At 41.7% G+C, this 125942-nt stretch overlaps 7 protein-coding genes across 7 annotated transcripts; 2 read left to right on the top strand and 5 right to left on the bottom strand.

Annotated features, from left to right (window-relative positions):
* Positions 1-20763: 20763 nt before the first annotated feature.
* On the bottom strand, positions 20764-24081 carry LOC135698806 (uncharacterized). The gene has a single exon (XM_065218939.1). The coding sequence runs from the start codon at positions 24079-24081 to the stop codon at positions 20764-20766; it is 3318 nt and encodes a 1105-aa protein (XP_065075011.1).
* A 25335-nt stretch (positions 24082-49416) lies between these two features.
* On the top strand, positions 49417-65524 carry LOC135698750 (activating signal cointegrator 1 complex subunit 2). The gene is made up of 5 exons (XM_065218877.1): positions 49417-49564; positions 49626-49703; positions 49761-49918; positions 63527-63911; positions 63977-65524. The coding sequence occupies exons 1-5, from the start codon at positions 49544-49546 to the stop codon at positions 65504-65506; spliced, it is 2172 nt and encodes a 723-aa protein (XP_065074949.1). The 5' UTR covers positions 49417-49543; the 3' UTR covers positions 65507-65524.
* Positions 61732-63349, bottom strand: LOC135698772 (probable cytochrome P450 6d5). The gene is made up of 2 exons (XM_065218906.1): positions 62720-63349; positions 61732-62650 (listed from the first exon to the last, which is right to left on the bottom strand). The coding sequence occupies exons 1-2, from the start codon at positions 63341-63343 to the stop codon at positions 61757-61759; spliced, it is 1518 nt and encodes a 505-aa protein (XP_065074978.1). The 5' UTR covers positions 63344-63349; the 3' UTR covers positions 61732-61756.
* Positions 65525-65983: 459 nt separating the features above from the next.
* On the bottom strand, positions 65984-66802 carry LOC135698805 (cytochrome P450 6d3-like). Its single transcript, XM_065218938.1, has 3 exons — positions 66376-66802; positions 66201-66306; positions 65984-66009 (listed from the first exon to the last, which is right to left on the bottom strand). The coding sequence occupies exons 1-3, from the start codon at positions 66763-66765 to the stop codon at positions 65984-65986; spliced, it is 522 nt and encodes a 173-aa protein (XP_065075010.1). The 5' UTR covers positions 66766-66802.
* A 12893-nt stretch (positions 66803-79695) lies between these two features.
* On the bottom strand, positions 79696-82749 carry Cdc5 (cell division cycle protein 21). Its single transcript, XM_065218783.1, has 4 exons — positions 82577-82749; positions 80008-82485; positions 79921-79956; positions 79696-79857 (listed from the first exon to the last, which is right to left on the bottom strand). The coding sequence occupies exons 1-4, from the start codon at positions 82619-82621 to the stop codon at positions 79696-79698; spliced, it is 2721 nt and encodes a 906-aa protein (XP_065074855.1). The 5' UTR covers positions 82622-82749.
* A 6581-nt stretch (positions 82750-89330) lies between these two features.
* On the bottom strand, positions 89331-91145 carry LOC135698804 (uncharacterized). Its single transcript, XM_065218937.1, has 4 exons — positions 91137-91145; positions 90620-91071; positions 90317-90494; positions 89331-89837 (listed from the first exon to the last, which is right to left on the bottom strand). Exons 1-4 carry the CDS (start codon positions 91143-91145, stop codon positions 89331-89333), a joined length of 1146 nt encoding a protein of 381 aa, XP_065075009.1.
* Positions 91146-93343: 2198 nt separating this feature from the next.
* Positions 93344-122206, top strand: crm (cramped chromatin regulator). The gene is made up of 6 exons (XM_065218805.1): positions 93344-93573; positions 117957-119512; positions 119579-120412; positions 120484-120591; positions 120997-121677; positions 121746-122206. Exons 2-6 carry the CDS (start codon positions 117959-117961, stop codon positions 121848-121850), a joined length of 3282 nt encoding a protein of 1093 aa, XP_065074877.1. The 5' UTR covers positions 93344-93573; positions 117957-117958; the 3' UTR covers positions 121851-122206.
* The last annotated feature ends 3736 nt before the right edge of the window (positions 122207-125942 follow it).

Raw genomic sequence — 125942 nt, 5'->3', positions numbered from 1 at the left:
TTGCCCTCATTCGGCAACTGCTGCACACACCATCATACACACTTAGAAATGATCGGCGAATTCGGTAATTTTTACCGAAATCTGGACAGCTGAACTAATCGGTAAAATTTAAGCAATTCAATTCAATCGCTTTTCAGCTACTTTGAAACTAAATCTCCACTAAAATGACAAGTTTTGATCATTTAAACAAGGTTGAACATGTTTTGAAATTATTTTCAAGTTCAATAGCCTGTAAAATGAAGTTCAAAGTTTTCCGAACGTTCAGCTGTTCTGATTTCGGTAAAATTTACGCAACACGAAAACAAAATCTTAGTGTGTACACAGGTTCCACTTTTGCTCAGAAGAGGCATTTCCGTTACTGTCTCCTGATTTTTGACAGAGTTGCCAGTCTTCTTGATTTGTAGTCTTTGATATTAGTGTCAATAATTACCCTTCGCGTCAATATATTGATGTGTGTAGGGTTCCCTTTTACTTGTCACACTTGGATGGGGTTGAACATGTTTAAACTAGAAATACTCAGAGGGAGAGATGGGTGGAGAGAATATGTTGAGCCAATCTGCCAAATCTGAGCCAAAAGAACCTTTGACAATCGTTCCGAGGATTTATTATTCTTACTAGATTAAATGTAAGAGTATTGCAATCGAACAGAAATTCAATCACCTATATGTTTCGTGTTCTTCTCAAAGTCAACTAGTTTTTGGAATCAAAAACAATATTCTAACTCTATTGATTAATTGATCTTATTTGGCACCAAGAAATATGCAAAAAATTGGCGTTGTTAATTGCTAATATTTGCGAAAGGAAAGTTGGAAAATAGGGTCCACGGCGTGCTTTAAGAGATGGATATTCTTGTTTGTTTATGATTATTTTATTGTGTTAAACAAAAATGATGTACAAGGTGCTAAACTGCGGTAGAAACTCCGAATCAAATTAAAATTAAAATAGAAAAATCATTTTGCATTCCTGGCATCATTGGTCAACTCTGTCAAACACCATGCACTAATTTTCAACGGGAATTCATCAAAAACATTAAGAAGAGTGAGAAGCTGGATTGTCCAGTCTCGTCCCGGGTTTAAACGCACCACGGAACTGACATCAAATGTTTCCACTATGAAATTTCACAAATTTGACAGTACCCTCTTAACTGGTCTATAAATTCATGGCCCATAATAAACTTGAACAACACATACGAACTTTGCGAAATATGCAATTACCGCTGTCGCTTATAGTACGTTCAGACTACAGAGTTATAACATGTTATAGCGCTATCTTGATGGAGGTTTCTGTGTTGCAATTATTTGACAACCGTTATAACATGTTATAACTCTCCAGTCTGTACAGCGTTTTAGGCTGTGTTCCATTTGCTGAAGTTTCACTTAAATTTGACAGATGGGAAATTTTCAAATAAACCTGCTATTGTATCAGACTTATTTTTGACAGATCAGCAATCAATTTTGACAAACACCTTCTCGAAAAGCGGATGATCAACAACAGAGGGATTTTCAAACATTCTAATTTATTTTCGAAGTGTCAAATTTAAGTGAAAATTCTCTAAATGGAACACAGCCTTAGGAGCTCCTACACCCAACCGGTGGATGTAAGATTCGCATACAATTATGTAGGATTCATCATCAGAGGATGTAAGTGGAGACCGCATGAACCGAGGATGCAATATACCTAGCTGCGGTCCAATGCAAGAGAATTGGAGACCGAAAAATGTGGAGTGTATTGGTGAGTGAAATGAATTATGTTGGAAAAATTGGAAAAAGGTTGCCGACTGGGACTCGAACCACGAACGTTGTGATTATCAGACCTGTACTTTTTCCACTGCTCTTTCCATGCTTCTGAATATGAATAGCCTAAAAGCAAACAAGAAGCGCTCATTTCCTCTCACACTTGACTTCGTATGCTTTTTCTGCTGGAGAGATTCGAGGCAAGTGTGTGCGTCGTTCTGCCATGTTATACATAAAAATCAAGGCAAATGCTTGCTTGTGTAGATGAAAGCACAGACAGAACACGAAATAAAAAAGGCAAAAAACCATTACATCGCCTGCAAGGTCAACTTCTAACATTCGCTGCGATGTTCATGAACAGAGGATGATAGGAAATTTATAATTTCATTATAATAAATTTTTGGTTTGCGTGTAGGAACGCACTCTCACAAACTTCACGTGTGTCAACCGAGCTGTCATCGAAAAACTGTCCGTTGAAAGTTGCGGAAATCATTGCTCGGATTTTGGAAGGACGAAAACAACACGTTCGGAATGGTCACACGGAATGGTTTTTTCACGAAACTATCTTTTCTCGGCTTGGAATCGTGAGATACCCAGTGCCAGTGCACCGTAATCTCTTTACCGGCGACTAGCATTGTTCGGCTAGAAGAAGATGATTCGAAGCTAACCGGCTGGAAAACGCCTTCCGGACGCAACGCCATTGAAAGAGTTAGATGCAAGCTGAAATGGAATCCCTTCCGTCGGGTTGGAAGATGCGAGCGAAAAACGAGACCTAGAAGGCAGAGGCAGGAACCGGCATAGCGTGTCAGGACATCCGTGTTTGGATAATGTGAGTAAGAAGATTGTCATGGATAGGAAAGAGAAAGCCAAGAGCAGGCAAAGGTAGAAGAATAGGAATGCAGCAACCTATCTTGTCCATCCAGGTATCCGCAATTGGTATTGTTACCTCCGAAGACGAAACCCGTCTCTGGATAGATGCCGGAATCTTTCGTCAAATACAACCGGGAGACCTTGCCTTTCAGGATGTTCTTCCATTGGGAGCTTCCTAAACGTACTGCCGGACGCAGTACAACCAACCGGTGGAAACTAACGATTCAAAATTGGCTCACTACTTGACTTGCCTATTGGTTCCAAGCAAATCGATTAACGTATCCCATTCTAGTATAAATTCCAGTACAACACTATGTTTGTTTTGATTCACCATGAAAGTTTGACAGATAAAATGAGGGGTTCGTGGATTTTCCTACATTTCGAGGGGTGCATCGATTAGCTTGGGACCGAAGATAGTACTAGAGCTGAGCCAAAAAGTTAAGCACGTTTCTTCGGGACCTTCTGGTATTAGAGTTATCTCTATGGTACAACCACCACCAGACTGTATCACGACAGTTGAAACGGGCATTCATGCCTTCGTCCAGGAGATTCGGAATCAGTCCATGTTACAGACAATGTCCAAATTCAAGAATCATATACCGAGCTTCGTCGAATCTACCTGTCAGGAACATGAGTTCACGCAAGGAAATGAACGTATCTCGACCCCAGCAGCGCATGTATCGGGTTGCAAAGTGTGGCAGACAAGCAGCCAGCGTGCAACACCTTTTCGGAGGCTTTGAGGGAGTGACATTGGGACTCAAGGCCGGAAGGTTGGCCGACGGAGTAACCCGAACGCACTGAACTGATCCCAGAGCAAGGCGACGAACAAAGGTCATCATTTGGCAAGCGGCGTTAACGGCCAAACGGTGCACTCCCGTGATGATCACTTCGAAATAGCTGGGGATTTTGTACCGTGGGATTTCCTTCAGAGGAGCCAGGCTTTTCTCCAACCAGTTGGCTACTGGAACCAGCTTCGAGTATTTTAGCAAACACTGGGAGCAGTTATCGATTAACCAATTTCCCATTCTCAAGTTATTCGGCAACAGGTGTCCCAGTTCATTTTTCGGTCCGATATCGCTCAGGATCGAAACGACACCCTGTAGCCCGCACTGTACACTAAATCACCATGACCGGAAAAAGTGTACGGACCACCACCATTACCGCGTTCCTTCTCGGCGCAACAATACAGTAAATTGTTGAAGCCGATCGAATCCAACAGCTCGGCGTTCCGGGAACCTTTATTCTGATGCATTTTCCGTACCAGCGAGTGCAAATTATCAAAGTGTGGTTTCATGTTGTCCTTGAGAGCAACGAGCACAGCCACCACCGATCCGGGCTTCAGATTGACAAAATCTAACTGCGACGTATTGCCAACCGGTGGAAACTATATATTTTAAATTGGCTCACTACTTGATTAGCCTATTGGTTCCAAGCAAATCGATTAACGTACCCCATTCCAGTTGAAATTCTAGTACTACACTATGTTTGTTTTGATTCGCTATGAAAGTTTGACAGATAAAATGAGGGGTCGTGGACTTTCCTATGTTTCGAGGGGTGCATCGATTAGCTTGGGACCGAAGAGAGTACCAGAGCAGAGCCAAAAAGTTGAGCACGTTTCTTCGGGACCTTCTGGTCTTAGAGTTACCTCTATGGTATTGCCATAGAGGTAACTCTAAGACCACTGGGTCCCGAAGAAAATCGTTATTATTTTTGGCTCACTCAGTACCAGAACAACGGTCCCAAGCAGTCCCAAGCTATTTCACTCACCCCTGCATGTTCTGCATGAATCCACACACCCCTGATGTTATCTGTCAAACTTTCATAGCAAATCAAAACAAACATTGTGTAGTAATAGAATTTCAACTAGAATAGGGTACGTTAATCGTTTGCTTGGGACCAATAGGCTACTAAAGTGGTGAGCCAATTTAAAATCGTTAGTTTCGTATTGATTGTTGGTATTGCCATCGATGGTGGCCTGCTTGCGGAAGATGTCCGACTCTTCCAGTTTGAGATTCTTACGCATATCAACCACATACTCCTGTAAGCCATTGCCGTGCTTAATTCGAAAGGTGACAAATGATTGGAACAGCGTTTGTCGCTGGACGAAGACATTTTCCACGGTTGCTCGAGGAACAAAGTACCTGTACTCATCAAGAGATGGCGTACGGTCTCGAAACAATAAGTAGGTGCTTAGTACAACATTAATGGAAAGTTAGGGGGATTCAGTTATTCAATTTCAACATCAGAGCAGAAGCTCGTATAGAGCTTCACCACCTGTTAAATGTTTTGATAGTCCGATGCAAAAATAAGCGGAGGTGTGACAGTAACACTCTTTTATAACATTAGAGGTTCAAGCAGAACGATACGCAACAAAGTGGTACCAACAATCAATATGAAACTAACGATTTTAAATTGGCTCACCACTTTAGTAGCCTATTGGTCCCAAGCAAACGATGAACGTACCCTATTCTAGTCGAAATTCTAGTACTACGCAATGTTTGTTTTGATTCGCTATGAAAGTTTGACAGGTAAAATGAGGGGTTATTGGTTTTTCCTATGTTTCGAGGGGTGATTCGACAAGCTTGGGACCGAAGATAGTACCAGAGGTGAGCCAAAAAGTTGAGCACGTTTCTTCGGGACCTTCTTGTCTTAGAGTTACCTCTATGGTGGTACTCGATTATGACGTCTGGGTTAGGTAAAACGCATATTTCATGAAAACAGTGACAACATTATCACTTTTTGTTTGCCCCGTAACGTGGGTAGATCACCTTTTCGTGGTACGTTACGGGATGTAAGATCTACCACCGATTCCTAGTCTTGACTTCTTCAAAGTAGGGGAACAGGATCATAGAGGTAACTCTAAGACCAGAAGGTCGCGAAGAAACGTGATCAACTTTTTGACTCAGCTCTGGTACTCTCTTCGGTCCCAAGCTAATCGATTCACCCCTCGAAACATAGGAAAATCCAATGACCCCTCATTTTATCTGTCACACTTTCATAGCAAATCCAAACAAACATTGTGTAGTAGTAGAATTTCGACTAGAATGAGGTACGTTAATCGTTTGCTTGGGACCATAGGCTAGTCAAGTAGTGAGCCAATTTAAAATCGTTAGTTTCGTATTGATTGTTGACAGGATTTTTCAGTGATCAAAGGAACACATCTTAGTCCTTGTTACTTTTTATGCCTTATTGATAGTGACAAGACTCGGCTTTGTCTACCGAGGATGATCTTGACACAAGGAAAAATGAGTTAGTTGTCTTCATCTATGTGATTCCTAATCTTCTATTCGTTGTTCCCTAGTTTGAAGTGGTTAAGACTAGGGTTCTGATGCATGGTCATTATCGGTGTCATACCTTAATTTTGTTGCTAAGGAATCCAATTTTGACTGACAAAGGGGCGCGCCTTTGGAGGGTGGTTCAACACTCCGAAGGGTATAAATAGCGGGACCTTTCAATTAGAGTCGGATCCTTGCGATAAATGCAAGAATGGCAACTGCAAAAAAAATCGAATACTTAATCATTTCTCAATAGTGATGGAGTAAAACGACATGCACTAAACTAAGGACACGGGATATACTACAATAGACAATTTACTGGTCGCAGTAGTGTTAGGTCCCGAACAGAGGAAAAAAAAATCACTTTTTGTATGATTTTTTTTTTCAAAAGTTGTTTATGTAAAATTTGAATAGTATTTAGTTCAGCACATCTGTAAAGTTATTTCCTATCGATTGGTGCATTTGGATTTTAATTTCATCTATAAATGACAAAACTAGTGACAAAGTTATAAGCGTTTATTACCTAACACCTTTTCGTGATGGTCGCAATTTTAGGGTTTGGATTCACCCCGTAAGACGTAGTCTACGTCAAAGCATAAACACGTAAATTGAATATCAAATTAAACAAAGATGAAGAGCCCTTCAGAGCTAATCAATTGGAATGTACGAACAATGTAAAATCACAGACAAACAGACATAAAATCTCGCAAGTTGTTCATCGAACAAGCATTTAACGGTCAATTTAAAAGTATTGTAGTTGCTAGTACCACCACCTGCGGCGCGCATATTAAATTCCCTTGCGTTTGACGTTTACACACTACCGCCATCTGTTCAGCGTACTACCCACCACAGTGTACTCAATAGATGGCGGTAATGTTTTAGCGACGATGTTTTACAGTGATAAATATTCAATGTGTTATGTCTGTTTGTCTGTGGTAAAATCATAATCAATGGAAAATAAAACGTAATTCTACTACTACGATGAAAAGAGACACTGCTGTGATGTCTGGAAAGATACTAACAAATGAGTCTTGATCATTCTACCAGCTAATCGTCTAAAAGATAACCGCCATCAACAACCTCAAACCTTGCTGAAATCCGAGATTTATTGAACCTTTAGTGAACGAAGAGTTGGCTCTTCTCCCACACTGGAAGAAGATTCTCTCCGCAGTGTTCGCTCAGGTGTTTTGTCTACGCCTCCATCCTTCGATTTTGTAATATCATTCAGTAGCATATTTCATACATTTACCTAACATAACTTGACTAAGATCTACAACTCCGACTAGTAGTTGTATGTACACTAGGGTGGGTCAACTTAACAAGCCTCTGCTCCCCACTGCTCTTTTGATCTGTATATTGGAACCCCCAACATGTGTTTCAAATTTGATCGAATTTGATTATGATCTGAATAGCTCAATGTTAACCAAACCAAACTATTGAACCAAACTATTACGGCCAAAAGTAAATACACTTTATACAGAAGTCGAATCGATTTGCAGTCACTAACAAAATTCTTCTGCATAGTTTTACCAATCTAAGTCTCAGGTTTTGTTCACAATTTTTGGCAAGCAACTGACCAGTTCCGTTCCGTTCTGTTTTCCCATACAAATTTGAAATTTCTCCCGCAAATCCAGATCATAATCAATTTCGTTCAAATTTGGCACAGTTGTTGATGACCTCAATACCGATCGAAAGTGCAGTGGTGAGAAGGGTTGTTATCCGTCATACAATCTTGACCCTCCCTAGGACACACATACGATCAAGTAATAAATATCTGCAAATGTATCCTTGGTAGCCTCCATTTACTGCCTTGTAATATTCGATTCGATTTCCAATTCCATCACCAGGCATAAATTTAAATTTAATCAACATATTGATTTGCAACGCACCATGTTCTATAAAATTTATATTCCTCCATCTGCTATAGAAGCAGGCCCCGTTCGATACATCGAACACGAACCCATTCAAACGTGGATGGTCATAAATCGTAGTAGGTAGAACATACCTGTTCACCAGATACCAAGGCCTACTGTGGCATGGCAGTAGCGGCATCATCATCGCCATTTTCGGGTTTGTTAAGTCAGTCGCAGTGCAAAAAAAAAAATTGAATTCTTATTCGTGTTACACTACCAAACAATATGATAATTTATGATGTCGCATAGGGTCCCATCCATCCGTTCAACCCTACCTGCCTGGCGGTAGGCGAGACATACGGTTGCTAATGTTGATTTAGGAGGACTCCTCCGCCCGATGCTGTCTGATCCTGCTGACAAGGATCGGGTAAGGGTATTGAGGGAAGCGGCGGAAAAATGCCCTGCAGTCCTGCAGGAAATGTAGGTCTTCTCCCGCCCTCTTCGATGCTCACGAAGTTTAGCCGTTTTTACGATGAAGGAGGCTTGCGGTTGAATGTTATTTTATTACACAGCAAATGAAGGTTGAAGCGGTTTTCGTCTCGAGAGGCTACTCGTTTGTCGAAAGTGGATTCAAGCGAATGATTAAGAGGGCTAGGGATTTAATTTATTTTCGTTTGGTAAAAAAAGCGCCCAGAGCTTTTGTATTTTAAACCAGTCACTTGCCGATCGATCGAAACAGAATGGTTTTGAGTGTAATCCAGTAACTTGGATGATGACTAGCAATAAGAGTATTTTTTAGAATACATTTTAAAAAGATTTTTAGAGCACATTTTCGAAAGCGTGTAAGACATCGTGGCATTAACCGCACACCGACGGTTGAATTGCAGAACAATTTTCATCGGCTCAGAATTGATCAGTGTTCCACAATGCGGAGGATGCAGATAAGTAATAAACTCTCAGAATTCCATGAAACTTCAGATAATTGTTCGCTAGGGGAAGTTTGAGCTGGAATTCGGCCATTCTGACTGACACTTATATTTTCAAAATGGCGTGTTCGATGATAAAGCGAGATGATGTCGATATCAAGTTGAGGTATTCATATTACGGTGACTTGATATAGTTTGTCATTTATGACAGCGAGAAAAAGAACAATAACAAAGTTGTTTGCAAGTGCAGCTTCGGAGGTTTGAGTTTGCTGTGGAAACTGATTCTGACCGCGGCGGTATTATTGGGTGGACGCTCTCAGGGCGTACGAAGCCAGTAGCGAGGAAATCTGGAAACTTTTGGCCAACGACTTTCGAAACATTTTCTTCTGCAGCCTGACCTATTTTATATCATACAAATGGGTCTACTGTCGAAAGCTGTTCAACGCTGCATTTTCATTTTCAAAACGATGGCTTCCTGGATCAGGACATTGCGTCGATTTTGCAGGCCACACAGGACAGCCAGAGGAAGGTTAAGAAAGCCTACACACTTAGAATTTTTTACAGAAATCTGTAAAATTTTACCGAAATCTCAACAGCTGAACGTTCGGTAAACAGTTTCGCAGATTTCCTGTAATTCTTCACAAATATCTGTGAATTTTTCACAGATATCTGTAAATAATTACAGGAAAACTGTAAAATGGTTTACCGAACGTTCAGCTGTTGAGATTTCGGTAAAATTTTACAGAAATCTGTAAAATAATCTTAGTGTGTACATGAACATTCAAGCAACTTACGCAGCTCTCAGCACCGAGCTGAATGTGATTGATGACAGTTGGATAGCGCTCGCGGGAAGACCCTTATTCACCGATATTCGCCTTGATGTTGGTGACTTCCCATTGGGAGCACTTCTTGATTTCCTCCTCCGGTACCTGCACAGTCGATGCAAAATGGCGTCTGTTGTGGTGATGGGACGAACGAAACCAAATTTCACCACGGAATCCTCCGGAGGCGATCACCACCGGGGAAGCTTCCATTATAAGGTGACGGTTGAATCGAGTCATTCCGAAGGTATTTATTGCGGAAGAACTTCGTCTCGGATGTGCGGATCAGGAGACTTTAAACGGCTGCTTGAAACTGCCGGTTCCGAATTTTTGAAAGTTTTGATTGACTCGACGGAAAAGTGACATTTCAAGCCGAAAAATAGCGAACAGGGAGGACTGCTTCAGCCCATAGATGACCCTATTTAGCCAGCAGACTCGAATACTTCCCTTCTCAAATCCAGGTAGTGCTCGTATTAAAATCTCTTCCTCTAATATGCCGTTAAAAAATGCGCTCTTGACGTCCATGTGTTCATAGTTAACAAGCGCGAGTAGAATTCGCACCGTGGACATTTTGGCTACTCGTGAATAGCTCCCGACGTTGTCAAAACCCTGGCGCTGCGTGAAACCACGAGCCATCAACCTGGCTTTGTACTTATCGATCGTACCCGTCTCTGCACTGCTTAAGCTTGAAGATCCGCTTGCTCTCCACAATCTTTTTTTCCGTTAGGTGGCTCCTCCAGGCTCCAAGTATCGTTCCGTTGCAAAGATCGAAGCTCTTCTTGTATCGCCTGTTTGCACATTGGCCAATCCTGCCGCTTTTTCAACTCGTTGACGTCCTACGGAATCCCGTCGAGGAAATTTTCCGCACAAAAAGCAAAAACTGACACATTCATTTCGAAACCACTGTACCACCTTGGAGGCACTACAGCTCTGTCGCTTCGTCGAACACCAGGCTCCGTTTTTTCGGAATCGGAATGTATTGCCGATTCTTCCTCCGAAAAAAAATCTTCCTCGAAGTCCGAGTTTTCATCTAGGTACTGGCAGTTCAGCTTCAATTTGCTTTACGTTCGGATTCGTGATTGGTACACGTTCGTTCACTATGACCGTATCGTCTTCTTTCATCAAATCTTCATTCGGCGACCGTTAAAGATAACATCCTGCGTGACGATCACTTTCTCATCGTTCCACAAGCGGTACCCGTTTGGAGCGTAGCCCACGAACGCAACCTTTTGTTTAATTTCTTGCGCCACTGCTTGGGTACGTGAATGTAACAGTCACTACCGAACACCCGCATGTTCGACACATTCGGCTTCTTGCCATACCAGGCTTCGTACACTGCCTTTTTCCACAGTTCCTTCGAAACACCGCTAGCCTCTAGCATCGACTGCGATTTTTTCACCACTGTACGATTTAAACGCTCACTGGCGCCGTTCTGTTCCGGCATATACGGAACGGTCGTCTCCAGCTGAATTCCTATCTTACAGAACTTCTTCATCGCCTTAACCGGATATTCACCTCCATTTTCGCAACGCCAAAGTGGACCGTTGACATCGTCTCCTAGTCCTTGAACCGCTGCACTACCTCATCCTTCGTTTTGATCATCTAGACAACCGCCACGTGCGTGAAATCGTCCGTAAAGGTGACGAAATACAAACTTCCATCCCACGCCACGGTTGAAACAAGTCCACACACATTGCTATGGACAATCTCCAACTGCCTACCTGGGAGTTTCTCCGAATGCCGCCGGAAAGGTTCCTTAGTCTGCGGATAGAGCCTTCCGAATTGCCTACCGGTCTCCACAATCTCCCCATCCGCTTCTGCAGTCACGCATCCGTTGAAGAAAACAACCTTCTTCCCAACCGCTTTAACGACAACTCTGGTATGAACAAAATGTCCTCCATGTTTATCTGGATATTCTCCTCTCTTACCAATGCCTGAACAACGACTCGACCTTTGTGCCTAGCTGGCAAGTTGCTTCCGCTTTTATCGGTTTGAATCACCACCGGCCTATCTAGCTTTTCGAGACTTTCGAAAAGCGATCTGTCATTTGGTATGTGCTTGGAAGGACCACTGTCCAAATATCCTTTTGATTCCACCCTAGAACCAACCGCCACTATCTCAGTGTCATCAGAAGCAACGAATGCTGACGTTTGCCTTCTGCGACGTTTTCTTCGGTAGCAGCTTCTCTGCGCGCCTCCCTGTCACTTCGCTTTGAGCACTAGAATTTCTTGTGCCCGACATCACAGCAGTTAAAGCATTTCAGCTTACCTTGTTTGGCAGAGATGTGCCCGAAAAAGCTGCTTATCGGAATTCGATTCACCTCGCTGATCGCGCCGCTTCGACGTCGTGACACGATCCATCGTCAATCGTTCTGACACCGCCTCCATGGCTGTGGTGACCGCATCATAGGACTCCGGCATGGTGATCATCAAATGGCAGATCACATTCTCCTCCTCCTCCTTTCGAGCACCAGCTCCCTTGATTTCTCGAACCAAACGATCGAACCGCAAAAACTGGTATTGAAAGGATTCACTTTCGTTGTACCGCATCATCAACAACTAGGGTTACCATATCAAAAACTTGAAAAGGAGGACATTTCATTTGAGGTTTGGAGACTAAGGAGGACAATGATTCCTTTTCTTAACAGTAAATGAAGCCAATGAGCATTTATCAAACGTTTTAATAATATGTGCGCTATCACAAAATTCATGAATTGAAAAGGTTCAATTGAGATTGCTCATAACTTTTAGTCGTTACCAATTCAATTCATCTTCTCGTTATACTTCTGAAAAATGCATCAAACTAGCCTTCATAAATCAATTTTGATACTTGGAAATGATGCAGTCTAGCTGATTTGCATGAAAACTACAGTCGCCGAACACTTCGCCGAATGCATGCAAACGATTCTTTATGCTTTCAGCTTCAATTTGGCTATATTTTAACCACTGAGAAAAAGCAATCTAGCAAGGTTTTCTTGAAATGCAACACACGCACTACAAATTGTAGCTGATTTCGAGTTGCCGATAATAGAACAGCAGATTTACATGCAGTTTGAGTGGAACGGTTGTTGAAGAAAAACTGGTTGCCAAAACAGTTTTTGACAATTCTTTCGACTGAAATTGTTAGAGCAGCTGGCAGCAAAAGATTGTAAACAAACCAATACTGCATATGTGTGCGTTCCTTAGAGAAAAAAGGCTATAGAAAGAAGGTCGCTGCTTAGGTTGCCGAGAATACGTAAATTTCCCCTATTTTTAAGTTTTGTGTATTTTTGTATTAAAGTGTATTAAATTCATTATGAAACGTATTTTTCGTGAACAAAGTATTTTCGAGGTATTTTTGAGTATTTTTATTAGGGTACACTCAGGTCTTTTTTACACGGGGGATACGTACCGTGTAAAAAAACCTACGAGATTTTGATTTTTCACATGTTTAAATGTTATTAAAAAATCGGATTTTGATGCCATTTGTAATTATAGCATGCTATAGTCGATACAGACATATTTTAAAAATTTCTGTATTCACACCAAAAATTGTGATTTTTTTCTAAGTATGCCATTCGATTACCTACACTGATAAAATTGTGCATATTTCGTTTATGTGCCACACACATAGATTTTTGCAATGTGATTGCACAAATAAAATTTATGTGTGAGACACATAAATTGGTTTCAATTGACATTCATTGAATTATATGTGTGGTCACATAAACACATAAACATTATGGCTAGTGAAAGATGGATTTAATTTGTCTATTCATACTTTTGACTGTCGATTATTTTGAAATTTTTGGATTTTATTTTTTAACAGGATGATAAATACTCGAAATTCAAAACAGTACCATATATTTTCTCTTAATCGTTACAGGTAATCAATTAATACACCACAATGCTCGCCGCAATGGAAACATTATCGCTCCTTTACAGCGGATGCCTTTGTGTTCGGGCATTGCCAATCGATTTAGTATGTACCGAGTTGGTTTAGCAGCATTTTCAAACTCTCCGGATGATACTAACTAGCTTAGCGTTTTCAGTGATGTCCTGTTTCAGTACCTACACTTTTCAGATAGAAGCATCACACGCCGCTGATGGTGTGGGGAGAAATCAAACGTCCGGCTTGTTGATTCTTATTCCATGTGTACTGTTCGTCATGGATCCGGTGCTGGTGCGTTTTGCTGCAGTGCTTCGGTTCCGTGTTTTGACCGGGCAGCACCTACATTTCCCGCCGTCTAGATTTCAGCTGTTCCTTGAAATATTATAATTATACATATATACGTAAACGTTTCAAGAATGTTTGCTCATATTTACCTTCAAAAATATGCAATTGATCCTCTGGAAAATCCGAACATGCATCCGGTTCTGCAACCTCAACATTTTAAAAACAGTGTTCGGTCTTCACCTTGAAATACACCATATTTGTTTTATGTGTGCACACACATATATTTTTTTGCTATGTGCCATTACACATGACGTTCATTTGGGATACACATAGTTGGCATATGTAAAACACATGAAGTTCATGTGTTATTTTTAAAATTTATGTGTGGATCGTTTTATGAATGTTATGTGTGAAATCACATAAGTAAAATCTTTGCAGTTTTATCAGTGTATAGCTTGAAACGGATAATGTGATTGGAATAAAGTCGATAGGTTGTATCGTTGTCGAGAAATCGTTAAAAACTTACCGTGTAAATCGCGAAAAACCGTGTTTTTTACACGTGTAAAAAAACCGCGTAAAAAAACCGTGGAAAAAAAGACTTCAGTGTATTTTAGTTTCAGCGTGTACGCATTTACGTATTTTTTGTGTATTTTCCGAAGTATGTATTTACAATTCAGCTGATTTATGATGCTGATCGCCCCAAGGATCGCAGAGAATTTGTCGTCTATTTCGTTATTCGGTTGTTTAAATGGAAGACGGAGTTGGACGTCACACTCGTATAACGATTCAAAAAGCAGGAGAATGAAAGAGGCGGCAAATTCACTGCGACTTACCTATTTACATATGGATTCTCAGTAGGCATATTTCCAGGAGCTGGTAACCCCATATCAGTGCTCTACGTTTGACAAGGCAACATCACGGGCCTTATTTGAATACTGGTGGAAAGGGACGGAAAATCGTGTTATATGCAGAAAGACAAGAGCAGATGATAGCATCAAAAACATGGTCGCCGGTCTGGTCCCTGCATATTTCACAGCACATCCCGCCCCTGCGTCAGACAAGTTTTGACAGTTTTGTGCAGTACAGAAAAAAAAAACCGTAAATCCGACTGACGACAATGCACTCTGCTTGTGACTGATTGAACAATTACGATTCAACCATTAAATTGGTTCTTCGCGGAAAGGGTAATAAACATAACATTCAACGTTATTGCGTGGCGTTTCTATTCATAAATCCTTCCGAGAAATTCGAATCATGCGTATTTTTTCATAACTCCTACCGGCAAAACCGAATCGCAGCTCAATGTCGAAGAAATCAAAGAAACGGAAAAAGCAACACCCAGTTCATTACCGATTCGACGCCCTCGTAAAAGCGCAGAACTGCCATCCGACACAAAAACGGTGGCAATTATTTCATTTGGCTGCGAGTCCTTTCCATTATCGTTCGGAAAATTATGAGCGCATTTAATGATACACACATCAGCGGAGTCGAAAATGACGATGGCGTCGGGTTATAATGAAGCAAATGATTCATTATAACGATATAATTATGAACGAAAATATGATGTGTCTGAATCTCCTTGTAGCATGAAGTATTGCTGTTGTAGAGATTAAGCAAACTAGCTTCAAAGGATGCCCTCTGGTGGCGAACACGTGGAAACACCATAACTCTAAGACTAGAAGGTCCCGAAGAAACGTACTCAACTTTTTGGCACAGCTCTCTCGGTCCCAAGCTAATCGATGCACCCCTCGAAACATAGGAAAATCCATGAACCCCTCATTTTATCTGTCAAACTTCCATAGCGAATCAAAACAAACGCAGTGTAGTACTAGAATTTCGACTACAATGGGGTACGCTTATAGATTTACTTGGGACCAATAGGCTAGTCAAGTAGTGAGCCAATTTAAAATCGTTAGCTTTCACCGGTTGGTATTAGCCTAAAAATATATGGAATTCAATGTGTAAAAATTAGTTTGTCAGCAGTTTGTCCTAGTACTTTCCTCGAAATTTACTATCGATTTCTCACAAAGCGCACTTATTCAATAAGACATGATAAATAATAACTTTGATCAGTTGGGAAGGTGCGCTGTTTGAATTAGCCATTTTCTCTACGGCACCACTGTGAGCATGTTGCCATCAATCAGTCAAAACAAATAAAATACCCATTTCAATGGGTAAAATTAAATCATGAACGTTGTAGTGGGTGGGTCGAAAGTTATTTAAAATTCACCCAGTTGTTGGTTGAAGTATGCCAATATTTGTTACAGCAACGTTACACAGCAGCCAGCTGAAATTGGAATTTAATGAAAACAACTTTTATTTCAGCAGAAGGCAGAACAAAAACATTCCGTTCCAACCAAAATCAGATGAATCGCAATATAATTATTCTTCATCAGTCGTAAAATGTTTGTCATGCCATTGCTACAAAGTGTAAATTGTTGAATCATTTCTATTTACATTACAGTAATGCCTCAACTCTCGCTCTCTCTCCTGTCCTGTACTTCCCAGTCAACCGATTTAAAACCAATTCATTCAGCTTGATAAACCCATGCTTCCTAAATTGGAAACCACACAGCATGCCAATGATGCAACAGAGTGTCACCTGTTCAAATGTCAAAGCCTGCTTTGCTGTTGTTGTTGTTGTTGTCGTTGACACTATTCTCTGCCAATTCTCTGCTGTGTGCAGCAAGCTTGGAGATACCGATGGAACCGACTCCCGGTGGCTGGTTCGGTCGAAAGAGCCATCAACATTTTCGAAATCGACAGCAGGAGGCTCCCGCCCACTAGAGAGAATCCAAACCAAACACCATCAGGTTCCGATAGTGTGCTGGGATGTGTGTGTGTGGAGGAGGACGGCCAAACGACAATCAAAACCCCATTTGTAAACAGTGATTTTACTACGTGCTCAATTGGATGTCGTTTGCTGTCCTTCCAGCGCGGCATGCCTTCTTACCGCAAATCAAGCTCCAGGTAATAATGTCAATGGCGAGCAGCATGAGCCGTATGATGAGCAAATATACAATAGAGTTACGTGAGCAGAGATGAAAGTGTTAAATTATCCTATTTGGTGTGTTTGTCCCTACAGGGCCGTTAGGATAACGATAAAAATTGATAGCTTAAAGCTTTTCGGTCGAAAAGTCTTCAACGGAAAACCAGGAATAAAAATTACGTAACTCTCCCCAAAACGCATCAACCAGGTCCTGTTGGTCCTGAACAGAGGGAAAGAGAAGGCGAGAAGACTGAACACCGAGGTCGAAACCCCCGCATCAGAGCAAACAGAGCCACCGACTACGACGACACGGGTGGAAAATAGCTGTTGCTCGGCAGCTGGTTCACAGCCAACTATGCATAATACAAAAACCACCCCACGACGACGCCGACGACGACGACGCCGAAGAAGACTCACGTGACCCATCGGGTGGATGCGAGCGAGCGAGCGTAGCAAGCATATAGAGCTTTTTGAGCACCTGTGTGAGTTCCCGTGCGTCGGTGTGCTCAGTGAGCTCCGGGACGAATCGAACCGGGAGCTTTTCATTCAAAGTATTACATAACCTCCATCATCAGAATACGAAAGGGGGTGGTGGGAAAGCTTCTCTTGTTGCTTTGCTGTTTTTGAACTTCTGGGTCTGGACGGCCTTCTACCTACCTTACTAGCGCGGATACCGAAGAAGCATGCCCTAAAATATTCCAGTCACTACCCAGTCTACTTGGATGAGTTGAGGAGTTCTATTTTTTCATCTACTCCCCCGTTCATCGAACGTGAGCTCGCCTTCCTACCTACATACGGTGATACGAAAACCGGGCAAAGGCGCAGTAATTATTCAGGGATTTCTCTTTCGAGGACTACTGTCGCCTCTCCGCACCTGCCGTCGTCGTCCTTCTTCCTAGGTGGCTTATAGCGTGCTAACAGGAGGTGGGTTGTCTTCCTATCGGTAGAGCATGAAACGGTATAAGTAAGGAGATAATGAACTTGAAAATGAGGTAGGATTGATTTCTTCTTTTTTTTTCGCTCGGCACATTGCGGACATACCTTTCCTGTACGGTGTTTGGAAGGTTAAAAAAGGTAGAATGAAAAATGCATTGGATGAATTTTTATCGGCTTGTTTAGTTAGAGTTTAAGGTATGATGATTTCAGAGAGTGATAAACCAGAAATATCAGACCTTGAAAATAATTACACACACACCGAACCGGGGGATTTAATATTTGCTTTATGTGGGAAGAAAAAATATGAATGTTCTCAGAATTTCGTAAAAATTGGTAGTTTTGTTCCTTATCGCAAAATATTTGACCTGTATTTTTTTACTTTGTGATTAGGGTGACCATTTCTATGTTAGGGTGGCCCAAAACATTATTAATTTTGATGTTTTTCAAAAATGACTTTTTTTTTAATTCATAACTTTTGAACCACTTAACCGATTTCAAAGATCAAAATGCCAAATGAAAGGAAATTAAAAGCATTTTTTAGAAAAAAAATATAATGATATTAAAAAATTTGGATTTTTTAATTTTTTTATGGCTTTAAAGGCTCGTAGATAGAGGGCGCATTATGATTTTATATTTTTCCTTAAAATTAAGACCTTTCTACACAACATATAATAAATCAGCATTGTGCTTTTTTCGTTTTTGAGTTATATTTTTTTGAAGTTATCAAGTTTTGGGTTTTCGCTCAATACTTCTATGCGACTAGACTATCATGCGTCTCCATTGATTTATAGCGACTGTAACATGGTCAAATTATCCATACAATTTCTGATCCTAGTCTACCATGACATTCATAGAGACTTGAATCAAATTTCAAAACCCAAAACATGATAACTTCAAAAAAATATAACTCAAAAACGAAAAAAAAACACATTTTTGAAAAACATGATTTTTTATATGTTAAGCTAAAAGGTCTAAATTTTTATGGAACAATATATAAAATCATAATGTCCCCGCTATCTACAAACCATGGAAACCATTAAAAATAAATACAATCAATGTTTTTTAATACAAAATTCATTTTTTTTTATATCATAATATTTTTTTCTGAAAAATACTTTTAACTAACTTTTATTTGGTATTTTGAGTTCCGTCATCGGCCAAACAGTACAAAAGTTATAAATTTTTGAAAAAAATCGAGAAATTTTTTTTTCCGCCCTAATATATAAATAATCACCCTAATGACAAAATAAAAAAATCGGGACTAATATATTGCGATAAGGAACAAAACTACCAATTTAAACACAATTCTGAGAACCACTATATCGTTTTGCTGTATACAGACAAAAAAAGTGGAAACTCTTTTAAAACAGATAGGGGAATTTACGTATTCTCGTCAATCTAAGCAGTGTCCACACTTCTATTAGCATTTTCTCAGCGTCACGCACATATATGACGTGTCTGTTGGTTTACATTCATCTGCTGCTTGCTTCTCTATCCGTTTTAATCGACAGAATTCTTCAAAACTGTTTGAAAGCGTTTTTACAACGCTCCAAACTTCTCAGGTGAGTGTGACTATTGTCGGCAGCCTCGTTTTCTTCGGCAACCTTCCCATTAGAACTGCGTGTTAACCAGCTGTTCTATTATCGGCAACTTGAAATCAACCCCATTTTAGAGTACGTATGCTTCATTTGAATAAAAATCTGCCATAACAGGACTGCTCAGACGTACACATACAATCAGATTGAAGCTGAAAGACTAAAGAATCGTTTGGATGCATTCAGGGAAGTGTGTTGATGGGAAAACATCGAGGGGGGCGACACATCTAAATCTCAAGTTTAGATGCTCAACAAATCTCATACTAGCGAATCAATCTTCGAAAAATCTTTTTTCATTTGTCGCATCTACTTGCATCGCTCATCATCTTTTTGCAGGAAATCTTCAGAATCGCCATCAATCTTCTTTCTATCTACTCAGCGTGCGCGCAGCTAGCCACAGCAAAACACAATCTTTTTTGCATCGTAGATAGAGTCGTCCCCCTCGGAAAACATAGTGAAATTAACGTTTAAATTTTGGTTGCCGAAAACAGTCAATGGGTGCCGAAGCCGACATTTACCCTAGCAGTAAATTTTTATTTAACTTATTTAACCCCAATTAACCTTAAAATTACGAAATTAAAATCTTATTATTGCAGGCAACCTTTGGGGTCGTTCAAACAATCGCATCGTTCAACATTTGTTGGCCATCCCTAGTTGGCTGCGCATCTCCACAATCCAGCAGGCCCCTCGTTTGATCGAGCGAAAGCAACCCTGGCATGCGATCGCCTGTGACGGCTAAATGACAACGAGAATTTGGTATAGGTCTACCATCGATCGGGGTAAGTGTCAGATGAGGAAAACAAAGACTATAAAGCCAAGAAAGTACACAAAGCCGTGCGGTGTAAAAGTTTTGCTTAAACGAAAATTATAAAGTGTTGCGAGAGGAAACAGGTGGGCAGGGATTTCTTCCGTAAATTTAATATCAGAAACCAGAATTTAGGAGTTCGTAGAGATATTATAATTTTCCTGTAAATAGGTTATATAGTTTGTTATAAGGTAGTTTGTCTATATCTATAAGTGTGTTCGATATTAATTTTATTGTATGTATGTGGTCGGTATCGGTGTAAGCTTTAGCTGTTAGTGTTTTACTCACGTTTAGTCCCCTTTCTGTAGTTGTTTTATTTTATCTGTTTTTGAGAGTACTGGCTGCAAGCTGTAATATTTGTATTGTTTAGATTTAGAAGAAATTCTTTTATTTATTTCCTTACCGCGATTCCAACTTTGAAGGCTAGTTTTTAGGTTAGATAGTAGCACTATTTAGCAGTAGTACCCTAAAAGCTATTAATTTAGGCTTAGGATAGTTATAGGTTCGATTAAATTCAATTATACTCACTAGATTAGGTAGTAATGTAAGTTCAAATAATAGTAATATTGATTACTTTTAAATCAAACTATATATAATTTAGTATTAAGCAAAACTTTTACACCGCACGGCTTTGTGTACTTTCTTGGCTTTATAGTCTTTGTTTTCCTCATCTGACACTTACCCCGATCGATGGTAGACCTACCAAATTCTCGTTGTCATTTAGCCGTCACAGGCGATCGGATGCCAGGGTTGCTTTCGCTCGATCAAACGAGGGGCCTGCTGGATTGTGGAGATGCGCAGCCAACTAGGGATGGCCAACACTCCCCCCAGGTAAGCCGGACGTCTGGTCGGCTTGTTCCCCTCCGCGTCGAACATCCAGGACCGCCAGTTTGGCCACAGGGCGATCGAATATGCCAGTCGATGTCCTTACTGTAGCTGACCTGATTCGACCATCTTTGCCTGGTTGCGTTGCGATGACTCTACCTTTCGGCCAAGAATTCCGGGGTAGGTTGGAGTCCGATAGCCAGCGCTTCCAAAACTGATTGGCCAGCGCTTGTGATGTACGCCAGTTTTGTTTGAGAAGGGCGCCACTGTCATCCAGCGAGGTAAACGGTTTCGAGCCATCCGACGACCCCAGAAGAAAGTGGTTCGGTGTGAGTGCAGGTGACGACTCGTTATCGATAGGCACGTGAGTGAGTGGTCGGGAGTTCAGCGTGCTTTCAACTTCCGTGAGTAGGCTCCTCAGCACTTCTTCGGATGGCTTCCTTGAAGGGCAGATGGCCATCAGATTTTTCTTCAGGCTCCGGATTAGCCGCTCCCAACTGCCACCCATATGGGGAGCCAGAGGTGGGTTGAAGGTCCAGCTCGTCTCCGTGGTTACGAATTCCTTCATAACCTGTTCGTAGTCGACTGCTTCTTGCAGGTTCTTGAGTTCACGGCTGGCGCCAATGAAATTGGTACCCCGGTCGCTCCGAATAGTCCTTGGAGTTCCGCGTCGGCCCATGAAACTTCTAAGAGCAATTATACATGAGCTGGTGCTTAGCGAGTTGGCCAACTCTATATGGATCGCCCGTGTCCTAAGACAGGTGACGATCATTCCCCATCTTATCTCCGTTCTTCTTCCGATAACAACTTCCATGGGACCGAAGTAGTCAACGCCGACATGAGTGAAAGGGCGTGTGAAAGCAGCTAGCCGTTCCGCTGGGAGGTCCGCCATGATTGGAGGTTGTGGAATCGAGGACTCGTTTTTGCATCGCTGGCAGCCCTTCCTTGTCGCCGCATACTGAACGCGAATGCGAGGAATGACGTACTTTTGACGAAGTTTGTTCACTATGGCTTCGTGGTTTTGATGGTGGAATTTTTCGTGGTAGTGGGCGATTAACAGGGAGGTAACAGGGTGGTCGTTAGGAAGGATCACTGGGTTCTTCGTTTCTTCGGTGGCGTACTGGCAGGCGGCTGTTCTACTCCGCATTCGTATTACCCTGCGATCGTCTAACCAGGGTGTCAGCTTGTATAAACGGCTGCTTTTAGGAAGGGTTCTATCTGGTGTATCACTGCGGTTGTTCAAGAAGAAGGCTACTTCATCGGCATAACCTTCTAGTTGAGCTAGGCGAAACAGAAAACCTTCAGCAGCATACAGTTCGTCTCTAGATAGCGGTCCATTTTCAGCTGGCTTGTTTGTACTCCTTCGACGGCAGTTTCCGACAAAACGGTGAACGTAAGCAACCCCATTGATGAGCTTCTTCCAGCTAGAGAACTTCGAGACGATAATCATAGGATCGGACAAGGAGAGATGTGCCACGAAGGAGGGTCGTAACTCGTTGTCTGTAGGATCTGACTTCGACGAGACTTTCGGCCAATCCGATTCGCTACGGTAGAGAAAATCGGGACCTCTGAACCACCTGGATTCGGGAGTAAGATCAGGTTGTGTATCCCACTTGGTACCATCATCTGCAACGTTTAGTTTTGTCGGTACCCAAAACCAATCTTCCGCTTCTGTAACGTCGAGTATTTCACTTACACGATGTGCCACGTACGTGCTGTATCGTCGATGATCCGAATTGATCCAGCTGAGCACGTCACGAGAGTCGGTCCAGAAGAATTCATGATGTATCGTAGTCTGAAGGGTTTGCGTAACCGACCTTGCTAATCTAGCTCCTATGAGAGCTGCTTGCAGTTCCAGTCGTGGGATGGAGTGGAACTTCAGGGGGGCCACCCTTGTCTTGGCTGCAACTAAAGAGCAGCATACGACGCCATTGTGTTCGAAACGGAGGAACATGGCGGTGGCTATACCGTTTTCGCTGGCGTCTACGAACATATGTAGCTGTACTTTACAGTCACTGGGGATCATCGAAGATCGAAGACACCGTGGTATTCTGACGCTTTCCACCTGCGGCAACACTTTCAACCATCTGGCCCACTTCTCGTACAAGGAATCGCCGATTTCTTCGTCCCATTGAACTCCGGCACGCCACACTTCTTGAAGAAGAATTTTCAAGAACATCAGGAAGTGAGAAATCAGTCCAAGGGGGTCGAAGATAGTCATGAGGACTTGGAACATCTGACGTTTTGTGGGTCGACAACGACCGGTGAGCAGATCGGGATTGTAGCGATTCCATCCGATTTTGTATACGAATTCGTCGGCTGTTGTGCACCACCACATCCCTAGCACTTTCTCGGTAGCCATCGGTCCCATCGACATATTCATGTTCTTCTCCGTAGTACTGCTTTCGCTCAGCGCGTTTAACACCTGGCGTGAGTTGCTCACCCAGTTGCGTATTTCGAAGCCACCTGCAGAATGTACTTGCCGAACCTCTTGCGCAAGGCGAATGGCATGCTCAGGCGTCTCGGTGCTAAACATCGCATCGTCCACGTAATGCCGCTTCTTTATGACATCAGCTGCCTCAGGAAACTCTCCAGCAAACCGGTCCGCGTTAACATTTTTTACATACTGGGCACTAGCTGGGGAGCAGCTGGCGCCGAATGACATTACATTCATTACGTAGACCTGGTTCTCGCCAGTCTTGTCCGTCCAGAAGAACCGCAGACACTGTTGATCTTCCAATCGCATAAGGATCTGGTGAAACATTTCCCGTATGTCCCCAGTGACGCCGACCCGGTATTCACGGAATTGCACCAATATTGCAAAGAGTGAACACAGCTGATCGGGACCTGTTAGCAGCGCAGAGTTCAGGGAAACGCCAAATACTTTCGCAGCTCCGTCCCAAACAATCCTTATTTTGCCGGGTTTATTGGGGTTGAAAACTGGGAAGATTGGCAAATACCATACTTTTGGGTAGTGTTTGTTTAACTCTTCATCTGACAGTTGGCGAACATATCCCTTAGCCAGATAATCAGACATTTTCTCATTCAGAGCACTGGCTAGCTCCGGATCCTTCTGCATTCGCTTCTCGAGGCCGTAGTGTCGACGTAATGCCATTTCTTTACTATCTGGCAGACGAACACCATCATAGCGCCATAGTAGTCCTGTCTCATACCGGTTACCTTTGAACTTGGTTAGAGATCGGAGAAGTGAGACGGCTCGTTGATCGTCTGTTGACAGCAGATCTTTGCTCGTTTTCATGATGCCTAGACTGTCCATCGAAAAGTATTCCTTTACCATTTGATGTACGTCTTCGTCGGATTGATGGCTGCACTCGCAAGCGTGGAACGTATAGTGGACAAAGTTTGAGGTATTACTAGTATCACATCCCCCGCATATTGTCCAGCCAAGTCTTTTTTTTTTTTTAATACTTTATTATAGAGATTTTTAGCCATAGGCTAGTTCATCTCTTTCCAGCCAAGTCTGGTTTTAACGGCTATAGGTTGTTCCAAACTTCCCTCCTTACTTTTCAGCACCAGGCCAACTGAAGCGTGCTTCAGGCCGATGAGGATTTGTGGACGAACGTTCGTATAGGATCCGATCGGCAAATTCCGACAGTGTGGGTACTGTTGCGCAATCTCCTCCATTTTGAGAGACTGGCATGGTAGTAACAACTCTTTCACCGTTCGAACTCCATTAAGTTGGTACTCCTTAGCGTGGTTCTGCGTACCAGTTATTTTCAGGCGATGGGCACCGATCTTTCAGCAGAGCAAATAAAACACACAATTGCAATATTTGCCACATGCTACAAAGCTGTAATGTTTATATAATTAAAATACATATTAAAATACAATACATTACAGTACTTACAACTTCGGTGTCTTCTCGCATTGGAATAGCCAACAGAGCGATTTGCTCTTCCAATGCGGCCGTGCCGTCGCTTGCTTTCACTGATCTAGTGTGACTGTGATCATTGACAGCACGGGCGTGTCCGAGAAAACCCCGAAGAACGACATACAAACACACAACAATATCACACATTTCTTCAAGGGGCTCGTCGAGCAAACGCAACAACATTTTTATGAATTAAAATAAATTTAGCGAGGGTTCACTTTTACCCCTTACTCCCCTATAAAGTGTACCCCGTATTCCCCTAATATCTCATGAACTGTTGTTTAAAGACATAGTATTCTAAAACCATGCATAAAGTGCTTATGTTTTACGAAAAATAGAGCTGGGAAAAAACATTTCCTCCAAAAAGTAGGAATGGGGTCAAATTGTCCAAAACACATACCTATAAGGCTCTCCGGTCTATGGGACCACGTGCAATCGATTCCCCGGATGATTTTCCTTCGGAAAAGTTGTTTTTCATGACCGAAATTCAGCGGGCTGTTGAGATATTGAATTTTGGGTAATTTTGGACCCATTTTTGCCCATAGTGGCGCTGGTTCGCGTTTGACAGAAAATTGGTTCAAAAAAGCCCTCTTATTGTCTCCTCTTCCTCTTAGGATTCTTTGTGTAAATTTCACTGGATCTGGTTAATCGCAGCAACTAAAGGGCGAACACGAAATTATTGCGACACCGAAAATGTCATGCCAATTTTCTTATAATGTTTAGAATCAAACCAAAATTTTAGGGTAGTTTTATACATATAATTACTTCAAAAATCAAAAGAAAAGTTAATCGATGGAGCCTTGAGTGTAAAATTGAACGCATTTTCGCTTGATGCCCTCCATCAAAGTCTTTACAGTGTCAAGAACGGCAAAAGGCGCTTCTCGAGGCACTCAGATTTGTAGATCTCGCCATTTACTGTGCCCTTTATCACGAAAGGCTCACTCCTCAGTCCGCAAGAGCAGATGCCCTGCCAAATGAGATATTTGGAGGCGAACTTCGACATTTTCTTCTTCTTAAATTTGTCGTCCACATCGAACTTGCTCTTGCCGGTGAAAAACTCCAACCCCGGAATTTGCTTAAAATCGCTTTTTATATACGTTTCGTCGTCCATCACACAGCAGCCATATTTTGTCAGCATCTTCTCGTAGAGCTTCCGTGCCCGAGTTTTAGCCGTCGATTGTTGCCGCTCATCGCGGTTTGGGAAGTTCTGTACCTTGTATGTATGTAGTCCAGCTCTCTTCTTTGCATTCTGGACGTAGCTCTGCGACATGCCGATCTTTTTAGCCAAATCACGGCTTGAGACGTTGGGATTTGCTTTAATCATCCGCTTCACCTTCCTCTCCGTCTTTTTGTTCTCCGGTCCCGGTTTTCTTCCAGCTCCTTTGCCGTGGTCCAACGTCAACCGCTCCTGGAACCGCTTCAACACTCTGGAGACGGTTGAATGGTGAATGTTCAACATTTTTTCAACTGCCGGTGCGACAGGTCAGGAAATTCCAGGTGTTTGGAAAGAATTTGTTCTCTCAACTCGCGTTGGTTCACCTCCATTTTCGTTGAATCGAAAAACACGACTTCGAGTTTGACAGCATGTACACAATACACATCAATGAGAAAGTGTGCAAAATTTGGTTGATTTTTACCCAATGGTAAAAAAGTTATGCCCTGTTAAATGTGTCGCAATAATTTCGTGTTCGCCCTTTACGAATAGTACGGTCATCAATAATCATGCTCTTCTGCCTTGTTTCTTATCTTTTGATATTAAAGTGAACCGTATTGCATGCTCGAAAAACTGATTTTTTGCCACCCTAGTTTCACAGCATGCATTCGAAATGTGCAACATGTTGCCTTTATCCCGACGATCCCAACGGGCAGCGCAATTATTTTCCATCCCACACCCAAACATACACTCACAGCATGCTTCCTGCATTAAATGAGATCATAAATTTAGCCACGAATCGTCCCCCGTGAGAAAGCGAAAACCTATAGGGTACGACAGGGGTCACTGCATTTTGAAGTGGATTAATTAAACGAATAATTTAACGATTTTATAAGCTACATCGCTAGATGACAAAACGACCTATTTGATGATAACATTTTGGTGCCGAATAGATTTGGAAATGTTTAATGAAAAGGCAAACGTGCATTTGGGCTGTTCTCCCCTACACACTATCACCGGTGCCCTCTGCATGCAGCAATTTATAAGCATTTGCGACACTAACTACCATGTTTTATTTAGATTCCCGCAGGGAACGTACACCTGTTGACCTCGCTGCAGCATAACTTTCATGTTGGTCAAAAACATTAGATAGCCATCCAGTCAAATTCAAACGACCTCGAGCAGCAACGCAGACAGCTTCAAAGCAAAAGCCACACAATTTAATCAAACTCAATACGCCATTTCATCATTTTTTCTCTCGGTAAAACCACGTCCCCAGAGTGAAATGATAACCACAGGTACTTTCGAGCAGAGTTCTCCCTCGAGTTCTCCTGATGATGGCAAACCGAAACGATTGGCCGATAGCATTAAATTTTAATTAAAATGATTGTTACTTCGACACCACCGGGGCTGTTTTGTGGCAGCATCGTCCGGAACGGGGCGCTTTTTGGCTTCGACGAACCATCATCCTCATCATCCGAAAGTGCGAGAAAGTTAATTTCGCGAAGCGATGGCACTGCCGAGTAAAAATGCTCATTTTATCCAATACATTTATTTCGGTCAGTTGTCTTCATAAGAAAATTCTACGGAGCCGAGAGACATTGGATATTCTTTTATCATACGATCATAAATAATGAGATGTATAAAATTGATGGAAGACTGCGTCAAGCATATACTGTTAACTCAAATGTTTTGCTTCGTATCAGAACGCTTCTGATAGTAATGTCACACTAAAATTTCTTATCGGGGAGCCGGTGATCTGTGGTTCTCGTCTTGACTGAAAATTTCCTTTACCCCTGAAAGTATACGCTGTCGGGCAGATGCTGAGCTGCCGCTGCTGTTATCTTTAATCTTTTTATCTTCAGACCAACAGCAGAGGCTGTCGGTCTATTCGGGTCTTTTGGGGGCTGGGGGGAGGGGGGTTCAGCGCATTTATGGTTGTTTATCCACGACCGCCACAGTGCACTATGGGAAGTTCCCATACAAATAGGTGGCCGAAAATATGTCGATCTTTAAAACTGTTTTTGTGTTACCCTTGATGTGTGCGATAGCATTTTATAACTCATAACTCTTCAGTGAAATGGTTAAAATTAGGTTTAGTAGGGTAAAGTACGTCTTCATCAGTATTTATGAAAATATAATTTTTTTTCCTTGGATTTGTTTTCCGTCGATCTTGTTTTCCGTGCTGAGCACCAATGCCACCGACGCCAAGGAGCAGCTCCCACACCTGGACCCAAGGGCGTAGCCAGGTTTCGAGCTAGGGAGGGGTGAAAAAAAAATTACCATGGAAAATTTGGCCGAATGCCATTTCACCGACCGCCATTTCCTCGAAAGCCTTTGTGTTGCCGAGTTTAGGGGGGGCATTAGACCCCCCCCTGCCCCTATCTGGCTACGCCTATGCTGGACCCTACCTATCGACCCATCAACTCATGAACCGGGGACAATGGCTTTACTTCCCTGAACATCCCGGCGGCGCCGACTGGGATTGAACCCAGGCCTGCTGGGGTGAGAGGCAATCACGCTTACCACTGGAAATATCCATGTCTGGAGATATAAATGTTTTCAACAGCTCATTGATAGTTTGATGCCCGTATTTTGTCAATGAATGTGAAAAAACACTTTTTTTGTAAAATTTAGAGCCTATTCAAATATTACGTATCGTCAGAGAAGATACGCCCACGATTACCCCCTGAAATAACGGTACAAATGTATTACACAAAGAAAAAGTGCTTGATGAGGGATTGGAAGGTAAACCAGCACTCAATGTTTAGCGTTACGGACTATTTAAACTAGTCCCTTAAATAATACGTCGCAAATTACAATTCATAAATATCCTATGCATCTTATCAAATCAGTACCTCTACCGAACTTTTTTACCTTAGCTTACCGTGTATTAGCGAACAAATACGTTGACAAAGTATGATCAAAAAGGTAAAGGCAATAGTTATTATAAAATATTCTGAACTTTTCCTTTTCATTAATGAATAAATGAACCAGTCAAATCTCAAACATATAAAACAAATTGAAAATGTTAGAATAAGTATGTTGTAATAGATAGCATTTTTGTGTATTGAACAGAGTTATAAAAAAATAACAAAGAATAATAAAAAATGTACAAGGGAAAGATTTAATAAAAGTTTCATGAAGCATAAAGAAGATTAAATCATATTTTCATTAGCGTTATCAGAAACTGTGGTCTTGAAATCGAAATCTTCTGCAAAATCTTCGTTTAAGTCTGCTACATATTCCATTATTTCGTGTAACTCGTTTCTTTCTTCAGAGTTGTTCTCCACATTTGTTTCTCCATAGCTGTCGGGATCATCGAATACAAGGAAATTCTTCACAATTTCTGGCAGTTCAAGGGTATTTCTGCCCTTGAGCCTCTTTCCTGGAAGGAAAATTGTATCAATATGTTGTCAGGATGTTGTTTACTTTATACGTACCAATCGAAATTGAACTTATTAACGGATCTGAAGAATTCATTGCACGAATGAAGACATCATATAAGTTATCTTCCCGTGATGTTTTCCTGGCATGAATTTCTCGATCTCTTCGATAAAATTTGTTACGACATTCGGAAGCCTCTTCTCCTATCATGCCAACAGGTGCAGGAGAATATATTATAATTTCTCCGCAATGTGCAAGTACTTTGCATAACAGCGAAGGTAATGGCGGTATGTTTCTCGAGCATATACACTGGAGTCGCTTTTTACGCGGGTGATACGTCCCACGTAAAAAAAAACCGCGTAAAAAAAAACCGCGTAAATTCCGGAATCCGCGTAAAAAAAAACCGCGTAAATTCCGAAATCCGCGTAAAAAAAAACCTAGTAAAAAAAGACCGTGTAAGAAAAAAACGCGTAAAAAGCGATATACCGCGTAAATTCTGAAATCCGCGTAAAAAAAAACCAAAATCCGCGTAAAAAAAAACCGCGTAAATTCCGGAATCCGCGTAAAAAAAAACCGCGTAAATTCCGAAATCCGCGTAAAAAAAAACCGCGTAAAAAAAACCGTGTAAAAAAAACCGCGTAAAAAGCGACTCCAGTGTACGTCTACTTTTTGCGGGTTTACTGGTTGTTGACAGTTGATAGTAATCAATATATTTCTGAATCTGACAACCAAGTCATGGTCTATTTCCAGAATGCTGCTAAGCAGTTCAGTATCCGAAAAAAGTCTTCGACAAACATTCCCGGTTGTGCTGTTTCCCGATCCTCCTGCTCTTGGCTCATCAACCCGCACGCCAAATGATTCGTAGAGCTTCTTTTTAACTTCTTGTTTTCGTTTTTGATACACCTCTCTAAACTCTTTTGTAACCCGCCATTGCTTGAATTGAATTCTGTATGAAATGTGAAGTAAGCATTCCAAAAACCTCATCCAGGCGTGTAATGGTGAAATTCCATACTGCAATGTCTCCAATCTTGACGAGAATCCTTTTTCAAATTCACTTTCATCGTTCATTTTATTTGGCGATGCACCACAAATAGGGCAACATTGCATTGAAGACGTGCCGGTTATAAAGGTCTAAATTTTTCCATCAATCATACTCATAACGAAGTCGAATAAAACTGTGACTGATTTTTCGTCAGATAATTCAACTTGAACTGGCTTAAGATTGCTGAATTCTAATTCAACTTCCTCTTTCGTTTTAAGTACAACTTCTTTGCTCTCTTTTATAAACTCCAATATTATTGGTCGACAAAACCGGACGCTCTGAGGCATTTGATTGAACCAAAAGATTTTGTTCGAATCATTGCTCAGTGAAAGCCGAATTGGTGTTGTGGCAGTAGCTAATAAATCTTCATCTGTTAGTGCTTGCTTCTGACTACAACTTGGAAAGTGTTGGTGGTATTGCGAGTGCCCAGAAGATCCATCTAATCCCCATGTACTGAGAAGAATCAATTCTACATTTTTCAGGTCGTTTGAATCCAAGTATTCGATCATTTCAGCTTGTTGCATCACAATCATCCGTTTAACTGTATGTTCCATGAGATCTTGAGGGTTTGCCTTCATTGAAGAAAATAGATAAATATATCGAAATACCATTCAAACAGTTTATATATAATATAAACAAATGAATAAATATTTTATTGGGCAGTTTTCTGTCTTTAAGATCCTCGTGATCTTAATATCATCATTTTAAAAATGTTAAATAACTGTTTGAGGGATAAAATCTCCTATTAATTAATAACTATTTTAGGAATAAAATCTTCCCTGAAATAGTTATTTATTAAATGTATGTAGGAAGATGCAAAAACATATTTTATCAAGCAGTTGCACTTCAGTAAAACGATTAAAAATTACCTTAATTTTTTTTAGCTGTTATTTCAATCGCATTCACAGGTGGAGCACAAATGGCTTTCATCTTTCGAATACTCCAGTAGCTTGGGAATCGTGCAGGATCTGCACTATGTATGTTTTCATACTGCGATTTCGAAAATCCATTATCGATGAAGAAGGTAAACGCTTCTTCCGCTGACATCAAACCACGGTGCTTTTTCAACTTAACAAACATGCTATGCGCGTTGTTTTGATTCTTCAGGATGTGGCCAAGAACGTTCATTAGATTGAATTGCTGATTATTGAAGGCTGTTCTTCTTGCAATCATCAGAACTTTCTCGGATGAATCCGATTTCCGATCAACTTCATTTGCGATTAGACGACGTTTACTTCTATCGCTAAGTTCTGAAAACTCTTTCTCAGGTCTTCCACGTTTACTGGACGAGGCAGAATCTTCGATGCCATCCTTTTGTATGAATTCGTCGATACCAAACAGCCACACTTTATTAACCCGATCGAACTTTTCTTTCTGTCTGTTTGCACTTCTCCATTTTTTAACGAATTTAGTGTAAACGTTTCTTATTTTACACCGTAGAATTTCTTTTTTTGACTCAATTATTTCATAAGTTTGACAAATTTCTTCGAATGTCGTCGTAACTTTGTCAACAATTCGTTGCTTAAAATCATACGATCCAACGATGTCCATATATTTCAATGCCATTTTCACAATATTAAATACATTCACTTTAACCTACTTTTCAAACAGAATTCTGCAATGTTCGTTCAGCTGCACTTGTTGACAGTTTGTAGACAGTGGTGATGATGGATAAGGCGAGTAAAACAAAACCAAAACAAACACACCAAAATAAAACAACCTATTTTAGGTAAAATAAATAATCTTAAGTAGGAAAAATTTCACCTTCGGCAATTTCTTTGTCAGGGAGGTAAACAAACTTCCTGAGCACTACATTTTGGCCAAAAGATGAAACGTTGAACTGATGATTATCATGATGTACCCTCACATAAAAAAGCGCTAGAGTACATAATCGACTTATTTGTAATCCATCCGGTGTTTGATAAATGAAAACATAAAATTTTCAATTGGTGCTTTCTCGAGATAGAGCAAGTAAGTGCAGATGCAACCTTTGCTGAAAGTTAGCACTAGGATTGTACTTTATTCTCTTATGAACAGTTGAGCGAACCGAGGTGGACTTTTTTATTGCGACATGATTTAGTCTTGAAAAATCGTAATTTTTTGGTATTTTTTCATGTGACTATTCAAAAATTTGATCGATTTGTAATGTTGATAACGCCAATGGAAAGCTTAGATTTCAAGCTTTAAAATGGTATGTTTCAATATTTTTACATTACTGTATAGCATATGGGAAACATAAGATGAAAAATACGCTTGATTTCTATGATTTTCCGCTTTTTTCAACTTTGATAGCATGTATCTTCCGTTAGCCACAATATTATGTTGAAATATTTTCAGCTTGTCTTAACTAGAGTATGTACTCTCAATTGGCATATCAATATGTGAAATTAAAAATAGTAAATTTTTATATTAATGGCCACCCTTCTCCCCATAGTGCAGTGTCGTGTCGGATTCATTCGTTGAAGCGGAATGGGGCGTCAAATTGGATGCACATACCACCGAAAGATCCTTGGAAAGCTCAAGCGCTTTTGCTGTCTGGTAACCGGTGGATTTAATTTAATTAATTCGACCCCTCTTTTCGAGGTTGGGAACCGTGTTCCATCTGTTTCGCGACAATAGTTTTCCATACCTAATCGATTCATGTCAGACGGTTAATTATGTGAAGATTATCACTATACATTGTAACTGGAAAGTACCCATTAATGGGAAGAGGTCACCCATTGTGAAGTAAAGTAGGTTAACCCATTGTATGATCAAAAAAGTTTACTCTCGACTCGTAATTCTAAAAGCTCACTCTTTTAAAATAAAAGTTGATCAACTTTTAAAAATACCATTTCATAGCGATGCTTTTGGCAGCACTTGACCTCCATTTGGCGCTAAATTTGAGTTGACGTAAATTGATGGAGGAATGGTTTTGGCCTGTTTTGGCTTGCTTCCATAGGAGTTTTTTGAGTGTGGTTACTGATTAAACGGTAAGTTTAATAAACTACGAAACTATAATTGATTATGATGAATCTATTTATGAAATGTAACCAATAATTTCATCTCCACAGATCAACGTATTCAAGGCGCTTAGTGAAGAGCTCCAATAAGTATTTCGGACCTGATTTCAAAGTGGAAATAATGTCCGCGGTGATGCGACTTACATCTTGAATTTTCTCATCTTCCGTGGGAATAACCTGATGACTCCTACGGGATCAACTAACATGGTTGAAGCATCCCATCAGCTGTAGTGGAAAAATCATCGGAGAACTTCGAGCCCACAACAGTGATGTCTTCGAAAACCGGGTAGACATAACATTAATAACTTATTTATAGTATATAGTATATGTTATTAAATATTATCAAGTAATTAAAAATAATATTAACAATTAAAATATAGAATATTTGCAAATGCTTGTTTTTAAATTGACAACATTTAGTTTTCCTGTTCAAAATGGCACATTTTATTTCAACTATATATTGACTTTATTTCAACTGTATATTATATATCTAGTGCAGTTTAGCACCAAACGAAATTTTATTATTACTGATGGCTTCCAAATCTATTTACCTTTCCGCACGCACCGTAAGATTTGCTAAAGAAAAACCAATCGTTGAGATATTGTCAAAAGTCTAGCACTGCTTCTTGACGCAAAACTCGGCCTACGGATTCTAAACTCGGCCTAACGCATTGAAACGCCGTTGAAAGGCCAATGAATTCACTTCGGCCTATCGGATAAAGATTAAAATTGATTCGTTCGGAACGCTTCTTTTGTTTTTGGGAATATTGTAGAATATTGTATTATAAAATTGACTTCGTTCGGTAGCTTATTAACTAAAGTATTGTACACGGCGAATGAGAACGACTCAAATTTGAGTTTAGTTCACTCATAATCGCCAAAAGTGCAGGAACTCAGCGATGAGTAAAATTTGTCTCATGGTTTCCTGTGGAAAACCTTAAAAAATCTGCCGGAAAATGAGGAAACTGGCGAAAATTTTATTCAGTCTCGGAGTAGTACCAATAGACTGAGTGAATCCAATCTTTACTTTTCTCAAATTCGGGAATTTTTCCCTGGAAAGTCCTGGAAAAACCTGGAAAAACATGAGGCAAATTAACTCATCGCTGAGTTCCTGCACTTTTGGCGATTATGAGTGAACTAAACTCAAATTTGAGTCGTTCTCATTCGCCGTGTACCAAACGCATAATTGACTTATTAACTCTGAAATCATGGATTTATTTGAAGTTTTCTGCTCGATAGGTCCAAAATGGGCAATTAGGCCGAAGTCGTTCTCAACCCTATCGGCAAAAATAAATCGGCTGATGGAGATTTTACCGAGCTAGATTAAGTGTGTTGATCATTATCATAAAAACTATAAATAATGTAGATTCCATAGATAAGCGGAGACAAAGTACATGGAACCGAATTTTGTTCATTTAAATCAGAAATATAAATGTTTATTCTATAAACATTTGAATAATTTAAAGTAAATTCAAAAATGTTTTCAACAAAAATATTTATGTTTGAATAAAATTCAAAAACATGTTTATTTCAATAATTTTACCGTGTCTTGCCTTCACATTTTAAGCATTAGGTCCTAAGCGAGGTCCTAAGTAATATTGATCGATTCTCTTCATCGTTTTTCTCTTTAGTTAATAACTTGGGAAATGAACCGTTTGTTTTCGTGATTGTAGTATAAAACGCTAGATAATAGCTTGTTTCATCGATCTGTGTGCTGAAATTAACTGGCAATGTCTTAACATGGCCGTGAGGATGCAAAGAGAAAGGCTGTCAATGTTAAGACCCCAAATTCTTTCTTATATCGCAGTTCCACATGCTTTCAAAAAAACCGTAGAACTCTAGGATCAGTTTCGATGGAGGACAGTCCCATTGCCTTCTAGGTACATGTTTATGTCACGACCGCAAATTAATTTATATATGACAGTTCCAAGTGTTTTCGAAAAAACCGTGCTCTAGGATCAGTTTCATACATTGACCACTTTTACGGACTTTTCGGATCTTCCGGAGGACAATCCGATTGCCATGTTTACGTCACGATCCCAAATTTATTCTAATATCACAGTTCCTAACGTTTTCAAGAAAACCACGGAGCTCTAGGACCAGTTTCGTGAATTTTCCACTTTCACGGATGTTTCGGATCTTCCGGAGGACGGTCTCATAGCCATCAAGGTCCATGTTTATGTCACGACCCCAAATTCAATCTATCATCTCAGTTCTTAGTGTTTTTCAAAAACTGTGGAGCTCTAGGATCAGTTTCATGGATTGACCACTTTTACGGATGTTTCGGATCTTCCGGAGGACGGTCTCATGGACATCCAGGTTCATGTTTATATCACAACCCCAATTTTTTTTCTATCATCATAGTTCCTAATGTTAAAAAAAACGCGGAGCTCTAGGATCAGGATCTTTACTTCTGTATAAAGAACTTTGAAGGTGTTTCACGAACGGTTAGTCGGGATGTGGTAGAATTAGCGCGAAATTTGTTTGCATAGCAGTGGTTATGAAAAGAGAAAGTCGATGAAGAGAATCGATTAAAGCAGATAGGACCATTTGAAATGTTCATCGAGAAATGTTGTCGTGACGGTAAGGAGCACCCTAATAAAAATAACCTTAAAAGAGAGCTTAACGACGCGTTCGGGGTATCATCCAAACCATTTGTGGGATAGTTTACCCATCCGGGATACAGTTCGTTTATGGTATTTATTTATTAGGGCAATGAGTACAACGACGTTTATATAAGGTCTGGGCCAAAGGGCTTATTGGTGTTAGTGAAATGTGCAAATGTTTAGTGGTGTTCGTATTTTATTGCAACGTTTATCTTTTTACACGAAACAGCAGTTGGCAGTGACGTATTTCTATCTGTTCGCAGATGTTCAGCAGATGTTGCTTCTAACACCAGCAAGCTGCCTGTTGGCCCAGACCTTATATAAATGTCATTGCAATGAGCACAGGAGGGTAAAGCCCTCTAGTTAAAGTATGGACGACTGTCACCACAAAACTGAAAAAAGCTGTTCCAATCCTGAGTGGTGCGGAGAAACACGAAATGGTTGTCAAAAAGAATCCAACTGTTGCTGTCAAAAAGAATCCAACGATCTAGAGCTGCTAAAAGTGATACTTTTCTCATACAATCCCCGTCGGCAGAGAAAGTATTGTGGTCAATGTTGAAAATATTGTCATTTCGGCATTTTTTGACGTAGGACTACGTCTTTGATTTCTATATGGGGGTACACTTTGTGAAAACCGAAAATGGAACATGTAACAAATTAAGAAAGAGTTTGAACGTTAATAACTCAGCTGCCCCTGGTCCAATTTCAATAACTTTATCACCAATCGACCAGTAATATGGCTACGCATTGATAAAAATGCTTCCGAATGTTGATTTTCAACAAGAAACTATTGAAAAACTGGTAAATGTTCAGCATTGTCCAAAAGCGTCGAATTAACTAACAAATCCACCAATTACCTACATGCATATGCTGCTTCCCCAGGACAGTCGTCAGAGAGTAGTAAGTAGACGAAACAAGTCGAAGTGGCATTCGCCTCCGATCCTCGGGCGCGTGCGAATAGGGAGCCATGTTCAGAACCAAACGCAAATTCTTCGAGATAACCACCATCCGTCGTCTGGCTCGCCGTGGCGGTGTCTGACGTATCTACGGTTTGATTTACGAGGTGTGCTGAAGGTGTTCCTGAAAAATGAGATCCGTGATGCTGTCACCTACACTAAACACGCCAAGCGTAAGCGGCCATGGATGTCATCTACGTTTTTGAAGTGACAGAGACGCACTCTGTTTGGTTTCGGAGGTTAAATCATCACCAACATTGGAAACAAAACGGCTCTTTTCAGGGCCACCAATCTTATTACAGAAAAGAGTAGGAATAGAATTCATCTGCCTGTTTGTCCATATTCAGAACCACCGACCACACAAAATGCTCATGTAATCAAACTGGAAGCAGGAATACAAATTATTTTGATCAACCTTGATCAACTTTGAATCGCCACGGCCGGATATTTTCGATGGAAGAAGCAACAATCTAGCATCTAATTCGACGAAGACGGCAGGAAACATTTCTGGATCAACAATAGAATAGGGCCCATCAGCATTTGTAAACAAACCGTTCCAAAGCTTCACAAATCGAAGGCCGCTCACACAAACCAACACCAACATCTTGTAGGTAGAAGTTTCCCCTATCCGATGATGGTGTTGGTTTGTGTGGGTGGCCTTCGCTTTGTGAGTAAACGGCTTTGGAACGGTTTGTTTACAAATGCTGAGGGGCTCTTTTCTATTGTTGATCCAGATTTGTGAAGCCGAGTTACTTACGAAAGAGAGTGTCGATGAAGAGAATCGATCAATGTAGATAGGACCTATTGAAAAGTGACGCGAGATTTGTTTTCCGTATACGGAGTATACTGAGCTCCAATGCTACCGACGCCAGGGAGGCAGCTCCCAGAGATGTTATGCCTTAGAACATGCCGGTGGCGCCGACTGAGATTGGACCCAGGCCTGCTGGGGTGAGAGGTAATCACGCTAACCACAGACGCCGATATCTATCACGGCGAATGAGAACGACCCAAGTTTAGTTATCTCAGAAATAAGAAATAAAGTGCAGGAACTCAGCGATGAGTAAGTTTGCCTTATGTTTTCCCAGGTTTTTCCAGGATTTTCCAGGGAAAAATTCCCGAATTTGAGAAAAGTAAAGATTGGATTCACTCAGTCTATTGGTACTACTCCGAGACTGAATAAAATTTCCGTCAATTTCCTCATTCTCTGGCAGATTTTTTAGGTTTTCCACACGAAATCATGAGACAAATTTACTCATCGCTGAGTTCCTACACTTTTGGCGATTATGAGTGAACTAAACTCAAATTTGGGTCGTTCTCATTCGCCGTATACGAAAAAAGAAAATAGCCAGTGTTGCTACTTGATAGCAAACTACTCATAATGGGAGGAGTCTTTGTAGCTTTTATACCACTTGGTTGCACATCATTCTGCTAAAAAAAAATATAAAGCAGCGCTGCTGTCTGGTATCAGCTCATCATTAGCTGCTTGAACGTCAAGCAGTACAGTTCGGTCTTTGCTCGCTCTGTCGAGTTGTTCGATTAACCTATAGTTTGTTACAAACGTTCGCAGATATACTGCACGTCGCGTCGTCAGTAGTGTCGGTCGCATAGCGTGATGGGAAGACAGCGCTCTCGGAGCAGACTTCGTGACCAAGCAGAGAAGAAGAACAGTGGTGAGGGTAGCTCGGTACCTACCTCAAATAGGTACGCTACTCTACCCACCGATGTTGGAAATACCAACCCAGTCCCGGTGAAGTGGACGAAAAAGAGGAAGAAGAATCAAGGACAGTCCGATGGTACGAGCGGACGCGACGATGTTACCGCGACGAACGCCAGCGACATCGGTGATTTCGGCGACGCCGTCGAAACCGAGAATTCTGCCGGCCCGAGTGCGGTGAAAATCAAGCTTCCTCCACTGGTGGTGAAGCAAGTACCACTCAACACGCTGATTGGCGATCTCTCATCGCTGGGCGTTGCCGCTGAGTTTAAGCTCGGCAGGATCGGCACCAAGGTGATGCTGCGAACAAAAGCGGAGTACGAAGTGGCCGTGAAATATCTGAAGGATTCCAAGGCGGAATTCTTCACGCACGACATCCCCGGTGAGAAGCCCTTCAAGGTAGTCATCAGGGGTCTACCAAATTTCGACCCCAAGATGGTCGAAGCTGAAATCAACCGGTACAAGCTTGCCCCAATCGCTGTATTCCGAATGACAAGGAGAGACGAAAACGTGAAGACGTACCCGGATTGCCTCTTCCTGGTGCACTTCCAGAAAGGGACGGTGACTCTCAATGCGCTGCAAGCCATCCGATCGATCTACTCCATCATCGTACGATGGGAGCCATACCGTGGCGGCCATCGTGACGTAACGCAGTGCCAGCGGTGCCTCAATTTTGGTCACGGTACCCGCAACTGCAACATCAAGCCACGCTGCAGCAACTGCGCTCAAGAACACGCCACTTCCAACTGCCCTGCGGATGGAGCCGTGGCGTTAAAATGCGCCAACTGTGGTGGTGCACATCAAGGTTCCGACAGACAGTGCTCCAAACGCGAGGACTTCAAACGCATCCGAAAACAGGCGTCAAGCAACAATCAACCAGGACGCAAGAAGGACAAAACCCCAGCATTCAGGACGGAGGATTTTCCGCCTCTTCGTGCTCCCCAGCAAAGGCAAGCGAATTCGTGGGTGCAACCCGCCCCTCCTCAAGAAGCTTCCGGTGATTCTGCTGGCCAAAGCTCTCCATCCCCCCCTGGATTCTGGAGACAACCAACAACGCAAAACAACAACCCCGATCTGTTCTCAGCGGATGAACTGATGGAAATTTTCGTCAACATGTCCGGTGCTCTTCGTAAGTGCCGCAATAAGCCCGAACAGATCCAAGTGCTCGGTAAGTTCATCATCCAGTATGGCGTCTAAACCGCTAACTATCGTCACCTGGAATGCTTGCTCCGTAAGAGCAAAAAGGATTGAGCTTGCCGACTTCCTCCGCAAGCACAGCATCGACGTGGGCCTTCTAACCGAGACCCATCTAAAGTCCGGCGACAGCTTCTGGTTGCCTGACCACAATATTATCCGGCTTGATCGCACCAGCTCCAGGGGGGGTGGTGTTGCGGTCGTCGTCAAGAAAGGAATAAAATACCACACTCTGTCCCATATCCGCACCTCTATCCTCGAGGCCCTTTGTGTGGAGTTGGAGTCGTCGACTGGATACGTGCAGTTCATCGCCGTCTACTGCCCTCGACAGTGTGCCGCCAGCAGTGGACTAGCGGCTAAATTTAAGAAGGACCTGTCCACCATCACCCGTACCGGTTCCCGGTTCGTAGTAGGAGGAGATCTGAATGCTCGCCATGAGGCCTGGCGGAACTACCAGCAGAATCAGAACGGTCGTCTCCTGTTCGACCACTCACAGCATGGGCTGTACTCCGTTTGGTTTTCGGATGAACCAACATTCATCTCACCGGCGGGCAACCCATCGACGCTAGACCTGTTCCTGAAAAATATCGGCTTGTCCAAGCCGGTAGCCTTGAACGAACTCAGCTCCGACCACCAACCGGTGGTGTCTGAGCTGGGCTGCAACGTGGCTCCTGCTTCAAGCCTGCGCAAGGACTATCATCACGTAAACTGGGCCCAATTTGGACGCGTGGTAGACAGGCACATCATCGACAACCCGCCGCTTGACACCGTGGAGGACATCGACCGAGCGTTGGAGGGACTCCACCAAGCCATAACCGTGGCTGACGAGACGTGCGTCCGACGAGTTCCTGTGAGGGGTAAGTTTATTGCTATTGATTCCCACACCCAACTCTTAATTCGCCTGAGAAATGTTCGTAGACGCCAGTTTCAGAGGACTGGAGAAAGAGATGAACTAGCCTCAGGCTAAAAATCTCTAAAATAAAGAAAAAAAAAAAAAAAAAAAAAAGAGGACTGGAGATCAAGCGAGGAAACGTGAAATGGCCGATCTGAACAAGGAGATTGCTTCCAAAATGGTCTCACTCCGGAACGAAAGTTTCGGGCGGCTTGTCCAGAATCTGGACGACCGCTCCAGACCATTCTGGAAAGTTGCCAAGGTCTTAAAGACGCACCCTAAACCCATTCCGCCACTAAAAGATGAAAATGATGACGATCGGCTCATAATCACCCCTCAGGAGAAAGCAAATGCGATTGGTGAGCATATTGCCAAATCGCACATGCTTGGCTCCAACATCCAAAGTCCGCTCGAAGTTCAGGTTGAGCAATGCGTACTCAACCTTGATTCCTCCCCTTGTGCCATCCCTCCGGAGGATAGAATCACAGTGGAACAGATTTGCTCAGCGCTGAAATACACCAAAAACATGAAGGCCCCCGGGTTTGACGGAATATTCAACCTAGTGTTGAAAAATCTCAGCATGAAGGTTCACTCTCTGCTGGCTGCTGTCTTCAACAGATGCTTGGAACTGCACTACTTTCCAAGTATCTGGAAGACAGCGAAAATCATACCTATCCGCAAACCCGGGAAGGACCCAACGCTAGCTTCAAGCTACAGACCAATCAGCCTCCTTTCAGCGCTGAGCAAATTGTTCGAGAAACTCATTCTCAATTGTTTGCTCAAGTTTGTCGAGGAAAATAACATTCTCCTTCCGGAACAGTTTGGGTTCAGAAAGGGGCACTCCACCAATCACCAGCTAGTGCGGGTGATGAATAACATCCGAAGTAACAAAGCTGTATCCAAGTCCACAACCATGGCCTTGTTAGACGTTGAGAAAGCGTTTGATAATGTCTGGCACAATGGGCTTGTATACAAGCTTTGTAACTTCAACTTTCCATTACATCTGGTTAAAATCACCCGTAGCTACCTCCAGCAAAGGTTGTTTAAGGTATCGTTGAATGGTTGTCTTTCAGACACGTTTTCCATCCCAGCAGGAGTCCCGCAAGGCAGTCTGCTGGGCCCCTTGCTTTACAGCATTTACACATCCGACATTCCTCCCCTTGGAGACGGTTGCGTGTTTTTCCTGTTCGCAGATGATACCGCAATAGCCGTCAAAGGAAGGATGCCTCGCGAAATAACGAACAAACTTCAACGATGCCTTAGCGCCTTTGCTGATTATGCCACCACGTGGAAAATCAAAATCAATGCTTCCAAAACACAAACAATCATGTTCCTCCATCGACAATCACCCAAACTAAAACCGGCTCCCTCTTGTACTGTAATCATGGATGGCACAAGGGTTGAGTGGTCCGCCGAAGTAACCTATCTCGGGATGTTGTTTGACGAAAAGCTCCTATTCCGCTCGCATGTGGAGAAAACCGTATTCAAGTGTTCCGCTTTGGTTAGGAGTCTGTATCCGCTGATTTGCCGCAGATCCCGCCTCTCAAAGGTGAACAAACTGGCCGTCTACAAACAAATCATAGCACCTGCGATCCTCTACGCAGCTCCGGTGTGGGAATCATGTGCACAGACTCACAGGAACAAAATTCAGGTAGCTCAGAATAGAGTGCTGAGGATGGTTCTTGATCGTCCTTTCGACACTAGAATAACAAATTTACATGAAGAGGCAGGCATTACCAAAATAGATTCCAAAATTAACGAAATTAAGACTAAATTTGCACAAAAATGTAATTTATCAGTACATGCTTTGATAAGTAATTTGTATATAGTAGGTTAGGTGTACATAGTAGTTGTAGGTTAGTTGTAGTTGTACATATTAGTTATAAGTAGTCAACTTTTTCAAATTTAAAACAAGCCAATCCCACCAAGGTGGTCATACTTAAAACAGGCCTGATAGGACTAGGAACTGTAAATAATAATTAAAATCTCAAATGTACTAAAGTTGAAAAGACGCATCTTTTTTTTTTTTTTGTTCAATAATTTATTTGATAAGGCTCAACCGAATTAACTTAACAGAGCCGAGGATTCTTGGTCACTATACAATACATCTTAAAACTATAGTCAAAAGGTACAACACAATAAACACTTTATCTTCCGCTATCCAAAAAGCCTCCTCCATCAGAACTGGAGCCGCTTCCAGTGGTTGCATTATATGGCAGTTACGCCATCGTGGGGCAAAGCGCTTCCATTGCAGCAATGGACGCAAAACGTGGTCAACACTCACACACTCATCTCGAAACGGTTGCTTTCCAAAATCGACGACGCATCGACCGAAAGAACTGCTGATGAAGAACAATGAGGAGGACCACACAATGGTTGCTGCCGAGAAAACAGACGATCGCGTGGCACACATCGAGAGTGGCCTGCTTTTGTCGACAGCCGAGTGAACACTGAAAAGACGCATCTGTGTCACTTGAAAATTCATACATGTAAACCACACAATCACAAGAAATAAAGATCATTTAAATGGAAAAAATGGTATCAGCTCATTTTCGCTTCGGACGGCGTGGTCAGCAATAGCAGCAGTAGGTCGTGGCAAAGGAGGAGCCAATCGTCATCGCAAATTCTTCGAGATAACCACCATCCGTCGTCTGGCTCGCCGTGGCAGTGTCTGACGTATCTCCGGTCTGATCTACGAGGTGTGCTGAAGGTGTTCATGGAAAATGAGGTCCGTGATGCTGTCACCTACTCTAAACACGCCAAGCGTAAGTGGCCATGCATGTCCTCTTCAATAAAACGGCCCTTTTCAGGGCCATCAAGCTTACATCACTAAAGAGTTGGAATAGAATTTATCTGTGCTTGTTTGTCTATATTCAGAACCACAAGCCCCCAACGACCACACAAACTTGGAAGCAGGGGTGCAATTGATTTGGATTGATTCTCGTAATCAACTTTCTTTTTGAAAAAGATTACTACAAATTTGGATCGCCTACAATTCAAAAACGGAAAGAGTCGAGATAATAGATATATCTGGCATAACCTTTGATAACGACACAAAAGCATTTGTAAACAAACCTTCTAAGGCCCTTTACACGTGAACCAAAGTACGCCCACGCAAACCAACAACATCATCGCATAGGGGCAACTATCACCTTTCCGAAAGTGGTATTGGTTTGCGTGGGCGTACTTTAGTTCGCGTGTAAAGGGCCTTAGAATGTTTGTTTACAAATGCTTTTGTGCCGTTATCAAATGTTATGCCTGATTTGATCAATTAAAAGAACTTAATGCTCTTCACATTTATTCCGTCCACTAGCGGTCCTACGTCAAGCTTCCGTTCGTGCCCCTAGGCACAGACCCTTCTACTTTTTACTAATATTCTTCGACAAAAAACTTGCTCAAATACTCGGATGTAAACAATGTAACGAACAAACGAACCTGCATGAACTGCTGAAGGAAGAATGCAAACAAACTTTATAAGAGTCATGTGGGTACACACAAAAAATAATCATTTCTAAAATTAAAAAAACCATTGGTCAAATTAAAAGTTTTCGTTGGTTCTTTTTGGTAGAAAGTCCGAAGCATTCAGAATAAAAATGTGTAGCCTGTCAAATCAAAAGTTAAGCCCCTCGTTAATTTTAAAAGTTGAAGCTTTCGAATCAAATTGTAGAACTGTCAAATGAAAAACCAATGCTTTTAAAATAAAGTACAAAATGTTTCAAATAAAAAAGGTTTTTTTTTATCATGACAATAAATGTTTTATCTCAAATTTGAAATATTATCAGGTTAATAGTTTTCAAGATTAAAGACAAATACCCTTACTCATATTTGTACCATTTATAAAAATTGTCTTTATTCATATACTTTGTATAGAAAATGAAAATACATCATTGTTTTTGAGACCAGTGCAGATTTCGTCTGAGTCCTAGGATTCAAATGCCATCAACACCGATGAAAGAACACCACCTGCCACTGGAAACGACCACCACCCGAACTAGATCACTAACGGTCCAGGATAATTCATACATCATTGTGTTGTTGTTCAGCCGCTCTACATCCACATACCATCGGCTGTCAGATTCCGGAATGATGGGTTTGGTGCAATGTTACGGGGTTTTTTGCGCAGATTGTATTTTCTTCCAAGAGAGACGCTTTACACTGTTACGGGATTTGTTGGCCGATGATGACAGTGATGTATACGGTGACAAACAGGAACCACCCGACGGAAACGCTTGTTTGCCAAGAGTTAGCGGGCTGATCAATGTAGCTACAATGTAAAAATAAATTTAATCGATCCTAAGAAAAACAAAAATCCAACTCACCTATCATTCGCTGTTGTAGCGGTGGAATCACAATCAAGTACCACTGTACTACCTTCACCGGAGGTATCCCGACCAACCATTTCGTTAAATTTCTTTAATTTTCGATATATCGATCTTCAAAGACATTCATATGAAAAATCGATAGCGATCGTCACCATTTAATGAATAAATGTAAAGATACTAAAAGCCTGACCGTGAATCATTTATAAATATCTTTATCAAAATGTTGCTACTAATCGTTACCTATGTAAAAATATCGATTCGTGTTGCCAGATCAAAATATCGATTTCTCTTGTCAGATCAAAATAACAATACACGTACTGATATTTTTGGGATTTTTTTATCTACATAATTGCTAGGTTTCGATCCCGTGCCACCTAGGGTGTACTAATTTCTTTGTTGGTAGCTAATCCTCGGGTCTACAGCTGCTGTTGATGAGCTTCTTAACGACTGGCAATCACACTCTAGTATATGGTGTTTTGAAATTTATGTACATCTTTTCAAGCATGAATTCAAAATTTATTTGTCATATCCATAACCAAAGTATCAAGTTCCCTCATTCGGTTCAAAATGCCGAGAATTCTACCACGCTTAATATCGCTGATTCTTAAGAAATGGCCGAGAGCGTATCGACGTAAACTTAAAGAACTATTATCTACAATGGCAAACATTTTTATCATCGTGGCCATCGATCAGTCTTCCCGTTCATTTTCCAGCAGATCATGCTTCTCTCGATGAAGAATGACAATCTTTATTGTTCTTTGCCAAAGTTCAACGTTACGATGGTATCAGTATTCAAATATTTTTAGATGAATATTTATAAAGAAAACTTTAGTCCTTGTGACACATCGAAATTAGAAGAAATTTAGTATGGCATCTTTATAGATTACTGTCATGCGACCGATAAAGAAATTATCTTAAATATAAGTATCGAACAGTAAAGATTTTTAAATATATTCATCGAAATCAAAGAAACTTGAAAGTAACGAATTACCGACATTAATCTTTATTTTTGTGCAAAGAACTTTGGAGAAGTTTCACGAATGGTTGGTCGGGATCTATCAAATACTGATTCCACGCATTTGATTTCCGTAGAACGATTTGTTTTCCTCGTCTCGCCAACTCAAATTTGGCGGTAAATTAAGTGGAGTTCAGTGCTGCCAAAAACTTTACTATGAAGAGGTATTTTTGATAGCTGAACAACTTTTATTTTAAAAAATGTACTTTTAAAATTACAAGTCAGAAATGAAAGAAACACTTTCAAACCAAAGATATAACTTTCATTTTGAAAATTTTCACAGTTCAAACTATTAAATTTAGAAAACTTTTATTTTGAAATTGCATTAATTTTAATAGCAACAATTTTTGTTATTTGTGTGTAGGTGCACTCCCAACACCATGTACACGTTATTTATGGAGCAAAGGGTGAACTTTCGACAGCATGTATATGCAAATTGTGAGCAGTGCATTAGCAATACAATTTGTGATATCGGAAAATTTTCAAGTTGTTTCCTGCTGACTTGCAAAACAAAAACGGCTGTGTTCGCAGTACCCAGTTCCAATAGAACAAAGCGGTGCATTTTGACGATTCGATTGGAACAACTTTTGACAGACGTCCATACTTTTACTGTAGGGCTTTACAGGAGGAAGGTAAAGAAGACCTTCAAATGTTGCTGTATTCGTAAGAGCATCCGTACCAGTCGTTGCCATTTGGGGCACTATTTTACTTATAGGCACAGCGTTTCCATGCTGGCTTAATCACTCCTCTCCACACCGGTCGTTGCTATCAGAGTCATAATTTAAGTTACCGTTTTCCACACCGGCAAAACAAACTTTTGACGTTTATTCAAAATAGCAACTGTCTGATGCGTTGCTACCGGGTTGCTAAATTTATGAACCCCTCTACTTCCCATGGTGCGGATTGCTATTTCCCCCACCTGAACAACCCCCGGTACGCAAGTAGCGTTATGGTAGAGGTTGGTAAATGTGTCTTATTTACTCATTGGTACGGTTGCTCTAAATATCGGAAACGCAAATAGTGACGTCATTGTACACAGATAAAATTTCAAAGATTGTTTTTATCTGAGTGGTGCGGAGAAACACGAAATGGTTGTCAAAAAGAATCCAACGATCTAGAGCTGCTAAAAGTGATACTTTTCTCATACAACCCCCGTCGGCAGAGAAAGTATTGTGGTCAATGTTGAAAATATTGTCATTTCGGCATTTTTTTACTAGTATTCTTCAACAAAAAACTTGCTCAAATAGTCAGATGTAAACAATGTAACGAACGAACGAACCTGCACGAACTGCTGAAGGAAGAATGCAAACAAACTTTATAAGAGTCATGTGGGTAGGTGCACTCCCAACACCATGTACACGTTATTTATGAAGCAAAGGGTGAACTTTCGACAGCATGTATATGCAAATTGTGAGCAGTGCATTAGCAAAACAATTTGTGATATCGGAAAATTTTCAAGTTGTTTCCTGCTGACTTGCAAAACAAAAACGGCTGTGTTCGCAGTACCCAGGTTTTTATGTGTCCCACACATGAATTTTTGCAATGTGATCAACAAATGATATCTATGTGTCAGACACATACTTAATATGTGTACACATAAAAGCCATGTGTAACCACACATACTATTCATTTGACTCATAAATTTCATGTGTGCTTCTGAGTGGATTCTGTTTATGTGTGGTCACATGAAAATCATGTGGAATTTCACGTGGAAATTCGTCAATAAAAATGTGTGGAATTGTATTAGTGTAGGGAGCGATGCTGATGATGACGTTGTGGCTTATTACGGATGTCACTTCACGATGAAAACTTGTCACTTGTCGTCACGGTGAAGTGATTTCCATTTGATTTGTACGGTAATCACGGCTCTTATTCTGAGTATCACTTCCTTATCACCGTGTACACAGCAAAAAAAATGTAATATCGATCAATGTAATTCAAGCTGATGTATGAAAATAATGATGTAATAGCAAAAAGCAGATACAATATTACATCAATGGATGTTATTTTGTTCGCAAAATCGATGTACATCGTACAACGTTATATTACACAACCGATGGTTGCAGCAGTTTGGATGTAATATTCAAAAACTTTTTTTTTTTCTGTGTAATAAGGCCCGTTATGTTCGTTAAATTTACCACGCATTTTGTGGTGAGAGTAAAACCTTAATTCCATCTGTATCTAGAATTTACCTCACGATAGATTTTTCTGCGTGGTGAAGTGACATCCGTAACCGTAATAAGCCCCGACAATCACTTCACCGGGAGTGATAAGTGGTCACTTCGCTTCGTTTTCACCGTGAAGTCACACTCGTAATAAGGGGCAAGAATGGACTACATGCATCAGTCAGGAGTTAAATTAAAAATCTTTTGAATGTGTATAAGCCACATGATAGGCCCTTTCAAAAATCAAATCGATTGCGTAAAGTGAAAGTAGGTAAAATTCACCCTCTACACTTCCTGTTTCCGATTTAGCGTGCAAAATTCAATCAGCTGATGATGACATTGACAGTAGTCCGAGACGTAAACAAAATTTTATTTCGTCGGTGTACACGCTAACTCCAAAGTACCCATTAATGAGTAAAATTTTACCCATTTCGAAGAAAAGTGGCTTAACTCATGAAATGAGTAAAACCGACTTTACTCATTAATGAGTATTCGACTAGTACGTCATGCAATGGGTATTTTTTACACTTTATGTTTTTTTTTTCAAATGAATAAATAGTACCCATTTATAACGTTCCATTATTAACAATAATAAATACGACAGAAGTCAACTTAAGATCAACAAAACTTTTTCTTTATTAGAATAAAGAAACATTAGCACATTAAACACTCCCTAGAACACTCCGAAGCATTAAAAAAAACCTCAACCGCTAGTGCTGAGATGGTTCCACAGCCCAAATATCATCGCCTGCTGCGGAAATAGAAGGGATTTTTTGGAAAACTCGTGCGTCCTACTTTTCCCTGCACTTGCTCTACTTCGGTTTTGGCTTACTGGTGCACATCGGCTCGAAATCCGGCAAAATTATCTTGTAAATCTTTCCAGGGGTGACACCTTAGGATGGGGGCCCTCAAAGCTTTAAATGAACCGTACTGGAATAGGATTGCCTGGAACGATCGCAGAGCATTCGGAAACAGGACAAGCGAATTCTGTCAAATATCGTATACGAATAAATTTCAACGAAAAATATTCGTACTTTCCAGTTTTTTGGATTAAATGTTGCACTTCCGCACTGTGCTTTTATCTCGCTTCTGAAAATGGTGTCACTTTTGCATTGAATCACTAATGATTATTTCTAACCCATTTTAACTACAAGAAGCAAATTTTAAAAATGAATCAAAATTACCCGCTTTTCATTTTTTGAAAATACCCATTTTTTGACAGTTTGGAATGAATTCAAGAAATGAGTACAAAATACTCATTTAATGGGTACTCTCAAGTTAGCGTGTAAGCAAATGCAAGAGAGTAGCGTTTTTTGCGAAATTTCTACGAAAATTCGGTGATTTTGGTTTCAGTTTCCTCCACAATTCGATGAACTAGTTTCAAACTTTAACAATCTACTGAATAGCATAAAAAACAATCATGGTTTTCGTGACATTCGAGGTAAGTGAAATGTTCTGTTTGACGATGGATTCCATCCCTAATCCAGTTTCATTTTGCTCAGAACGAAAAGAACCTCCCGCTGAACGAGCTACTTCTCCCGTTCGATGAGGACGGTGTAAAACGGAAGCTTCCTGCTTTGGTAGGTGTTACCTTTATTGCATCATCAAAACAGTCTTAACATTATTTTTTTCAACAGCACGAAAAATGGATGGAGTCCCGCTGTTTCACCAAGTACGTTTCGTTCCCGATGAGGAATGGCCTGGTGGAGGAAGGTGCCGCACTCGATCAGTGGGTCAGCGAATCCGAGTGGTTCGTCAAGGACATGGAATGGCTACTGGGGCTGGAGCACTTTCGGTGAGTAATTTTCTTGTCGATGCGTCCCTGAGTGTTTCGATTTGCACCTCCCGAAGCCGATCGTCCCGATTGGTTAGTTGGAAGTTTGCTAGTAGATGAACCTGCCCAATTTTCACATTAATTTTACCCATCCTTTGGCCGAGGTATTGGCGAAGTCCTTTCCGGACCGTTGAAACGATCCGGGAGGTAGTCATTCGGATGAGGGAATAATTTCGGATCGCAATGCATGTTCGTACATGGGAATATGGACCAGAGTGCCCTTCCGGATGGGAATGTTGGTTTCTGGGACCATGTAGTATTTCGTGCATAGGTTACGGTATGTGAGGGTTGGAAACTTGCGTAAAATTTCATTTGCGCAGTTGTCCAAATATGTCATACCGACTAAAATGTCGTAGGTGAACTAACAGTCGTTGCGCTGAAGAGTTTCGTCGATCTCCCTCTATACTCTCTGTTGAATCTCAGATTTTTTGGCGATTTAATAAAGGCAAAAAGCAGTCGACGAGACACTGGCTTCCATTCCGGTCTGGAGAAAAGTGTATGCCATGCGAACGATCTCTGATATTTCAATGGATCCAGCTTCTTTCAGCTTCAGCATATACTAAACGATTTCTCGACGGGAAACGTTGTTGTTTTCCCGAAACTATACTGTCTGGCTCATGACGTCCGTTATGAAGTCTTCTACGTGTCGTTGAATAAGCCGAGTTCGGGCAGAAAACTGCCGATCCATCGAAGCATATTCTTCGCATTGGACTGCACGGAGCTGTGGACTATTTTGAAGAACGGGTCGTCCGGGGATCGTGTTCTTCGTCCATGTAGATTCCACGGTGCTGTAAATACTGAGCGTCCCGGCCCATGATGTGCCGTGTCAAGAGAGTACCAGGCGGAACAGAATGTAGAGTTCCACCAGGGGATGATGTTGACAAATGTTCTGAACTATTTGAGTCGGATTGAGAACACTTGCCGACCTTTCCACGCTGCCTTGATTGCAACTATCAGAACTCGGCGTGGTACAAATGACGCAACTGATAATTGTGCATTTCGCATCACAGCATCCCATTTAAGATTATGATCAGTGTCAATTACCTATATCAGGGTGTCCATCCAAATAAGTCACTAATTGTTTGAGGATTTTGTGACGACATCCCTACCTCCCGAGCAATCAGCATACCTACAATACCAACTTACCTTGCTGGCGCCAAATATCTGCCAGCGCAAAGCGAAGAGAAAACAAACAAAACACTTGTATTCGAACAGTTGAAATATAAACACGTTAAGACAAGTTTGTCTGCACATTTTATTTGTTACAACCGATAGGAAAATTCTGCCGTTCCGAAAAACGTGTTCTCGGGTTTCAATTTTTAGTCCAGGTTCGTCTCGACCTTTCGTTTCGGTTCGTACATAGTTTTTTGGTCCTTCGAACCGGATAATGGATCCGCCGGATATGCAAAAGTTTTTGTCGAAGCGAGAGGTTATGTTCGCGAAAATAAAGGGGGAGCTGTCCGTCGCGCAATCGCTTCACACCCGGAACCCATCGTACGGGGAAGTGCATGAACGTCGGGAGAAGCTCACCGAACTTGCAGCAAATTTCGAAGCCGTTCAAACGACGATTGAGGAGAACATTGCGAATCTGGAGGATGTGGCATCGGTGTTCAACCACCGGCTCCGATTTGATGAGGTCTATTTTCAAGTAAAAGACCTACACGGGTTACCTGGGAGAAAATGAAGACCAGATGTCCCAGCAAAGTGAAAGGAATGAGTCGTCTAGTGATCTGCGGGATGCAATCAAGACACTTTTGGAAACGCAGCAGGCAATGCTGGATCGACAAAACCAGCCACCGCAGCAGCCGGCAGCGGGCGGTCAGGTGTGGAATCAGGAACCCCAAGTGAATGTGAAGCTACCGCAACTAAACATTCCCATTTTCCGAGGAGAGCGAACGGCGTGGAATTCGCTTAAGGATTTGTTTGTCAGCACGATCCACAACAGGCAGGATCTGAAAGCTTCCGTCAAGATGCAGTATTTGTTTTCCTATTTGGACGGTGAAGCAAAGCGGATGGTGAATTCCTTCCCAATCAGCGACGCAAACTACAACGAAGCGTGGGAAACACTCGTGACGCACTACGATAAGAAAAAATACACGGTGTTTGCCCTCGTTCGTGAGTTCGTTGATCAGCCATCAACCACCAACGCAAGCGGATTGAAGAAACTGGTGGCTACTTCTGATGACACCATCCGACAGCTAAAAGCTCTTGGCAACGAGTACGAAACACGGGATCCTTGGCTCATCCATCTGCTGCTTGAGAAGGTGGACCGAGAGACACGCTCACTGTGGGCGCAGAAAATCATTGACGAAGAAAATCCGAAGTTCGCAGTTCCTGCAAAAACGCTGCGATGCTCTGGAAACTTGTTCGGCGTTTTATAGGAAGCTGGGAGAACCTGCGAAGAAGGAGTTTTCGAAGGCAACTGGAGCCGAGAAGAAGTTTCAAGCCTTTCATGCTGGTGCTGCACATGTGTCGTGTGCGAAGTGCAGCATGGATCACCCAACTTACCACTGCGAACAATTCAAGGCCATGGATGTGGCGGCGCGTAGGGAATTGGCACTTAAGTCGAAACTGTGCTTCAATTGCTTGCGTCCATCCCACACAGCGAACCGGTGTCAGTCGAAGTCGGTATGTCGCACTTCACAGTGCAACCAACGGCACCATACAATGCTATGCCAGCGGGAAGTCAAGAAACCGGATGAAAAGCAGGAAGATGGTCAAGGAAGTTCGCAACCGGAACCGGAATTGGAGGTCGCATCGATCTCTACCAACGTAGCGCAAACAGTGGCTGAAAACCACGGACCGTTTGCATTCGCACTGCTACCAACGATGGTGGCAAAACTTCGAGGAGGTGATGGGAAGCTACACGACGTAAGAATGCTAATTGATTGTGGTTCCCAGGCATCTCTCATCACGACAGCGTGTGCCAACCGCCTTGGGTTGAGGCGTAGCAACGCTTCTTTGGAGATCACTGGTGTCAGCGGTGAAGTCGTCGGTACCACTGCCAGCATTGTCACGCTGGTGATTTCATCGCGTTTCAACGAGGAAACTAAACTCACCACTCAAGCTTTTGTTCTTGGAAGGCTCACGGCAACCCTGCCGTGCCAGCGTTTCGACGTGGCAAGCATGCCATACTTGAAGGGTCTGCAACTGGCGGATCCCCACTTCAATCAACCAAGCTCGGTTGAGGTCATACTGGGATCGGATGTCTTCCTGTCCGTACTGCAAGCCGGCCAGGTCAAGGATCCAAACGGTATTCCTGTAGCACAACGTTCTATCTTCGGGTGGATGGTTGCAGGAAGAATCTCGAAGCAATGGTGTATGCACACACATCACTCGGCAATCAATCTTCACCAAGATTTCGACATCGATCGCACCCTGCGATTGTTCTGGGAAGATCAGGAGCTTCGTCAAGCTAAGCAATGGACAGAAAAGGAGCAAAGGGTCGTTGATCATTTTAACAAGACGCACACTCGCTCGAAAGATGGACGCTTTATCATTCGATTGCCAATGAACGATTCAAAGCAGCAACTTGGAGATTCGCTGACCGCAGCAGTCCGTAGGCTACGCGCAATGGAACGGAAGTTCGAGACCGACAGCAGCTTCAAGGAGAGATACGTTGCATTCATGCAAGAGTATCAGGATTTGGGCCATATGGAGCTGATTCCGGAAACAGAGATTCTGGTTAATTGCACGAACTCATATTATTTGCTGCATCATGGGGTCGTAAAGGAAGATAGCACCACGACCAAACTCCGAGTTGTGTTCGATGCATCATGTGCCACGACTTCTGGAGTCTCACTGAATGATTTGTTACTGGACGCCCCGAACATTAACACTGAGATATTCGATATCATGATGGAGTTCAGGTTCTTCGATGTGGTTTTTACGGCGGACGCAGTAAAAATGTACCGTCAAGTACTTACGCACCCTGACGATCGAGACTACCTACGTGTGGTATGGAGAAGTTCGCCGGACAAGCCGATACAACACTTCCGGCTTCGCACGGTGACATATGGACTCAAGAACTCTGGATTTCTGGCCATGGCGGCGCTCAAGACGGCAGCGGAAGAATACAAAGGGAAGTATCCTGAAGCAGCTGAACGGATCATGAAGAATACATACGTCGACGATCTTACATCGGGAGCAAATTGGAAGAAGAAGCCATTCGTTTGATCAAGGAGATCAACGAGATCATAGAGAGTGCTGGATTTACATTACGGAAATGGAGTTCCAATTCGGCGGCGGTTCTGAAGTCGCTACCTGAAGTCAGCATTACCGCAGTACAGATACAGTTTCCGGATGAACGCAATTCGGTGAAAGCCCTGGGAATTCATTGGATTCCGGACATAGACGTCTTCACACTCAAGGTAAATCTGCAGATTGATGGTCCCAATACGAAGCACCAGCTATTGTCGGATTCCGCCAGGCTGTTCGATCCATTCGGGTGGTTTGCGCCGGTCATCGTTCGAGCTAAAATTCTATTTCAACATTGCTGGTTGTACGACCTAAACTGGCCATTACCTCCTGTCGTTGAAGAAATGTGGGTCGATTTGAAGGCAAACCTACACTACCTGGAGAAGATCAGGATTCCAAGATGGGCAGCGAATTACGACAACCACATCGAATTACATGGCTTTTCTGACGCTTCTGAGGAGGCGTACTCAGCGGTCGTGTATCTCAGGTCCGTTGAATTACTCGCCAAGCTGCTGAAACAATTTGCTGAACCTCTCAAACGCTTCCAGGTAGACCGGTTCGCCTGGACGGATTCGATCATAGTCCTGCAATGGCTGGTAGGACATCCGCGTAAATGGAACACTTACGTGGCTAATAGAACATCTTCGATACTTGAGATTCTTCCACGTAAGCATTGGGATCATGTTGCATCGACTGAAAATCCGGTGGATTGTGCTTCCCTAGTCGATCATCCTCTGTGGTGGATAGGACCGAAGTGGAGGATTCCGCAACCTGGAAACGAAGTGTCTTGTCCGAAGAACACGATGAAGCTACTCTGGATGTACGTAAGCGATTCCAATTCCTAAACATTTCTGTTAGCATTCCAGTAACGACGTACGAAATCGAGAAGCAAATCCTCAATAGTCGATCGAGCTTCGACAGTTGGCGTGCGTGAAGCGGTTTATCTACAACCTGGGATCGAAGGCATCAACACGCTACGAGAAACGTCGTCGTCGCAGGACGCCAGGTTGCAGCTCGTCAGACTGGCACAGCACGAACACTACGAAGAAGTCAAATCGTTGGCAAAGGGGAGCGAAGTCCATCCGAAATCCAAGATCTGCGGCTTGTACCCATTCCTTGATGGTATCGGCACGATCAGGGTCGGTGGACGCCTGCAGCAATCGTCGTTTCCTTTCGAAGTCAAGCACCCAGTTATTCTCCCGAAGAACCACCGTCTTACGAGATTGCTGGTGGAAAAGATGCACCTACGGAACTGTCACGCGGGTTCCACACTCTTGACAGCAACAATCAATCAGACCTACTGGATCCAAGGCGGCCAACGTGTCATCAAGCAAGTGATCCGGAATTGCGTTAAGTGCTGCCGACAGAAAGCGAAGATGTCGCAGCAATTGATGGGAAGTCTACCAGCGGCGCGCGTAAAAGCATGTCGACCGTTTAACCATGTTGGAGTCGATTATGCCGGCTTGATGCTGGTAAGATGTAGCAAAAATCGCGGTGAACGTTGCTCGAAGGGATATATCGTCGTCTTTGTGTGCCTCTCGAGCAAGGCAGTTCACTTGGAAGTCGCAGGTGACCTGTCTACGGATACTTTCTTGGCAGCATTCAAGCGGATGATTGCTCGCCGAGGATACTGCAATGAAATCTGGTCGGACAACGACCGATACTTGAAGGAAATCTATGAAGTAACTGAAGCTCACAGCAAGAACACCGAACCGTTCTTCAGCAATCTTGGCATTCGTTGGAGGTTCAACCCGCCATCCAGTCCACATCAAGGTGGCATTTGGAAAACGAGAAGCTGACATTTGAGGAACTATCAACTGTACTCTGCCAAATAGAAGCGTGTCTCAACTCGAGACCTCTCTGTCCGATCTCCAGTTCGCCGGACAGTCTCGAAACCCTCACTTGGTTGGGCAACCGCTAAATTTACTGCCCGAACCTGATGACATGCACCTCAAGGTGAACCAGTTGGACCATTGGCAGAAAGTTCAAAGATATACCGTCGAGTTTTGGAACCGTTGGCGTGATGAGTACATCGCAACTCTGCAGCCACGAGGAAAGTGAAAAAACACTCGAGACTTGGTCACAAACGACAACACTCCGCCGTCCGCTTGGGAATTGGCCCAGGTATCCACAGTTCATCCCGATAAGCATGGCTTCCCAAGTAACAATTTCCAGTTGAAGAAACGCTTTCGTTTTGATTTTGTTCAGCTGCATGTTGAATAATAATTGCACAATGTGTTCACCACAACTTTTATAAAACCCTTGTTTACACTGGTTTGGAGAACCTATACAACTGCAACACAAAGGTGTTGTCTAACGTATTCAGTAAAACGTTTATCCAAAATCAATTTCTTGTTGAAGAAACGCTTCCATTGTGATTTTATTCAACTGCATGCTGAATAATAACTGTACAATTTGTTTATTACAACTTCTGTAAAACTCTTGTTTACACTGGTTTGGAGAACCTGTTCAACTACAGCATTATATGTATACGCGGTATAGGAGTAGAAGCAACTTTTATACAACGTTTATAGATACATATTTAAAGTCAAGCTTTATTGTTTTGGTGAAAGCTCTTATACAACGTTTGTAGACACTTCCTGACAGCTGCTTTGAAATTTAATAGAGAGTAAACCTGAGAGGCGTTTGTTGCACTCTTTTATGACTCCTAAATAATCACTGTACAGCAAGCTTTGAAAAGCGTTTATAGCACTTTTCAATGACTCCTTAACAACCGGATAGAAGCAACTTTTATACAACGTTTATAGATACATATTTAAAGTCAAGCTTTATTGTTTTGGTGAAAGCTCTTATACAACGTTTGTAGACACTTCCTGACAGCTGCTTTGAAATTTAGTAGAGAGGAAACCTGAGAGGCGTTTGTTGCACTCTTTTATGACTCCTAAATAATCACTGTACAGCAAGCGGTGAAAAGCGTTTATAGCACTTTTCAATGACTCCTTAACAACCGGATAGAAGCAACTTTTATACAACGTTTATAGATACATATTTAAACTAAAGCTTTATTGTTTTGGTGAAAGCTCTAATACAACGTTTGTAGACACCTCCTAGCAGCTGCTTCGAAATGTATTAGAGATTGAACCTGAGAGGCGTTTGTTACACTCTTTTATGACTCCTAAATAATCACTATACAGCAAGCGGTGAAAAGCGTTTATAGCACTTTTTAATGACTCCTTAATAACCGTTGTGTAAGTACTCACAATATTCACAGATTAAAATTAGTTTAACAATTGTCGTGGTACGCCAAAATAATTGCTTGTACAGTTTTTATTAATTTAATTTATTTGTGCACATTGAAAAAATATGTAATTATGCCATAATTCACATTCTGTGATCATGGAGGAAGTAATAACAAGCATCTGTTTAATCTTTGATTGATATTCTTTCAATTAATCTCTCTAATTATTAATTGAGAGAATTTATCTAGAAATGTTATCGTTGATTATATGATATATGTCTTAAATTAATGTTTGCATTTATTAATAACACCTATATATAATTTACCTCTACTCCACCGAAGGTTTCTCGAAGCAAGATTCGAACTCATGATCCCGGATTGCCAGCCGCTTCTGTTTCCATCTGCTCTATTCTTGAATACATATTTTGATCATATGAGAGAAGTATATCAAGCTCATCTTGAGTGACTTCTCTTGCAGTCGAATAATCATTGCCTTTTGGTTATATAAACATGCCTATCACTTGTGCTATTTTTAGCAACGAAATTGTGGTTGGTCGAACGTAAACAATCATTTAAAAGTGCTCCAAGCAGCTTTTGAAGCTTCTAACCAAAAAGGCAATACAACTACATTCTTGTTCAACTCTGGAAGCTATTATTCAACGTTTGATCAACTCAGGTGTTGTATAAGAGCTCCCAATGGTTTGTTTTGATGCGTTTATTCCACATCCTATATGGCTCCTGTCAAACAGTTTAACCGAACGTAAACAATAATTTAAGAGTGCTCCAAGCAGCTTTTGAAGCTTCTAACCAAAAAGGCAATACAACTACATTCTTGTTCAACTCTGGAAGCTATTATTCAACGTTTGATCAACTCAGGTGTTGTATAAGAGCTCCCAATGGTTTGTTTTGATGTGTTTATTCCACATCCTATATGGCTCCTGTCAAACAGTTTAACCGAACGTAAACAATCATTTAAGAGTGCTCCAAGCAGCTTTTGAAGCTTCTAACCAAAAAGGCAATACAACTACATTCTTGTTCAACTCTGGAAGCTATTATTCAACGTTTGATCAACTCAGGTGTTTTATAAGAGCTCCCAATGGTTTGTTTTGATGCGTTTATTCCACATCCTATATGGCTCCTGTCAAACAGTTTAACCGAACGTAAACAATCATTTAAGAGTGCTCCAAGCAGCTTTTGAAGCTTCTAACCAAAAAGGCAATACAACTACATTCTTGTTCAACTCTGGAAGCTATTATTCAACGTTTGATCAACTCAGGTGTTTTATAAGAGCTCCCAATGGTTTGTTTTGATGCGTTTATTTCACATCCTATATGGCTCCTGTCAAACAGTTTAACCGAACGTAAACAATCATTTAAGTGTGCTCCAAGCAGTTTTTGAAGCTTTTAACCAAATGGCAATACAACTACATGCTTGTACAACTATGGAAGCTATTATTCAACGTTTGATCAACTCAGGTGTTGTATAAGAGCTCCCAATGGTTTGTTTTGATGTGTTTATTCCACATCCTATATGGCTCCTGTCAAACAGTTTAACCGAACGTAAACAATCATTTAAGAGTGCTTCAAGCAGCTTTTGAAGCTTCTAACCAAAAAGGCAATACAACTACATTCTTGTACAACTCTGGAAGCTATTATTCAACGTTTGATCAACTCAGGTGTTGTATAAGAGCTCCCAATGGTTTGTTTTGATGCGTTTATTCCACATCCTATATGGCTCCTGTCAAACAGTTTAACCGAACGTAAACAATCATTTAAGAGTGCTCCAAGCAGCTTTTGAAGCTTCTAACCAAAAAGGCAATACAACTACATTCTTGTTCAACTCTGGAAGCTATTATTCAACGTTTGATCAACTCAGGTGTTTTATAAGAGCTCCCAATGGTTTGTTTTGATGTGTTTATTCCACATCCTATATGGCTCCTGTCAAACAGTTTAACCGAACGTAAACAATCATTTAAGAGTGCTCCAAGCAGCTTTTGAAGCTTCTAACCAAAAAGGCAATGCAACTACATTCTTGTTCAACTCTGGAAGCTATTATTCAACGTTTGATCAACTCAGGTGTTTTATAAGAGCTCCCAATGGTTTGTTTTGATGCGTTTATTCCACATCCTATATGGCTCCTGTCAAACAGTTTAACCGAACGTAAACAATCATTTAAGAGTGCTCCAAGCAGCTTTTGAAGCTTCTAACCAAAAAGGCAATACAACTACATTCTTGTTCAACTCTGGAAGCTATTATTCAACGTTTGATCAACTCAGGTGTTTTATAAGAGCTCCCAATGGTTTGTTTTGATGCGTTTATTCCACATCCTATATGGCTCCTGTCAAACAGTTTAACCGAACGTAAACAATCATTTAAGAGTGCTCCAAGCAGCTTTTGAAGCTTCTAACCAAAAAGGCAATACAACTACATTCTTGTTCAACTCTGGAAGCTATTATTCAACGTTTGATCAACTCAGGTGTTTTATAAGAGCTCCCAATGGTTTGTTTTGATGCGTTTATTTCACATCCTATATGGCTCCTGTCAAACAGTTTAACCGAACGTAAACAATCATTTAAGTGTGCTCCAAGCAGTTTTTGAAGCTTTTAACCAAATGGCAATACAACTACATGCTTGTACAACTATGGAAGCTATTATTCAACGTTTGATCAACTCAGGTGTTGTATAAGAGCTCCCAATGGTTTGTTTTGATGTGTTTATTCCACATCCTATATGGCTCCTGTCAAACAGTTTAACCGAACGTAAACAATCATTTAAGAGTGCTCCAAGCAGCTTTTGAAGCTTCTAACCAAAAAGGCAATACAACTACATTCTTGTTCAACTCTGGAAGCTATTATTCAACGTTTGATCAACTCAGGTGTTTTATAAGAGCTCCCAATGGTTTGTTTTGATGCGTTTATTCCACATCCTATATGGCTCCTGTCAAACAGTTTAACCGAACGTAAACAATCATTTAAGAGTGCTCCAAGCAGCTTTTGAAGCTTCTAACCAAAAAGGCAATACAACTACATTCTTGTTCAACTCTGGAAGCTATTATTCAACGTTTGATCAACTCAGGTGTTTTATAAGAGCTCCCAATGGTTTGTTTTGATGCGTTTATTCCACATCCTATATGGCTCCTGTCAAACAGTTTAACCGAACGTAAACAATCATTTAAGAGTGCTCCAAGCAGCTTTTGAAGCTTCTAACCAAAAAGGCAATACAACTACATTCTTGTTCAACTCTGGAAGCTATTATTCAACGTTTGATCAACTCAGGTGTTTTATAAGAGCTCCCAATGGTTTGTTTTGATGCGTTTATTCCACATCCTATATGGCTCCTGTCAAACAGTTTAACCGAACGTAAACAATCATTTAAGAGTGCTCCAAGCAGCTTTTGAAGCTTCTAACCAAAAAGGCAATACAACTACATTCTTGTTCAACTCTGGAAGCTATTATTCAACGTTTGATCAACTCAGGTGTTGTATAAGAGCTCCCAATGGTTTGTTTTTATGCGTTTATTCCACGTTCTGTATAGCTCTTGTGAATCAGTTTAACTAAGGTGCTATAAAAGTTATCGTAGGTCTTATAAAGCATATAGTTAAACCGAACGTAAACAATCATTTAAGAGTGCTCCAACAGCTTTTAAAACTTTTAATCAAATGGCAATACAACTACATTCTTGTTCAACTCTGGAAGCTATTATTCAACGTTTGATCAACTCAGGTGTTTTATAAGAGCTCTCAATTGTTTGTTGGGTTAGTTCGCACTGTCACGTTGCGTCGAGATAAATCGCAATACCAGCGCCCAGTGCAGAAACTGTGTCCACTTCCGGATTGAGGAATTACCTCAAGGCGGGGGAGGATGATTGAGGATTTTGTGACGACATCCCTACCTCCCGAGTAATCAGCGTACCTACAATACCAAATGTCTGCGCATTCTATTTGTTGCAACCGATAGAAAATTCCGCCGTTCCGAAAAACGTGTTCTCGGGTTTCAATTTTAGTCCAGGTTCGTCTCGACCTTTCGTTTCGGTTAGTACATTCCAATTAAAACAGTTCAAAGCTAAATTTGATGTGTCACGGATCGTAAAAAATTAACAGAGAATACAGCAATAAACAACTGCACTAGCAACCGGTTATGCCATCGTAGTAGGCAAGATTTGAAAAACTTAAAAACACTTAAGAGATATTTGAAAATATTTAATTAATATTAGAACTAAAGTTTAGAGTGGGATGCCCCTTGTATAAGAATGTTTATTTATTTATATATTTAATTGATTCCACCAACAGGCTGAAGCCCTAATGATTTGAAAATACACAATTGGGTTCATTAGAAGTACCAGCTTTAGTCATATTATGTTATTTCAAACATTCTAATGTTCGACCGTAACCTCTTTACGTCGGCTCTACCCGCGGCAACTAATCCTCAAATTGATTCCATCCACCGGCGTAGGGACGAAGTTATTCGTATCCATTACCAACTCCGGTTCATCGTGACCAAACAGCGCGAAATCGAACTTGGACAACAGCAGCGACAGTCCCACCTTGGTCTGTATCTTGCCCATTCGCAGCCCGATGCAGATGCGCGGTCCATCGCCGAACGGCGCATATGGTTTGTTCTTCACGTCTGGATCCTGGAAGCGCTCCGGATCAAAACGCATGGGATCCGGATAGTACTGCGGATCGTGCTGCATTGCACCGATCTGAAGCACTAATGCCGTTCCCTTTTCGATTACGAAGTCCGAATCGGGGACCTTGTAGTCTTTGGTGCATTCTCGGTTCAACACCGGCAGAGGCGGGTACTTCCGCAGGGTTTCATCAATGCAGCATTCCAAGTACTGCATTTCAATTATGCCTTCGTAGGTCAACTTGCCTCCGTGACGGTCCAACGCGGAATCGACTTCCTTTTGAACCTTGCGTTGAATCGAGGGATTCTTGGCCAGTTCGTACAGGCAGAAGGACATCGTCGTAGAAGATGTCTCGAATCCGGCTAGGAAGAATATGTGCGCTTGCGCTGCGACCTCCTCCAGCGAGAGGCTCTTGTACTTGCTGGTCGTATCTACATCCCACCGTTCGTCGATAGAAACGGTTCCCGTATTGCGAAGCTGTAGCAGCAGCTGCATCATGTCCTTGCGCGTGACGGCAGTCTTTTCCCGGAGTTCCAACGTCTCCCGCACAACGCTCAGGATGAACCGCTCCACATCGCCATCAACGGATTTAATCTTCAAGTATTTGTTCAGCTTCGGCACCATGAAATTAATCAGTCCACGCATGTTGTTACGGAAGTTTGGCTCGAATACCTAAAAATTGATAAGCCCACACCAGTATGTTAGATAACGATTCAACCACCTTATCTGAAGCACACCCACCTTACGCCCCATTTGACGAAACAGTTCGTTTGGGTTGTTAATCGAATCGATCTTAATACCGAATGCAATCGATGCGATATTGTCCGTGTTGTAGCGGGCCACAATCTCTCGGATCTCGACGACGTCCTCATTTTTGGCGTACGTCTGGACGTAGTCCTGCAGCACTATGCCCGTATCAACCAAGGTCTGGAACATACCCTTAAGTTTTCCACTGGTGAAGGTCGGTGTCAGCTTGGCACGAAGATGTTTCCATTTTTCGCCGGCCAGTGAAAACAGGTGTCCACTCAGCGGGTCGTTCACTTCATCCACGTATGAACCACGGTCATGGAAGTACTGAAAATCCCGAACCATGATGTCCTTGAGCAGCTGGGGATCGTTGACGAATAGTATAGGGCGCAGGAGGATGTATCCACCGAGCAGGCGCCATTGTTTGCTACGTTCGTAGAGGTTCTCGCAGGCCTTCGGGAAGGATGCCTTACCGAGGAAGACATCCGCTATGTTGCCAAACGGGGAGAACGGTGTCAGCTGTCGAACTCCTCGCCGCTTCCAATAGCCGAAGACGTAGTTTAGCAACGCAAAAGCGACCACGCAGAGTAGCGCCACTCCAATCGTTAGCGGTATCATTTTCGTACTGATTAACCCGACGACGGTTCTCAATTATAGTGAGTGAACTAAATTTAAATTTTGACTGATCATGATGGACTGTTTTCAATAGATAAGATTAGTTTACATCAGTCAGCAACGAAATGACTTTGCCGAAAAAGACTCGTTTTGACCTTGAACACTTTTTTTTCCGCGTCGTTTCAGATTCTGGTCCACGCTAGTCCACAACCCGGGTGCCATCGAAAGCGTCATCTCCTTCACCCAGAATGCCATCCCGTACTATCTGGTCGGAGTGGTCCGATCGTCTGCCAAGGTGTTCCCACTCTATTCAGCTGCGCATCGGTGCATTTTGCAAGTCATCTGTCGGATGATAACCCAGCGGGAATCGGACCGCTGTTGGGTCGGAAAAGAGTTTCTTGGGGAGCTATTGTACAAGCACTATCTGGTATCGATTCCGTTGCTGTTTGACCTGCTGCCGATCTACGGTCGAGACAACCGACAGGTGCTCAGTTTGATGCTGCAGACGATCTTCAAGCTGCAGCCCAAGTACCGGCAGGATCTCCGCGTCGGGTTGCAGTTTCTACAGAATGTAAGTATTTCTCAAAGTCCCATGGGGTTCCCTCAGTGTAACGAGAAGATTTCTTACCTTTCCAGACGTTCAAAACCATCCAGCATCGCATCGAAACGGACCGGATCGACGGCAACCTAGCCACCTGCAGTGCCCTCAACGACCTGGCCATCTACACCCTCGACTGCTGCAGCTGCCTGTCGCTCCTAATAGAACTTTACCCGGACATCCGGCCAATCTGTGCCGACATCGCTCTGGAGCAATCCATTTCCAACTTCTACGACAACACCATCGTACTGCTGTACAAGAACATCTTCGCCATGGACAACGAATCGCCGTACCTGGCCTACCTGAACTCGGCCCGGCTGGAGCTGCTGGCCACTTATCGTGCCGTCGTCAACCTTCAGCTAGAAACCATCCAGGAAAACCCGCAAGCGAGTCTCGTCCCGGCCGATAAGTTCCTCTGCGTGCTCACCGAAACGCTTTCGGATCCGATCTTCGTGCGGGACTACCAGCGCCACTATCCGGTGGAACGCGATCTGGACATCCTGAAGCAAGGCTGCCCAGGAGTGGACAGCTTCAAGTTGGACTTTGTCCAGAATGCCTACTGTAGCGGGATGGCAGGCGAGGAAGAAAACGGGCTCACCAACGGCCATGGCGATGGGGAGCTTCCTGAAGAGGACGAAAGCTTCGGGGAAGCTGCTGGCGGGGTAATGGAAGAACCGGAGGCTGGTCCTAGTCGGTCCACCGTGGAACCACTGACGCCGGAGCAGCAGATTGAGGCTAATGTGCGAAAGGTGTTGGATGTTTTACCGCATCTGGGCGATGGCTTTGTCCGGAAGATTTTGGTTAGGTACGACGATGTTGAACAGGCAATTGCAGCGGTCTTGGAAGGGAATCTTCCGCCGGATCTGGCTGACGCGGATCCTAGTGAGCCGTACATTCCTCCGGATAAGACGGATAATTTCTTCCTGGAGACGGGAATCGAACGGTTGAACATCTACGACGGCGATGAGCTGGATGTGATGGTTCACGATAAGATCAAGGGGGTAATTAAGAAGGGTAAGGGGATGCCAGGGCAGCCGAAGAATTTGAAGGAGATGCTGGACGACAAGAGTCACGTGAAGGAGATGAAGGGACGGTACCAGGAGTATTCGAACGTGTGCGATGAGTACGACGACGAGTACGATGATAGCTTCGATGCTATGGCGGACAGTGAATCCAAGACTGTACGTTTGTCGGCGCAGATGAGAAACGCGCTGGTGGACGAGCTGGACGATGAAGATGAGGAGGAGGAAGGCGACGAGGACGATGCGAAACAAGAGTCGGGTGGAAAGAAACCGCTTGATTTCTGCGTGAATCCCGAAACGATTCGGCAGAGAAATGAGGAAAGGCGACGGAGTAAGTATCAAGCTAGGGATGGTGGAGGAGGAGGACCGGCACCAAGTGGTGGTGGTCAAAACAGGGATGTCGTAGGTAAGGCTAAGGGACAGGGCCAGAACAAGGAGGTGCTGAACAATCGCAAGCACAAGAACGAGAACAAATCGAGCCGTGCCAATCACAACCGGAAGCAGGGGGCGACCTTCAAGAGGAATAAGGGAATGATTCCGTCCTAAGGTTGGTTTTGATCGCGAACGTCGGCTCATTAAATATCTTTCGAGCTAAATACCTACGTAGTGAATTTCAATTATTGGAACATGAATGAAAGCCACTTCTACGAGGATTGTCCTGTAAGTTCAGCCCTGGGTGAATTCAAACTCATAAAGCAACCAACGATACAGACAAAACGGTTGCTACGACTACCATGACAAACTCGGTCTGTACCATAGCTCGATCGGAGTGGTAGAAGGATAATGATGTATTGCTTGCCTGCTTTGTTGCAATACAAGACCAACAATTGAAAAAAAAACCTTATAAGGCCATTTTCTCGTGAACCGAAACCTACATTCGGAAACCTAAAACACAATCGGGTAGAGAAGAATTTCCCCCACCTGTTCATTTTGTTGGTTTGCGTTGGTGGACTTCGATTCGCGATAAAAAAAAAGCCTTACAAGGTGTGTTTACAAAATTGAGTTGAGGCCTTTTCAATTGTTTTACATAGATGAGGACATTGATTGATCTGAATTGAAAAAAGACATAACAAAAAAAAATCCATTAGCACACGTGTATCATCTTCGGCTTTACTTCGTGAAGCATCTTGTCAAAAAATTGCTCGTTTCCTTCTACCGCCCCGAGTAAGCTGTGCTGCAGAAATTATTGAACAAGAAAAAAAAGAAGAATAGTATATCATTATTGCTTTCCACTTCTGACATAGCGTTATCATTCGGTTCATTTTGTCATTTGGAGATATTTTTGATTCCTTGACCATGAAATTAATCAGTCCACGCATGTTGTTACGGAAGTTTGGCTGAAATACCTAAAAATTGATAAGCCCACACCGGTATGTTAGATAACGATTCAACCACCTTATCTGAAGCACACCCACCTTACGCCCCATTTGACGAAACAGTTCGTTTGGGTTGTTAATCGAATCGATCTTAATACCGAATGCAATCGATGCGATATTGTCCGTGTTGTAGCGGGCCACAATCTCTCGGATTTCGACGACGTCCTCATCTTTGGCGTACGTCTGGACGTAGTCCTGCATCACTATGCCCGTATCAACCAAGGTCTGTAGCATTCCCTTAAGTTTGCCACTGGTGAAGGTCGGTGTCAGCTTGGCACGAAGATGTTTCCATTTTTCGCCGGCCAGTGAAAACAGGTGTCCACTCAGCGGGTCGTTCACTTCATCCACGTATGAACCACGGTCATGGAAGAACTGAAAATCCTGAACCATGATGTCCTTGAGCAGCTGGGGATCGTTTACGAATAGCATAGGGCGCAGGAGGACGTATCCACCGAGCAGGCGCCATTGTTTGCTTAGAGGTTCTCGCAAACCTTCGGGAAGGATGCCTTACCGAGGAAGACATCCGCTATGTTACCAAACGGGAAGAACGGGGTCAGCTGTCGAACTCCTCGCCGCTTCTAATAGCCAAAGATGTAGTTTAGGGACGCAAAAGCGACCACGCAGACTAGCGCCAGTCCGATCGCTAGTGGTGTCATTTTCGTACTGATTAACCGGACGACGGATCTCAGATATAGTGAGTTGACTAAATCAGTGCTAACATTTGAAAACGGCACAAAAGCCATTTGTAAACAAATGGTTTGTGGGCCCTTTACTCACTACTTGAAGTACACCCACGCGACACAACAGCAACATCGGGTAGGGGAAATTTTCCCCTTCCTGACGATGCTGTTGGTTTGCGTGGGCGTTCTTCGGGTAGCGAGTAAAGGGCCCACAAACCATTTGTTTACAAATGGCTTTTGCGCCGTTTTCAAATGTTAGCACTGAAATATAAATTTTGACTAATCACGATGGACTGATTTCAATAGATAAGATTAGTTTATACCAAATTAGGCAGCAAAGCAATAGATTTGCCAAAAAAGGCTCGTTTTGACACGAGCTGTGATTCGTCGTAACGGCTGGAACACCGGAGTAATAGTTGGGTCCATCAAAATACGTATCTTTGTATCTGATATCTTGGAGAACGGAGAATCATTGTTCTTGCCATCCAGAACTCGGTTAATTTCCAACCCAATCTTCAGGATTCCCAGTTGTTTCGAAGTCGTGTCGCCCAGCAAATTCCGCTGTCCATTTTCAACCGCTAGGAACTCTGCTTCTATGGAACGCTTTCCGATCTGGATTTCTGCTTGGAAAGTTCCCAAAATTGCGAGTGGCTGACTTGATGCTTAAGCTTTTAGGGTCTTACTGCTTTCGCGTTAGCATTTAGATACAACAATCCGTTGCGTCTTAAGTTTCTCCCAGGTTTCCGATGTGAGTATGTTAACATCTGATCCTGAATCGATGAACACCTCTATCTTCACTCCTCCAACAGTAAAATCAAATACATTAATATCGCTTCCGGTGTGAGAAGTATAGAAGACTTTCTTTTCAGCTGCTGTGCGGAGGGGTGCCAATAGCGGTGCTGGCCGCGGGGTATCCTGAGCATCATCCTGTATCTCTTCAACTATCTGCTAAAAACGTATTTCTGAGGGACGAATACGACAGACGTTTTCAAAATGCCCAAGCTTCTTGCACCGTCGACAGTTCTGATCAGCGTTGCCAGATATACCGATTTATCAGTATTAATACCGATTTCCAAACTAGATACCGATAAGGTTCCTCAGAATACCGATTTAAAAAAAATTATACCGATTTATACCGTTTTTTTTTAAATAATCAAAACTTTTATTGCCTGCCCGCGCTCGAATTTCGGAGAAAATTTTTGTGAGTATCTTTTTCAATACCTCATATTTTTTGAGCCTTCAAAATTCTAAAAAATCATCTCTAAAGATGCCTTATGCTTGATACTCTTTCAACTAATGTTTGCATTTCCTCACCGTTTTTGACTACCCATCAATTGAGAAATAGTCGATGGCTCTTTCCGGTAATTCCTAGGCAATTGAGAAATATTTTTTAAACATTATTTAACTTCCGGAAGTTTTTATTCATTTTTAAACTTCCTGAAGTTTTGTCCAACTTTCCCTGGAATTTTCTTCCACCTTACCTTGGAAGCTTCTTCAGCCTTCGCTCTTATGATTCTTTCATCTTCTCCCGCCAGTTTTTTTAACTTTCCCGGAGCTTCAAGGATGCTATCAGATTTTTATTGCGGATCTACACTAGCTGCAGGCACATTTAAGAAGTTCTGAAACTTCAGAAAAGTCCAGACTTCAGGGAAATTTAATGGTTTTCAGGAATTTTAGTGAAGCTCAGAGAACATCAGGACAGATCAATTCATTTAAATTAAATTGCTGGAATTATAAAGGAGTTCCGAGAAACTCAGGCAATTTACGAAAGCTTCAGCAATGTTCATGCAAATTTAGGAAACGCGAAAGGGAAGTTACATGAAAATTAGATCACTGTGAGAACATTTTATGGGAAGTTCTAGGATTTTTAATGGCAGTGTCGATAACTTTAAAAAATTAAAATATCGAGAAGATCAGAGAACTTCAATGCTGATGTTACAATAAATTCAAGAAAATTGTGAGAGCATTTAAGAGATTTCGTAATCTTCAAGAAAGTCCTTCTAAGATGATTGGAGATATTCCGTTAGTCTTATTATTATCAGGGAAGTTCCTAGCGCTTCGAGGATGCCCAGAGAACTGTAAAACAGTCCCTAATTTCAGGAAATTACAAGAACTTTTAAGGAATTTTGAGGAATTATGGAATATTTCATTCCTGCATTTCAGGAATGTTCCGAAAACTTCAGAGAAATTTCGGATCTTCAGGGATGTTTTTTGAATATCAGGAAAATTTTCTGGATCATTAGAACATCCCCCAAGAATCTCTTTCATTCGGAATTATGTCCTTGTTTCTTTCTTCTTGCTTCCGACTTTCTTCAGATGTTTCGTCCAATCTACCTTAGGAAGTTTCTGCCAGCGTCTCGAGGAATTTTCTTTCTCTTCTCCAGGAAGTTCAATTTATTCTCCCAGAAATTTCTTTTGTCTTCTTCTGGAACCCGAATAGAAATTGTAATGTAGGAAACATCAGCAGACATCTTCAATACATTAAATTTTAACGTGTATTGCTGTAACCTTAATGTATTCAGACTTCAGTGTGACGTCCAAGTACATAAAAATACATTAGCCTCAAACGTTACATCAGAATCAAACGTCTTGACGATGTAAAATTTGACATCAGAATACATCCAATGACAACAGAACCAAACGTTACATTAGAATCAAAGTTCATCAAGATGTAAATTGTTGTCCCTCGGTCTCTCGCCGCATGCAAAGTTTGTTTTGTCCTGAGTCAGCACTACACGGCGAATGAGAACGACCCAAATTTGAGGTTAGTTCACTCATAAATCGCAAAAAGTGCAGGAACTCAGTTTTGAATTAATTTCCCTCATGTTCCGAATATGAGAAAAGCAAAGATTGGATTCTCTGGATTCTCGTAAATTTTCCTTATTTTAGGGCAGATTTTTGAGGTTTTCCACAGGAAAACATGCGGCAAATTTACTCATCCTGCACTTTTTTCGATATTGAGTACACTGTACTCAAATTTGCGTTGATCTCATTGGCCGTGTACAGTTTTTTTTCGCAGTGGGAAAAGTTTGATTTGTTTACGAATTAGCCCGGGAAAGTGCCGACAATGTGTCCGTCGCGAGTTTTGGTGGCGATGCAATGTTTTTCTGGTAAGTAAATGTGAATTTATTAATTTAATGTAATGTAATTATGTTTTTTTTAGGAAAGTACCAGTCCCAAGCCGAATCCCGGTAGGGAATCCGAAGCTGGATCCCGGGCGGGGAGTTTGCAGCCAGATCCCTCGACATACTGCAGGTTAGTCAGTGTATTTACTAAAAGCTACAAGCCCGATGACGGGTTCCGTAAACGGAGCCCGATGGGGATTCCGTAGACGGATCCCGATGGGGAAACCGAATACGGATCCCGATGGGAAAACCGAATACGGGTCCCAATGGGGAAACCGAATACGGATCCCGATGGGGATTCTGTAGACGGATCCCGATGGGGAAACCGAATACGGATCCCGATGGGAAAACCGAATACGGGTCCCAATGGGGAAACCGAATACGGATCCCGATGGGGATTCCGTAGACGGATCCCGATGGGGAAACCGAATACGGATCCCGATGGGAAAACCGAATACGGATCCAGATAGGAAAACCGAATACGGATCCCAATGGGAAAACCAAATACGGGTCCCAATCGGGAAACCGAATACGGATCCCGATGGGGATTCCGTAGACGGATCCCGACGGGGAAACCGAATACGTATCCTGATGGGGAAACCGAATACGTATCCCTATGGGAAAACCGAATACGTATCCATTAGTTTTCGTTTCGTGTGGAAAACCTGGAATTGGGTTGTATAATTTCGAAAAACAAACAAATTTTTATACATCATCTGAACGAGCTTCGTTTTCTGAGCACAAATATATTTTTATCGTTCCCATTAACATTCATCTCGATTTGTAAACCAAGATTTAAATTGTCGATAAATTGCATTAGATGACGTTAATATCCTTTGAATGACAGTTCGCTCTATGGCGAGGGCCGCTAAAATGGTGATGTTTGCAAATGTAATAACACTGATTTATCATAGTTCATGTGAACCAAAATTTATGAAATTTTGGATTTAGGTTCCATTTTTAAACCATTTTTTTCAACCTATTAATATTGGATTCAGAGAGTCGCAATAATGGCGGTAAGCTCCAACTTGGATTAACTTTTAATACCGTCCCTGTTTGGATGTTGAATAACTCTGCGCTCCGACCGAATCAATTTTTATCTTCATTCTTTATTCTTTATTTCCATTTCGTCAAGCCAGTGTAGACTACATACAATGATTATTACAATGTTTAATCTTCATCCGATAGGCCGAAGTGAATTCATTGGCGTTTCAATGGCGTTTCAATGCGCTAGGACGAGTTTAGAATCCGTAGGCCGAGTTTGGTGTCAAGAAGCAGTGTTAGACTTTTGACAATATCTCAACGATTGGTTTCTCTTTATCAAATCTTACGGTACATACGGAAAGGTAAATAAATTTGGAAGCCATCAGTAATAATAACATTCCGTTTGGTGCTAAACTGCGCTAGATAAAGAAGGACTAAGTGCGGGTTGTGCTTAATAGGCCGAAAATGGGGTAGTTAACCCTATAATGACTTCATAATTCCGAAAAAAACATGTTTCCGGGTGGAATAAGTTTCATCAAGCCTTATGATGGTACACAAGATGGGTCGCAAGTTTATATAAAATTTAAAGTGTGGTTCGCAATCAGGGAAAGACTGAGATTTAAGAATTCTAATGTAAATTTTTCATAAATAATGCCAATTTAGAATTCTGTACTATCTAATAACTATTTCTTCGAACTTTTAGGCAGTTTGGATAACAATTTAGCCAACGTATAAGATACTTACCACAGACAAACAGACATAACACATTGAATATTTCTCACTGTAAAACATCGTCGTTAAAACATTACCGCCCTCTGTTGAGTACACTGTGGTGGGTAGTACGCTGAACAGATGGCGGTAGTGTGGAAACGTCAAACGCAAGGGAATTGACTATGCGCGCCACAGGTGGCGGTACTACCAACTAAGATACTTTTAAATTGACCGATAAATGCTTGTTCGATGAACATCTTGCGAGTGTTATGTCTGTTTGTCTGTATACTTACTTTACTTTTGCTGATCCGACGTCCCTCGGAACCTAACCTGTATAACAAGTTGCGCCAACTAACTCGGTCCCTGGCTGCTTGTCTCCAATTTCTCGAGCGTCCCACACTTCCTACACACTGTACTTTTCTGCGTCTTGTACCGGCCGGATTTGAGTAAAACACCATTTTTGCGGGATTGTTGTCCGGCATTCTTACAACGTGTCCCGCCCATTGTACCCTTCCACTTTTAGCGACTTTCTGGATATTGGGTTCGCCATAAAGTTACGCCAGTTCGTGGTTCATTCCTAAATAGAGCTGGAACTAGGGCGTAACAGCTTTTGTAATCAATGACTTCTCTCGATGATTTCGCGGAAGTCATGGCTCTCCCAGGCGAATCGACATCACCATCGATTAGAGAAAGACTTCTACTACCCGATGGATATGTTGGTTTGTGTAGGCGTGTCTTGAATTCCGAGAAATCAACAAGAGAAGCCATTGTTTACAAAGGCTGTTACGCCCTAATTCCAGGTCTATCTAGATTCTTCTACTCAATTCACCATTTTCATATACCCTCTGCCAAAGATGGTCCTAAGCACGCGTCGTTCGAAAACTCCCAGTGCTCCTCGAGCATTGTCCATTGTCATATTTTTCATGCACAATAATTTTGTTTATTATATATTTGCAGTTCGTTTGCAGCAATTTTTGGAGCGATCCGTGATCTGGAGGCGCAGCGATCACATTGTCATGATTGTCTGGTAGTTCACTCAAAAATGCTATAACAATCGCCAAGCTCGCTGTAATGTCACCAAGTGCCTCGTCACCCACGAATAGGCGCCTATGTCAGTGGTCTAACAACTCTTAGCGCGCTAATGGCATAGTTCCCCTGCCGCATAGAGAGTTGCCACAATGATATTAGGTTAGCTAAGGTCAGTTAACTGACTGGTGGGAAACGGGAGCTTAAGCAATGGCTATTCTTTATGCATTTAAGAGATAGTCTACCAGAATGGATGACTTTTTTTTGTACAATTTTATGTTTTCTGATGGTTTCGGTTGTGCAAAACATGAGAATTAACTTTTTCAATACTTTCAATTGTACAAAGCATTAGAGCTAGAAACAAGATCTTGTAAACACTACACACCTTAACTGGTAGTTTGCTAAAAAAATGCTGCAACAATCGTCAAGCTCGCTGTAATGTCACCAAGTGCCTCGTCACCTACAAATTGGCGCCTATGTCAGTGGTCTAACAACTCTCAGCGCGCTAATGGCATAGTTCCCCTGCCGCATAGAGAGTTGCCGCAATGATATTAGGTTAGCTAAGGTCAGTTAACTGACTGGTGGGAAACGGGAGCTTCAGCATTGACTGTTATGTACGCATTTTTATGATGTAATCTAACAACAAGCGTGTGTAGTGTTTACACGATCATGTTTCTAATTCTAATGTGTTGTAAATATAATTGAAAGCATTTGAAAAGTAAGATTCTAGTGTTTTGTATATCTAAAAACATTAGTAAACATCTACATTTGAAAACATTCAAACAACGTTTACTTTAAACGTTTTGTACATCTGGAAACATCAGAGAACAACAAACACGAAGAACAAATGAAAACATCCGAACAACGTTTATTTCTAACGTTGTGTACATCCGAAAACATCCAAAAAAAGTTTGGTTCCAGCATCGGGAGGCATCTACGTTAGAAAACATCAGAATACATTTACATTAAAAACATCCGAACAACGTTTAGTTCTAACGTTTTTTACATCCGAAAACAACCGAAAAACGTTTGATTCTAACATCAGGAAACCTCTACATTAGAAAACATCAGAAAAACGTTTAGTTCTAACGTTTTTTACATCTGAAAACATCCAAAAACGTTTGTTTCTAACATCAGGAAACATCTACATTAGAAAACATCAGAAAACGTTTACATTTAAAAACATCCGAACAACGTTTAGTTCTAACGTTTTGTACATCTGAAAACATCCTTAAAACGTTTGGTTCTAATGTCAATAGATTGAAATTTTTGACGTCAGACCGACATTAGAATGGCAAAATTTTGTTCCAAAATTTCTGATGTATACACCATGTTACGTTGCTTAAATACAACTAAATCATAATGTTTCCTAATGTTTGACATCAGGCATACATTTGATTTTGATGCTGATGTAGACATCAAAATCAAACGTTGGGCTAATGTAAATTTCTATTCGGGAAGTTTGACCATAAGCCAAAGGTTTTTTTGTTCTACTTCTATTGGAAGGTTTTTCCAAGCTTCTTCTGGCTTTCCATGGAAATGGCTACTTCTGGAAATTTACTTCCGGTTTCCGAAATTTTTCTGGCTTCCTTTGGATGTAACATCCGATTTTTTTTCCGATAGTTTATTTAAATTTTCCCAACAAGTTTCTCAATTCGTGTCTTGGAAGTTTGCCGGACGTTTTTCCAGCTTTTCTCGAACTTCATCCAGGAGAGTTTTTTACAGCTCCATTCAGAAGCTAATTCAAACATTCCCCGGAGTTTTTTTTTTCCGGAATTTTCCGATCATAGTTCAAAAGCTAAAATTTTGCTTTGATTAACGGCTTTCTCAGTCTTAAAACACTGCGACGACTACGATGTAATCTGATTAAAAAGCCTGAATTTTTTTATAAATTCAGGCTCTTTAATCTGCCCGACATTTCGGCTATAGGTTGTGGATTTTTTCAAGGGAAAATATTGTTTGTCGTTATTGTCAATAGTTTAATCGTTGTTCCATATTTTCGTTTCATTTAATGATATTTAATTGAAATAAAAAAACACTACTTGGTCACAATTTTGATCACCACTTGAAGACGATAATTTAAAAAAAATAAATTAAAAGAATTAAAGAGTGTTTTAAGACTGAGAAAGCCGTAAAACAAAGCAATTCCTGTCAAATCCCAGCCGTCACCATAGTTAAAATTTTTGCTTTAAAAAACGGCAATAATATAAAATTAAATTAATAGTAAATACCGATTATTTAATACCTTTGATACCGATAAGCTTTAAAACAATCTGGCAACGCTGGTTCTGATCTTTTGCAGGACACAGAGGTGACTTGGACATGTGACCCTGACGACCGCAAGCAAAACAAATCCTCATATCTTTCTTCACACGCTAACTTGAAAGTACCCATTAATGGTTGAAAAAGACCCATTTTGAAGAAAAGTGGCTTAACTCATTAAATGAGTAAATTTTTTACCCATTAATGAGTATCTGTTACCCATTAATGAGTAATTGTTAATCATTAATGGGTAACAGATACTCATTAATGGGTAAAATTGTTTAATCATTAATGAGTTAAGCCACTTTTCTTCAAAATGGGTCTTTTTTTACTCATTAATGAGTACTTTCAAGTTAGCGTGCAAAGTAGATGCAGCTATCGGAAACCGGCTCATGATTCGGTCCTCCCTACGCTCCTTTCTTGACTTCAACCACAAACGAACTTCGTTTGTGGTCTTACTTCGTTCCGTGATAATCAAGTTCGATTTGAATATGCGTAACCTAAGTGTCCCTGCATATGATTAGTGTTCAAACATCAAACAAGCATCGCAACGAGGAGATGTACAACCGGATTCACCAGCAGCAACGTCAGGACATCCTACTACCACCTAAGACGGAACAGCAACAACAATGCCTTAATATTTTGAAAATCCGTCCTCACTCGTTTTCTCAGAACGGCCGTCCCGGTCGAGGTCCCGGTCGCGTTCTTTCCTGTGGCTTCGCCACGGCGAGGAGACCCGCATTCAGAACGGCCGTCCCGGTCCTGTTCTTATCATGTGGCCACGATGAAACGATTTTTTTTTGCAAATCCGTCATCACTCGTTTCTCAGAATGGCCGTCCTGGTCGCGTTCAAATTTTCAATTTTCCTTGCACGTGGGTGATTGGCCCTTTATAACCAATTGGGGGTCTCCAAGATCCCAGGTTTGGCTCCTGGCAGGATCGTCAGAAATGTGAAAATTCGCCGATATTAATTATGCGCAAATCACCCACGACGCAGCTAATAAATGTTCAACTAACCCGTGCAGCAGCTTGAATCCAAATGACCTTTCACCAACTGTCAGGAAATGGGTATGAAAAGTCATGACCTACCTACCCAAGTAACCATAGGCACGTTATTTCGCCTTTTTGGCTATATACGGGCCTCATCAGAACTTGCAAACACTGGTATACAGCTTTCCATGCTCGGTAATGGCGGCCTGTTTGTATGAATAAATGTACCCCTCTCTTTCCCTCTCCCAGGAACAGAAGAAAATGAAACAACATACGCCCTCCAGTTAGTGCCAAAAATCCAAGGGGGGAGACAGCTTTACCCTGAGTTGCTTGTTTGCAGCGAGTAACTCAATGTACCTCAAAATTCAATCGACGTTCATCGATTTTTTTTTCTCTGCTTACTCCGTTCACTTCCTTTGAGAATATGCATCTTATATTATACGCTAGTTTTGTTCGTAAACAAAGAAAAGCTGTTTTGTGCTTTTTGTTCGTATTGCTCCGTCCCGAAAAGTTGGAAATGAATTAGCAGAAGGTAGGTGGATACAGACTAGTTGTTCTCGTAACATGAACAAAGGAATCCAACCCGAAATCCAACCATTAACCCCGAAATGTTCAATCAGAGCATCCAGTGCAGCCACCACTGCCAAAGCCGGTGAGTACGATCCTCGATCCTCATCTGGACTTCAAATCCATCATCGATCTACCGGATGAAATCGAAGTGAAAACCGGTGAGGAAGACGAAGAACAAATATTCTGCGTTCGCTCCAAGCTTCTGTGATCTTGCTCACTGAGCAATGTGAGTTACTCTAGGTGCCTCAAAAGCAACTCGGTGTCTTGCCCCTTGCAAAAAGCACAGTGAAGGATACATTTATTCATACAAACAGGCCGCTATTACCGAGCATGGAAAGCTGGATAGCCGTTGTTCAGCTGTATATAGCCAAAAAGGCGAAATAACGGACCTATGGTTTTTTTCTCTCCTCTGACATAAAACTACTGCGACCAGTAATTTGATCTATTGTGTCCTTAGCTTAGTGCATGTCGTATTACTTCATCACTATTGAGAAATGATGAAGTATTCGGTTTTGATACAGTTGTCATTCTTTCCTTCATCGCAAGGAATCGATTCTAATTGAAAGGGCCCTGCTAATTACACCCTTCGAAGAGTGAGAGCACCCTCAAAAGGCGCCCCCCTTTGTCAGTCAAAATTGGATTCCTTAGCAACAAAATTAAAGAATGACACCGATAGTGACCATGCATCAGAACCCTATAGTCTTAACCACTTCAAACTAGGGAACAACGAATAGAAGATTAGGAATCACATAGATGAAGACTAACTAACGCATTTTTTTCCTTATTTCAAGATCATCCTCGGTCCAGGCAACCCGAGGAATTATCACTATCAACAAGGCATAACAAGTAACAACGACTAAGATGTGTTCCTTTGATTACTGAAAAATCCTGTTCCCCTAGTTTGAAGTAGTCAACACTAGGAATCGGTGGTAGATTACGTTACATCCCGTAACGTACCACGAAAAGGTGATCTACCCACGTTACGGGTATGGTTACTTGGGTAGTTATTATCCATATCATAATTACTTTGACTTGCCTCCATTCAGGCGGTACAATATGGTACAATGTTGTTTTCTAGTAAGGAATTGAACAAGTCTAGCAAGCGTCTTTTAGCGATACCTGGGAGAATTTAATCATATCGCTTCACGGTGAGGAGTTGTTCGAAGAAAGTTTCTTATGGGAGTTTTCGGTGGAGTGAAAGGATAATACAAAGTCCCACATGTTTCACGCACAGTCTGACGTTTGCTTATGGATTTTCTCATACGAGTAAAGAGCTACAGAGTCACCGTCAACGCCAATGTTGTGCTGGAACGGCTGGAACTGAGTCCGGACAGACCTTTGAAGCGAAATCGAATATCCATCGGTTGGAGTATTCTTCACTCTCATTAGAAGATTAGCGGTTACGCATGTTGCGAGCGCCCTCCACAAGGTGTTCATTGAAGTTTCTCGTGAGAGTCCCTCGACGAAATTGCGCCAATAACCGCGGTTTTTGCTTTGATTAATTGATTCAGCTTTGTTTTAAGCAGTGTTGGAAAAATATCAAAAAATCAAATATCACCAACGCCCAAGATACGCTTAATTTTCGTAGACAAAAATCAACAAGCAAACAACTGCGGTTGATTTTGCAAGCTGTGATATCGCTGCTCGGAATATCAAGCTAACAAAACTCACCAACTGCAAATCTCACCAAACTGTGGTGAGATTGAGTTTAAGGATTTTTGCTTTACACTCGAATGCAACCGAAACTTCCATAACGGCTTGCAGCAGTCCATTCGCATCTGCCATCGGTAAAGATTAAAAAGAGATAGCAAACTATGCTTTCTCTTTCTAAGAAAACGATGTGCAATGGAATCAGCTTGATTTTTGCACTTGTGAATAGTCTCGCAATATCAAAGGAGCTTGTAAAATCAATATCACGCATGATATTTTGTTTCAATATCACGCGTGATATTGCGAGCGCATGAGAGCGGATAAATATCAATTGATTTCTGATTTTGCCAACACTGTTTTCAAGCTTGCCGGTGCCGGAGGTGTAGTGGTAAGCGTGACTGCTTTCTCACCCCAATGGGTCTGGGTTCAATCCCAGCCGAGGTCGGTGGGACTTTTCTGAGGCATAAAAATCTCTGGTCACGTCTTCCTTCGATTGCCGTCAATGGATGGCAATCGATGTCCGTCGGTGATTGGCACAAGATTGCGGAACAGAGACCGACGTTAAATAAAGGAATGAAGAAGAAGAAGTCTCAAGCTTTGAATATTCCTTAAAGTATGTGGAGGTTCTTGGTGGAACGTATACTGAAGCAATGCAAAGATGTTCTTCACATTTATTTGGCAAGCGATGATTTCGACGCCTGATAGAGCAGGAAGGGAAATTTACAGAAAGGATAGCACTTTTTGATCCCTTAAAGGACTCCTCCATAAGAATCGTCTCTATACAGTGAAAGTTGAGTTCTTTATCGGCCGAAAGCCAGAGTGCAAATATATCACAATCAGAATAGCGAAGTAAACATTTGAACGAGTCTAAGTTAGGCACTAGACTACGGCAGTTCCACTGTACCACAGTGATCATATCTTCGACCTCGTTCGATGAATTATCCATCGAAAGATGCGATTGATGCAGGCCATGAAACAGTCAATTGCTTAAGATATGATTCTAATGTGGGAAACAAGGCAGAAACTAAGCTTCTAAGAGGGTCTTGTATGTTGAACATATTTAATTCCACAATGTCCAAAAAAGCTAGCAAAACCTCGTTCGGACCCTGGTTGGTGCTAACCCGGGAGAAATTCCCTGCGAAGTTGGACGTGAAAAAGGAGATGCCCTCCTCGCTTACCTATCCTGTGCTACTCATGTAAATTTCTCAACAATAATGTCCAACATAAGCTAGTCTATAGAACGTTTATTAGTAAATAACTTATTCACTTTAATTATATACGAAATGCTAACTGTAAACATGATTAATCAGCTTCCACTTACCGACATCATGGACTGTTGTGCCTCCACCTCGAAAATGCCTTTACTCTTCTCCTTCGTCGTTCTTCTGACAGTCCATAGCTTCCCCTTCGTCTTGAGGTTGAGAATGCTGCTCCTCTTGCTCCTCCATCTTCTCCTCCTCCTCCTTCTCCTCCTTCTCCTCCTCTTCCTCCTCCTCCTCCTCCTCCACTACTTCTTTCTCTTGCTCCACCGCCTCCTCCACTTTGTCCTCACCCCCCTTCTCCTCCTCCTGCTGCTGGGGCTGAACGCTTTCCTCTTGCTGGGGCTGAACGCTTTCCTCCTGCTGGGGCTGAACTCTTTCCTCCTGATGCTCATCCTCCCCAGCACCTTCCACCGGCTCCTCTTTGTGCTCTTCTTCTTCTTCTTCTTCTTGCACTTCCTCCTCTTCTTCCACTTCCTTCCGACCATTCTGCATTCTTTCGCGTGGTTCCGGCTGCCGCTCCACTCGCTCCTCCCTGAACAGCTCCCGGAACTCCTCGGTCAGCTGTGCGTACCGCTTCTGCAGGGATTTCTCCCGCTCGGTCTGCCTCATGACGTCCTCCGTCAGCGATTCCAACCGCTTCGGAATGGCCAAATCTTCCTGCGAGGCCAAAAATTTGAACGTCGACAGGGACAGATTGTTCTGCTCGATCTGTTCGTTCGTGTCCTGGAACTGTTTGATCAGCGCTTGAGCCCGCGCCTGGTAGCCTCCGGTGAGAATTTTCAGCTTCTTCTCGATCTTTCCGCAACGCTTCGCTTCTTTGGCCATGTGTTTCCGGTTGATTTCCAGTCGCTTCTCAGCCGATTCGATACGATCCTTCTTGCTGGCCAAATTGGCTCGGGTGTAACGGTTCTGGCTGGGAAGGTACAGGACCTGGGACAGACATTCCTGCCAGACCTGGGTGTAGCTCTCCAACGAAAGGTCCCCGTGGGCCATTCCGAATTTGACGACACCCATTTCCTCTTTGAGCAATTCCTTTGCGCCGTCCAAATCCGATTCGTCAATGTCCTCGTATGGGTGCTGTTCCAGGTAGGCCAGATGCTGTGACAAAGGATTCTTTTTGATTGGTGGAGCCTGCGGGTTGACGACCGGATTCCGGATGGCGTCGTAGTTGAGCATCTTGACCATTTCCTGTTTGACCAGTTCCTCTGCCCGTTGGAGCTCCGTCAGACCGTGCATTTCGTTGGGCGGGCGCAGTACGGTCATGTTGATGTCCAGAGGCCGTGGAAGGTCCCGTTGGATAACCAGCGATCGCAATGATAGTTCTTTGGCATCGCGAACACGTTGTTCCTGCTTCCGACGGGCGTCGACATCGGCTTGATCTGCGACCATGGATTCGCCGTCGGTTCCGTCGTCCATCGGCTCGGCGGTTTCATTGTCCGGAACTACAATTTCGTAGTCGTTTCTCGGGGTTGGCAGTGAAGCGAGTCCTTCCTTGAGAGATGATTTCAGCTGCTTCTGGTAGTTCTTGTAGGCCGCCGGAGTTTCCGTGACGGACATTGTCTCCTCTGCGTTGATGTTCAATTTGTCGCGAACGAAGTTTGGAGTTGCACCTGTCTGAACAGGAGTTGCCCCTGTCGGAACGAGTGCTCCGGAAGCAGGCGTTAGAAAACCTGCTGGTGTGGCTCCTCCATCAGGACCACGAGTCGATCGGAACGGAGTCGCCAAGACCGTATTTGGCGTTGCAACGACCATACTCTGTGGAAGTGCTCCGGAGAAATCCGACTGAATCAACGGAGTGTTGGTACCGCCCTTCAACGGTGTGTCCACATGAGTCAAAGCCATCATATTCTGTGCTTCCTGCAAGATACGATCCGTAACCGGAGCAGGAGTTCTGGGAGTGGCTGCCACCTGAGGAGTTATACTGTAGTCCGCCAGCAAAGCGTCCGTCGTTTCCACTCCCGATTCCGAAGCAACTTCCTTGGCGATTTCACTGGCCCGTCCCAGCTTTACAACTTGCTGTAATTCCTGGTCGGAAATCTGCGGTTCCGGAAGCACCAACTTTGAACGCTTCTTCGCCGGTTCCTGATTCTGCAACATCGCCAACGGGACATCATTCTCCTTCTTCTGCTTCAGCTTTTCTTTATCCTTCTTCCGCTCCCTGGCTTCCTTCTCTGTTCTTAGCTCCCCATCTAACTGCTGTTGCCTCAAACTCGAAAAATCCGCTGCAATCGGAACCACAAACTCCTCCGACGTATTGTAGAAACCCGGCGCCGGTGTCTTCTCAAACGGAACCTCCGAGTTGTAATCAATTCCCTTCAACTTCCGCTTCCTATTACCCAAACCGATACCGGCCGCCCGCAATTCCCTTCTCTTCTGCAGCGCAGCCAATCTTCTTGCCTCTTCCAGCTGCTTCTCACGGGCCTTCCTCTTGGCCTTTTTGCCTTGAGTATTGGCCAACCTAGCTCTAGCTTCCGACAACATTTCCAACTCATCCTCGTCCATATCCTTCGGATCCGGACGGGCCGGTTTTGTCTCCGGATTTGGATCAATCTCACCGGGCTTCAACTTCCTCGGATCATCCATCGAGCCATCTTCTCCCTCCTCCTTCCTCTGAGCCTGGTCCAAAAGATACTCATATCGTTCCAAACATTGCGCCGCCGTTCGGCCAATGATCGGCGCAATCGTACGCCACTGTGTCGGCATTAGCTTGGCCAAATGCAGCAGCTTCTCGTCTTCCTCCCGGGACCACTCGGTCTTCTTGATGCTCGGATCCAACCATTCATACCAACGAGCCTTGCACTGCTTGGCCGATTTTCGGTGCAGCAAAGAAGCGATTCGGGACCACTGGTTTTTGCCATATTTCATCACCGCTGCCTTGAGGATTTCATCCTAAAAAAAAAAAACAAACACCGTAGAATAATCGATTTTCATCCAGCCAGACACCGCGAAACGATTGGAAAGCAGAGCACAAGCAACTTACCTCGGTGTTTCGCCAAACACCACCCTTTATCATAATACGCGGCATCGTGCGGCTGGTTGGTTTACAGTTCTCACTTTTGAACGCTAAATTAACTTGATTTACACTGGTTTTCTACTGAATTTTTCGGATTTTCTTCCGCTAAACCAATCCGACATGAGGAAAACGCAACTGAATGCGGCTTGTTTTGATGGAACTGTCAAAAATGCGTCTCCGAAGACGATGGATGGATTCGACCGAAAGTGCCCCGATTTGCTTGTGCCCATAAAGTTTGAGCGGCTGGAAGTTAATTACGTACACGGATAGAAATCTCCTGATACCTTTCGGCAAATTTCTATTGCTGATTGTTCATAAAATGTATAAGTCACCTAATAAGCAGGCGCCTTGCAAAAAGTTAATGAAGATCATGTGTCAAATGAAATGTATAAGCGGTTACACATACCTTGTATGCATTCTTATAGGACCTATGTGATTTTTGTCTTATGGAATGTATAAGGCTGATGTTTTGGCAAAAATGTATAAGTGAAACACATGTGAATTTTCCACCTTATCGAACGCGACGAATTGAAATCGTCGCTGACGAAATCGTCGCCGGAATCGTCGCGGGTGTATAAATGTTATGGGTTGTGTCGAGTTGACTGACAGCTGATGAACTTACCTGCATGCCAATCAAAATAAATAAATATTATAAATTGATGATTCACATCTTGCAAGGAAAATTGTGACGAATTACATTAATAAAAAAAAATCAGAAATATAATATATTATCACCATTAGTATCGCTACATTAGCAGTAAGTATGAATACTATTTTCATGAAAATTCCTCCTAAAAGTGACGTTATTGTTTCAGAAAATGTCCAACATTATTTGGCATAATGTACGATGACAACGCAGTCTCAATACTAAATATCATTGCATTTATGGATTCTTTTTTCTGGGACTATCAAGACAACGACTCTGCGAAATTTACGGTAAAAGCAAATCTACAATAAGTGCCTGGATTACATCGTACACAAGGGGTGGTCACTCTACACACTTGTTTTGCGCCAACTTTTTTCTCAGTGTACCTCAGTGTGCCGCAGCTGTACCGGCAGTGTCAAGAAGTCATTGAACTGACTTTTGATTGCTTGTGAATAATGCCTTGTTTGGCAACCCGGTATTTTAACAGCTCTTATACACTGAAACAAATCGACATGTACCGTTTACTGGATCCATCTGATAACATAGCAATGTCAGCAGAATTATTCATTCTATGTGATGATTGATAGATTCCATTGTATTATCACTTTAAAACTATGACTGCGATATGGAATGATTTCTATCGTAATTTCACATACTTTGTACTTGATAATACTTTGCTTCGAACGTGGTTAGCGAAGGTAAGAATTATATGAATATTGTCTGATATATTTCATGGTGAAAAACTGTTGATATGCCATGGGTGGGAACAGACATCTAGAAACTAATGGAAAATCATATAAGTTTGCATTATGAGAAAATTCAGTACAATATACCTGTTTTCATGATGAATATTGCTCACTAAAAGATATATCTTATAAGATAATCATGTATATTTTATTGATTTGCTTTTAAAGTTTTTTGACGTTTGTTGATATGTCGCGTGTAAACAGACATGTAGAAACTATTGGACTGTCATTTAACTTTGCAGTATAGGAAAACATGTATATCTCATATCTCATTGGAATAGGTTCCTTTGATTTTTGAGGTTTAAAGATTGTAAACAGATTCATCCCAATCATTATTGGCAAATCAAAGTTGGCACTCGTGGAGAATAGAAGAACTATGAGAGTGATGATGGTTTCAAAATTTTACACGGTGAGGTATACGAGTGCAATCTTAAAATGCTTTTATTTTGCAAATGGAGCATTTTATTTAAATCTGGTTGATGCTATGTTAGTAGAAAACATAAGGACTACTCAATAGACAAATAATACAGAAAAATTAATTTCTTTTCAGATTTTTAGGTGTACACATAGATTTGAGCTTTTCTACCACTGTAGCAGCAACCAGATTTAAATAAAATGTTCCATTTGCAAAATAAAAGCATTTTAAGATTGCATTCGTATACTTCCCCGTGGAAAATTTTGAAACCATCATCACTGTTATAGTTCTTCTATTCTCCACGAGTGCCAACTTTGATTTGCCAATATAGTCATATAGATTTACCTTTTAAGAAATCCAACAGCAAACATTTGTTTTGGCATGTTTGTCTGGGATGAATATCGCTCAAAATAAAATACATCTTACATGATTGCTCTTCATAAATTATTGAAACAATTTTCAACGATGTTATCGTACACTCATTAAAATGATTAGTTGATATTATTGATATTGTAAATATTGCTAACAACAATGATACTGTATTGAATAATCTTTGTTTGTTATTGTTTCATAAGATAAGGGGTTCCGGAAAAGAATGTATTGAGATTGAAAAAAAAATATTCTACTGCAATATTTACTTTGCTGTGATTCTAATTGTAAGCCTTCTACACGGCTAATTTAGATTCCAGCCCTAGTACTCGAACTTCATGAACCAGTTCCATCAACTCATATAATTTAGTCGTTGTTTTATTGCACACAGGCGCATTAAGAAAGATTTGAACAAACGACACCACCGAAACGGCACATAAATTTGTCAGTGCTATTTGTCTTCACTCTAGCAAAACGAGCACTACATTCCATGTCGGGAGAGCTGTTCTTACTTCATGCTAATTGAACGAGCTCAATCTTTAAGTCAGCCGTGGCCCAGTGGAATCGAGCGCAGAAACCGAAAGCATCACACCTCAACAGTTCTTGATCGAATCCCAAATCAGCTACAATAAAAAAAAGACACAACTGTGAAAGCTCCCACTGCCTGATGTTTATTTTTCGATTTATTTTTAGAAATTGATTAAATATATGTGTCAAAAGAAGAAGTAAATTTCATGTGATTTTCACATAAACTTTACTTCGATTGATTTATGACACATATATTATATTGTGGTAAAACGTAAAGCTTATGCTTATGGGTTTCAAATCCATTTCAGTTAATTATTATAATTTGACTGATTTTCATTTATCATATGACGATCATATAAAAGTTACCAAATTATCAGCATTGTAAATGTATCAGATATTCATATAGAATTTACCTGACACATTTTCAATCATATCATTTTCAATGGATTATCTTATAGCGCAAATTTATTAGATTTCCACATAACAGGAATATGTCAAATTGGTTCAGTGTACCTCGTTCTCATTACACTCTATAGCACGTGATATAGCGAGATGATATCGATATCACGTTGAGGTGTTCACATTTGCGATGGCTTGATATAGATTGTCATTTATGACAGCGAGAAAAAAATCAATTATGAAGCTGAAAAATCAATAAAATTTAATTTCTAATTCGCGAATACAATTTATTTGATGTTCCTAAATTTCCGTGGAAATTTGCCGGCATGGCGTTAACGATGAAGCAAAGCATACAAAGAGTTTTGTGATTTGAGATTTTTAGTAAAATACTGAAACTTCACTACGGTATTCGTGTCTATTATAGATAGCTACAAGATAATTTATTAGCAGCATCATAACAATACAAGATAAAAAAAATATGTGCATCAGATGCTGACGGAATAAGGACTTGGTCATACTGAGACTACCAGCGGATGCCATCGTGGTTTACCAGGATGTTGAATGACAGCTGTAATGCGATAAGCTTCACCAGATATGAACCAGCCGAAGACTGAAAGAATTTTTAACAAAGAAAGAATGAAAAGGATAAGCATCAACATCTTCATTGACCTCCTACAGATTGACCAGCGATATTCAAATCGCTTGGTGCCACTTGTTCGCCACTTCTGGCTCTACACCATTATTCAACCGAAAATTCACAGATAAGAAATCGTAATCGTGAAACAAGAGTAAACGTGATATTTCTGATGTTTTAATCTTCATATGAATAATGGTGTAATTTAAGTACTTCCTATAGGATATATCCAAGCGAGTAAACCCAAGGTCAGCTCCGATAAATTCTCCGAATCAATTAATTGTCCCCATTACTCATAGACAAGACCTTCTTCGTCTACCGTCTCAATCGGCTACTACGGCAACTATGACCACTCCTTCTGCTTTTCTCCCCCACCAGTCATATACTTCATTAGATGCATGTTGCACGACTCGTTGCCTCACTTGAGAACTGCAAGTACAAAGAAAGCACGTAGGAAATAGCATCCCGCTTGCAGGAAAAACGTAGTATTACGTAGATTCTGCTGGTCGCGGAATCGATTGAAAAGTCTAATAAATTCGTTTATTATTCAGTTTCAAACTGGATTGGGTATCTTGGGTTGCTTGTTGTCTGAAAAAAGTCAGTTTGATCGTTGTTTATAAAATCTACCTCAGTATGAGGTTCGCACTGACAAAAACTTCGGTTTGGCACAGAGTTTGAACTGGTTCCAACCCCGATACAAAACCGAATTCGCTATAAGATAGGCAAGACCAATTTAAGCTCCCTTACAACGATTCCTGGTGAAAAGTAAAATCCCACAGAATAATGCACTCCATGACAAGAATCCCACTGACTTTAGCATCCGCTGCTTTGTGAGAACGTCTTGGAGAACGTACACTCCGGATTTGACATCGAGCTTTCCACTCCGGTATGCCACACCTTCACGACAGTCCTGCGGTCCCGTGATCAGTAGCCCATCATGAAACTTCGAAAAATCCAGATATTTCACCGTATCCGAGTGTGGGTGTAACAACGGCATGATTTTATACAAAGTTTAAAGTAAATAACTCCTACGATACAAAAATTAAAATACAACAAAATATCAACAAGGACAAAAAAACGACATTCTAAACTCAAGGATGTTGTACGCAGCATACTTCATCTTGGCACTGGATTTCTCCTGCAGTTGTTTGATCATTTAATTTGTCATACCGATAATAAGGCACACACACCTTTAAACCGGTTATCGATCTCGAGGAAGAGTTGGTTGTTGAAGTTTAATGAACCTCCAACGAATCTTCCGCGACCATCATTGCCATTGTCCATTGGGTAATGCCGGTGCCATCCTGTTTGCTCACCAATTATAAGGTCACGCGCTCTGTGAACTGCCATGCGGCACGGAAATCAGTAGGTATTTAATCAAAATCGATAAACATTTTTCCGAATTGTTTGTTTACCTTTTGTTATTCTCAGCAGAGCCACGGTGAAGACTTCGGAATTGTCTCACTGTCCTTCTTATGTACCTTCAGTGAGAATAGTTTGAGCATTTTCACCTACGAGTGGTTCCAATTGGCTGTTTTCGGAGGTGGATTTCACTTCCTACGTCTTCTGGTAAACTTCCTCACTACCTATTACTGGAGTTTTCTTTCCTTGCCGTTGTATTTAGTAGTTACTCAATCAATCAATCAATCAAGAAAGGCTTCGCGTTCGGATCTCGTTTTTCCTCTTCGTTCCTCTTTGGCAAGACCCGTCCGCCGCGGTGAAAAATAATTATTAACATATAAAGGTTGGTTACTTTTCTCGTGGTTCTAGAAGAAAAAATCTCAAATTAATGTTTTATTTCAAAGTTCGAGTAGTAGTAAACGTCATTTAAACTGCTCGAATGAAGTGGTTAATTAGTAGATCTTCGATAGTAAGGATCCTGCACGCGGAGGGTATGAGCTGGAAGAAACTGGAACGTCGCGCCGTGCAGATCCGTTATGCTAATATCTCAAAATATTGCGAGGAGTTATCATTTCAGTGGGATTTACCTAATTTAGTTTTTCTGGATGAAGTAGCTTTTGATAGCCACGATATGCTACGCAATAGGGGATATTGTCACGCTTATGTTAAATTCTCATTTGGTGATGGTCGAAGCGCGCCGCTCATAAGCGCGCTACAACCAACAATCAATACGAAACTAACGATTTTAAATTGGCTCACCACTTTAGTAGCCTATTGGTCCCAAGCAAACGATATTTTTAGAGATGAACTAGCCTAAGGCTAAAAATCTCTTAAATAAAGAATTAAAAAAAAAAAAACCAAGCAAACGATTAACGTACCCTATTCTAGTTGAAATTCTATTACTACACTATGTTTGTTTTGATTCGCTATGAAAGTTTGACAGATAACATCAGGGGTGTGTGGATTCATGCAGAACATGCAGGGGTGAGTGAAATAGCTTGGGACTGCTTGGGACCGGTGTTCTGGTACTGAGTGAGCCAAAAATAATAATGATTTTCTTGGGGACCCAGTGGTCTTAGAGTTACCTCTATGCTACAACCCCGCCCATAAGGATTATACACAGGTGTGTAACTTAGATAGTATTTCATGGCAGCGGCTTGAGGAGCGAATCCTGCATAAAGAGCCGCCGTGTGTTAAATCAATAGGCGCAGTCGTACGGCCATAAACAGAAAATATATGGTATAATCCCATTTTGAGAAATTATCCTGCCACGCACAATATGGGTTTGTTGGAAAAAAGCTAATTTTCCATGGCGATGCTTTACTCAGCTTCAAACATTATGACTGCACAAAAATCATGAGAAAGTGTGGTTATAAAGAAGGAGGAAAATTTGACCCTAAAGAGGTGATCTGAGGAAGGACTCCATGTATGACATCATTCTAGTTATTTCTATCACAGATACACGAAATAAATGAAATTTGTTTCAACAGCTTTTATTTTACAACATCAACATAACAAACAAATGACAATGACATCCGGAAATTTGAACGATCTGGTTCTTTCGAATACTATTTTATCTTTCTTCACATATGATCAACATCTTCTGCGGCTGTTACAGAGTTCGCCAGTGCTCGACTGAGCTCGTTTTCCACAGGTGCAAGTGAACGTTGCATTGAAGTCAGCATTTCGTTGTAGCTTTTAAGCTGTATTTCCATTCCCGATACCCGTTCTTCAATTTTTTTGGCCGCGGCTGTTAGGTGTATAGACTGTTCTCTGAGCTCTTGAATGTGAACTTCCATGGCACAAATTATAGTTTTAGCGAAAAATAGTTCTCGACGGTTTTCTTCCAGAATTGCTGAATCATCATTCGGTGGAGGTCTCAAGTGCGATTGAATGTCGTCTGGTGGATTCAGCTTCACATCGTCACGTTTGTATCCCGGTGCTGCTTCCACATGTTCCGCCCAGTTGTTCCACACGAATGAATTTGCTGATACTTCTGGATGCATTCTCTTTAGCTCGTTTATTAACCCTTGAAATGATTTGTTACTGCATGCTCCTGATCTGTCCGGGTCATCTGGGGCTTCTACACGAAACGAAAATCAATTATTTTATTCATGTGTTTCACTTATACATTTTTGCCAAAGCATCAGCCTTATAGATTCCATAAGACAAACCACATAGGTCCTATAAGAATGCATAAAAGGTATGTGTGACCGCTTATACATTTCATTTGACACATGATCTTCATTAACTTTTTGCAAGGCGTCTGCTTATTACTTGACTTATACATTTTATGAATAATCAGCAATAGAAATTTGCCAAAAGGTACACAGCAAAAAAAAAATGTAATATCGATCAATGTAATTCAAGCTGATGTACGAAATAATGATGTATTAGCAAAAAGCAGATACAATATTACATCAATGGATGTAATTTTGTTCGCAAAATCGATGTACATCGTACAACGTTACATTACACAACCGATGGATTGACCTGGTTGCAGCAGTTTGGATGTAATATTCAACAACTTTTTTTTCTGTGTATAAGGAAATTTCTATCCGTGTAGTTTCTGCACTAGATCGTACAGTTTTGGATTTGCCACCGCCAACGAATACACATGAAGGTAAACATCAATAACCTTGCATCTCCATCTTATCATTACATCCGGTTTTTCCTGCAAATCAGATACTCGATATGTGCGTTTGCGTTGAAGGTCCTTGAACAGCACAAATTTATCCATGTCTTCCCTAATAAACAAATACCATAAACGAACTGTATCCCTGATAGGTAAACTATCCCACAAATGTTATGGATGATACCCCGAACACGTCGTTAAGCTCTCTTTTATGGTTATTTTTATTAGGGTTTGAACTCAGGATCCGCTCCTTCAGTCCACTTAACTCGTTTCAAACTTTGGTCATCATAAACAGTTACCTCCCGGCGAATGTGACTCCTCGTGTGACTCCTAATAGCCTCCCAAGTTTGCTCCAACACCTCCTCGGGTGAATTGCCAAAAACATGACATTCCCTGGTAATCACCTTCGCATCCGCTTTACCTTTGTCGTGATGTTGTCCTCGAAAATCCTTCTTGTAGCAGGAAATAATCAAATGAAACGTACATTCCTCCAATCGTTTACGTTTCGGTACCGGCAAAACACTTGAAGGATGGTCAGCTTCCGGCTCTTGCTCAGGTTCTGCAGGTTCTGTCTCGTCGTAGTCTGGGAACTTATCAATGTTCCCAATAGGATCGTCTTCGTCAAGGAACTCAGCTGCATAATCGGCATCGGAAGCATCCAGCTCCAGGTTTATGCTGCAGTATGAAAGCTGAAAGTGAAAATAAACTTCGTAAATATATATGAAAATAACATTACTATCCGCATTTTCTTTACCGCTTCCATATCCTTGTTCGTAGTCACTTGATTTTTACAGTTTTGAAACAATTTATGAACCGACTAACGAAAATAAAATATCCATAAATACGAATGAAAATAAACACACTAACTCCAAAGAACCCATAGCTGGAAAATTTTCACCCATTTATGAAATGAGGTTTAACTCATTCAAAATGTTTTATGTTCTGCTCTTTTAATGAGTGCCTTTTACTAATTTATGAATAACTTTTACCTGTACATTTTACGAGTAACAGTTACTCATTAATTTGGTAAAATTTTGTTTATTTTATGAGCAAAGCCACTTTTTTAATTGCTGTAATTTTATCCATTAATGGGTTCTTTCGAGTTTACGTGATACCCCGGACAGACTATGACTTATCATGTAATATAGGCTGTCTTGCAATGAGCACTCATACATAGGATTTCCAGTGAAAACTAGATGTATGAGTGTTCATTGCAAGACAGCCTATATTACTAGAGTCGGTCTATAATGAGTCACGCCAAGAGAAAAACAGTTGAACTCGCATCACGGTTTTCGAAAGATTCCAATTCTTTTCACTTGGCAACAGAGGACTTCTACAACAACTTCAAATGACTTCTAGCGAGAGAAAAAATACTGCGGCTGCAGTAAATCATTATATCAGTGATTTTGTCAAATTATCTTAACAAAAAATAGTAGAAATTCTCATTAATAATCATTACCGAGCGTATCCCATGACAATTTAACGCTCACTGCGTGTTTATGCTCATTTCTTCGATTATATTTTATATTTTATTGCAATACCTTTCGTGAACCTTTCATAGCATCGTAATGTTTATTTACTTTGCACGATAGGTAGCCGCTTTGACAGTTCAATAGGTAGACTTGGCTTCACTCTTGGCGTGACTCATTATACACCGACTCTATATAATTACATGATATAAGCCATAGTCTGTCCGGGGTATGAGGAGAAAAAACCTTCTGTTTATTTATCAATCAGTTGTTGGAATAATACGTTTCACTAACACAAAGATTAAAACTCGTGCGCATTTTCATGCGACGTTTCTAGAACTGTCAAAAAGTGAGCGTCGCGTTTTGTTACCAATGAAACAGACATATCGACAGTGAGCATGCCGAAGGGCCTATACGCGATGATCGATTCTCTTCGTCGATTTTCTCTTTTGTTAATAACTCGCTAGATTTAACGTTTCTCGGTGCGTTTGCTGTTGCTTTTGATAGCCAATACAACCTGTTACTACTCTGCATTGAACAAATTCTAGAAAATTGTTTCGCTTAGCTGTAGCAATGCAAAGAGAAAATCGATGAAGAGAATCGATCATCGCATATTCGCCCTTATGAATGCTCACTGTCGAATATTGCTGATTGCATCTGAAACTGGTCTGCAAAAAGTGTGATAAAAGTGCACGTTTTGATGTCTTCGGAGCACTTATTGCTTGCATCATAAGGAATAAGTGCACCGAAGACACCAAGACGGTTAGACGTAAACTTGCAATTCTATCACACTTTCAAACAAGTGAAAACGCGTTTATTAGCGCAACCGTAACGGTCGTTGTCATTTGCGCGACTATTTTAACAGCGCACAGCGCTCTCATTTTAGTTTAGTCACTCTTCTCCACACCGGGCGCTGCTATCGCTATTATCAATTTACTTGCCTTTGTCCGTACCGGTAGTGAGCATTTTGACGATAGCAACGAATAGCAACCTTTCTCCCGCGCTGCTAAATTTGGTAGCGCGCTTCTCACCGAGAAGCCGACTGCTATTTTAGTTACTCGTATGGCAACCCCCGATACAGTAGCTGCGCTATGATGAGGGCTGCTAAAATGAGTTTAGCAGCGTACCGTTACGGTTACTCTTAGTCCAATTTGGTGTGAAATGCGCGAATGCGCAATATTTAAATTAACATAATTTTCATCATCCATCCAGACTATCAAACACCGTCATATGGGTTGGGGTTCATCCTTCCCGTCTTTGACGTCTGTCAGCCTTTGCCGGATGAACATATACGCTCGATGGCGCTCGGCCAAAAGGCAAGATACGAACGCCTAGCGGAGCGAGTGAAATGGAAACAATAATAACACCAACACCAATGCAACTTCTATACGGGACAAATCAAACACAACAATTCATCCGATTCAACAAGACAGCTAGCTCTGTTTTGTTGCTGGCCGTCGGCAGTGCACGCAGAGTGTCAAGAAGAGTCAGTGGATGAAAATATTTTGTACGAGCGCGATTATTATTTATCTCTCAACCCCCAGAAGAGGAGTGTCCGCGAATATTTCTGAACCGACTGTGGACAGTGCTTTTTTTTACGGCTTGTTATTTATTTTCTCGCGATTTTTCCCCGAAAAAGTGGCGCGCGGAACGTGTTACGATCGGAACCCGCTAGTGCCAGTGGATTGTTTTGTGTAATTCGGACGGGAAAAGCCCGATCAGGTGAGCACGGAGCAGCGGGATTTCAAAAATAAATCCCGAGCTTCCATCGAGGCAGAGGGCAAAAATGACGGGGCAAAGAACTTGGGTACCGCCATTTTAGTGAAAAATTTAGGTCGTAAATTTGAATTTTTCAAAAAGGAAAATTTGACCCGAAAGTGCGGGAAATTGTGAGGTTTGTGCGTGAATAAGTTGGTATTTTAGGCAGGCATAAAATCGAGTGCATTGCGTGGGAGTTGCAGGTAGAAATATGCTAATAAATTAGGGACAGGAAAATTCCTATACAACAAACAGAGATAGCTGTACAGTTTTACTGGCTCCAAAAGTTATTCGTTTGTTAAATGAAAATTTGCATGATTATGTAAGATTTGATTTGTTATTTTAAATGGAATGATAGTTTTCCAAACATTTCTTGCCAAAATACGGCACAAATCAGCCAGTTTCGAGAAAATGAGCGGTAAATTGACTACTACGTCATAGCAGGCTGCGGGAAAATAGTCTGCTCCGAACGAGTCGATGTGAACTAGATTCTCCGAAGGGCCATTGCCTTCTTGGATCGGATTTATCGTGAATGCTATGTTGGGTATAATTTATCCGATTTGTTGCATAAGTCCATCTTCGAAACAGATCTTGATCTTGGCCGTTTTTCAAATTATTCATTGGTTGGAATTTATTTGCGGTAAAGTTCTGGAAGGTAAAACTTGCCACGACGACGGCCATTTTTGCCTGAATCTGTTCTACGTGGTTTATTATAAATAATAACTGTTCTCCGTGTCTAGACGAACTTCCGAGATCGATTTGGAACAGGTTTCCTACTGTGGTGCCGAACTGTGATGGACGCATCCGTTGTTGATCATTATGTCATTGGACTTCGTAGTAAAATAATAATTGACAACATTGAGTAGTTGAGCTTTTGTTCAATGAGCAAGGTTAATTAGCATTCTAATGAGCAAATATCTGCCACTGAGCACCCATTGAGTTTATGCAAGTTACATATTGTATTTGGGTTTTGTTTGAATGCGCAAATCCAAATTCTATTTAATGCTACATTATGTTGACTATTGATTGCACTGAGCAACTTACCTTCAATTCATGTGCTCATTTTGATCGTTTGGGGTGGGCGTGTCCAATGCATCTGAATACAGTAGTACTTATTTAAACAATTTTTCAAAAATTCATAAGAAGATTAAAGGATTTCCTATCCTGACCGAGAAACATCCTGTATGATCCTATTTTCAAAAATCGCATGATTAGTATTGAATATACATATTGATCGCATTTTATTGGCGACGGAAAATAACGTTTTTCAATATCGGACTACTGTTCGGATTATGTTTGCTGCAACAGATTGGGGAACAGAACAGTATCACCATGGACAACGGTAATCACCTGGGACGGGTTTAAGGAGTTAAGTGTTGACCTCAAGCGGATGGCTTCGCATTTTTGATGACTTTCCGGAAAGATCTGCAACGTCTAGAGGGTAAAATCGCTACCTTCGAACTGCGTTGCATGGCGATAGTCCTGGAAGTGCGAAGATGCGGAATTGCCTGGGAAGAGCCCCTACCTGTAGATATCGTACCACTGTGGGGGCTGTATGTCAAACTACTTTGGACATTTGCATTCCGTATGATTCATTAGAGTTACAGGTTTCTTTCGATGCCAGCTGTACTGAGGCGATTCATTAAGGAACTGCTCATAAACTATGTATTGAACTTGATGAAGCATCTCGCATACACCATTGTTACCCAAAATCGTATAACAGTATAGAATTTCTTATTGATTTTTAACTGACTATGCATCATGCTCAATCTTACTATTACCATAGTCGATTTAACTTTTAATGCATCGTCAAAAATACCATATGCCTGTTGAAACATCATGAGCATTTTAATTATTGTCATGGTACCGTGAACGTATATTGTTCCGCTCACTTGACAATCAATTTGATATTGTTCATGCAAATTGTTAAAACTAACGCGTAAATATGTATTATTATGTTCCCTTATGTTCTGTGCAAATGTCAAAAACTTACAGTCAGTTGTAGATTATTAAAGACGGAACAAAAATAAATTGAACGAGTGGTTCTCAACACGTCGTTTCAACAGAATCTGTTAGCTTTTAACCTAAGATCCTACCTCGTAAATAACTATGTGGTTTACCATTTAACATGAATATTTTGAAGTGAATTTTAATTGCAGAATTTGTAGTTGTGCGCGGAAAAAGCAGCAGAAGGTGTTCGTATTTCCGCTCATAGAATAATAATTGTATTCCTATAAAATTTGATGCACTACACCACCGAAAGCTTAACAGCCCTAATAAAAAAATATCATAAACGAATGATAACCCAAATCAGAACTGTTCGAGAAATGGTTTGGATGATACTTGGAACACGTCGTTAAGTAAAATAACCATAACAATTTGTTGGAGTAAATCGGTAACGCAGTGTGCTGATCACCTCCTTGGAGACCGAACGTCACCTCTAGCAACCTAAGTTTTCTTAAATAAACAACGGTGAAAAACTTTTCATTCCTGTTCAAGACTCCACTCAAGCTAGTCGTTAAATAAAATCCATTCTACTTTTAAACTTTGCTGTTCCGGTTCTTTCTAACCATCAAGAGGTTATGGGCGACTCACACAAGGATTTGGTCCACGGGCACCGGTTTCGCAGTTCTCGGGCACCGGTTTCGACAATTGGCAATTTCGAGTGGAGAAGTATCTGAAGTCCGTGAAGCTGTTTGATATCATCAAGAAGGATCCTCCGATGGAAGCGGCCGAGCTCACGAAGTTCCAGGAAGATGACGGTAAGGCGGCGTTCCTGCTGACGTCATTTGTTCATGACGATTTGCTGCATTTGGTGCGGGACAAGGAGACGTCCAAGGAGATGTGGATGAGCCTTGAATCCGCCTACGCCAAGAAGTCCGTCTCGTCGCAGACATTCGTCAGGAAGCAACTTGCGAAGCTACGAATGATGGAAGGTTCGTCTGTGAAAGATCACCTGAAAACCTTCGAAGAGCTGATCCGACAACTGAAGCTGGCCGGAGCGAAGCTTGAAGAGAACGATATTGTGTCCCAGCTGTTTGCTACCCTTCCCGAGTCGTTCGATCCGTTGGTTACGGCACTGGAAAATCTAGGTGAGGAAAACCTAAAACTGGATGTTGTTCGCGAGAGCCTTCTTGCAGAGGAGCTCAAGAAAACCGACCGGGCAGCGGATTCCTGCCAAGAGAAACCTGCAGCATTCCAAGGATCGAAGCAGAAGCCTGGTAAGTTCACCGGAAAGTGTAACCGTTGCCAGAAAAAGGGGCACAAGGCCAAGGACTGTCGTGTGAAGTTGAAGACAGATGGGCGCGCTGAAGCTAACACTGCTGCTGGAGGTAAGGCGGTGGCTTTTATGACCGGGAGATGCTCCCAAACAAAGGACGAGGGAGCAGTTTCCTTTAAGCTGGATTCCGGAGCCTCGGACCACCTTGTGAATGTGAAGCACTGTTTCGCCGACCTCACGAAGCTGAAGCACCCTGTCGTCATAAACGTGGCGAAGGATGATCAATCCCTGATTTCCCGGCACAGTGGCACGATCAACGGCGTCAACAAGGAAGGTAACTATATCAGCTTGAAGAACGTCCTCTTCGTACCAGATCTTCGAGCGAACTTGCTATCTGTGAAGAAGATGGCAAAAGCGGATCTTGATGTCACATTCACGAAAAAGGAAGCGATCATGAAGCAAGGTCGTGACCTGATTGCGAGATGTCCCATGCGGGGCGATTTTTACGAGCTCGATCTCAGTGTCGATACGGTGGCGGCCAACATGTGTGGAGCTGTGACTGGTAACCTGTGGCATCGTCGACTGGCTCATTTGGGGAGCAAGAGATTGCAGACACTCGCGAAGCATGGCATGGTAACAGGTATTCCCGAGAAACCAGATAAATTGGATTTTTGTGATGTTTGTGTTCTCGGAAAGCAGTGCCGAGAACCATTCACGGGTACTAGAGTCCGTGCTACAAGACCTCTAGAACGAGTGCACTCCGATGTGTGCGGTCCAATTACACCAGCGGCTTGGGATGATTCTCGGTACTTCGTCACCTTTATTGATGATTACACGCACTTTGCAGTAGTATATCCCATCAAGAAGAAGTCCGAGGTGTTCCAGAAGTTTCGAGAGTACGAGGCCATGGCGAGTGCCGCTCTGGGACATTCGATTTCGAAGCTGACTGTCGACCAAGGGCGCGAGTATTGCTCCAATGACCAGCGTGATTGGTACGTTTCCAAGGGGATCCAAGTCGAGCCAACCGTAGCGTACACACCACAGCAGAATGGAGTGTCCGAACGGTTCAATCGGACAATCATCGAAAAGGTGCGTGCGATGCTGATTGAAGCCCAAACTCCGAAGAATCTGTGGAATGAAGCGGTTCTAGCGGCGGTATACCTGACAAACAGAAGTCCACCAGATACCGCTGATTGGAAGACTCCTGCGGAAATGTGGACTGGTCACAAGCCGGACGTTAGTAAACTACGTGTGTTCGGCTGTAAAGCATTTGCTTGGGTGTCCACGGCACAGAGGAAGAAACTGGATCCGAAAAGCAAGCCTGCTGTGATGATCGGCTATGCGCCGAACGCCTACCGCCTGTGGAACAAAGAGAAGAAGCAGTTATTCCTAGCCAGAGATGTCAAGTTCGATGAAAACAGTTTTCCGTTTGCCACCCAGATCCGTGACGAAACTCCTTTGGTTGTTGCTCCGTACGAGTTCGAGGATCAAGATGAGGAAGACGTGCAAACCCCTGAACAGTCCGTTCAACCCGATGAGCCGCTGGTGGCTCAACATGACGACATCCTGACTGATGATGAAGAAGGCGAGGTTGAAGACGACGGTGTTGAAGAAACCGGAGCGCTCCCTTCGCAACTAGACCGTGGTTCAAACCTCGAAATGGAAACCCCGAGGCGCAGCGAACGGGAGCGCAGACTCCCCGGTAAGTTGAAAGAATTTCTGGTTGGAAAAATTTTCACTGCCGCGCAATCCCATTCTGCAGATGTTCATAACGTTTCCGATGTACTATTTGACGGTTCCGTTGGACGAGATGAGGCCGAGCGTTCGATCTTCGATGTCCCGGAGGCGTACAAGGAGATCGCTGGACGAGCCGACGAAGCTCTTTGGCAGCAAGCGGTCCGTGAGGAACTGCAGTCGCTAGCGGACAACCATGCTTGGCGATTGGTGAGATGCCCTGCTGGTGTGGTTCCGCTCAAATCGAAATGGGTCTTCCGAATCAAGCCGGACGAGCATGGCGAACCGATCCGTTACAAGGCGCGCTTGGTGGCGAAGGGATTCCAACAGAAGCCCGGAGTCGACTACAACGAAACATATTCCCCCGTAGCAAAGTTAGCCACGATACGAACCGTTCTTGCTGTAGCAACCCACCGAAGGATGCACGTTCACCAACTCGATGTGAAGACCGCATTCCTCTACGGTGAGCTTGAAGAAGACGTCTACATGGCCATACCCGAAGGAGTTGCAGCACCGCCGAACTTCGTTTGCAAGCTGGATCGATCGCTGTACGGACTCAAGCAAAGCCCCCGCTGTTGGAACAACAAGCTAAACGACCTTCTACTGGATTTCGGCTTTACCCGTTCCCGGCATGATTAATGTCTATATACCAGGATCGACGATCGAGGGGGGGTATACATAATCATCTACGTGGACGATTTGCTGATTGCTGGCGATCGACTGGACCTGGTGAAGGAGATCAAGCGTGCTCTTTCCAAGAAGCTCCAGATGACGGATTGCGGCGTGGTTAATCATTTCCTTGGAATGAAGATCCGATACGACCGCGCCACCGGATGCATGTACCTGGCGCAAGAAGCTGCTGTGGACCGTGTGCTGACGAAGTTCGGCATGCAAGACTGTAACCATGTCAAAACCCCAATGGAGAAAGGCTGTTTCCTGCCACCACAAGCTGCGAATCCTGTGTCGCATCCATACCGTCAATTGCTGGGCAGCCTGATGTATACGATGCTGTGTGTTCGACCGGACATATGCTACGCTGTTGGATACCTAGGGCGCTTCCAAGTTCAACCTGATGAGGCCCACTGGCAAGCCCTGAAGAGAGTGGTCCGTTACGTGAAGGGAACGAAGAACTTGAAGCTCCAGTACAAGCAAAACGACGACGCCGAGGCACTTGTCGGGTACGCAGACGCTGACTGGGCATCGGATGCTGAGGATAGGAAATCCGTTAGTGGCTTCGTCTTTAAGGTCTTTGGGAACACCGTGTCTTGGGCAAGCCGCAAGCAACAAACCGTTGCACTGTCGTCGTGTGAAGCCGAGTATGCAGCTTTAAGTGCCGCGGCCTCCGAAGGGCTGTGGCTGCACGGAATCCTTGAAGACCTGAAGCAAGTTCGACCGGACACGGCATTCAAGGTGTACGAAGACAACCGTGGGTGCATTGCAATGGCCACAAACACCGAAAGCAAGCGTGTCAAGCACATCGATGTAAAGCACCATTTTTTGCGCGACCATGTGGCACAAGGAAGACTTCAAATCGAAGCAATTGATACAGCAAACCAAATAGCGGACACGTTCACCAAGCCCCAGGAACCTGGACGTTTCCGCGAACTGAGGACCCTCCTAGGACTGACCGATTCAGGGGGGGTGTTGGAGTAAATCGGTAACGCAGTGTGCTGATCACCTCCTTGGAGACCGAACGTCACCCCTAGCAACCTAAGTTTTCTTAAATAAACAACGGTGAAAAACTTTTCATTCCTGTTCAAGACTCCACTCAAGCTAGTCGTTAAATAAAATCCATTCTACTTTTAAACTTTGCTGTTTCGGTTCTTTCTAACCATCAAGACAATTTTATTAGGGAGACGCTCTGGAAAAGGCGAAGAAATATTCAATAATTGGTTCAATACATAGTTCAGCAAATATGAAAAAAATCATGCAAAGGTAGCCATTTTAATTGGGAACTACGCCGCTAGAGGCGCTTCTCTTTTATATTACTTATGAGAGCTTATGAGGGGTCGCATATCAGTTCCATATGGATTTCAGTTAATTTTAAGATAACGTTATCCACTATCAATTGGCTTCTACTTTCATATTACGTGATAAAATTACGGACTTTGTTACAGTTACAGTTCTGCTTATTGGATCACCATTTTTTTCAGATATAACAAAACATGGGAATTGCACTTCGTAATAACTGCCATTTTTTCAATGCCTACTTTTTCCATATGGGATGACGTATAGAGATCGAAAATCGATGTTGGGCGCCATCCTGAAACTCAAGATGGCGGCCATTGGTTTTAGAAAAAGTGTCAATTACCCTTCAATATTAAAGCCCGACAGTAAAAGTATGGACGTCTGTCAAAAGTTGTTCCAAGCGAACCAAGCGAACCGTCAAAATGCACCGCTTTGCTCGATTGGAACCGGGACGGGACTTGACAATCCAGCTTCTCACTCTTTTTAATATTTTTGATGAATGCCCGTCGAAAATTAGTGCAAGGTGTTTGACGGAGTTGACAAATGATGCCAGAATTGCAAAATGATTTTTCTATTTTAATTTTAATTTGATTCGGAGTTTCTACCGCAGCTTGTACATCATTTTTGTTTAACACAATAAAAACAACCATTAACAAACAAGAATATCCATCGCTTAAAGCACGCCGTGGACCCTATTTTCCAACTTTCCTTTCACAAATATAAACAATTAACAACGCCATTGACGTCAACAATGATTCCGGCATCACTGCCAGCCAGATTGATGAGATCCCTCTGTTCTTTTTATTCCACTATTGCTACTGTCAAATCGACCAATCAGCACTCGGCTGACTCGGATTTGACAGCTAATTGGCTCGAATTTTTTTTCAGTTTTGTGGTGACAGTCGTCCATACTTTAACTAGAGGGCTTTATTCAATATGGGTATTTCCCTGGGGGGGGGGGACGTGCTGTCAAATCAGCCTACTGATCATCTTGTATGAAACTGGTTCCAAACGTAAACAAACGCTGTAGGTTTCTTATGGCTTGTTTACGTTTGGAACCAGTTATGCGAGGTAGGCGACGATTGTTCGTATTTGACAGCCACCTCCCCCCCTTGGTATTTCCTGAACGGCGACGACGTATAGTGATCGAAAATCGATGTTGGACGCCATTTTGGAACGCAAGATGGTGGCCATCGGGTTTAGAAAATGTGTTAAATACCCGAGGGGGGCGACTCTATCTACGATGTAGGAAAATTTTGTTTTGCTGTGGTTAGCTGCGCGCACGCTGAGTAGATAGAAAGCAGATTGATAGCGATTCTGAAGATTTCCTGCAAAAAATTAATGCGCGATGCAAGTAGATGCGAAAAATGATAGAAGATTGTTCGAAGATTCATTCACTAGTACGAAATTTTTCGAGTATCTAGAAGTGAGATTTAGATGTGTCGCCCCCCTCGTAAATACCCAAAAATATGGGTGCTTTTGGAACGAGGATGACGTGTAGATACAAATTTTCAATGTCCGCTGCCATTTTGGAATCCAAGATCGGGCCATCGGTTTTTGAAAAAAAATATATAAACTGTCAACTCCCAAAATATATGTTCAGATCGAGAACGACGTGTATAGAGGTAACAAATTTATGTCCGCCGCCTAGTTGGAACCCAAGATGGTCTTGTTTTCCGTGCTTGTTTTGTCTTGTTTTCTTGTCTTGTTTTCTCGGTCTTGTTTTCCGTGCTGAGCACCAATGCTACCGACGCCAGGGAGGCAGCTCCCACACGTGGACCCTACCTATCGACCCATCAACTCATTAACCGGAAACCAACGGCTCTACTTCCCGTGGTCAGAGACATTATGTCTTCGAACATCCCGGCGGCGCCGACTGCGATTGAACCCAGATCTGCTTGGGGTGAGAGGTAATCACGCTTACCACTACACTACCGGCACCGCTAAAAAAAAATCCTTATCAGTGTTGAGAAAATAAAAATAAAAAAATCTCCGCTCTCCTATGAAAATGATTGATTTTCGTGGACAAATATCAACAAGCAAACAACAGCGATGATATCGTTACCCATGATACCCATATTGAAGGGTATTTGACATTTCTAATCTAATCTAATCTAACACCAACACAGCCAGTTCTTGAAAGCATCCTGGAAAATGATGGGTATACCTCCATATTTTTTCTTGACTATTTGATATATGTTTCACATCGAAGATGCGTCACACATATCAAAACGGCCAGGCCTACTGTGCAGCATTTAAGGGGCAAGATAATTCAGAAAACATCGGGCCTGTTTAAATCGAAGATTTAAACACGATGCTTCAGAATCCAATAAATGGATTAAACGTGGATATCTCGTTCCGTACGTTCCGATTTTGGTAATTATATGATTGGTTGGTCGTTGAAAGCATCAAAGCTAGAAATGTTAAGTGATGCTCCATTTTCTTCTGACGGTTGGGACATGAGCACTAACTCTTGTCCTAGCCTTTTATGACCTATAGCTATAGCGCTCGCTTTCTGAAAAGAGAAGAGGGAAAGGAAAAGGAGAAAGACAAAGGGAAAAGGATTATGTAAAGTCTATGAACATAAACAATATTTTTGATTTGAAGTTTATAATATAGAAATGCATTACGGCGGTGGTCACTACCCGAGTCTTGTCACTATTATCAAGTCATACAAAGTAACAAGCACTAAAATGTAATCCTTTGATTACTGGAAAATCTTGATTCCCTAGTTTGAAGTTGTCACGACTAGGGTTCGGTGGTAGATCTTATACCAGTAACGCACCACAAAAAGGTTATCTCCCAACGTTACTGGTTTGAAAAGATAAAAAAAAATTACAAAATGGAACGAACTCACCAAGTTTAGCCAATTGAACCTGAAGCTTGACATGTGTTGATGTAGGAGTCCAAATTGTAGACGAAGCTTGACGAAGATCAACATGAACTAGTCCGGTTTATGGTAGTTGAGCGGAATGTCTTCCCTCGATCTGAGAAATAATTAATTTTACACGTGACGGAATCCATCTTTGACATAAAATATGAGACGTATACAAACATGTCATGTAATATTACGTACCCCGAGACGTCATACCTGTTCCGAAAATACTGACATTAAACAGCAACATACTATACGGGGTAAGCTTCGAGACAGCATATTCAGGATGTTTGCATGCATGCTAGCACCACGTGGTGAGAGAGTTCTGAGCTAATGTGACCACCATCCGAAAAACCGTGATCATCTGAACAACTTAGCTAAAGAGAGTAACCTTCTATATGGCCAGGTTTTCGAGATATAGCATATACAGGAAGTTAGAATGCACATTAGCGCCTCGTAGTGAGGGAGTTCTGATTTATTTTGACCATCATCCAAAAATACTTGTTCATCTAAACAACTTTGCTTAAGACAGTAACATTTCATATGGCCAGGATCTCGAGATACAGCTTAAGTAGGAAGTTTCTATGCACACTAGCACCCGCGTAGCGAATGTTCTGAACTAGTTTGAACACCTGAACAACTTTGCTCAAGACGGCAACATTCTATATGGCTACGGTCACGAGATATTCTATGTTGGACCCAAATGTCCCAAGCGCCCGTCATAAGTAATATGAAAGTGAAGCGCCTATAGCGCCGTAGTTCCTAATTAAAAATATATCCAATTTTACAAGCTTGTTAGTCTGACCCAGCTCAACAACTTTATCGAAAACAGTACAGCTTTATATATTGAAATTAATGAGATAATCCTCCACAATTAGTGAAAATGCCATAAGCTGCGGATATCCTTATTGGCGGTTCCTTATTCACGCTCCCTATTAACCGGGAATAAGGGTTCCTGACTGTAAATTCCACATCCTTTTAATGAAAACAGTATGCAAGACTTTCCAGCAAATTAAAAACCAAAATAGAGTTTAAATTTCAGTTGAATAAAAGTGTTTGGAGTTAGGTGCACTGTTGAGGGGAATTCTAAACTTCGCTCGAATCAGTGCGCGGAATTATATGCACCGTCACATCATTTTGCGAGGCAAATTTTGAAATTTTGGTACTGGTTTTTACAAATCTTATATTTCTGATGATGATTGATGATGATAGTGGTTTACCACTCATGGAAGCACGGAAAGCTGTGGGCTCTCCCTTGATAAGGACACTTTAAAAACCATGGGTCCTTCCAAATATAAGAATCAGAGGAATTCTATATCATGTGTATTTGGAAGTCACATTATCATGCTACCAATATGAGCCTAAGAAAGAACAAATTGGATCATGTACGCAGGAGAAATAAATGGAAATGTGATTTTCTCCTACGGAAAGGACGCCATACAAAAATGTATGGGAAATTGGTCATTTTTGAAACATTCTTTAGCATGTCAACAATAATTATGGTATCAAAATAATCAAAGATGTAGTTCAATCATTAAACTTCGTTTCTGTAAAGTTAACCGCTAGAAATTCTCGAACATTACAAAAATCATTGGTTGATCAGCGATGATCAAATGTGAGATACATACATACATTTAGGGGTTTTATGAGTTAGCTTCTGTGTATCCATGTCAGTTAAAATCAATTACACTAGTTTACAAAACAACATAAAAAGTGTGAACTTTAGTGGTTGACCAACGTTTCTAATGCAAAATCCTACGCTGAATTCAATGCCGTGGTCAGAAAAAAATAAAGTAGAGCCATTTTTGAGATATACAAAAATTTTGATTTTTTGAATTTTGGACAAAAGTACGATTACTAAAATGTCAATATCTTTGGAACTAGTGCACCAATTTTAAATCTTTTTTTTTATGAAAGTGAAGCTAAATAAATTTGCTATCGTTCACTAGAATATTATGTCTTAATTAAAAATTTAATTTTGAAGTCATTTAAAAACAGCATTTTTTTTTATTTTTCCTGCGAATTTTCCATAAAAATCTTTTTTTAATCAACATTTTTAATGGGATAAAAAGATTCAAAAAATCATTCCATAATTTATTCTTAAAGTCCATTAAAAACTGGATAAAATGAGCCTTTAATGGATGAAATCGGTTGGAAATTGTCGAAGTTATGAATTTTTTTGTAAAATCATGGAAATTGAATGTTCCAAGATTGGCCGTTGTCCCGCTCCTAGGTTCATGCACCACTTCCAGTAAGCCTTTCTGCGGACGTGTACGCATACGGTGCATTTCACTAACACTACCAGCTGTCACGCAAAATTAAATGGGATATTTTCAACAATATAATAATTTACGCTAGTGTTTGTGAGACCGCTCGGCGAGAACCTAACGCAACCAACTCAATTTGACAGCTTTCTTTCTTTAACATTGCTTAACGATGTATACGACAAAACGTGAATTCAAGTGTAAAAATGATCCTCAAAAGTTTTGTTACGCGTGTGGCAACTATATATTTACAAAATCGGTCAATTTCACTGCTTCGTTGCAAACTGCATACAGGCTTTATTTTAAAATTGATCCTGGAGACTTTGACGAACCGTGGATTCCAAAAGTATTATGTAGTTCGTGCAAAACGTGCTTGGCTACCCTAATAAAAACTGTATGGTTAATTTGCTTAACGACGTGTTCTGGGTATCATCCAAACCATTTATGGAATAGTTCAATGATTTGGGTTATCATTCGTTTATGGTTATTTTTTATTAGGGTAGGTGGATGTCAGGCGCAAGGTAAATTGATTTTTTGAATAACTTTCATATAAACAATTTATGTACAGCATGGTAGTGCTTTGTTCTTTCCTGATCGACATTATCTTACTTCATCTATTTTTGATAAGTGTTAATGTCTTACTTACTAACTCACTTATTTGTTATCTGTCAGTCGCTATTTGTCCTTTGACATGCCCACCATATGGCGTCGACCGTTTTGTCATGCAACGGATTGTTATTTCTGCTTGACAAAAGTTAAGCAACAAGGACGTCACAAAACAGTTGAGTATCCACAAGTGGCTTCTATGACAAAACCTGTTCCACATTCAAGTTCGGTCCCGTATCCTGTTTATCCAAAGCGGAAACGAGCGCCCTCTGTTGAATCGACCGTTACAAAAAGTGAAGAGGAATTCAAGGAGGAATGCGAGGAAGACTTCGAGGTGGAATTGGAAAGAAACCCAAAACTGTTTACACAATCCGAATTTAATGATTTGGTGCGAGATCTCGACTTATCGAAGGAGAAATCCGAATTGCTGGCATCACGCTTGAAAGAACACAACATGCTGAGCAAGGAGGTCAAAATTTCTTGTCACAGGAATCGTCACAAGAAATTTGACAAATATTATTCTACAAAGGACAAGGCATGTTTTTGCTATGACGTAAACGGCATGTTTGAAGAGTTTGGTGAGCCATATGATCCAGCTGAATGGCGTTTATTCATCGATAGCAGCAAGTTGAGCTTGAAAGCCGTTTTACTGCATCAAGAGAATGAGAAACCTTCTATTCCATTAGCTCATGCCGTTAATATGAAGGAAACGTATGAATCAATGGCTCTATTGCTCAATTTGATAAATTACAATCAACACAATTGGAAAATTTGTTCCGATCTTAAAGTGGTTGCCATGTTGACTGGACTGCAACAGGGATACACAAAATATATGTGTTTTTTGTGTAAATGGGACAGTCGAGCTCGTAAGGAACACTACGTCCGAAAAGATTGGCCAAAACGGGATAATTTCACAATTGGTAAAGACAACGTTAAAAATGATCCTCTTGTGGTAAAAGAACGCATAATACTTCCACCACTACATATAAAACTTGGGCTATTCAAAAATTTCGTCAAAGCGTTGCAAAAAGAAGGGCCGGCATTCCAGTACTTGAAATCAGTATTTCCAAATTTATCTGACGCAAAGATAAAGGAAGGTGTATTTGTTGGCCCACTGATCAAAAAACTGCTCAATGATTCCGCATTCAATACAGTTTTGACACCAGATGAGGAAGAAGCGTGGAAATCGTTCCAGCGTGTTGTCACAACCTTTTTAGGAAATTTCAGAAGCCCAGATTATGAGGAAGCCGTCGATGAATTGCTCAAAAATTATGAGAAAATAGGTATAAATCAAAAATATTGTGTTTGTTACATATAATTAATTTCAAATCCTTTTATTTCACTGAACACAGGTGTGAATATGTCTTTGAAGATACATTTCCTACATTCTCACATGGATTTTTTCCCGGAAAATCTTGGTGACGAGAGTGATGAGCAAGGCGAACGTTTTCACCAACAAATGAAGATGATGGAACGTCGTTACCAAGGGTTTTGGGATGAAGCAATGATGGGTGACTATTGTTGGTTTCTGATTCGAGAAACAAGTTCAAAACATCGAAGACAAAGTCATTCGATTCTCAATCATTTTTAATAAAACCTAAATAAATTTCTTTTGTATCAACTCGGTTTTAAATCCTGATATGCCTTAATCAAATTGATATGTAGAGAAAAGAATCTCCCATGAAAACTTTACATGCGATTTGGATGCTTACAACGACACCTAGAAAAGGAACTGTAAAGTTGTTGTATTTCAGCAACATTTTTAAGTGTTTTACAAAAATGCTCATAACTTCGACAATTTCATCCATTAAAGGCTTATTTTCTCCGGTTTTGAATGGACTTTAAGAATAAATTATGGAATGATTTTTTGAATCTTTTTATCCCATTAAAAATGTTGATTAAAAAAAGATTTTTATGGAAAATTCGCAGGAAAAATAAAAAAAAATGCTGTAAATTTTTAAATGACTTCAAAATTAAATTTTTAATTAAGACATAATATTCTAGTGAACGATAGCAAATTTATTTAGCTTCAGTTTCATAAAAAAAGATTTAAAATTGGTGCACTAGTTCCAAAGATATTGACATTTTAGTAATCGTACTTTTGTCCAAAATTCAAAAAATCAAAATTTTTGTATATCTCAAATATGGCTCTACTTTAATTTTTTCTGACCACGGCATTGAATTCAGCGTAGGATTTTGCATTGGAAATGATCATCACCTTACCGAGTTCAAAAATGCTGTAAACTAGTGTTATCAAATAACTTCTGCCGGTTGAATTTCCGCCAAACATTGCAGAAATCATTCAATTATGTTTTTGGTTATTGGCTATTTTTTTGCCTTAATAAGTATAGACAAGCTTAACTCTCCGTTACTCGCGCTGTTGTACTTTGTACAACACACATGAGTTTTCCATTGCCATTTTGTTGCTGAGTTACCAATCGATCTGAAACCAACGAGTATTTCTCAAAAAACTTGTTTTGATCTAAACAAGCTAAACTTTGATTACAGTAAACACCTAAAAATGCGGATAATAGGGAAAATGTGAATGCAAACCGCGTAAACTGTGACCATACTTCGTGGGATTTGACTTAATTGGTTACAACATGGAATATATCGAGATCCTGACCAGATAGAAAGTTACTGCCTCCGACAAAGTTGTTCAGGAGATCATAGCCTTGTCGCTGGCGGACAGTAGTTCAGAATTTTCTCACTACGTAGCGCTAGTATACATGTGAAATTCTCACATGTGATATATCTCGAGATCCTGACCAGATAGAAAGATACTGTCTTTCACAAAGTTTTTCAGGAGGTCAAAGTCTATTGCTTGGTGCTCAATAGTTCAGAATTTGCTCACTACGCGGCGCTAGTATACACGTGAAATTCTCATATAAAATATCTTGAGTTCTCGACCAGATAGAAAGGTACTGTCTTCGGCATAGTTGTTCAGGAGGTCAAGGCCTTTTCGTAGGTGGACAGTAGTTCAGAGTTTTCTCACTACTTGGCGCTACTATACATGTAAAAATCTTGCATATAAAATATCTCTAGATCCTGAACAGATAGAAAATAAATGTATTCGGCAATGTTTTTCAAGAAGTCAAGCTCTTTTTGTTGGGTGGCAATAATTCAGAATTTTCTCACTATGCGGCGCTAGTATATACGTGCCTAGCTCGAGATCTTGATCAGCTAGAAAGTTGCTGTCTTCGGCAAAGTTGTGTAGGGGATCAAGACTTTTTGGCTGGTAGACAGTAGTTAAGAATTTTCTCATCATGTGGCGTTATTATACATGTACACTTCTCGCATATGCTATATCTCGAGATCCTGACCAGATAGAAAGTTACTGTCTACGACAAAGTTGTTCAGGAGGGCAAGGTCTTTTGGCTGGTGGACAGTAGTTCAGAATTGTCTCACATCATGGTGCTAGTATACATGTGAAATTCTCGCATATAAAATATCTCAAGTTCTTAACCAGATAGAAAATTACTGTCGTCGGCAAAGTTGTTCAGGATATCACAAAATTTTTCCTCGTGGACAGTGAAATTGACGCCATCACGCTAGTGAAATGTGAAATTCTCGCCTGTGATATATCTCGAGATCCTGACCAGATAGAAAGTTACTGTCTTGAACAAAGTTGTTCAGGAGGCTAAAGTCTAGAATTTGTGAGAAAATTCTGAACTACTGTTCACCAGCCAAAATACCTTGACCTCCTGAACAACTTTGTCGTAGACAGTAACTTTCATCAGGATCTAGAGATATAGCATATGCGAGAAGTGTACATGTATACTAACGCCACGTGGTGAGAAAATTCTTAACTACTGTTTTCCAGCCAAAAGGCTTTGACCTCCTGAACATCTTGTAACAAGGTTACAAGTATTCAAAAAAATAAGTCCTAGAATACAGTCCTACACAACCCCATTAAAATTACTATTTTCACACGAGCGAATCGCGTTCCTAGTCTCTGGACTCGAACCGGTCAGAAACGTCAGGCGAGGAATATCGAATGACGACGGGTAGGTAGAGTTTATGCCACCGGAAAAACTCTCCCGAGTGTGTATAATGGGACACGAATTCTGACCTGACAAACTTCGGTTCGATACTGGGTCGTAAAAGTAGACGGCTGTCCAATTGAATGCTATCTGATCTCAACTGCGTTACCGATCACACGGTCAAAGATAGTTTATCTAGTGAAGGCAAGAATTAAAAGAAGTAGGAGTACCTAGTCGATGTAGAAAGGTCTAGTGGTTAAAAAAAAGCCGTTTGCTGAATTAGTGATTTTTTCCGGGTTTGTAGAATAAAAGTGCGAGTAAATTTTGCTTTACTAAGCCAGTTCAGTTTACAGCTAGGGAAGCCATAGTGTAAAGTGTGAGGACGCTTCGCTTGCACAAGCAAGTGCCAGCCATTTCGAAAGATAAATCCGTCAGCTATGAAAATGATAAAATCTATCACGGTGATATGTTTGAAGGAACAATCCCTTCAAACAAGGGTGCACCCCTCGGGTCGTGGATCCAGAACGACCGAGCGAAGGACGGATCCCTTCATTGAGGTCGACTCGCCTGGACGTCACCGTACACGTGTTGGACTGATTGGAGTCGGAACAAACGGTTCACTCCTAACCTCACACACGCCATCTGCAGATCAGCCACGTGCATTACCTCTGGGAAGCTTTGCGCGAACGTCGAAAGCACGACGGCTTGGTGAATCCCAACCTCACCATAACCTCAACGTAGCGGTGAGTAGCGAACGTTGCACGGGGAGGGTGTAATACGCTAGCAGAGCCACAAACCTCTTACACGACAAAACGACGGACACCAGCGAACGAACATTTGCCACCCACGCACTCGGCCCACGTATCGCCGAGGCTGAACCACGAACACGTGTCCCGACATCCAGCGCTACAGAAGTCAGGTTAGCACAGATCAAAACCCTATTCGATGTACCCCCTACTAACCCTAGTTTTATGAATAAACACCTGAAATGCACCTCGCAGTGAAGAGATTCGAATAAGTGATCGGACACGTGAAAGAGTGACGGAAGCATTTAATTGGTTAAATTCGCGTGAACGTTGTTAATTATTCCCGTAGGTAAGCAGAGGCAAACCTTCAAAGGAAACCCCTCTTACTGATTTGAATGAGTCTTTCCCCTGTTGGTTAAGTTTTGATTTTCAGAATTCGCAACCGCTTTGCTCGCCTTTTGTTGTTACGAGTGAACTCGCCCTGAGGTCTCAGAGCCGGGACGGGTCTGTTTGAGTCCCTCGCTTCTTCACGGTAGATTCTCGTATCTACCTGGCGCTTAAGTGAAGATTGTAAGCATTCCTAGTTCCAAAACACCTGACCCGTTACAATCTTTGTCGCAGACAGTAACTTTCTATCTGGTCAGGATCTCGAAACAAGCCACATGCGAGAATTGCATGTGTATACTAGCACCAAGTAGTGAGAAAATTCTGAACAACTGTCCACCAACGAAGAGATCTTGACTTCCTGAACAACTTTACTAAAGACATTTACTCTCTATCTGGCCAGGATCTAGTGATGTAGCACATGCGAAAACTTAACATGTATACGAGCACTACCTAGCGAGAAGATTCTGAACTACTGTTAACCAGCAAAATGGCTATGATCTCCTGAACAGCTTTGCCTAAGACAGTAGCTTTCTATCTGGTCAGGATCTCTAGATATTTTATATGATAATTTCACATATATACTAGCGCAGCTTAGTGAAAAAATTCTGAACTACTCTCCACCAGCCAAAAATACTTGACCCCCTGAAAAACTGCCGAATACATTTACTTTCTATCTGGTCAGGATCTAGAGATATTTTATATGCGAGAATTTCACATGTATAGTAGCGCCGCTAAGTGATAAAAGTCTGAACTACTGTCCACATACGAAAAGGCCTTGACCTCCTGAACAACTATGCCGAAGACAGTACCTTTCTATCTGGTCGAGAACTCGAGATATTTGTGTATACTAGCGCCACGTAGTGAGCAAATTCTGAACTATTGAGCACCAAGCAATAGACTTTGACCTCCTGAAAAATTTTGTGAAAGACAGTATCTTTCTATCTGGTCAGAATCTAGAGATATATCACATGCGAGAATTTCACATGTATTCTAGCGCTACGTAGTGAGAAAATTCTGAACTACTTTCCACCAGCAAAAAGATTATGATCTCCTGAACAACTTTGCCCAAGATAAAAACATTCTAGCTGGTCAGGATCTCGAGATTTTCCATGTTGTAACCAATTAAGTCAAATCCCACGTAGTTTACGCGGATTCCTTTCACATTTTCTCTATTATCCGCATTTTTTGAGGGTTAACTGTGATTAAAGTTTAACTTGTTTAGTTAAAAACAAGTTTATTAAGAAATACCCGTTAGTTTCACATCGATTGGTAGCGTGGCTGCAAAATGGCAATGGAAAACTCACACTGTTGTACAAAGTACAACGCGCGAGTACTCGTGTTACAAAAGTTGGCGCGAGTAACGGAGGGTTAATCATGATTGGAAAATAACCCATGTACGGATTAGTCAGTTTGGAATCATGTTTAAACATGTCTAAGTTTATTGTGGCATCGAAATAACCAATAACTTAGTTCAAATATTCATTGAACATGACTTTTGCTAAGTTATATTCAACCGACAGAACTTATAGAACATTCGAATTTAATCGACATGGATACACAGAAACTGGTTCGCAAAACGCCCAAATTCATTCTAATATCACAGTTCCTAACGTTTTCAAGAAAACCACGGAGCTCTAGGATCAGTTTCGTGAGTTTTCCACTTTCACGGATGTTCCGGATCTTCTGGAGGACGGTATCATGGCCATCAAGGCCCATGTTTATGTCACGACCCCAAATTCATTCTATCATCTCAGTTCTTAGAGTTTTTCAAAAAACTGCGGAGCTCTAGGATCAGTTTCATGGATTGATCACATTTACGGATGTTCCGGATCATCCGGAGGTTCATGTTTATGTCACAACCCAAACTTATTTCTATCATCACAGTTCCTAATGTTTTCAAAAAAACCGCAGAGCTCTAAGATCAGGTTCATGGATTGACTACTTTTACGGATGTTCCGGATCCTCCGCTGGACTGTCCGATGGCCATTTGGGTCCATGACCCAAATTCATTCGTATATCACAGATCCTAATGTTAAAAAATAAAAGAGCTCTAGGACCAGTTTCATGGATTGTCCACTTTTACGGGTGTTCCGGATCTTCCGGAGGACGGTCCCATGGCCATCCAGGTACTTGTTTGTGTCACGACCTCAAATGTTTTTTTTTTATAGGGGAATCCTTCTTTCTATAGCCTTTTTCTCTAAGGAACGCACACATATGCAGTATTGGTTTGTTTACAATCTTTTGCTGCCAGCTGCTCTAACAATTTCAGTCGAAAGAATTGTCAAAAACTGGTTTGAAACGCTTTTACAAAGCTCCAATCTTCTCTAGTGAGAGCGAGTATTGTCGGCAACCAGTTTTTCCTCGGCAAGCATTCCTTTTGAACTGCATGTAAACCTGCTGTTCTATTATCAGCAACTCGAAATCAGCTACAATTTGTAGTGCTTGTGTTTCATTTCAAGAAAACCCTGCTAGATTGCTTTTTCTCAGTGGTAAAAATATAGTCAAATTGAAGCTGAAAGCATAAAGAATCGTTTGCATGCATTCAGCGAAGTGTTTTCGTAAGAAAATTCAGTGAAAATAGTGTTTCAATTTAGGTTGCCGAAAATAGTCTGTCATGCCGAAGCCGTCATTTCCCCTATCACATTTCTTAATGTTTTCAAAAAAAACCGCAGAGCTCTAGGATCAGGTTCATGGATTGACCACTTTTACGGATGTTCCGGATTTTTCGAGGACCGTTTCGTTGTCTCCAGGGTCCATATGACTAATTGTGAACATTTGTGCCCATTTATCTAAATTACAGATCTTGCGCCACTTGCAAACCCTACAAACACACCTTTCAAAAAAACGTGTAACAACTCTGTTTGCTTTTTAAAAAAGTAGACGACTCTATTTTCAATCTTTTTACAATCAAAACCATCTACAAACCCTAGGAATTCTAAAGGTACCAAAATTTTTGAAATTCATTAAGAAATGACTAAGCTATGCCATTGAAAACGTGCCGTTACACGTTTTTCGGATGCTTCGTAGTCGGCGTAAAGTTTTTTACCCACCGTATTCGGAGTGTTAACGTAAACGTTTTTAAGACATAACAATCAGTTTTAAAGAAACAGCTTTACTATCAAATCCATTAAATGTTGAAGATTACTTCATTTTAGTAAGTCTAAGATCACAATATTTCTAATGTCTTGAAGTTTCGTACTAGCAAAATCGTGAATTTTTTTAAAAATGTTCTATTTATCTCAGAAAAGCTAGATCTAGAGATCCTTGGGGAGTTCCAGAGATCTTAAAGGGAAGTCCTATAACCTATAACGTGAGTTTGGACAAATTCAGGATAGTTCCATGATGTGCTGAAATAAAATCGAGAACCCTTAAGATGTTCCGAGAGATTCAGATACCTTCAGAAAATTTATGAAAACTTCAGAAATATTTTGGGAACTTCACAGAAATCCAGAGAATTCCAGGGAAGTTTAAAAGTGTTCACGATTATTCCATTTATTTTAAAGCAGAACAGAAATCTTCATTAGAATTGAGAGCTTTAGGGAAGCTCCGAGAACATCAAGACAGATCTGAGAATTAAAGGGAAGTTCAGAAAATTTCATGGAAATTGCAGAAACTTTGAAGAAGTTTCAAGAAAATTTCCGGGAGTTTCTGGAAACTTCAGTAAGTGTCTGGAACGCAATAAAAATTATATGAACATCCGTAAAATGTAAGAGTATTTCAAGGGTGTTATAGGGAAAATGCCCCTAATTTGAACCCATACATAAATTCAGTAATCGACTAAATTTTCAATAGTGACCAAAAATACCCATTAGTACCGTCCCAATGACGCGTTCATCTAGATAAAATTGATAAATAGCAGATTTTTAGCGATGTGCCCAATCTTAGATCCATAGGCCAACATTAGAGCCATTTCCCCTATCATGGAAATTTCAAGATCTAAAAATTTTCGAAAATTTAGCCAAATTGATTAGCGAAACATCATCGAAGTTCCATTAATAAAAGAAATGCGAGAACTTTTAGCAAGCACCGATATTTTCAAGAAATTTTAGAGAACTTCTAAGAAATTTAGATATTTTTAGATTGTTTAATTATATTCAGTGAAGTTCCGAGTACTTCGAGGACTATCAGATAACATCAGAAAAATCCCATTAACTTAAGAAACTTTGCAGCGACTTACAAGGAGTTCCTTGGAATTATGGGATATTCTGAGAATTCTATGATTGATCCGAAAACTTTAGATTCAGGGAATTATAAATATGTATCAGAAAATTTACCGGAATAATTGATCAATTAAGAGAAATTAAGGTAAGCATAGAAAACTTCAGGGATGTCCAGGCTTTCCAGGGAAAGGCAAAGTTCCGTGAGCGTTTATAAATTGTATAGCGCTTAAGAAAAATTGTAGAACTTAGGGGAATTTACGTATTCTCGGCAACCTAAGCAGCGACCTTCTTTCTATAGCCTTTTTCTCTATGGAACGCACACATATGCAGTATTGGTTTGTTTACAATCTTTTGCTGCCAGCTGCTCTAACAATTTCAGTCGAAAGAATTGTCAAAAACTGTTTTGAAACGCTTTTACAAAGCTCCAATCTTCTCTAGTGAGAGTGAGTATTGTCGGCAACCAGTTTTTCTTCGGCAACCGTTCCATTTGAACTGCATGTAAATCTGTTGTTCTATTATCGGCAACTCGAAATTAGCTACAATTTGTAGTGCGTGTGTTTCATTTCAAGAAAACCTTGCTAAATTGCTTTTTCTCAGTGGTAAAAATATAGTCAAATTAAAGCTGAAAGCATAAAGAATCGTTTGCATGCATTCAACGAAGTGTTTTCGTAAGAAAATCCAATGAAAATAGTGTTTCAATTTGGGTTGCCGAAAATAGTCTCGCATGCCGAAGCCGTCATTTCCCCTAAAAGAAATTCAATCAATCCAGTAAAATTGCGGGTTCTTTTAAACAAATACTAAGATATTCAGGGCAGTCTAGAGAATTTTAAGGAAATTGAGTAATATGTTGGCAGTTTTAAACACATCAGGAAATTCCAGACTATTAAAGACTTTATGAATTAATTATAATTTGAACTTCAGACAAATCTTGAGAACTTCAGTGAATATCATTGAACCTTATTAGTTATTTCGTTGCGGGCGCTAAAAAAAGTTCCTGAAATTTCATAATAACTTCGAAAACTTCGCAGAGATCTTCAGAAACATTTCGAGAACTTCATAGAAGTCTATGAAACTTAAGGGAAGATCCGAGCACTTCAGGAACTTGTATGGACATTTCGGGAGCATTTCAAATAAGTTAAAAAAAACAAGGGGAATTTCAGGGGAGTTCAGTTCCATTAGTTTCAGTAAATTAGAGGGAAATTTCAAGAAGTTCCCAGATTTTCAGAGAACTTTAGAGATGTTAAGAAATATATTGAGATTTTCACATAAGTCCAGGAGTTCACGGAAGCTTAAACATTTTTAGGACAGTTCAATTAAATTCAAGGTAGTTCAACAAGCTTCATGCGAACTGCAAAAACTTTAGAGAAGTTTCGAGAACTTCAAGAAAAAATATTGATCTCGCAAAAAAAACTCTAAAAAACCTTAAAAAAGAACAGATATGCTTAGAGCAGAGATATTCCAGAGCAGGTAAATTGCATATATTTTAAAAAAAGTATCGAGAAAGTTCGAAAAAGTTTAGAGATGTGAAACAAATTGATGAGAAGTATTGCGAGCATCAGGTTAGTTTCTCAAACTACAAAACAACTTCAAGGCAGTTTCATTAACTACAAGAATGTTGTTGGAACTTTCAAATAATTCTGAAGACCTCAGAATAGTCCATTCCATATTCAACGGAGATTTCTAATGAAAATTCGCTTGGAGTTCTCCTCATCATTCGCTCGTATTCTCCCGAAATTATTTCAGAAATTCACTTGGAACGTTCCTCTGAATGCTTTAAAACAAATATCACACGAATATAGTTAGAATACTTCTCGCAATTCCATTGAAATATTCCTCAAAATTTCGTTGGAAATATCCTTCGAATTCAATTTTCTTTTAATTTTCCTAGGAATTGCTTTAAAATTCTTTTCAGTCAGAAATCCTATGGAAAGATTCTCAGAATTTTTATTGAATTAATTTCAGATTTCTTTTTGAATCTCACTCTTTCCCTTGGAATTTTATTCACAGTGAAGGTCTCATAAGAATTGATTTTCATTCCTCCTCACATTTTTTTTATAGTTCTTTTGATTCAGTTTCGGAATGTTTAGCGTATCGGACTTTGTTGCAATTCGCAATAGTTCAAACGTTTGTTAGAGTTGCAGAAGTTCCTAAAGTTCTTTATGTACCAGGAGTGCACAATTTGCTATAGTCGTAGAGTACAATAGTTCCTGGAGATCGAGAAGTTCCTGGAAGAAGAAAGATTGTAGGAAGTTTTGGAAGCTCACACAGCACCAGACTCGGAGTTTTTCAGGGATTCTGAAAATAATGTGTTTCAACTTATTCAGGGAAGTAATTCCAGGATTAGCACTAATTACTAACCGACTGATTCAGTTTGTCTAATTCCGTATCTTCATCATCCTTCCAGAAATGGACTGTATCCCTGCATCCACCAACATCGATCCGATTGTCAATACTCACCACAAAAGTGATCCAAAATCCAACCATGTCGATTGGAAACCCCCTCCGGGTGGAGGAGGCCCCGGTGATCCCGACGAACACCCGCCCCAAAGCCACCCACCACCGGCCACGACGGAGACGCACAACCCGCCCTCCGGTGGCACCCCGAAAGCGCACTCCACATCGGTGGGCAAACCGATCCCGCACAAACTGGCCGACCCTAGCCTGCAGCAGATTCCGACCGAAGAACTGCTCGGATCCGTCACCACGTTCTACCCGAGTGGTGACGCCGAGTGCGGCCATGCGCTGCGTACCAGCGCACGGGTGATTCACAAAATGCGAATGGACTCCATTCGGGGTAGCACTCCGCCTCCGCCGGACCGGAAGGAGGGTGGAACGAATGCGATCGGCGGGAAGGGCGGATCCGGTGCCGCCGGAGGATACCAAGCCAAGACACCCAACCAGCAGAAACCGGTCCGGGTGGTTTGGAGCAATCAGGACAAGAACCTGTTCTTCGAGGCGCTGAACGAGTGCGGAAAGGATTTCGAAGGGATTGTGAACTATCTGAATACGAAAAAGCGCCGGAAGGAGGGGAACAATGAGCTGGTTTTCAAGGTGAAGGACGTCCGACATCTGTACTATCAATTCAACCAGAAAGTGAGCAAGTATTTGCACTTTTCCGACGAAGTCAAGAAGGAAGCACAGGAACTGTACGGGTTGATCAACTACGGTGAGATGAGGAAGAAGGTTCCGTTCCAGAACAAAAAATACTTTCACAAGTTGAAGGATTTGGTGTACAAGGGGGCGGTGATCATACGGGAAAAGGGAAGGAACATTAGAATCAAGACTCCTTCGTGTCGAGCGTTGAGGAAACTTAATCAGTTGGAGGAGTGGCAGGAGGAGATTCGGCTACCGCCAAGGGTGGATGTTATCATGAGACCGGCTGCGGTTGCTGCATGGGGTCGCGTCCAATCGTTGGCGCAGAATCCTCGCGTGAGGATCTCGGTGACTCTTCAGAAACGAGTGTCGACATTGCTGCAATTGTTGCAGTCTAAGTGGCGCCATCAGGATGTTCGACTGGTGGAACGGGTTTCGAGCTTGAAGACGACCAATATGGTGGCCACATCGAAAGCGGCCCGGCAAAAGGCTGGCCATGAACTGGAACTATGCACCAGGATGGCCGTCGAGACTGCCGATGACGAAGGACTGAAGATAATGCGCTTGACACCGTCGAAAGATGCGGTGATCCATCGACCGATGGTGAATCTGACGGAATTCCTGAGCAGTTATAGCATATGTCTGAACTCGTACGAACAACGGATTGGGGCAAAGGTGCGGGGGGAAGCGTTGTGTTTGGAAAAGTTGAACAGCTTCAAGGAGCGGGTGGGAACGAACTCGAAAAGGCAGCGGCACGACAGTAACTCGGAGAAGCACAGTCCCGATGGGAAGAAGGTGAAGAGTGAGGCAAAGGAAACTAAAGAGGAAAAAGTCGGGGACGGTACGGCTTTGGCGAGTTTGACCGAGGTGAGTACAATCGTACTTGATCGATAATACCGATTCGTTGTTCTTATGAAATGTTTTTTTCCACAGATTTTCAAGTCGCCAAACGCGTCCTGCGAATCGTTCGAAGCGGTGAAAGATGTCGAAGGAAGCGATAGTGAAAGTCATCTTACTGGTGGGAAAACCGCAGTAATGGAAACCTCCGCTGATGGGCCGGATCTGAAGTGTTCGGAATTGAACGATTCCATCAAACTGACCGGCATAAGCCGTATCATGCTCGAACCGGAGCTGGCGCACGGTGATAATTCCAACGATGGCATCCTGGTGCTGGAGAGCGAGCAGCAGCAGCAGCAGCAGCCAAAGCAAACGAAACCAGAGGAAGGTACGGGTAGCAGTAGCAGTGAGCCTGCTGCAAACAACCACGAAGATCTCATCAAAACGACAGTGAAGAAAAAGGACTCGAAAGAAAAGTGTAGCAAACGGAAAGACTCGAAAGCGGGCGTGACGGCGATGAGTGGAATACACTTTCGACCGATGGTCTCGGAGGAGACCATTCAGAAAATCCGGGAGGGATGGACCATGCAGAGCGTCGGGGACATGACGGTGGGAGATTTGTACATCATGTTCGGCGAGGAGAACAAGTTGCATCTGGAGTATCTTTGGGAAATGCCCAAGGAACAGAGGGTTGAAGTGACGGTCACTGCCGTGGAGGCAACCGACACCGTCGTCGATGGCGGTGTGCAGGATCGTCCGGATCCGATGCCGTCCGCCGGTTTCGGGGGTGACTTTTTGAAAAGCTTAAGCGCTAACTTGCCCGTGGATCTGAGCGGCCGACTGAAACAACTGCTCCAGATTGCCAACCTGAACGAAAAGACTGGCAAACGACGGTGCCCCTGTGGCCATGTTTGCGACCGAAGGATCAAGGTGAGTTGTACGGTCGGGGGGTGATTTGATCTGCGCTAACTGGGCTGCTTGCTCTTTCTTTTGTTTTGCAGATTGCGGATTCCATGACCAGTGCGGCCGCTCTGAATGATAATCTCCTGTTCAAGCAACCCATGGTACCGAGCCGTGGCAACGCCGGCGCCACCCTGGCCAACTGTAATGTGAGTGTTGCATGCAATCGTGTTTATCTGTATTAGATGTGGTAATGTGAAAAGCCTTAGATTTGCCCCACTTTTCTGAGGTTCCCTGAGAAAATTTCCGATTCACTGATACCTTCTTGAAGTTTCCTGAAAATGTTTCTTATACTCCATGAAAACTTCCCTGAAGTTCCCTGAAAACTTGTCTGAAGTCTTCTGAGAACTTTTGTATAGCTCTCTGAAAACTTGTGTAAAATTTCGTGAGATCTTCTTTGAAATTCATGAGAACATCTTTGCAATTCCTTGAAAACTTTTCTTATGTTTCACTTCTCTGAATTTCCCTGTGACGTTTTCGGAAGTTCCCTTCGAACTCTCCCTCTTTTCACATTAAAAATGTAAAACTTGAACCCCTCATTTTCTGCCAAACAGGTCCTCCCATCGCCGCACATGCGCTACAAACAATCCCGCTGGTGGCGAATGCGCGTCAATCGCCTCCAGCTGCCCTCGCAACGACTGATGCTACCAAACGGAACCCCACCCTACCCGCCGAATCGAGTCAACAACAATAACAACAACAACAATACCTACACCAATTCGCCGAAAGTGACCAACGGCGGTCACACGCCGTCGACAGTTTCTTCGTCCAGCCAGCATTCGCAAACTAACGCTGCCAGTGCTTCCACCAGCAGTCGATCGAGTGCCGTCGACGATCATCTAACCAAGCTTCTGGAGGACAAAATCAGTAGCTTCAGCGGCAGCGGTGGCGGTAGTAGCAGAACCAGCACCTCTTCCAATCCTACGTCTTCCAGCGCTGCCACCGTCGACGATAGCAGCTGTCTGAGTTTGTTCGACATTTCGCTGCCTTCCACGTCGTCGTCTCTGATGGCCGATCTGATGAGCAGTGACACCGATTCCCGCACGGCGTCCGGTGCTGTCATCGGGGAGAATAGCAACTGTACAACCATTTCGGCGACCCGGATCCTCCGGGAATCGCCCATCGATGGCAAACTGGTCGACACCGACATCAACGATATTTCGTTGAGCAGTTTCCTCGGGCATCTGGATGCAGCTTACGAGAGCGAGGCGCCCACCCGGAAGAGGGAATCCGACGTGAGTTATCGTTTTGTTGGCACTTATTCTGTAACGATTCAAGACTTGTTCTGATTTCTCATTGACAGCAAATGAACATCAGTATTATCAGCGAGTCCAGCGTGGACTACATCGCCCGGTTCGAAGATATCGCTGCCGAATTGCGAGCCCAGCAGGAACAGGACTCCGTTTAAATGTACCACACATAACTATTCTACAGGGATTTTTGGATCCAGCACACGGAAACCCTTTATATACACGATATACGTCGTAGTAGGTTCCCATTTTTTGGACAAGGCTTTACCTTTCTCCTGGCGAATTTGTGTTAGATTATTCTCGAAAGGTTCATCACGTGTTTTAGCTACTAGCCTTCATGATGCACACTCTGTATTATCTCGAACAGGAATGAAAACTTTCAATCTGAAACGCTATGTTGATTCCAAATTACCTTTGTTAGAGAGAAAAGCTTTAAAATCCACTTGAAATGTTGTTGTCTCTTTTCGTAGAATTTTGTTTTTTTTTTCCTTTTATTTTATCAGCCGTGTGCAACCGTAATGCAGTATATGTATATGATATTATTAAAGTGATTATTAAAGTTGCTGCTTTTTCGGAAATATATTAATCTCGTTTCAACTATTGAGCTGTACTGTTCCTATGTAGATAATTTCACTCTTCCTTGACCGGGATTTACCGGAAGTAAGTACATTAGGGTATCACCGTTGCCTTATGTTCGTTCAGTTCGAGTGAATTTGAGAATGTTTCGAATATGGCTCTTATTCAGCCTACTTTAAACCGGTCACTATATGTTTCCTATAGTGTTCACTATATAACTATATGTTCACTATAAACAGAATTCCGTAAAGTAATGTATAAAGCTTTTGTAAGTTTTGATATGCTCTACAATGTTTGTGAATAACTCAAACTTGTATCTCTTATGCATGATGAACCAGAGCAAACTGAACCCACCATAGCTTTTCAGAGAATGTAAATTATATCAATATCAAGTTCAACCCGCTTTAGTCCGTCATGCATAAGAGATACAGATTTGAGTTTCGCACAAAAGTTTTAGCTAAGAGCACCCGCACCAATGCGCTGCTATTTGGGCTGCTAGTTTGACAACTTTAGCCATTGTTATTTTAGTTAGAAACTTGTTTACGCACCGGTCGTTGCTATCACTATGATTGTGAATTTACGTTTTCGGCTTTCGCACCGATAGTTGCTAAACTTATCGTCGAACTTCGAAGTTAAAAGATCTCTAAGCAAGGCAATCTAATAGATTTCAGGAGAATTTACTTCAGCGAAGATCAAGAGCTTCAGGGCAGTTCCATTAAATTCAGGAAAATTTAAACTTTAATAACTATGAGTAAGTTACGTGAACTTCGGGTAAGTTCTGAAAATGTTAGGGCAGTTCCATGAATATTAGGAAAACTGTGAGAACTTGAGGGACGTTCCTAAAACTTTAGGCTCGTTTTGGGAACTTTATGGCAGTTCCATTTATTTCAGTAAAATAAAGGAAACCATCAAGTAGTTCCGAAAATTTAAGGATAGTAAAAAAACTGCAGGGAATGAACTTAAAAACATTAAGAAACCTACAAAGAAGATCCATGTTTTTCAGAAAAAAAAAATCCTGGAACATCATCAGGAAAACATAAGGAAAGTTCCGTAAACTTCAGGAAACAATAGAGATGTTCAGGAGAGTCTGAGGAATGAAATGCAGTACTAAGAATTTCAGGAACTTTTATAGGCAAACTGTGGGAACAAAAGGTAAGTTCCGAAAACTTCTGGAAATTTTGGTGAACTTCAGGCAAACTTCAGGATTTTAAAATAGGTTCCAAAAACTTCAGGAAACTGCAGGAACTTTTAAGACAATTTGAGAAATTCAGGGATATCCAGAGAACTTTTAAGAAGTCAAAATAATTTCAGAGATGTGGAGATAACATGAGGAAAATTGAACTTTTAAAGAACTTCCAAGTACCTCAAAGAAGTTAGACTAGAGACCTTTAGGGAATTTCAGAGATATTAACGGCACTTTCAATAACTTCATAACTACGTGAAATTCAAGAAATTCCAGACTTTCAGGGAAATTCGAAGATGCGTATGGGTAAGGTCCGATAAATTCCGGTCAATCCCATAAACTTCAGAAAAGTTTCGAGAATTTTTTTGACAGTTCTATTTAGTTCAGGGTAATACCATAGAGGTAACTCTAAGACCACTGGGTCCCGAAGAAAATCATTATTATTTTTGGCTCACTCAGTACCAGAACAACGGTCCCAAGCAGTCCCAAGCTATTTCACTCACCCCTGCATGTTCTGCATGAATCCACACACCCCTGATGTTATCTGTCAAACTTTCATAGCGAATCAAAACAAACATAGTGTAGTAATAGAATTTCAACTAGAATAGGGTACGTTAATCGTTTGCTTGGGACCAATAGGCTAGTCAAGTAGTGAGCCAATTTAAAATCGTTAGTTTCGTATTGATTGTTGGTAATACCATAGAGGTAACTCTAAGACAAGTAGGTCCCGAAGAAACGTGCTCAACTTTTTGGCTCATTCCACATTCTGCTAGCGAATGAGCAACATCAGGGTCTGTTGTCTCGTCACATGGCATTGCATTGAAAGTATTTTTTCACCGCGAAAAGTTTTTTATTTGCAAGTAGTTTTTGTGCCTTAGGTGACTCGCCTACGGTCGGTCTGTTCAACTTTAACCCGCTTCGACGATATCAAAATTCTTGTCGCATCATTAGCCATAGTTAGCAGCAAGAACGGTTAAACAGTGGCAATCACACGGACTGGAAACAATAACCAGCAGAAAGCAGTGAGCCACCGCACGGACGGTGTGTACGACCGGCATCTATTGTGGCAGAGCAGCAACAGTATAAGCAGTAGAAACGGTAAGGGCAAATAATAGCACGTAGGTATCTGTTTTTTGTATACCCATTCCTCTGACTGTTTGCTTGTGAATCGTCTGTCTCTCCCCCAGTGGAATCGTTCCACATAGGGTGGTTCTTTAATAAAAAATTAATTACTTCTTAACGAAAGTTTTCAATTTCGTATGGATGAAGGACAGGGGGGCGTCAAGCCTCCCAATGATAAAGTAAGAAAGCGTCATTACCAGGCGTCTTCTGCTTCGCCTTGGGTTGTCTACTTTCGGCAGAAAGAGAAAGCCCTAAACTTCTTAGGGATTAAAAGAACGTTGACGCGTCGTTTCCCGGGGACCGAATTTCATCAGGTCAATCGGAACAAACTGCGTATAACTGCACTCACATATAAAGTCGCAAATGAGATTGCTGACGACGAGGGTTATAATGAAGAGTATTACGTCTACATCCCATCTCGAGATGTGGAGATAGACGGCGTGGTCTCTGCAGTGAGCCTGACGTGTGATGACGTCATGGAAGGTATGGGGCGCCTTCAAAATGCTGCTACATCTACCGTGGACGTTTTGGGTTGCAGGATATTGTATTCAGCGACCACGGTAGATGGTCAAAAGACTTATTCCCCTTCAGGCTCACTACAGGTGTCTTTCGCTGGATCGGTTCTCCCAAAGTTTTTAGAAATTGAAAATGTTTTTTTCCCGGTGCGACTTTTTGTACCAAGGGTATATAATTGTACCAACTGCAAAAAGTTGGGACACACAGCTGCTTTTTGTGACAACAAGCCCCGTTGTGGCAAATGTAGCCAAGACCACATGGAGGGTGCTTGCCAACAGGAAGCAACTAAATGTGCTTACTGTGGCAAAGAACCTCTTCATGCTTTGCAGGACTGCCCCGCGTACAAGAAGCGTACCAATAATGTGAAGCGTTCAATAAAAGAACGCTCCAAGCTGACGTTTGCAGAAATGGTTAAGTTGCAAAATGGAACCTCTGCTTCGTTGGCATCAGCCGCTCAAAATGAAAACACTTTTGAGATTTTGTCTTCCGATGAAATGGACTCTGACATAGCAGATGAGAGTGAGTCTCCGGAGGTACACGCCCCCGGTAAAAGGAAGCCGACTAGCTCCCCGGGAGTGCGCCGGAAAAAAAATAAAACCACTCTCAAAAGTATGCAAAAATCTGAAGGTAGCGGGGATTCATTGAAAAAGCCGAACAAATCGGTAATTGCTGCTCCATCTGATCCTTGCTGCAGCTTTTCCACCCCGCCGCTACCTAATAAAGGTAATCGTAAGAGACATGAAAGATCTGAGCTTTTTGAAAAGTATCTAAAGCTTGAAAAAAAGCTTAAAAACTTACTAAAAGCAAAGAAACGAAATTACTGGCGTACTTTTATCGAGGGACTTTCTAGAGA

The sequence above is a fragment of the Ochlerotatus camptorhynchus genome, unplaced genomic scaffold (genome assembly GCF_037179485.1).
Source record: "Ochlerotatus camptorhynchus isolate MF236.1 unplaced genomic scaffold, CSIRO-AGI_Acam_v1.1 ptg000094l, whole genome shotgun sequence".
Classification (NCBI taxonomy): Eukaryota; Metazoa; Arthropoda; class Insecta; order Diptera; family Culicidae; genus Ochlerotatus; species Ochlerotatus camptorhynchus.
This window is presented reverse-complemented; position numbering and strand designations above follow the sequence as displayed.

Coding starts and splice junctions, on each gene's coding strand:
- LOC135698806 (XM_065218939.1), bottom strand. CDS start 24,081: ATGGTAAAGGAATACTTTTCGATGGACAGTCTAGGCATCATGAAAACG.
- LOC135698750 (XM_065218877.1), top strand. CDS start 49,544: ATGGTTTTCGTGACATTCGAG. Junction 49,565..49,625: donor TGGTTTTCGTGACATTCGAG/GTAAGTGAAATG, acceptor CATTTTGCTCAG/AACGAAAAGAACCTCCCGCT. Junction 63,912..63,976: donor GGTTGCAGTTTCTACAGAAT/GTAAGTATTTCT, acceptor TTACCTTTCCAG/ACGTTCAAAACCATCCAGCA.
- LOC135698772 (XM_065218906.1), bottom strand. CDS start 63,343: ATGATACCGCTAACGATTGGAGTGGCGCTACTCTGCGTGGTCGCTTTT. Junction 62,651..62,719: donor TTCGTCAAATGGGGCGTAAG/GTGGGTGTGCTT, acceptor ATCAATTTTTAG/GTATTCGAGCCAAACTTCCG.
- LOC135698805 (XM_065218938.1), bottom strand. CDS start 66,765: ATGCTATTCGTAAACGATCCCCAGCTGCTCAAGGACATCATGGTTCAG. Junction 66,307..66,375: donor TTCGTCAAATGGGGCGTAAG/GTGGGTGTGCTT, acceptor ATCAATTTTTAG/GTATTTCAGCCAAACTTCCG. Junction 66,010..66,200: donor GAACCGAATGATAACGCTAT/GTCAGAAGTGGA, acceptor TTTTCAATTCAG/ATCAATCAATGTCCTCATCT.
- Cdc5 (XM_065218783.1), bottom strand. CDS start 82,621: ATGCCGCGTATTATGATAAAGGGTGGTGTTTGGCGAAACACCGAG. Junction 79,957..80,007: donor AAGAGCACAAAGAGGAGCCG/GTGGAAGGTGCT, acceptor GTTCAGCCCCAG/CAGGAGGAAAGCGTTCAGCC. Junction 79,858..79,920: donor AGCCCCAGCAAGAGGAAAGC/GTTCAGCCCCAG, acceptor GAGGCGGTGGAG/CAAGAGAAAGAAGTAGTGGA.
- LOC135698804 (XM_065218937.1), bottom strand. Junction 90,495..90,619: donor ACTGAAGGAGCGGATCCTGA/GTTCAAACCCTA, acceptor TTTGTTTATTAG/GGAAGACATGGATAAATTTG. Junction 89,838..90,316: donor AACTGTACGATCTAGTGCAG/AAACTACACGGA, acceptor TGATTTTCGTTT/CGTGTAGAAGCCCCAGATGA.
- crm (XM_065218805.1), top strand. CDS start 117,959: ATGGACTGTATCCCTGCATCCACCAACATCGATCCGATTGTCAATACT. Junction 120,413..120,483: donor TTTGCGACCGAAGGATCAAG/GTGAGTTGTACG, acceptor TTTGTTTTGCAG/ATTGCGGATTCCATGACCAG. Junction 120,592..120,996: donor CCACCCTGGCCAACTGTAAT/GTGAGTGTTGCA, acceptor TCTGCCAAACAG/GTCCTCCCATCGCCGCACAT.